This window comes from Coregonus lavaretus (assembly GCF_964263955.1).
Source record: "Coregonus lavaretus genome assembly, contig: HAP1_SCAFFOLD_613, whole genome shotgun sequence".
NCBI classification, from domain to species: domain Eukaryota; kingdom Metazoa; phylum Chordata; class Actinopteri; order Salmoniformes; family Salmonidae; genus Coregonus; species Coregonus lavaretus.
In genome coordinates, this window is record NW_028165273.1 from 172299 (window position 1) to 306456 (window position 134158).

A 134158-nucleotide genomic window follows, 5' to 3' on the forward strand; every position below is an offset into this window, starting at 1 on the left:
GTTGTCTGATAGGCTATGGTACAGGCCTGAGGAGTGGGCTATACGTTTTAGCCTGCTGGCTCGCTGTTCTGTTTCTGCATCATATCACGCTCAATAAACACATCTTAGGCCCAGATAACATAACAGGACTGAGAGAGAGAGAGTGATTAATCAAAGAGGCTTTAAACAACACTCCACTTTGGTAAATCATATGGATCTGGATGTCTCTAACACCAGCCACCACAACCCGCAGCAAGCCCCTCTAAATCTCCATCGCCTATTAACACATCACCCCGCACCTCTCTGATTCAAATGCGAAAGACACATTTCGGTTGAATGCATTGAGTTGTGCAACTGACTAGGTATCCCATTTCCCTTTCCCTCTCCTCTCCCTGGCCGCCAAGCTATAACTGACCCATTATTGATAATAATACAAAGTGTCTGCCTACCCACACACTAGACGGGGACTCTATTTCCCATGCCTCTTAAATGCCCGGGCTAAAAGCAATGAGGGGAAGGCTTGATTTTTTATCGTATTATGAAATATTCGCAGTGGAGAATCGCAGTGGGGCCTGCTGAATTCACGACTCTGTTTCTCACATGACGGATGACAACACCAGGGCACAGAGGACTCCCCCCTGCATGTCAGCAGCTTCACTGTATTGTTATGACCGCTTTACAAGTCATGCAATTACTAGTCATGCAATATGCACTGAGGACGGGCGGCAGGAACGACGGAGACGCAAAGCAAGGCAAACCCTTGACAGATTGAGAAGCCATTTGCTGGATGTGACTGCTGCTCAGTGCTCACACCGTCTGTGTCCCAAATGGCACTCTATTCCCTATATAGTGCACTACTTTTGACCAGGCCAGGGCCCCTCTACAGGAACAGGCAAGAGAGGAAATAGGCTGGGAGTGTGAATTTGATCATTAATAATCCTACAGTAGTGTAGTGTAGTACTCAGATGCTGTAAAAGGTGATTCAAATCATATTTCATAGATGAAGTAATAAAGGTGTTCATTTATGGAATTAACGTAATGTGAAGAACTGACTTTGTGAATAGATTGGAGGTATTCATAGCACTACTAGCTTTAAGATGGCTTTCTCTACTCAAACAAGTATACAGATGCCGTATCTTAATTTGAGCCAGTTTGCTACAGCAGGAAATAATCCTGCAGCAACAGGATGTGTGAATTGTTATATGGATTATAATTAATTCAAATGTTTTGTAGGGGTTGATGAATTTTTTGTTAGGGCAAATCAAGTCTGACATTTTAAAGTGGTAATTACAAACTTTAGAAGCCTTTTAAAACTTTGAATACACTACAAGTTTGGATTCCCTGCTGTGGAGGAAAATTCTCAGCAACAAAAGAGTGATCAAATTAAGATCCTACATCTGTACCTACGGTATGGCCTTTTTGTCCCTCCTAATAACATCATTTTGCAACTGTTTTCAACTTGGTATTTTGCTACTATTGTAAGAGAAGATATATGGTGTTATTCATGGCTCTCACAAATTTTTACGAGATGATGACTTATCCATGAATCATTTCTGTATTACTTGCCACACTTAACGCTTTTTATATAGGACCACAAACTTAAGGTACATAGATGGCCAGGCAGGGTGTGAAATAAATGTGACAGAGAGAGAGAGAGGGAGAGAGAGAGGCCAAAGGAGGAGTGGTGGAGAAGGCCAACACACTTGGCAGAGAGGAGGAGTGGGCATCAGTCCAAAAACGGATAAGAGAACAACCTTCCAGTAACAACAAAAAGAATGAAATGAATGAGAAACGCTCTGGCCAACGGATCCCAACCAAGCACACTTGAAAAGAGAAAATAATTCAATACTGGACTGTTCTAGTGGAGAAAGCAACTCTAACAAAGGACTATTTTCTAAATAAAAAATCACAGGGAATAGAGCTGACAACACAAGAAAGAAACACACCACCAGCACCAATGCCCAGAGTAAAATCAATACAAAGTTAAGGTATTACATCGTAGACACATCCGTGGCTGTTTTTCAGCCCACAAAAAACTTTTCCCAAGGGTGACTACCTACACTTGATTGCAGCAGGATATGATCGAATCTTAGCATTTAATCATAATGCACGCTCTATATTATTATATTTCAATATTGTTCCGATACAGTACTGCTGAATGGTCATCAAACAGACAGAGAGGAAGGTTGTGTAATACTTAAGAAGAAGGAAGATCATTATTTCTTCTCTCATGAAAAGCAGGCCCAAATCCTGGAGCTTCACTAAAAAAGGCCTGGTAATCCCCTCTTAAATCCCACAGGAAGGGATGAATAGGATGTAGCACTCTGCTAGCCAATCAGATGGCAGGTTGGCACCCGCATCATATCCTCCTGTTGCTACAGTGTCTGATCAGTAGAAGAAGAATGTATAAAATAGTCAGTGGACCTGTAGATTAGCTTAACTCATATGGAAATATATGTGACATTACCGTAAGTGGCAAGCATTCCAATGCTGGGAAAATGATGAAGCAAGTGCTTGAAATACTGGCATGTCAATAATGGAAACTACAAAATGATCTAACTACTGTATGTGAGCTGGTGACATTTTGCCCTTCAGCAGTCTATGAATGTGCTGTTATTAACCTCCTGCCCAGTTTCTGTCAGAACTGTTTTGTGGCTCGCTGTAGACATGCCTGTGTGTGTGTGTGTGTGTGTATTCCCAGTCCCGCGGCCCAGATACACTCTACTCAGTTAGCCATTATGGAGTCTTGCTTTGGAAAATGAATGCATGCCACTCAGGTAGTCTATATCCAGCCAGCCCTGGGGGAACAGGGTGCGGGGGGGGGGAGAGATATGTGGGAAGCAGGGAGAGAGTGTGGGGGGAGAGAGAGAGACACTGATTTGACACTGGACATGCTCCATCTCACCAGGACTTAATGGAGCTGGACATCCCAGTTTTTATCCGAGGGGTACACATCCCTCTGTGTGTGTGCATGCGTGCCTGTGTGCGTGAGTGCGAGAGAGAGAGAGAGAGAGAGAGAGAGAGAGAGAGAGAGAGAGAGAGAGAGCACGAGAAAGAGAGAAAGAGAGAGAGAGAAAGTGAGGATGGCTTATAATAGAGAAAGACAAGAAGACTGGGAGGGGGTGGTGGATGGGGGAATTCATTATGCAGTGTGTACAAGTATGCTCTACCACATACTGATTTAAGTAAAATATATGACTGTACTTCGTTACATAATGTCACATGCAACCGCTACACATTTTGCACTTAATAACAAACTAACGCAGCTCCATCATTCCTGCATGAACATGTAGAGAGAGAGCAGAGCACAACACCAATGCATGATGGCACAGAGATAGTATAGCGATCCGTGGGATAACCATGACTTTAAGCGCACAGTGCAGAGTGATTCTACACATCAATGATTTTCACAAGCCATCACCCATAGAGGAGGGGTGCCATTTTCTCTTGCTTTGAGAAGGATCTTGATGGGGAGCCCATAACCATTAAGTTCCATTATAGAGCAAAAAGGCTGTCAGTTTATCTTCTGATCAATGCTGCTAGCTGTCAGATGGAGAGGGAGGGAGGCTGGAGAGAGACTCTATCTGACGGACACACCCAGGCTGCATCCCAAATGGCACCCTATTCCCTACCTAGGGTTCTGGTCAAAAGTCGTGCACTATGTAGGGAATAGGGTGCCATTGGGGACACACACAGCCCTGTTGGAATAGGGCAGCTCTGCTCAGAACAGAATCAATCCAAATGAATACATTTACAGTGAGCAGCCTGTTATCAAACACACCGTCATGTTTATAGATACTGATAACCAGCGGCCAGGCTGCTGCACTGCATCTTGGAGAGAGAACCAGCTTTCAATTCAGTTCAAAATGCTCATCCAAATACTGTATGTTCAATAGTCATAAGGATGCAACGGAAATTCATTCCAAACTGTACTAGTACTGTATGAATATCTAAAGCAGAATAGATCCACTACAGATGTAGGAAAATAATCCTGCAGCAACAGGAAATGTGAATTATAATTGCTTTAGATATTCATACAGTATGGACATTTTTGTAGGGGTTGATACATTTTTCATTAGGGAAAATCAAGTCTGAAATTCAAATCAAGTGGAAATTACTATAAGCTTTTTAAAAACTCAAATACACTACAAGTTTGCATTTCCTGCTTTGCAGGAAAATTCTCAGCAACAAAAGAGTGACCAAGATAAGATCCCACATCTGTACTGTATTCTATATGAACAACAGGGAGTTAAGAGTGAAATGGAAATTCATTCCAAACTGTTCTGGAAAGCAAGAGGGTATCTAGGGTAGGATCAGAGTAGTGGTACTGTTGTTAACTTTCTAGCAGGCAGGCAGTAGCCGGTAGGCTAGCTAGGTTAGCTAACCCCCTGAATAGTGTCCCCCTCAGTAAGGACTTGGCAGGAGCTACTCCTTCCTTCAGTCTCTCCATCTGCTACCATCCAGCATTCCTTCAAAGTCAAGCAGGTTGCAGCAGAAAGACAACAATCCCAGCCAGCCAGCCAGCAGCGTCTAGCACAATTAATCAAAAATGCCACGCCGATAGTGATGCACAGAATATTTCACAGAAGATCTTGAGGCAAAGTCTTACCTTAAAGCGATGAAAAATTGGCTAAATGCTCAGGAGACTAGACTAGATAAGTTCTGGTAGGTAGAACATAGACAGCAAGAAACACAGAAAATGTTACGCAGTAGGAGGCTTCAACTGCTTTGTCCAATACATTTGGACCATGAATGTTAAAATGTCCATCTTCAAATCAAATCAAATCAAATTGCATTGGTCACATACACATATTTAGCAGATGTCATTGCGGGTGTAGCGAAATGTTTGTGCTCCTAGCTCCACCAGTGCAGTAATGTCTACAAATACACAACAATACACACAAATCTAAAAGTCTAATAATTCCGATGAGCAGAATGCAACATGCATGTACAAGGTATCAACAAAAAGGATCGGTAATCATTTATATTAACTGTATGTTCATAATGTATACATTACACATCTATAAGCATGTGATAAACATTTACGTCATTTAGCAGACGCTCTTATCCAGAGCGACTTTCAGTAGAGTGCATACATTTTTCTACTGGTCCTCCGTGGGAATCGAACCCACAACCCTGGTGTTGAAAGCACCATGTTCTACCAACTGAGCCACACATGACATTATCTAATAAGTAGGTTTAGATAAGTATGAAGGGAATGTTAACCTATAAAACAGACTGATTACAGGCAGCAGCTCTATTCTTCCGGCCTTTCTTGTCTGTTGAAGACCAAGGCTGTGTTATGACAAAACACCTCTAACAGAACTGTAAGCATCTTCTGGTTTCGCTCCTCCTTTTTGAGATACCAAATTAATTTTTATTCTGTACTGATTAAACATTTACCTACCACATGCAGCTGTGCAACAAGCAGATATGTAAATCACTCTCTCCAGTTTTTGAGCTTATCTCCATATCAAATATTCTGGGAGATTTCAGACTTGAGAAGCAGAAGAGAGGGACTGTGTGCTGAGGTCTACAGGAAAACCCCTGCATTTTCAGTCAGATGGCAAACGCAAATACCATCATCTTTTTAAGCTCTCATGTATATCAAAGAGCAACATTTATATCTGAGAGCAGTGGACGGCCTTGTACTGCCAAATCAGGCAGCACAAATCATATAGGGCAGAATGCTCGGGGTGTACACTACACTACGTTCACATGTCGGAGACTGAACCGGCGTGTTATTTCTCAGAGTATTTGACATTTGGGGGAATTAAGAGCAAGGCTGAGGAGGCAGCAGAGCAAAGGGAAGGGAAGGGTTTGGCTGTAGCAGAGAGAGAGGGATAGAGAGAGCAACTCATGTGTAGCTGCCATCAATGGCTGCTGAGTGAGACACAGTACAGTCAGCACTGCTACAGTTGAAATGTAACAAACCATAACACACTGCTACTGTACCAACCCACCAAGTAAACCAGGGCTTGGACACTCTGTGGCTGAACTCGTCATCTACCATGAGCATAGAGAAAGAAAATACTACGATTTACTGTGGTGTTGTTTTGTGATCTATAATAATAATCTGTTCCGATTTGTATTATCCTAGATTCATTCATCTTAATTAACTGAACTCAGATTGAATAGTAAATGCGTCCACTCTCTCTTCAATCACTCCTGCCTTGAATGCTTCTGTAGGCAATGTCTGACATTGTCTCGCTAAATAAATACAAATATTACTGTAGCTCTACTTTAAAAAATGTTATACAGTTGAAGTCGGAAGTTTACATACACTTAGGTTGGAGTCATTAAAACTTGTTTTTCAACCACTCCACAAATTTCTTGTTAACAAACTATAGTTTTGGCAAGTCGGTTAGGACATCTACTTTGTGCATGACACAAGTAATTTTTCCAACAATTGTTTACAGACAGATTATTTCACTTATAATTCACTGTATCACAATTCCAGTGGGTCAGAAGTTTACATACGCTAAGTTGACTGTGCCTTTAAACAGCTTGGAAAATTCCAGAAAATGATGTCATGGCTTTAGAAGCTTCTGATAGGCTAATTACATTTACATTTACGTCATTTAGCAGACGCTCTTATCCAGAGCGACTTACAGTTAGTGAGTGCATACATTTTTCATACTGGGCCCCCGTGGGAATCGAAACCACAACCCTGGCGTTGCAAGCGCCATGCTCTACCAAATGAGCTACAGGAGGCATTTGAGTCAATTGGAGGTGTACCTGTGGATGTATTTCAAGGCCTACCTTCAAACTCAGTGCCTCTTTGCTTGACATCTGGATAAGAGCGTCTGCTAAATGACTAAAATGTAAATGTAAATGAAATCAAAAGAAATCAGCCAAGACCTCAGAAAAGTTTTTGGGGACCTCCACAAGTCTGGTTCATCCTTTGAAGCAATTTCCAAACGCCTGAAGGTACCACGTTCATCTGTACAAACAATAGTACGCAAGTATAAACACCATGGGACCACGTAGTCATCATGGAAGGAGACGCGTTCTGTCTCCTAGAGATGAATGTACTTTGGTGCGAAAAGTGCAAATCAATCCCAGAACAACAGCAAAGGACCTTGTGAAGATGCTGGTGGAAACAGGTACAAAAGTATCTATATCCACAGTAAAACGAGTCCTATATCGACATAACCTGAAAGGCCGCTCAGCAAGGAAGAAGCCACTGCTCCAAAACCGCCATAAAAAAGCCCGACTACGGTTTGCAACTGCACATGGGGACAAAGATCGTACTTTTTGGAGAAATGTCCTCTGGTCTGATTAAACAAAAATAGAACTGTTTGGCCATAATGACCATCGTTATGTTTGGAGGAAAAAGGTGAACGCTTGCAAGCCGAAGAACACCATCCCAACCGTGAAGCACGGGGGTGACAGCATCATGCTGTGGGGGTGCTTTGCTGTAGGAGGGACTGGTGCACTTCACAAAATAGATGGCATCATGAGGAAGGAAAATAATGTGGGCATATTGAAGCAACATCTCAAGACATCAGTCAGGAAGTTAAAGCTTGGTCGCAAATGGGTCTTCCAAATGGACAATGACCCCAAGCATACTTCCAAAGTTGTGGCAAAATGGCTTACGGACAACAAAGTCAAGGTATTGGAGTGGCCATCACAAAGCCCTGACATTAATCCTATAGAAAAGTTGTGGGCAGAACTGAAAAAGTGTGTGCGAGCAAGGAGGCCTACAAACCTGACTCAGTTACACCAGCTCTGTCAGGAGGAATGGGCCAAAATTCACCCAACTTATTGTGGGAAGCTTGTGGAAGGCTACCCGAAATGTTTGACCCAAGTTAAACAATTTAAAGGCAATGCTACCAAATACTAATTGAGTGTATGCAAACTTCTGACCCAGTGGGAATGTGATGAAAGAAATAAAAGCTGAAATAAATCATTCTCTCTACTATTATTCTGACATTTCACATTCTTAAAATAAAGTGGTGATTCTAACTGACCTAAGACAGGGAATTTTTACTAGGATTAAATGTCAGGAATTGTGAAAAACTGAGTTTAAATGTATTTGGCTAAGGTGTATGTAAACTTCCGACTTCAACTGTACATACAGATATCATACCAGATACATCCATACGGCCATACAGTAGGCTAATTATGTGTGTAAATTAAAATTAAACATTTGTATAGTTTATGTGTACAGCTAACAGATCCAAGATTTCATTAGAGCATTTCTATAAAATAAAACTCAAATAATTAAACAATGCTCTTTTATGGAAACAGAAAAACACGACTTCAATCACCTTCCCCATTCAAATCTTGTAGCACTTTGCTAATTAATTCTATTGAAACGAGACTAATTAAATTGGCCTAATATGAAGCAGCTGACTGCCATCTCTGCACACAGATACAAAGCTTGTTAATAGTCAGGTTATCTGGCCAGTCCAGTCCACAGCCACAATGACAAGCCTAAGCCTCATTACTACAGTACAGCCTCTCTCTCTTTCTCTCTCTCTCCTCCTCCTCTCTTTCTCTCTCTCTCCTCCTCCTCTCTTTCTCTCCCCTCTCTGCTTCCAGCAGCAGCCTGGGCAATACCAGCTAGGAATTCCCACAATACAAACAAAATACACAATGTAAATAAAAGTACCACTTTTTTCTGAGGTGTGGAGCAGTCCCCCCCCCCCAAAATGGTGAACAATTCGTCTGTATTGTCTGTTAAAAAAATATATTTAAATAACAAAAGTAAAAGACGTTTTGAGTTCCTCTTATAAGCACCTTCCTTTTCAAAGCAGGCCCCAATTAAACGCATTCAGACAAAAGAGCTTTGGAGAGGCAGCGGTCCTCCTCAGTCCTCAGCCATGGCAGGTTCCCATGACAGAATGGGTTTTCCTTGACTCTGGAGTCACGGCTCCATAGCTCTGAGGAAGGCAGCTCTGCGCTGCAGCCGCAGGCCGGCTCTGGGGAGAGGAGAGGCGCAGCCTTGCTTTGTTCTGCTAATCTGCAGCCTGGATCCTCCTATGTGGAGTGGCAGCACTTCAGCTGCAGGCCCGGAGAGAGGAAGAGGGGAATGGAAGAAGAGAAGGGGACTGCTGCCTTTCACTACATGAATGAATGAATGCCCCCTCCATCTCATTATGATGACGCAGACCTGTCATAGGCTGGTTACTTCTAGTACCTCATGCTCTTTTTAACACCTCCATTCATGTTTAGTATGTAAAGAGAAACATCTTTGTATAGCGCTGTATACCCTTGTATAACCAGTATGCTCTGAACATTAATGTTCATAGAATACATTTGTTTTATTATAAGAACATATATTAAAGAGATTACAGGATGAGAAAGACTTCCAGAGTAAGTCAGTCCTGAACAATTCAGAATTATAGCACAATTCTCTTAAAACTCTATATTTCACCAAGCTACATGTGAACAGAAAGTGAGAACTAAGCATATTCCATGTTGTGCACCGCCACTGTCTGCGTCCAAGAGCAGAACCATTCTGGGCACAGAGTAACACCAGGAGAAGACAATCTGTTTGGGAAATGTAATATCCTCATCCAATACAGACAGACAGTGTGCCTCCCTGCCAGGCTAGATTCTGCTGTAATACACTACATCAGGACACAGTCACACAGCTGACTACAACACAGCGTTACAGCTGATTGTACATGATACCACAGAACAGGAATCAACAATGAAAGAAAGCATTGCTGAGCCAATTGCACTATGCTGCTATTTTATCCTCTAGTAAAATGTGGGCTTTGCTGTTCCTATAAATAAGATTAAGTAGCTCAACGCAGTGCTCTGCCAAAAATATATTGTGAATATGGGAGTTAAAGAGAAATATTAGGTTGTATTAGCCAGCTATTTCACGTCTGGCAATTCAATACATTGTTTTTCCACAAAATTAGTTTATCTTGATGGATTTTTGAATGAGAATGTTTTTGCATTACATCTTTCTAACATGTCCGAACAGCGTATTCCTGTCATAATAATATTCCCTGTAACTGTATGTTTCTAGATCCTCATTCCATATGAATTCTCTCCAGAGCAGCAGACTGAAGGGGAAAAAATGGACTAAACATAGCTATTGAATTCCTTCCTTTGCCCTGAATGAATTCATCTCAGGCAGCTAGGCAGCAATTTAAAGCTGAGCTAAAATCTCCTGCAGACCAGAGGTATTTACAACATTGTGTGTGTGTGTGTGTGTGTGTGTGGGTCCAGTCTGTTTCAAAAATTGGCACAAGTATAATGGAGCCTCAATGGAAATAATTGTGCTTTTAAATAAATGACCATGATATAAATAAATCACACCAACATATGGGTATGAATGGCTGCTTGCGGTTGTAGTCCTACCATTGCACATATCATATTCATGCTTTTTTGACTAAGCAATATTGGCAGACCTGTGCTATAACCAAAATATAAAACACAGAGACACTAGTGGTACTACTTACATAGGGAATGGTTCAAAAACGATTTGCTGAGCTCTTAAGAGCAAAGCTTGAGAAACAGAATCTCTTTATTCAACTGACTGGGAGAAAGAGGGCTCTTTTCTTAGGAAATGGTGAGAAGAGCCATTTTGTATTGAAGTAAAAAAAAAAAAATGAAATGTGTACTGCCTGGCTGGGTATGAAAGCGGTTTGAAATCAGCCCCTTTTGTCTCTGAATTATCTGAAAGGAGTCCAGTCAGCTCTGGCCTGCGCCTCGTCACATCTAGTTTACACTGCAGACTTAGCAGAAACAGAGCCTTTCTGATGGAGGTAGTGACCCATTAAGTATATTGTGTACATATGCAAAAGACAAGTTGGTGGAGACAGGCAGGTGTCCAGAACCAGAACAGGCCTACGCTCAGAGAGCAGAAACACTGATGCTGTGCAACACTTGTTCTCTGCACCGTAGGAGACAAGAGGAAAGGGAAAGACAGAGAGAGGGAGAGACAAAGAGGGAGGAGCGGGGGAGAGGTGGAGGCTGGGAGCAATTTCCTCCCAACTGGTATCCTAATGCACTTCTATTGAGGCAGAAAGCGACAGTGGAGGAGATTCCTCTCTTTCTAATCAATGTATTTAGCAAGCTATAGGGATAAATGTCCTGCCCTGATTGGAGAGGCTTAGTATGGCTTGTTGCTTTGTGTGTGTGTGCGAGAGAGAGAGAGAGAGAGAGAGAGAGAGAGAGAGAGAGAGAGAGAGAGAGAGAGAGAGAGAGATGAGAGAGAGAGAGAGAGAGAGAGAGAGAGAGAGAGAGATGAGAGAGAGAGAGAGAGAGAGAGAGAGAGAGAGAGAGAGAGAGAGAGAGAGAGAGAGAGAGAGAGAGAGAGAGAGAGAGAGACAGAGCTACAACCAGGGTTACAGAGAGTACAGAAGTCATCTGACCATTCAGCATCCCTCCACCCTCCTTCCACAACATAAAGGCCCAGTTCATGTTTATTTATTTGCCTGATGTCAATACTTTACACAGTCATTCAGGATGGAACATCCAGAAAGCAGCCTCTCTGGAGAGAAGGAGAAATTCAATCTGGGCTTTTCCTTAGGACCGACCAGGCTGCTAGTGCTGCTACGCTTCTACGACTGCTTCTCTCCCTGAGAGAGAACCAACCACATCAAGTGGTCAAGTGCAGCATCAGGAAAATAAAGATGCAGATGTTGGCTGGAGTTGGGGCTGCATCCCAGATGGACTGTGTTACTGTGTTAAGAGGGTAGAGTGTCATTCTATAAGCACACCGTCGAGGGCTGTGATAAATAGAGAAATATTTATTTGTTCAGCTCAGACAGACAGAATCATCATAGACAAAAATTGATTTATTTCACCTTGTGTTAGAAATAAATATGGTATTGTTTTGTGTTTTCTCTCACTCTCATTTTTATCAATGATTATCTACAGTAAAATCTCACTGTTTATTTTATTTGTTTATATGACGGGAACAACGTACAACAAACACTACCTACAGTAGCAGCAACTAAAAATATGTATAGATACTTGGTGTCAAATATTGATATAATATCATCCAAAAATAAAATCACAGTATGTAACTGTATAGATTTGTTGCCCCATCACTAACCATTATAGTAACAAATAAATCACCGCTTTTCAGAAATATAGGCTACATAGTTTAAGTGTCGTACCCAGAGCCTCTCCCATCAGACCAGATGGAAATACCAAGCTCCACAGAAAATGGAAAATCTCACAAGGAGTCTAAAAAAATGCATTAGCAGCGCCATGCTGTACAGTACCATTCACCCAATCAATCATCTTAACAGCAAATATAAAATAAAAGTCTACCACCTTTATATATGTGTAAAAATAGGTAACCATTGGCATGTCTGAATCTCGTGACAAAATCAATGCAAACGCAACATCCATTACAGTATATCTACTGTATGTGTTTATATCAAACAAAACAATGCATCACTCCTTTCCTTTCCCTCCTTTGTGAAGCCCATCATTTGTAGCAGCCAGTGTCTATCTCTGCTCTAGCCCTCCCCATCCCAGCTGGGCGCTGTAGAATGTTGAACTGTGGGTTTGATTGCTGTAGCCCGAGGCATTAGGTTCAATCCACCATGTCGCACCTCAGTAGCTCCACACAGACGCCAGAAAGCAGACTCCATTCACCTCAGGGATTTGTTAACTTTCACATACATTTAGTTGTGCACTTGGCCATCCAGTTCAAATTGATAAACCTGTCGGCTCACACTACTACTGATTTTCTGGCCAGAAATGTCTGATGCCACAAACACTACATGACCAAAAGTATGTGGACACCTGCTCGTCGAACATCTCATTCCAAAATCATAGGCATTCATACGGAGTTGGTCCCCCCTTTGCTGCTATAACAGCCTCCACACTTCTGGGAAGGCTTTCCACTAGATGTTGGAACATTGCTGTGGGGACTTGCTTCAATTCAGCCACAACAGCATTAGTGAGGTTGGGCACTGATGTTGGGTGATTAGGCATGACTCGCAGTCAGCGTTCCAATTCATCCCAAAGGTGTTCGATGGGGTTGAGGTCAGGGCTCTGTGCAAGCCAGTCAAGTTCTTCCACACCGATCTCGACAAATCATTTCTGTATGGACCTCACTTTGTGTACGGGGGCATTGTCATGCTGAAGCAGGAAAGGGTCTTCCCCAAACTGTTGCCACAAAGTTGGAAGCACATAATCGTCTAGAATGTAATTGTATGCTGTAGCGTTAAGATTTCCCTTCACTGGATCTAAGGGGCCTAGCCCGAACCATGAAAAACAGCCCCAGACCATTATTCCTCCACCACCAAACTTTACAGTTGGCACTATGCATTGGGGCAGGTAGCGTTCTCCTGGCATCCACCAAACCCAGATTAGTCTGTTGGACAGCCAGATGGTGAAGCGTGATTCATCACTCCAGAGAACACGTTTCCACTGCACCACAGTCCAATGGCAGCGAGCTTTACACCACTCCAGCCAACGCTTGGCATTGCGCATGGTGATCTTGTGTGCGGCTGCTCGGCCATGGAAACCCTTTTCATGAAGCCCCCGACGAACAGTTCTTGTGCTAACGTTGCTTCCAGAGGCAGTTTGGAACTCGGTAGTGAGCCGTTGTTGCTCCTAGACGTTTCCACTTCACAATAACAGCAGTTACAGTTGACCGGGCAGCTCTAGCAGGGCAGATATTTGACGAACTGACTTGTTGGAAAGGTGGCATCCTATGACGGTGCCACGTTGAGAGTCACTGAGCTCTTCAGTAAGGCCATTTTACTGCCAATGTTTGTCTATGGAGATTGCATGGCGGTGTGCTCGATTTTATACACCTGTCAGCAACGGGTGTGGCTGAAATAGCCGAATCCACAAATTTGAAGGGGTGTCCACATACTTTTGTATATATAGTGTATCAAGAGACAACTATCCAGTCCCTCTCGCTCTCCTCCCTGTTACAGGTTGGGAATTATAGAAAGTTACATTAACAAAACAAGAGCAAAAAAAAAAAAATGTATTAACCCACTGGAGTGAGCGGTCAGACTGTTGGCCCTCAAGCCACAGAAACCAATATTCATCTTCCAACCAATGACACATTTCTATTACAATTCTGAAATGATAGATTTTTTTCTCTATAAAGTAACGCAACAAGAAAAAAGCTAACAGTCCGGAAAGAAGGCACTGTAGTCTGCAAAACAGTTATTTAAATGTAAATAAATAGGAACTTTATCTATACTTTTTCCTCTTAAAGTGTTGTCGCTTTATCTTTTAAAACTCCTCAGGCTTTTCTTCCTGGCTGCAATATCAAAGTCTATTACATAGTCTTTGCTACAGGTCATAACATATAGGCTAGCACAGGAGTGTTGAGGCTGAACCCAGAGAGAGCTGCCTGCCTTCCCGGGAGAATTAATGTGGCCGCTGCGGCCGGGCCTGGCAGCGCTATCACTATCAGCTTAAGACGATTACCACATGTCATTTGTAATTTGTATGATACCACAATACAGCAACATTTAATTTTCTGCCACACTTTATCAGTGTGTGAACTGGTCTCCCTCTCCAGTCCATTGTCTTTGACCTATATACATAAACCCCCGGCTGATAGATCCAGGAGCACATCCATCGCCCACCGGCCCCATGACAGGCATCAGTCGGCCGAGCCGGGCGGGGCAGCAACGGAACGGACGACTGGCTCTCTGGGCCACAGTGTCACACAAACACATGGACGCACACACACACTGACGCACACACACACGTACTGATGCACACACCAACACATATGTATACATATGTGCACACACACATCTGCACTCGCGCACACACACATCTTATGGCCAGGCAGTCTGTGGAATTTCATGAAATACAAAAAATATATAATAAAATAGTCCAACGTCAGTGGTTTTATATTTGTGTCAGATCAAAACTACAGCAGCAGAGGAGAAATGGGAGGTTGAGGAATGGTTCTGTAATGACATCTAAATTTATCACTATAGCACCACATAAGACAAGCCCACAGGCCATAGCCAGATAACGGCATTTTATACGTTTATGACCATAGTACAGAAATTGAAATTACTAGTAATAAAGATGAAGGACGATTGAGGCCCTTACACACCAAGCCTTTTGTTTTACACCAGACAAGACACACACTTCTCAAATGACTCCTTTAACACCTAACACAAAACTGTCCTACATTTCATTTGAACCATTCTCAAGTGTGCTCCCTACAACTGGAGACAAAAAATGAAAGTGACTATGTGTGCAATGGGCTTTATTCATTCAGACAGGTCATAGTATGAGACAACAGTATGAGCAGGATGAAAAGAGTCCAAACAGAGGGTTTGAAGGGTTGTGTGAGAGTACAGAGGAGAGACAGGAGAGATATGGGAGGACAGTTAATAAAGACTGGGGATGGCAGGAGTCACTGGGCACAGACGGATCCTCTGACACATGATGAATGAATACTCTCTCCCTGCAGCCTCCCTCCAGCCCTGGGCCAAGCAGGAGAGGAGAGGAGAGGAGAGGAGAGGAGAGGAGAGGAGAGGAGAGGAGAGGAGAGGAGAGGAGAGGAGAGGAGAGGAGAGGAGAGGAGAGGAGAGGAGAGGAGAGGAGAGGAGAGGAGAGGAAGAAAGGCTGATGAGAGAAGAGAAGGAGGGAATACTGGGAAAAAACAACCCTGACCACTGCTGATCTGGAAAGTCCCATCCCGCCCTCTCAGCCCAGACACCATATGATGGAGCTCTAGAGAGTAATGTGTTCAAAGATGACACAGAGACAAGGATGTCAGCCTGGCTGACAATATACTATTCTCTTTTAGTCAAACAGAGCCTCGACTCGACGTTGTTTCATGCCAGAGCAGACAGAAACATCATATAAAATCACACCATGATAGGCGGGATATTGATTTGAGTTACCTAGGGGATTTAAATAAGTAATTAAATAGTTAAAAATTGACAAGCGAAACTGATCAAATATGTTTTTTTTCTCTCTCTTAAAGCGAGCAAGGCACTGTAATCTCAGAGCTCCAAATACAGCTACATACAGTATGTCACATATCCCTTTATACTTGTCAATTCATAGCAATGCTTTATCCATCCTGTAGTCTCATTAACAACAATATTCCTTCATTCATAAATTATATGAATTGCCTAAACACCCATACAGTACAAATGTATGTCTGCAGAGGTTTCCTAATTATCTTGTGTTTCTACACACACACTCACCACACACATGCTCTCCTCCCTCCTCCCAGTCAGTCTGTTCCCACCAGTCAACGCTTCAGAGCATGATGCCAACATTTCCTTGTAGAGGACAGGGGCCATGTAAAGGGGTGGCAGTATTACAACACAACTGTGTCATGTTACACACAACCATCTGAAAACCAATATGATACCAGAGACAGAGAAAACATTCCTAAACAATCTCTGGTGCTATATGTGGCGATGTGCCTATGAGCTATCATCACGTGACAAACATTTCCCTTCATTTCTCCCCACAGGCTTGGATGGTGGATAAGCTGACATCTTACATTCTGCCTGTGCCATAGAGAAGCAGTGGACCAAACTGATGTACTCTATGGAACTCCTTCCACTGTCACAATAATATCCAATACACACCACAGTAGCCCATAGTGGAACTAACCATTTCCCTGAGCCATGGGAGGCTGACATATGCTCTGTTCAAATTCACTGTCCACACAGATACTTGCTACCAACTGCAGCGTTATGACCAGCAAGATACTCTCTCTCTCTCTCTCTCTCTCGCTCTCTCTCTCTCTCTCTCTCTCTCTCTCTCTCTCTCTCTCTCTCTCTCTCTCTCTCTCTCTCTCTCTCTCTCTCTCTCTCTCTCTCTCTCTCTCTCTCTCTCTCTCTCTCTCTATTGCACTCACCTTCTTTTTCTGGTTCTCTCAATATTCAAGTCCTCCTCTTTCTCACTCAAAAGCCCCTTGCTGTGGCTGGATCCCAAACCCCCAACTCCCATTCCATTCATCCTTTCATGTGTTTGTTTGTCCTGGTCCATTTTATATTATGCCCCTCGTAATTACCGTTCTGTTTTGAGACAAGATGGATTTTATTTCAATAGGTCTGCTATACAAGAGGATTCAAATGAGGATGTAAACATTGAAATTACGTAAAGTGCATCTCTTTTCTCACTCAACCTATCGGGAGCAGGGCTCTCTCTCTCTCTGGCTCTCTCTCTCTCTCTGTCTCTCTCTCTCTCTCTCTCTAAGAACAACACAAGAGCATTAAGCTAGAGCTGGGGAGACAGGGGAGAGACAGAGACAGGCCATGCACTGAGACAGACACACAAGACTGATGGAATGCACAAGTCACAATAGCAGCAGCAGCCAGCAATACAATGGGACCTGGGGGGAAAGGAGGATAGCGAGAGCAAGGGAGGAGGAATGGAGGGAGGGATGGATGGAAAACATGCGTCCGTCCGGAGAAAGAGAAGCCACACCCCTGGCTTCCTGGTATCCAGAAGAACGGTAGAGGAGAGTAGTCGGTGGTGGAGGAGAAGAGGAGGCTCAGCCATTTCATCCTATATCTCCAGACGGATCAGGCACATTCATCTTGCTCAGACAACTTGCTCCAATCCATAAAACAGCCATTAATATAAAGCTATCACACAGCTTAGAATTTTCATTTTAACTGACAAGGTGCTCCATTCATCATCATAGGTGGTGTGTCATGTCTGTCCAGGCTCCTGGACCCAGGCAGCAGGCAGAAGGCAGAAGGAAGCTGGCAAGGGGAACCTACAGGGGTGGATGTAGTGCAATGGTGGCTGGTGGCACTTTAAATCGGTGGACGGGCTCATAGTGATGGCTGGAACGGGATAAAGGGAACATGGTTTCCATGTGTTTGATACCATTCCATGAATTCCATTCCAGCCATTACTATGAGTCGTCCTCCCCTCACCAGCCTCCTCTGACGTCCTGTATGCAGGCATGACACAGGGAAGCCCAGCCATAGTAAGACTGTCCAGACATGGGCCCTTGAAGGTCCATTACTGCCATAGCCTGGACTCCAAACGAAATGTCTACTATTGCTATGCCCAGAACTCTTAATTAACCCTGGCAGTGATATACTGTGCTATTCAATACATACAGCACATTGGATACTTTCAACACAGCAGTAGTTGTGTTGCAGCTGGAGATGTAGAGTATGGTTAAGGTAGGCCGAAATACTCCCAGAATGAAATAGAATACTATGATAATACAACTGCTGTACCAGTTTACTATAGCAATCTCTATTGCACTCCACACTGCCTTTTCCCACTGGGGCCAAGCTTCCTGCCATCCAGGACCTCTATATCGGGCAGTGTCAGAGAAAGGCCCTAAAAATTGTAAAAGACTCCAGCCACCCAAGTCATAGACTGTTCTCTCTGCTACCGCACGGCAAGCGGTACCGGTGCACCAAGTCTAGGACCAAAAGGCTCCTACATTGTTGGTTAAGGGCTTATAAGTAAGCATTTCACGGTAAGGTCTACACCTGTTGTATTCGGCGCATGTGATTTGATTTGATTTGAGAATGTGTTTCTTCTGAGTTTGTTGAATGTCGAGAGAGAGATAGAGAGAGAGAGATAGAGAGAGAGAGAGAGACAGAGAGAGAGAGAGAGAGAGAGAGACAGAGAGAGACAGAGAGAGAGACAGACAGAGACACAGAGAGAGAGAGAGAGAGAGAGAGAGAGAGAGAGAGAGAGAGAGAGAGAGAGAGAGAGAGAGAGAGAGAGAGAGAGAGAGAGAGAGAGAGAGAGAGAGACAGAGAGAGACAGAGAGAGACAGAGAGAGACTTGTGCAGGAGAGAACAACATCACATGTAGCAAAGGAGCAGGTTAAATCAAAGGCGTACTTAGCCTTAGAGACAAGACTGCAGGAATACAAAATGTTCTAAGTGTTTAGAAAATGGTCTCAACAGATCATTACCAGCAAAGAGAGAGAATGAGGGCCAAAGGGGGAAGAGTTTCCACTTTAATGAGCGTCACAACTTAACAAAAATGTTATCTGTTTCAAATTCCAAATAATTTTTGCCCAGTTTTACAGTAAACAAGCAAGGAGAAATATCTTGTGACAGCATCGCCTTGATATGGTAAACAGGCTTGGCTTTGAAGTGAGGCGCCAGATTATATATTGCTGAAGTGAGATTTTTACGATTATTCTTGTTATATCTAATGATGCAGTTCATCGGAAAATAAACACACTGACATTTTGCTGCGTGAAAAATAATTTACAAGGCTTCAAGAAGACGAGGGTGGGGGGAGTGGAGTGAGAGGAGAGGTGGAGGGGGAAGAAAGCTAAATGTTTTCCTCTCTCTCTATCTCTCTCTCTCTAGCTAGCATAATGAATGGGGCATGGTTAGAGGTTATGATATTGCTTAAATATTTATGATGAATATTGGGATAGTGTGTACCAGTGGACTGGAGTAGTAACACTTCCTGAATCCTGACTGTGTGGAATGTGTCTGGGCCAATGAAGGCTGGTGCATTCTGCTGCCTGCCTGCCTGTGTGCCATGCCAGCCCAGTCCCCCTCTATCCCTCCCTCCTGTCTCACAAAGCAGATGCTCTGCTCATCTGGTGTGCTACACAGTAACTGTCCAAATATTGACACACAACTCCCACCCCCACTGGGTTAACCCCTTCCTCTTTGAGGAGGAGCAATGAGAGAAGCTCAGCTCAACAACTGCTGGGTATATTCCTTGGCTGGTTGGGATAGACATATAGTCCTTCTATTGGGCCTTTGTATATGTATATAGATATGGGTAACAAGTCATGTGGATTTCTTGATGTAACGACATGCAGTTAATAAACTAGTCACTGATTTTAAACACAATCGTTATGTAAATTGAAAATCCATCAAATTATTTCTTTAAAAAATCCCAAATATCAGTTGCTAACTGAAGTGCAGTAACTACATTTGTGCTGTCTTTTGATTCAAGACTGGCATGAAATAAAGTTAAAGACAATCCTTTCTGACTCACTTCTTCCTTTATGACACATCATTCTTCTGCCTGTTTTAAATGGTCGGCCATCCTTCAGTTCCACATAGATTTCTTTAACCTGCACTAACGACCTGTAAATGGAGATGTAATTCTGACCCAAACCCTTTCAAGCTGGAAGTGGGTGATGTTGAATAGGTGCCAGTTATCATTCTGGGGCTGGAGCAATGTTAAAGGCATATAGTGTTTAGTTCAGATGCACTGACAGCTGTACAGATGCTGCCAATACATAGGCCTACAGTAGAGTACAGTACAGTGCACCAAACCACCCTGGCTAAGGAATCACCTCTCGGCCAATAGACTGACACCACCTTATTGCTGTGGAATCTCCTGTCAGCCAATAGATAGACACCTTATTGCTGTGGAACCTCCTCTCGGACAATAGACTGATGCTTTTTTACTGCAGAACATCCTCTCCATGATCAATAGAATGGCCATGATCAGCATGTCCTTCCAGCTCATTACCTTATGAATGTAGTCTGGAGAGAGCGAGGGCATTTTAAATGTGCTGTTCTGAAGACAGCTGAGCGCTAGAGGCCGAAACGGTCAATGGACTGTGATAAAAGGCTAGGCAATCGAAACTCATGACATTGAGAGGAAATCACGACAAATCACTATGTACATCAAAATAGGCTCAGAGTATGAAGGACAAATCATTGTACTACAGTAGGTCAGTATCTGCAACACTATACTGATGATGCTCAACATTATCATGCCTTTTTTTGTGTGATTACAAAATAAACACCAGTACTATGTACATTTACATTACATTTTAGTCATTTAGCAGACGCTCTTATCCAGAGCGACTTACAGTAGTTACTAGTTAATACTATGTAACACGTTGTTACTAGTGTAATTACAGTGTTGTTACATAGGTATAAGAGAAACGTCATGTAAAGTGCTACCTTATAGTCTCAATTTGCTATGATAGTTAATTTAGGAGTTTACAAGTTCTCTAACAAGAACCCATGATGCAATCCATGATGTCACGATTCAATCCCTTACATAGTAGACCACTTAACACACAAATTAAAGTTTCATTACAACATTCAACACTTCCAATACACTCCTACTGAGCTGTGTCAATCCAGCGTACACACACTAATTGCAGCTGGTTTGTAAAGAAGGGAAGGAAGGAGGGGGTAAGCTATGAAATGTTAAAATCTAATTGGCAAAGTCAAAAGATGTTGATAGGGAGCAGAAGATGAATGTGTTATCTGTGTCTCTATGAAGCTGTGAAATGCTTCAGAAAAGATAATGTCGACGACAACACTTCAAAACATCATCTGCATAACAGGATGACAGCGCTGTGTATGACCCTCAGTGCTAAGCATCCCCACAGCACTGTACTGAACTTAAGCAACACAACATTAATTGTGACATTACTGTAGCACAGGTAAGGCCCCCATTTTGTATGCCCGGGGATCAATTTCCCCCCACCCCCAAAAAAGTATAATTTATACTGTATATACAGTGGGGAAAAAAAGTATTTAGTCAGCCATCAATTGTGCAAGTTCTCCCACTTAAAAAGATGAGAGAGGCCTGTAATTTTCATCATAGGTACACGTCAACTATGACAGACAAAATGAGAAAAAGAAATCCAGAAAATCACATTGTAGGATTTTTAATGAATTTATTTGCAAATTATGGTGGAAAATAAGTATTTGGTCAATAACAAAAGTTTTGTCAATACTTTGTTATATACCCTTTGTTGGCAATGACACAGGTCAAACGTTTTCTGTAAGTCTTCACAAGGTTTTCACACAATGTTGCTGGTATTTTGGCCCATTCCTCCATGCAGATCTCCTCTAGAGCAGTGATATTTTGGGGCTGTCGCTGGGCAACACGGACTTTCAACTCCCTCCAAAGATTTTCTATGGGGTTGAGATCTGGAGACTAGCTAGGCCACTCCAGGACCTTGAAATGCTTCTTACGAAGCCACTCCTTCGTTGCCCGGGCGGTGTGTTTGGGATCATTGTCATGCTGAAAGACCCAGCCACGTTTCATCTTCAATGCCCTTGCTGATGGAAGGAGGTTTTCACTCAAAATCTCACGATACATGGCCCCATTCATTCTTTCCTTTACACGGATCAGTCGTCCTGGTCCCTTTGCAGAAAAACAATGTTTCCACCCCCATGCTTCACAGTAGGTATGGTGTTCTTTGGATGCAACTCAGCATTCTTTGTCCTCCAAACACGACGAGTTGAGTTTTTACCAAAAAGTTCTATTTTGGTTTCATCTGACCATATGACATTCTCCCAATCCTCTTCTGGATCATCCAAATGCACTCTAGCAAACTTCAGACGGGCCTGGACATGTACTGGCTTAAGCAGGGGGACACGTCTGGCACTGCAGGATTTGAGTCCCTGGCGGCGTAGTGTGTTACTGATGGTAGGCTTTGTTACTTTGGTCCCAGCTCTCTGCAGGTCATTCACTAGGTCCCCCCATGTGGTTCTGGGATTTTTGCTCACCGTTCTTGAGATCATTTTGACCCCACGGGGTGAGATCTTGCGTGGAGCCCCAGATCGAGGGAGATTATCAGTGGTCTTGTATGTCTTCCATTTCCTAATAATTGCTCCCACAGTTGATTTCTTCAAACCAAGCTGCTTACCTATTGCAGATTCAGTCTTCCCAGCCTGGTGCAGGTCTACAATTTTGTTTCTGGTGTCCTTTGACAGCTCTTTGGTCTTGGCCATAGTGGAGTTTGGAGTGTGACTGTTTGAGGTTGTGGACAGGTGTCTTTTATACTGATAACAAGTTCAAACAGGTGCCATTAATACAGGTAACGAGTGGAGGACAGAGGAGCCTCTTAAAGAAGAAGTTACAGGTCTGTGAGAGCCAGAAATCTTGCTTGTTTCTAGGTGACCAAATACTTATTTTCCACCATAATTTGCAAATAAATTCATAAAAAATCCTACAATGTGATTTTCTGGATTTTTTTTCCTCAATTTGTCTGTCATAGTTGACGTGTACCTATGATGAAAATTACAGGCCTCTCTCATCTTTTTAAGTGGGAGAACTTGCACAATTGGTGGCTGACTAAATACTTTTTTCCCCACTGTACTCAGTTGGGGTCTCAACTTACTGTTGAGAGTTAGAATAGTGGAATATACAAGGTGCAATTTCAAAATTTGGTTGTGGATCAGCAGTTTTTCTCTTGTTATGTCAGTCACTGACAGTCACTCGATTAGCTCATGTCAGCTAACATTTTTAAAATTGGTAAATTAGTCTAGCGGCCAGCTTTCTAAACTTCTAGTAATCATGGTGTCGAATTGCAGGAACAAATGATAGTCCCACTAAGCCCAAACCAGATGGGATGGCGTATCGCTGCAGAATACTGTGGTAGCCATGCTGGTTAAGTGTGCCTTGAATTCTAAATAAATCACAGACAGTGTCACCAGAAAAGCACCCCCACACCATAACACCTCCTCCTCCATGCTTTACGGTGGGAACTGTACATGCAGAGATCATCCGTTCACCCACACCACGTCTCACAAAGACACGGTGGTTGGAACCAAACATCTCAAATTTGGACTCCAGACCAAAGGGCACATTACCACCGGTCTAATGTCATTGGCTCGTGTTTCTTGGCCCAAGCAAGTCTCTTCTTCTTATTGGTGTCCTTTAGTAGTGGTTTCTTTGCAGCAATTCGACCATGAAGGCCTGATTCACGCAGTCTCCTTTGAACAGTTGATGTTGAGATGTGTCTGTTACTTGAAGCATTTATTTGGGCTGCAATTTCTGAGGCTGGTAACTCTAATGAACGTATTCTCTGCAGCAGAGGTAACTCTGGGTCTTCCATTCCTGTGGCAGTCCTCGTGAGAGTTCATGTCTTAAAGTAATGATGGACAGTCGTTTCTCTTTGCTTATTTGAGCTGTTCTTGCCATAATATGGACTTGGTCTTTTACCAAATAGGGCTATCTTCTGTATACCCCACCTAGCTTGTCACAACACAACTGATTGGCTCAAACGCATTAAGGAAAGAAATTCCACAAATTAACTTTTAAGAAGGCACACCTGTTAATTGAAATGCATTCCAGGTGACTAGAGAATGCCAGTGTGCAAATCTGTCAACAAGGCAAAGGGTGGCTATTTGAAGTAACATATTTTGATTTGTTTAACACTTTTTTGGTTACTACTTGATTCCATATGAGTTATTTCATAGTTTTGATGTCTTCACTATTATTCTACAATGTAGAAAATAGTCAAAATAAAGAAAAACCCTTGAATGAGTAGGTGTTCTAAAACTTTTGACCGGTAGTGTATATATTTTTTAAGGCTCCCAAAAGGCTAGGGCCCGATCTGACTGCACGTGTGGGTATGGATGTGGGTATGCAGACCTGCGAGCCACTGCGGCCCCTCATGATGAGTTCAGGTTTTTTGTGGCTCCCACCCCCATCAAAGTTGCCCATCCCTGCTGTTGCAGCTGAATGTAGCTGAATGGCACTTAGACTTAGACAGTCAGCATGGAGTGGTCAAACTCTGCTTCCGATTTCCCTGTTAGTAATTCCGCATTAAAGGGGCAATCAGGGGTTTGTTGTTTTTCTAATCCCGGGTTGACCCATTAAGGAACACTAATTGAAGCTCTCAAATAACAGATCTCTAAATTCCCAAAATCTGTTCATGGTCAGTGCTCCAGGCTCCTTCTCCTGAGAAAATGGTAATGGGTTGTTTTCCCCATTCCACAGTGTATATCTGTAGGTATTATGGCAGAGAACCACTATTTAGAAAGGGATTCCAGGATTGAATATTGCCTGCCAGACTTTCACTCTTCCATAAAAGTCAACACCTCAGCATTTTCAGATCGGGTTAATGCTTATATGGCAATAATGGTATTTTTTTCTATTTGAAAGTCTTTAGGATGTATTTAAATGAGAAATGTAGTTAATGAGTTTGGGCAAACTCTGGAACAGTCTTTTAAGCATTATCATTCTCATTAATTTTCAGAATTACCCACTGTGTTGTGATAGCTGTCATGGGCATCAGACTTCAATTAACTAAATACTACATATAGCCATATATACGTGAGAGTGTGCATGCGTGTGTGTGTGTGTGTGTGTGCGTGCATGTATGTGATTACACTTTATTTTGAAAACTTTGCAATTTACGTTTTCAGCATTTATTCTTTAACGAGTGGAGAGCTAAGCCCAAGATAAATATGTAAATTCACATGACCAGCCAATATAAGCTTTTCAAAAAATTAATGGATTTTTGCTTTAATTCGTCTACTAAACTCAAAGGTAACAATGCTTCTTCTTCCACATAGAGCACGAGCGGTAACCTGAGGGGAGGCATCTATACATTGTGCCGTGTTTCCATTTTATACAGTTTGCAGATTGTGGTTGTTTGATAAAACGTTGTCCAAGCTCTATCACTATGAGATTAAAAAAGACACAATGATCCTATAGCCCAGAGCCCAGTTTTTCAGAAATTATCTGATCGGATTTCGGATAGGATTAAAAGTAGAATTTGATTTTTTTTAACTGAACAATGAGATTCTGGTCCTCCGGATAGGGTATCGGATTTGGTCATCCAATCTGACCTTTAATCAGGATTGTATGCTGTTTTTGCGTTTTTCTAAACTCAAAGGTAGTGATTAGGATAGTTTTGATGCTGAAAATCAGGATTATCTTTATCCCACTGGAAGGCTGGATCCAGGGTGGATTTAGAAAGGTGAAAGGCACTACAACCAAGAAATGTCAATGTAACTAAGGTGAGGAGGTTTCAAATGTTTTCTTACATCTGAAAAACAAAGGTTCATTATGTTAAATTGACCGAAGTATAGTGGTCAGTTGTTATATTGAGAAGGGTCAAATAAACGCATCTACTTACTTATAAGTGATATGCAGTCTCTATTATTTTTTATCAAGGTATCTTTAATCATGTCGTATTCATCTCTGTTTCCCTATGACAGTGTAGAAGTAGTACCATAACCTGTCCAGTAGATGGCAAGGTGTAGGCCTGTTCAAAGCACTGAAAATCCAGATTCTGTGATCTTGATATTGTGGTATCTGGATCAGAATGATCCGATCCAATTATTTTCTGAAAAACTGGCTAAAAAACAGCCAGATCGGTCTGATCCTGGATAGCAAAAACGAGGATTACGCTATCCGGATCATTCTTTAAAAGTTGTGAAAAACTAGACCCGGGTAACAATACCCTAGTACACACCGATTTAAGAATGTAACAAGGACAACGGTCTCTCGCTTTTATAACGGGGATCAAAGATGATAAATATTTAGCTAGTGTTCTTCTCTTCACTGCAGCAGCTTATATTTCTAATCAGAAAACATTTTCTCTTTGTTTTCTATCATTTAATCCTCAAGTGTTGCACGTCAGAGCCATAAGTATTTCATTACTGGTTTTATCTGTCCGGCGCCTTGTGAAGCAGCTAACAATTAACCCTCCCTTCATAGTGATTGATACAGGCTTTGCTTTTAATTTGTTCCACTACACAGATCATGAAATTCTGAATGTACCCATCCTTATTGACCTACACTTTCAAACACAGACAGGAGTTGCATCCCAAATGGCACCCTATCCCCTATACAGTGCGCTACTTTTAACCAGGTCCCATAGGGCTCTATCAAAAGTAGTGCACTATTTAGGGATAAGATGCCATTTGGGACACAGTCAGGGCTACAATACGATAGAAAGGAGTTAAAGTGAGTAGAGGGGAATTGCACAGCCATGAAATCAAGTCTGATAAAACAAAGTGACCTAGCAAAAACCCTCCAACTATTTCAAGTGGACTCTGAGTTAAAAAGTTGTATTTTTAATTGAACATTTTTAGACCCTACTTCTCTCGTCAGGTGTACTTTAGTTTTACTAGCCGTTACTGAAAAAAACAACAGCACTTGTAACGGTCATCCTTTATCATTAAGCTCCATTATAAAACACTGAATTAAACTGAACTAAAGCCATATAGACAATTTTTCAGGTCTTAGGTAAGTCTCCATACTCATCATGTTAGTGTGGTTTACCAAACCATCACTGTTACATATGGTCATGTAAAAGGACCCGTGAGCACCAACGTGTGAACCATATCAAATTGGAGGTCAAATGAAAGCTAAGAGTCTATATTTTGTGGAAATAAAGGCATAGATATTTTGTGGAAATAAAGGCAAAAACCATTTTCCATTTTAGAAATTAGGCATTAAATTAATGGCTTTGATTTCTGGTCAAACAGATGGAAAAGGGATCATAGAAAACATCTACCAGAAAAAGTATTAAAAGTAATTAGAAATACATCAAAACACAATAATGTTGAAGTAAAGACCCCTGCCAACTATACTGCCCTACCAAGCAAAAGAGGAGTAACTGCACATTTGGTCAAAAATGAGTTATTTAAATGTTTTACACATTAAATACATGCTTTATCATGTGGACAAATATCCTGCTTCCATTTTGTTGTGTTATGGAGAAAATGGGGGGTCATATTTGCAGTCACTCACGTCAGTTACTGCCTTTTACCTTGGTTTCACTGGGCTTTTGGCTGCAGTGTCTACGGTTTACTTTGGCATTATTTATTGTTCTTTGCTGGTACAAGTATCAAACTATATGACACTGACATCCACATACAAATAAATATATGAACAGAAGTTTGTGTTAAAAAATATTGCCATGGAAATGTATTCTAGTGGGTGTACCAAGCAAGAAGGCGGTAAGGTCATGTCAGAGGTCAGGGTCAATATGAATAAAAAATTACCTCATAGTAAGACAACAGATAACCACATTTCCAATGATCTGCCTACAATTCATTTGGATGGACAACAACCAAACTTTGAAGTCATTTTTCTCAGTTTTACTCTATGAGCAGTTACTGCTCTTTTGCTTGGTAGGGCAGTATACTGAACAAAAATATAAACACAACATGTAAAGTGTTGGTCCCATGTTTCATGAGCTGAAATAAAAGATCCCAGAAATTTTCCATATGCACAAAAAGCTTCTTTATCTCAGATTTTGTGCACAAATTTGCTAACATCCCTGTTAGTGAGCATTTCTCCTTTGCCAAGATAATCCATCCACCTGACAGGTGTGGCATATCAAGAAGCTGATTAAACAGCATGATCATTACACATGTGTACCTTGTGCTGGGGAAATTAAAAGGCCACTCTAAAATGTGCAGTTTTGTCACACAACACAATGCCACAGATGTCTCAGGTTTTGAGGGAGCGTGCAATTGACATGCTGACTGCAGGAATGTCCACCAGAGCTATTGCCATAGAATTGAATGTTCATTTCTCTACCGTAAGCCGCCTTCGACTTCATTTTAGATAATATGGCAGTACCCAACCGGCCTCACAACCGCAGACCACATGTAACCACGCCAGCCCAGGACCTCCACATCCGGCTTCTTCACATGCGGGATCATCTGAGACCAGCCACCCGGACAGCTGATGAAACTGAGGAGTATTTCTGTCTGTAATAAATCCCTTTTGTGGGGAAAATAATTCTGATTGGCTGGGCCTGGCTCCTCAGTGGGTGGGCCTTGCTCCCAAGTGGGTGGGCCTATGCCCTCCCAGGCCCACCCATGGCTGCGCCATTGCCCAGTCATGTGAAATCAGTAGATTTGGGACTAATTTATTTATTTCAATAGACTGATTTCCTTATATGAACTGTAACTCAGTAAAATCATTGAAATTGTTGCATATTGCGTTTATATTTTTATTCAGAATAATACCAACACTTATATTTAGTTTTGGAGAAATTATTTGCCTTTTGTACGTTTAATAAACATTGCCTTGTGCCTTGTAATTCCGTTACCAAAAACCCACATATCTTTAAGATATTTTCTCATTTATCTCCCTCATGAGGAGGATAATGAAAGCTAGACCTACCAATTAGTTAGTGTTTTATACTGAAATACATTTTACTGAAATACAAATCGGTAACAGCATTATCGAAAAATCATTAACATAATTACTGCAATTTAACTGGCTACAATGGGAAATTATATAGTCACAAACCACAGTTGGGTCACCTGATACTGTCCTCCCTTCCACCGGCATAATGTTATGTTCAGCTCATAAGGGTTTCTTTCTCTTTCTGTCATCTGGTGGTTAAGGCGAGTGTGTAAAAACAGTCTGGACAACCCCTCCCTCTCTCTCTCCCTCTGTGCCTCTCTCCCCCTCTCTTCTCTCTCTCTCCAGTTAGTCTTTTACTGACACCTACCCATGATCCCCCTCTCTTTCCATTTACTGTAACCAGCATCCGCACCCACTGAGCACCGACCGACACCGGATGTCCATGGACGTGGAAAAGTAGTTGAAATTTGGTCAGTCCGCCTGGGCCTTGATTTGGCCCAAACATAGACATCCATGATTGGTGACCAGACCAAATCTGAACCAATCATAGACGTCTATGTTTCACAGGTTTGGACATCACAGTACAGCACAGCACAGTATAGTGAAGCACAGTAGAGTACAGTATAGTACAGTACAGTAAAGTAACGTAATGAAAAGTAGAGTAGAGTACAGTTCAGTACAATAGGCCTGTAGTAGAGTTCAGTACAGTATAGTAGAGCACACTAGAGTAGAGTACAGTCCTGTACTGTACTGTACTTTACTGTACTGAACTGCACTCTACTCTACTGTGATGTGCTGTCCTGTACTTTACTCTACTGTGCTCTACTATGCTGTACTTTGATGTCCAAACATGTGAAACATACACGTCTGTGATTGGTTCAAATTTGGTCTGGTCCGTACCAACCAAATTTGGTCTTGTTTGGGGGCAGAGCTCATTAGAATAATAGCCTTGAGCAAGGCACTTAATTCTAGTCGCTCTGGATAAGAGCATCTGCTAAAATGTAGAAGAACGACATTTATATCCATAATTATCAAATCAAGCTTTATTTATACAGCACATTTCAGACATGGAATGCAACGCAATATGCTTCACAGGAAAAAACAAATAAAAAAACAATGAAAATAAAAACTGAAATATTTACTACACAACAAACATAAGAGGATAAAAAGAAAATAATAACAATACAAACTGAAAGACTAAAAAGCACCCGGAAAAGCTAAAGCTAAACAAATATATATTTTTAAATATGTCCACAGTTTCGGCCCCCCTCAGGTTCTCTGGCAGGCTATTCCAGAGGCTGGGGGCATAATAACTAAAGGCTGCCTCCCCATGCCTCTTGGTCCTAGGCTTTGGGATAGTTAAAAGTGCCAGAGGACCTGAGGGACCTAACTGGGTACATAACTTAAAAGCATGTCTGGCATTTAGTATAATTATTTTATTTTTTATTTAAAAAATGTATGCACTCACTAACTGTAAGTCGCTCTGGATAAGAGCGTCTGCTAAATGACTAAAATGTAAAAATGTAATTTATTGGGGTGCACAATCGTGGATTGATTTAAAAACCAATAGAAGAATCTTAACATTTATTCTAAAACTCACAGGCAACCAGTGCAGAGACCTTAAAACCAGTGCAATGTGTGATCTCCGTCTGGTCTTGGTCAGTACCCGTGCTGCAGCATTCTGTATGTTTTGCAGTTGACCAATGGCTTTCTTGGGTAGACCAGACAGGAGAGCATTACAGTAGTCAAGCCTGCTTGTAATAAAAGCATGGATGAGTCTCTCTGTATCAGCCTGAGAGAGAAACGGTTGCACCTTGGCAATGTTCCTCAGGTGGTAAAAAGTTATTTTGGTCACATTCCTAATGTGTGAATTGAAATTTAGTTCAGAATCTAAAATAACACCTTGGTTTTTTTATTTGGTGTTTTGTCTTTATTGCCCATGAATTAAAATGTGCGGCCAGATTCTCTCTCTGTACTTTGGCTCCAACAATAAGTACCTAAGTCTTGTCTTGATTTAGCTGGAGGAAGTTGTGAGCCATCCAAGTATTTAAATCAGTCTAATAATTTATCCGTGGAGCTAAAATCCTCTGGTGACACAGAAATGTAAAATTGTGTATCGTCTGCTTAGCAGTGAAAATCAATGCTGTGCTTTCTGATAACGCTGCCAAGGGGTAACATATACAGTGGGGAAAAAAAGTATTTAGTCAGCCACCAATTGTGCAAGTTCTCCCACTTAAAAAGATGAGAGAGGCCTGTAATTTTCATCATAGTACACGTCAACTATGACAGACAAATTGAGAATTTTTTTTCCAGAAAATCACATTGTAGGATTTTTAATGAATTTCTTTGCAAATTATGGTGGAAAATAAGTATTTGGTCACCTACAAACAAGCAAGATTTCTGGCTCTAACAGACCTGTAACTTCTTCTTTAAGAGGATCCTCTGTCCTCCACTCGTTACCTGTATGAATGGCACCTGTTTGAACTTGTTATCAGTATAAAAGACACCTGTCCACAACCTTAAACAGTCACACTCCAAACTCCACTATGGCCAAGACCAAAGAGCTGTCAAAGGACACCAGAAACAAAATTGTAGACCTGCACCAGGCTGGGAAGACTGAATCTGCAATAGGTAAGCAGCTTGGTTTGAAGAAATCAACTGTGGGAGCAATTATTAGGAAATGGAAGACATACAAGACCACTGATAATCTCCCTCGATCTGGGGCTCCACGCAAGATCTCACCCCGTGGGGTCAAAATGATCACAAGAACTGTGAGCAAAAATCCCAGAACCACACGGGGGGACCTAGTGAATGACCTGCAGAGAGCTGGGACCAAAGTAACAAAGCCTACCATCAGTAACACACTACGCCGCCAGGGACTCAAATCCTGCAGTGCCAGACGTGTCCCCCTGCTTAAGCCAGTACATGTCCAGGCCCGTCTGAAGTTTGCTAGAGTGCATTTGGATGATCCAGAAGAGGATTGGGAGAATGTCATATGGTCAGATGAAACCAAAATAGAACTTTTTGGTAAAAACTCAACTCGTCGTGTTTGGAGGACAAAGAATGCTGAGTTGCATCCAAAGAACACCATACCTACTGTGAAGCATGGGGGTGGAAACATCATGCTTTGGGGCTGTTTTTCTGCAAAGGGACCAGGACGACTGATCCGTGTAAAGGAAAGAATGAATGGGGCCATGTATCGTGAGATTTTGAGTGAAAACCTCCTTCCATCAGCAAGGGCATTGAAGATGAAACGTGGCTGGGTCTTTCAGCATGACAATGATCGCAAACACACCGCCCGGGCAACGAAGGAGTGGCTTCGTAAGAAGCATTTCAAGGTCCTGGAGTGGCCTAGCCAGTCTCCAGATCTCAACCCCATAGAAAATCTTTGGAGGGAGTTGAAAGTCTGTGTTGCCCAGCGACAGCCCCAAAACATCACTGCTCATGGAGATCTGCATGGAGGAATGGGCCAAAATACCAGCAACAGTGTGTGAAAACCTTGTGAAGACTTACAGAAAACGTTTGACCTGTGTCATTGCCAACAAAGGGTATATAACAAAGTATTGAGAAACTTTTGTTATTGACCAAATACTTATTTTCCACCATAATTTGCTAATAAATTCATTAAAAATCCTACAATGTGATTTTCTGGATTTTTATTTCTCATTTTGTCTGTCATAGTTGACGTGTACCTATGATTAAAATTACAGGCCTCTCTCATCTTTTTAAGTGGGAGAACTTGCACAATTGGTGGCTGTATAAACTAAAAAGTACCGGACCCAAAATCGAACCTTGTGGAACGGCACATGTGGAACGCCATGTGATATAATTATGCAATTCTGTGTAGTACAGATCATGGACCCAATTCTGTTAATGGATGTAAATTCACTTCACTTACTGTACTTCAATAACCAAAAGAGATTTAGCTGACACCCCATTATTTCTGAAGACATCTTTCAATCTTAATTGGGTGCAGATATTTAACAGAGTTTTTGGAAAATGTGGTCACATACATTGTTTGGGGAGATTTTACCTTAATTCTGTTACCAAACTTTGCATCTGCACAGTTCTTCCAGTAAATGGGTTTTTGTTAAATGTTCTGTGTAAATTGTTCAAAGTACCCTTGTACATATAATTGTATGGTTTGTTAAACTTTGAAATCAATGGTTTTTGTTTGGTATACATTTTTAAATGAAAAATCTGAGTCTCAGCCTAATTCCGTTATTGTGGAATTGACCATATGCATATGGCTACCTTCTCAAAGTTCTTCCATGGAACGTCCATGTTTTGCATGAGGGCAGATGTCAAGTAGGTGAATAAGTACATGGGCATCAATAAAAGCAGCGGGTGCATGAGATTACCATGGAAAGAGCTGATCAATCACTGCAACTCAGTGACACAACCGAGGGGTAAAGGATGCAGGCAGGCAGGACACTGACAGCTACTCCCCCAACAACCACAGTGACACCATGATGTAGTGGGTTGTACATAGAGTTGCAAAAATCCAGTAACTCACAAAATTCCCAGGGTTTCCAGAAATGGCCAGCTTATTCCCTCCTGATTCCAGGAATATTCCAACCAGGACTTCTGGAAAAACCTGGGCATTTTGGGAAAATTACTGGAAATGTGCAACCCTAGTGGGACAATAAACACAGAGAAAGTCCCAGACCATTTTAGAAGGCCAGGCCATCACTGATCCAGTGAAACAAACAGATGGAGCTTGTAAAGGGGAAATGTCCTCTGGAATCTACATCCCACTAGCTGTCTCTCCCTGGTGTCCCTTTTTCAATGATTTATGACTACCTTTCCATCAATCGTACCCTGAGATCTTTCTTTACTTTGAGATACTCAGGGGTCATTCCACCTCAAAAAGACCAATAAATAAAATTTTGACACCCACCATCTCAGATTGTTCTGAAATCATTTCTGTTGTTAGAAACAGATGAGATTAGCATTCCTGCAACATTACTTTGTTGACATATAATTTAATCTCTGAGAAATTAACCTAATTGATTGCACCCAAATTGGCCATTTTAATTTATAGGATTCTTATAATACTGAATAAATATAGTACCTACCATCCGATTTGGATAAAACCTTTTTCTAACAGTGAGTTAGACATGAGGAATCTAAATAAATGGCCAAAAGCCACCCACGGATCCCCCACACCCCACGCCAATACCACCCCAACAACGAGTATATAGTATCAGTTCTCTATGTTTGACAAGTAGTATGGAGCTGCGGCTCTGAGTATTGTTTATTCTATGTAATGTATTCTCAGTAAATTTGGTGATGTTTTTTCCCCCCCGTTTAGAGAAATTAGTCATTGAAGTTGGGTTTATGTCCCATCCTACATCCTGATATTACCAGGTTCTGACCACTAGATGGTGCTGTTCCTGCAATTAGGTGATTCTTTTCTGTAAGCAGTCTATGGACCAGAGGGGTATCCTACGAAGCAGGTTTGAGGAGTTAGCGAGGTAACTTGGTCAACTCTGAGTTCAACTCGGGATAACCGGTCACACGAAAGTGGCTCACCTTTTAGCAAGGTAAATTTCAATGGCAACGAATCCATCAGAACTAACCTGCTCCGGGGCAGGCTAACTCACGGCTAACTCTACTTACCCTGAATTAAATGACTGAGCCATGATTTGAGGACCAATGAAATCAGATTCCCTCCCTCTTGCAAAGATTACATCATCATCCCCATCATTTGAGGAGAACTGATAAAATATTGTATTAATCAAATGTTTGTGTATTAAAACATAGTAATGTTAAAATATATCACATTACACATTTAGTAATGACAGAATGCATTTTAAACTTCACGCACAGTAACACTTTTGTCTGACTTAATACAATTATTTTATTGATAGGAGTGGGAAAAAAGGTGCTTGTGGTTGGGCAATGATAAGCACAACAAAGCACATCAAAGTCTGCATTAATGATAAGTAATAAAATAAAGACGTCATTTCTAAATTTCATATCATAGCCTGCTGAATTTGCAAGATAACTTTTAGTTCATTTTGATTTCGGCACCAATGAAAATGTGGAACTGACTCGCCCATGGATTGATGTTTCAGCATTTTCTCAATGAAGAGTTCGACGATGTGCAACATGCATGTACAGTTACAAGCCTGCAAGAGTTTGCGGCAGGTGGACGACCAATATCCACCATCGTAGTACGGACGAAGCCTGTGCTGGAATGTGAAGCTAACTGAAGCTAGTTAGCTTTAGAAAACCCTGAGTAGAGTTTGCTTCGTAGGATACCCCTCTGGTATGACAGCAACCCATGCTTTGTTTTTGTTTACCTGCCCACTGTTTTCCCCCTGTTCAATGCAAGTCAATGGTACCCACATTAGCATTTTCACCCTTCATGTCCAAATCATCGTAAAGTATCTAAAAATGTATTGTGTAACTCAATTATGTTACTTATAGATGATTTGGATGTGAAGCGCGACAATGCTAATATAGGTACCACTAACTTGCATTGAACAGGGGGAAAACATTTCTGAACAGGAAAAACTTAAAACATCCCCAAAATCATTGACAATACATTACATAGGATTAAGAAACAATTCTCAAAGCTGCAGCTCCATACTACTTGTCAAACATAGAGAACTGATACTATATACTCGTTGTTGGGGTGGGATTGGCATGGGGAGTGGGGGCTTTTGACCACTTCTTTGGATTTACTCATTGTTAGAAAAAAGTTGTTAGGTACTATATGTTTTGAAAATTATATGAATCCTATAAATTATAATTATATTTCAACAAAATAATGCTTCCAGAATGCTTATCTTATCTGTTTCTAACTACAGAAACCATTTCAGAACAATCTGAGATGGTTGGTGTCATGGCTTGCTGAAATGACATGGAACAACAATCAGTGGTTATTGTCCACCGACAACAACCATGAACAGTGGCATCGTGCACTAAAACAAGCTGACGGGGCACTGAAGGCCAAATTCTAAATATTTGCATTAATTCTGTCTGTGTAGGCCTAATTATTTTCAATGTATATCTTAAAAGGTGATCAAATTATATTTAAGGTTTATTTTGTATTGTAAACATTTGGAGCAAAAAGCTGAATTGCAGCATACATAGGCCTACGTAAATAAGTAAATAAATAGAAAAATATGAGATGTTGTATACAATATTACAGTTAAGCAGCATTAAGCAGTCTCACAAAGTAAGGCATAGGGCGGTTGTAGTATCTGTCAATCCGAGTAGGGGGAAGTTTCAGTTTGTGACTGGATCGAGTAGATCTGCCACTGACATAGCCTCTCGTCTGAGGCAGCCATTTGTTATAATCCTGGGAATTGGAAAGCTTCTGGGCAAAAGGATCTGCAGAGGTGGGTGCAGCGGGACTCCAAGGACTGCAAAAATGTAGGTGGCTACATAAGTAATTATCTTATCAAACATTCTTCATTCAAGTATTGGTCATATTTAATTCGTTTTCATATCAGTTCTTTGTGGCTTTGGAGTTGAGAGCATGTGCATGTGCAGTGTTCTGTGTGGAACTGTGTACGTGTTGGAACCCTGGATTCAAATGACATTCCTTTAAACAAGACTGCACTCCAATCAGCGGGGGACTCCCACTTCAAAATGTCACCAAGTAAAGCCCAGCACGGGGCCTTCTCTCTATAACAACATCCTTAAGGAATGCTTTACTAGGAATATCTACAGCCACGGCTCCATTGTGAGAGAGGTTGGCCAGGGGTTACTGCTACTTCACAAGCACGTAGCTAGTATGACATTCAGTTAAGAGAGTGACAGACAGAACCCAGACAGACAGACGAACGGATGGACAGACAGGTTGGGTAGGCTACCCAGCTACCCAGCGTTTCCACATAGTAGGAATCCATTTATTCCAGGTCTGTAAGATGTAACAAGTTACTGCTACTTCAGAAGCTAGTATGACATTCAGTTAAGAGAATGACAGACAGGTGTTGTAAGGTTGTAGGCTGCCCGGCATTTTCATGTTGGAATCCATTTATTCCAGGTCTAAGTCTGTAACATGTTGTTGGAATTGCACCAACAGACCGAGCTAGGGCAGTTAATCTGGTTGGGTTTTTACCTCCTGCTCTCGCACTAAACTGAATAATCAATCGCAATTTCACAGAGAGTCCCTTGATCATATAGGAGGGCCCTGCAGGTGCCTGTGGTCAGAGCTGAGGAGCCGGGGACAATCAGGGGAGAAAATTATTGGGGCTTAATGTCCGTAAGTTACTCCACCAGGTCAACGTTATGGCATGGAGACTTATTATTCAAAGCGTCAGTTACAAATCTGGCCCAGTTGGAGAGAAGGAAAGAGGAAGAGGAAGAGGAAGACAGAGCAAAAGAAGCAGAAGCCGCAGTAGCAGACTGCCGACCGAGGAAAATTAGAAATAGATTTGCCCAGTTGTAGACTACTGGTTCGTTCCACCAATTCAGTGCCTTTTCAGATGTCTAACTTGGTGAAAAGAACTTTGATTTCACCTAAAAGAGAACATGTTCAACTTAATAAAAAACACTAGAAGAGCAAAATGAAAAATTATAACCCCAAATAAGTGCTAGCACTTAATGATTTGTTTTTCCTTTTGCTTTTTCTAGTACTAATCACCTGCAAGAGAACCTGTGGTTGTATTGGAATACCTGAAACGCTCCTGCTACTTCTTTAAAAAAGTTTTCCCATCTCAAGAGGTCAAATAAAAAAATGACTGTAGTAAATGCCTATTAAGTGCCAAATACAGTAACACAGTTGACCGTAACAGGGTTGACGATTTCACCTTAAATTAGACATGAATCCCCTTGTGACAGGGGAAATTAGGCCTCCTGTAGCTCAGTTGGTAGAGCATGGTGCTTGCAACGTCAGGGTTGTGGGTTCAATTCCCACGGGGGCCAGTATGAAAAATGCATGCACTCACTAACTGTAAATTGCTCTGGATAAGAGCGACTGCTAAATGACTAAAATGTAAATGTAAAAATTGAAGCTTGTTGTACGCAACAGGGAGAGGCAATGAATTAAATGCAAGATTTTTTTATTTTTATTTTGCCTGTCTATCTATGGGTAACAGGGTTGACATGTTATGCTCGACCCACCACAAAACTTGACAAAAAGAGTAGAACCAGCTCACCTGCTTTTACGCTATGACTTGACTATTAGATGTTCAATGCTTCTTTTGAAAAAAATAAAAAATAATAATACTTTCACCATATTAAAAAGAGAGTTCAGTTCACATAACAGGGTTGACCTTAAAATGAATCACTAATCACATGAAATAAATAATCATCTTTAGAAATGACTTTGTCAAAGCAACAAAATAACTTAGCTTTACAATTATAGTGAAAACTTGGAGACATTTTGGGGTTAAGTTGGTTAAAATCACACAGGGTGCACAGAGGGTGCACAGAGGGACATGTCAAAATGCTATATTTTAGCACTTCAGCAAATCTTTATTCATATTTTAAAAAATCTGATTTATTGAATTCTACATGTGGTCTATATTAAAGGGCACATCATTGAATATTGAATATATAATAGGTGCACAATTTCTACTTCAAATATCAAAGGGATGCAAAAGGCACTACTACAGCCCGGTGAGATGCAGGTTAGGAGTGTAGGTCCACAGTGGTAGACTGTGAGAGGGCGCGAGTAGAGGCCAGGTCTTGCTGGTAGCGTTAGAAGAGAGCAGGGCACCTTAACTAAAGCAGCAGATGGGAATCAGCATGCTCAACATCTGTCTGGAAGAATAGACACTAAACGCAGGTCTCTTCTCTGCTTTGGACGGACATTAAAAGATAGCCGTGTGCTGTGCCTGTGCTCTCTTCGCAATTCCCTTGTCACCTGTGACTATTTAAAGTCGTGACTTTGGTGTGCAAACAAAGCATTAAGTATTGTAAGCCAAGCCGCTGCTCAGTGATTGTGATGAATACAGAGAATGGTTATTTCCCAAAGGGAACCAGCAGGGAGAACAGTCATGCTTTTACAAATAGATAAAGGACATGAGAGAGAGAGAGAGAGAGAGAGAGAGAGAGAGAGAGAGAGAGAGAGAGAGAGAGAGAGAGAGAGAGAGAGAGAGAGAGAGAGAGAGAGAGAGAGAGAGAGAGAGAGAGAGAGAGAGAGAGAGAGAGAGAGAGAGAGAGAGAGAGAGAGAGAGAGAGAGAGAGAGAGAGAGAGAGAGAGAGAGAGAGAGAGAGAGCGAAAGAGACCTTGTATTTAAACAATCGTACTTGGTAATTGAACTGTGCTCAAGGACAGGCACCTAAAAAAGCTGCCCCGTCAGCAGACCTGTAGTGATTGCATCCCCTCCAGTATAGGGAGGTGAGGTGGGAGAGAGTGGATATTGCACAGCCATTCTCTTAAAATACACAACACAATTTCTGTGTGTCTGCCTGTGCCTTGTCATGGAATTTTCAGGGAGCAATAACAGGGAATGAGCAAGTGAACAGAGCTATACTAGTGGACTACTTACTGTATGTGTATAAGAATAGCTATGTTGGATTAATAAGGGTGTTATAGTATTAGGCATGGATAAGCAGAGAGAATAGTGCTTAATAGTCCATGGGCCAGCGGAAAATGTGTCCACTTTATTTTGGCTACCATGGCTATGCCCACATAGGATGACAATGCCCCCATCCACAGGGCACGAGTGGTCACTGAATAGTTTGATGAGCATGAAAACAATGTAAACCATATGCCATGGCCGTCTCAGTCACCAGATCTTGCCTAGTGCTTGCCTACGGAGCTGTGAGGGGAACGGCACCTCTTTACCTTCAGGCTCTGATCAGACCCTACACCCAAACGAGGGCACTACGTTCATCCACCTCTGGCCTGCTAGCCCCCCTACCTCTACGGAAGCACAGTTCCCGCTCAGCCCAGTCAATGCTATTCGCTGCTCTGGCACCCCAATGGTGGAACAAGCTCCCCCACGACGCCAGGACAGCGGAGTCACTGACCACCTTCCGGAGACACTTGAAACCCTACCTCTTTAAGGAATACCTGGAATAGTCTAACAGTAATCCTTCTACACCCCCCCTCCCCCAGTGGTGGTTGTCCCACTGGCTATCCTAAGTTGAATGCACCAATTTGTAAGTCGCTCAGGATAAGAGCGTCTGCTAAATGACTTAAATGTTAAATGTTAAATCTCAACCCCATTGAACACTTATGGGACATTCTGGAGTGGCGCCTGAGACAGCGTTTTCAATCACCATCAACCGAATTATGGAATTTATTGTAGAAGAATGGTGTTGGTTCCCTCCAATCGAGTTCCAGACACTTGTAGAATCTATGCCAAGGTGCATTGAAGCTGTTCTGACTCATGGTGGCTTAACACCTTATTAAGACACTTTCTGTTGTTGTTTCCTTTATTTTAGCAGTTACCTGATTGTTTTAGGGAAATTGGTCATACTGGGAAATAAATCAAGTCCAAGAGATCGAATCTGGTAACGTATTGGTTTTATAGTTTTAACCTATAATAGTCTGTTGTAGACAAATACTCAGCATACTAAGATGAAAGGTGTGCTCTGTCATTTGTTGAGTTGTCCCAGCAAGTTATCACAAAGATTTAATTAAAGACAAATGATCTCTTAAAACGAACATAGGTGATTATAAGCTCTTCTGTACCTGACCATCATGATCTTAAAAGTATGCACTCTAACCTTCAACCTTCCAAGTTATTTAATACTGTACACTGGGGGAAAAAAGTATTTAGTCAGCCACCAATTGTGCAAGTTCTCCCACTTAAAAAGATGAGAGAGGCCTGTAATTTTCATCATAGGTACATGTCAACTATGACAGACAAATTGAGAAAAAAGAATCCAGAAAATCTGATTGTAGGATTTTTAATGAATTTAGTTGCAAATTATGGTGGAAAATAAGTATTTGGTCACCTACAAACAAGCAAGATTTATGGCTCTCACAGACCTGTAACTTCTTCTTTAAGAGGCTCCTCTGTCCTCCACTCGTTACCTGTATTAATGGCACCTGTTTGAACTTGTTATCAGTATAAAAGACACCTGTCCACAACCTCAAACAGTCACACTCCAAACTCCACTATGGCCAAGACCAAAGAGCTGTCAAAGGACACCAGAAACAAAATTGTATACCTGCACTAGGCTGGGAAGACTGAATCTGCAATAGGTAAGCAGCTTGGTTTGAAGAAATCAGCAATTATTAGGAAATGGAAGACATACAAGACCACTGATAATCTCCCTCGATCTGGGGCTCCACGCAAGATCTCACCCCGTGGGGTCAAAATGATCACAAGAACGGTGAGCAAAAATCCCAGAACCACACGGGGGGACCTAGTGAATGACCTGCAGAGAGCTGGGACCAAAGTAACAAAGCCTACCATCAGTAACACACTACGCCGCCAGGGACTCAAATCCTGCAGTGCCAGACGTGTCCCCCTGCTTAAGCCAGTACATGTCCAGGCCCGTCTGAAGTTTGCTAGAGTGCATTTGGATGATCCAGAAGAGGATTGGGAGAATGTCATATGGTCAGATGAAACCAAAATAGAACTTTTTTGTAAAAACTCAACTCGTCGTGTTTGGAGGACAAAGAATGCTGAGTTGCATCCAAAGAACACCATACCTACTGTGAAGCATGGGGGTGGAAACATCATGCTTTGGGGCTGTTTTTCTGCAAAGGGACCAGGACGACTGATCCGTGTAAAGGAAAGAATGAATGGGGCCATGTATCGTGAGATTTTGAGTGAAAACCTCCTTCCATCAGCAAGGGCATTGAAGATGAAACGTGGCTGGGTCTTTCAGCATGACAATGATCCCAAACACACCGCCCGGGCAACGAAGGAGTGGCTTCGTAAGAAGCATTTCAAGGTCCTGGAGTGGCCTAACCAGTCTCCAGATCTCAACCCCATAGAAAATCTTTGGAGGGAGTTGAAAGTCCGTGTTGCCCAGCGACAGCCCCAAAACATCACTGCTCTAGAGGAGATCTGCATGGAGGAATGGGCCAAAATACCAGCAACAGTGTGTGAAAACCTTGTGAAGACTTACAGAAAACGTTTGACCTGTGTCATTGCCAACAAAGGGTATATAACAAAGTATTGAGAAACTTTTGTTATTGACCAAATACTTATTTTCCACCATAATTTGCTAATAAATTCATTAAAAATCCTACAATGTGATTTTCTGGATTTTTTCTCCTAATTTTGTCTGTCATAGTTGACGTGTACCTATGATGAAAATTACAGGCCTCTCTCATATTTTTAAGTGGGAGAACTTGCACAATTGGTGGCTGACTAAATACATTTTTTTCCCCACTGTATGTTACCTAATTTTGTAGCCATAAGTTCAGTGGCTGGTTGACAAATGTAATTAACATTATGCAAACAGTATTTTAGCAACTGGACTATGGCTGATGCCCTTGACAACCCTCAACAGCCACTAACCAATACATATTTCAGTAGGCCCTATACTACAATATACAAATAGTGTAACTATGCACCATCTATAAAGGCTGTAAACCTAAGGCTTTAATACTTCACCAGCTTTGTAAGTTGACACCCTCATCATTAGGCAGTTTGTTACAATGTTATGTTGGAATGTAGTGTACATGACAGGATTCAATACATAGATTTTAAATTTAACAATATACTACAAACCAGTGAAAGATATAGATTTTATATTGTTTGAAAATAAAATATCAAAATTAGGGAAGCAAATACCGACCAAAAACAGTAATATAAATAGTGTTTTAGGCAACAACCCAAAAAACTATTTTGCTAATGTTTTACAAAGATTATATATTTTGCAAACCTGGCTAAATTAGTTGTGTTATCTGCATAACTATAATCATTTTTAAATGATCATTAGGCATATTCCACATATTATTGAAAGAATTGTGGCAATATCAGAACAATCCAATTAAAACCAATAGAGCTGGTTGGCAGCCATATTGGAAAATGTGTACCATATGGTTAAATCAGCAATACCTAAGCATCATTGTTTAGACTTTTACTAGCTTTATGTAAAGTTTGGGGCACTCATTACGAAGGAATTTTGCGAAAATGTGTTACCTGTACCTCTGCTGGATGTAATGCATTCCTATGGAATTTATATAGGGTGCAATGTACTAGGCAGGTTTCACATCACATTTCTTGATGTTAACACAATTTATAGAATCATATTGCATATTATTTTAACATGTTACTGCAGTGGGCTAAATCAGGGTCACACAGTGTTTCTTGGTAGTCTTAAACAAATCTACTTTGAAACAAAAGTATACACCTCAACAACATGGTTATTGGCTTAAAAAACAGAAGATACCTGTACCATGTCAGCTATTGAGTTGAAATGTATTACATTTTGAGTTTGCATCCCAATATTACACTTTATATACATCACAGAAGACAAAAACCATTTCACATAGAAATGCCAGATTTTCGGCTTAAAAAAATATATATATATGAATTATGGAATTATGACAATTAGTAACATTCCACCCATGAGGCCACTAGTCATTTGAATGCAGGAAAGGGTTCTAATCAATAGACATCAGTGAATGCTTCTGAAAGATTTTCTAAACGTTTTAATGTAATATTTTAGAAATGGCAAAACAACTCTGCAATTCTGACTGCTTTATTAGGATGCTGGGACTGATTATAGACTAAATCTATGATGACTGTATTTAGCTAAAAAAATTACTTCCCCAATGGTTATCCTTGTTCTGTGTGAAATTTGGTGTAGTTATCATCTAGGGTACCATGTGATAACAGAGCACATCCCAATAATGTCCATTCTGGCTCGATATATCCCAAAATGCTTCCATGTATGACCTTTGACCCCCCAAGGTGGGCCCATATAGATGTAATTATCATTCCAATTGTTTCATACCTTAATATGTGTTGTATTATGCAGTTAATAACATATCAAATTGCCTTAGTTTGAGAAGATTGTTGCCTGATAATACAAAATAAAATGTCATACCCTCAATCCTGTTGGCCAAACTAACCGCATTGGGATCATAACATATAATGCAGTGATAACCACATTTAGCTACCTCTGATATGTGGGTATCATACCAAAATATAACCCATAGACATAAACCTTAATGAAAATCATCATTAGACTTTGCCACCCAAAGTGGACAAATATGGCCCATGGGCACCATAACAGGTGCTTTTCTCTGAGCCCTCCACTACCACTTAAAATACACATGCAGAAATCTAAAGATGATACAAATACCAGCCAGCCAGTCAGCCAACCAGCCACGCCTGAAAACTACACAGCAAAAAAAAAACATACGATCAAGTAGTGTATGCTGAGCAGCATCATGAAGCGAATAATAAAACACAAGCAACATCTCTCTCTGTAGACAAGCCTTATTGTGCTTTAACGCAGCAGCTCCAACCCGATGGCTGCACCGTTATACCTTTTTACCCAGGATGCATCTTCTTTACGCATCTCTCGCTCTCTACTCTGACCTTCACAGTAACCATGCAGTAACACACACACACAGGGTAGGGGGAAGAGGGAGAACAACGGTAATCAACAGATCACTTGCGTCACATCACAGTTCCGGGGACCATATGTGTGCAGCCAGAAAGAGAGACACACACCAGAAAGCAGAAATCAATCCTAATTGTGATAAATAAACAGAGTTATACACCTCTGTTCTCTTACTATGCAATATCCAATCGATAGGATTGGATAGTGTGTTCTCTGTACCATGGTTTTACAGCAACACACCATATCTAGTGCACCATCACCATCATTGTGAAAACGCCCAATCAGGAGGGCTGTGGCAGTGAAGGGAAAGGGTTATATTTTTAATAAGGTCCATAACAAACTGTGTTTCCTGATAATAACGCATTAGTGTTTATTTCTGGCATGACTGTTTCCTTGAACAATTTGCTTTGGTACAATGCACTCCCTCCCACAAAAAAGGCAATTTCATCTAACATCTTTCTACTATTTCAGTTGACGGGAAAATGGCTTAAAAGATGAGTAGAAACATGTTTTACAATAAGCCTATATGTACATTGCTGCCTGGTTCAAGTTGTGTATGACAAGTGAAAATTACGGCCTACCTCTATCATTGTAAACAATAATTATGTACTGAAAGAATTTCATTTCTTTGTGTGTTCTTACAAATATTTACATATTTTGACATTGAAAGGCAGAGGGGAAAAGAATGCAATGCTTTAATATTTGAGACCACTAGCAAAAAATGCCTGGCTCACTCTGTTATTCCATCAAAACTAAAGTAAAATGTAGCATCATTTTCAACTAAACATAGCCTAATGCTTTGTCTATAGCAGCTACACCATCACATCGCTCCTCTCTCCATTCTCCAGACTATAGCAATCAGAGTTATACTCATTCTTAATTATGTTCCATAAAAGAATAGGAAATAGGACAATTTAGCACTTTTGTTTGCCCAAAGGGAGGGAAATGGTTTGTTTGTGGTTTGTTACTCTGTTGCGTGTGAACTCAAGCCAACTCTCTCTCTCTCTCTCTCTCTCTCTCTCTCTCTCGCTCTCCTCTCTCTCTCTCTCGCTCCTCTCTCTCTCTCTCTCTCTTCAAATTTCACCACTTAATCCAACCAGCAGAGTTGTTTGCCCTAGTCAGTCAGTCAGGATGGCATTAGTCAGATTACACCACCTTGAGGACAGCAACAACTATAAACAGCCTCCCTCCCACTCTGGCAAACATCAGGATGCTATTAAGAGGGGCATTAAATTAAATATATTCACCTAGTCCTTCAATCAGAATTCTCAGACCCAAGTGTTATTTAGTTCAACTCTCAAGTGGAGCGGAATAACAGATCAGAGTCTGATTTACTTCTGCAGACTGGCAATAGGAGACAGGTGATAAAGAAAGCACTCATGCACAGGCTATGAAGTTTCCCCCCTCAAAATTAATTCCATCTTCAAGATTCCTATCTCTCAGATATAGCCCAGAATGGCACACAAATATGCTCCTGCCAGAGAGATTACTAGAGACTGACTTAGCATAAACATTCCCTGCTGCTGCTGGCTGGGTGCTGCTGCAATTGTAAATGTACGGAATGAAATTGTGAATTAGTGAAATAGCAGGGTGCACTCAGACCAGATAGTTAGTAAATGTTTAATTAGGGTTATTAACAACATGTGTATAGAATAATAGTAATTCAAAATAGCAAGTAGTGGTCCATGTCAAGTTTTCACTATATTTGCTTTTCCTCACATACACAACAAATAACCTGATTAAGCTTATAGTTCTTGAATGACAGCTGACCTTCTTTTCCTTTTAGAGAAGAACTTACAGCAATGTGTCGTTAAAATGTAGCACAATCATGTGTTAGATACAATGTTACATCCCAGTAAACATTGATATATTGTAACTACTTTGTTAAATTCAATAAAAGCACTAGTAGTGTATTCAATAACACACAGCTATACAGTGCCTTCAGGAAGTATTCACACTCCTTTACTTTTTCCACATTTTGTTGTGTTACAACCTGAATTTGAAATGGATAAAATTGAGATTTTGTGTCACTGGCCTACACGCAATACCCCATAATGTCAAAGTGAAATAATGATTTTAGAAATGTTTACAAATGAATTACAAATGAAAAGCTGAAATGTCTTGAGTCAATAACTATTCAACCCCTTTGCTATGGCAAGCCTAAATTCAGGAGTAAAAATGAGCTTAACAAGTCACATAATAAGTTGCATGGATTCACTCTGTGTGCAATAATAGTGTTTAACATGATTTTTGAATGACTACCTCATCTCTGTACCCCACACATACAATTATCTGTAAGGTCCCTCAGTCGAGCAGTGAATTTCAAATACAGATTCAACCACAATGACCAGGGAGGTTTTCTAACGTCTCGCAAAGAAGGGCACCTATTGGGAGATGGGTAGAAAAAAGAAAAAAGTAGACACTGAATATCCCTTTGAGCATGGTGAAGTTATAAATTACACTTTGGATGGTGTATCAATATACCCAATCACAACAAAGATACAGGCGTCCTTCCTAACGCAGTTGCCAGAGAGGAAGGAAACCGCTCAGGGATTTCACCATGAGGCCAATGGTGACTTTAAAATAGTTACAGAATGGCTGTGATAGGAGAAAACTGAGGATGGATCAACAACATTGTAGTTGCTCCACAATACTATTTGTATTTTTTATCTTTATTTAACTAGGCAAGTCAGTTAAGAACAAATTCTTCTTTACAATGACGGCCTACACCGGCCAAACTCAGACGACGCTGGGCCAATTGTGCAACGCCCTATGGGACTCCCAATCACAGCCGGTTGTGATACAGCCTGGAATCAAACCAGGGGGTCTGTAGTGACGCCTAAAGAACTGAGATGCAGTGCCTTAGACCGCTGCGCCACTCGGGAGTCCAACTAACCTAAATGACAGTGAAAAGAAGGAAGCCTGTAAATTATAACTATATTCCACAACATGCATCCTGTTTGCAATAAGGCACTAAAGTGAAACTGCAAAACAGTTAGCAAAGAAATTAACTTTAAATCCTGAATACAAAGTGTTATGTTTGGGGCAAATCCAACACAACACATCACTGAGTACCACTCATCATATTTCCAAGCATGGTGGTGGCTGGATCATGTTATGGGTATGCTTGTAATCAGCAAGGACTATGGAGTTTTTTAGGATGAAAAGAAACAGAATATAGCTAAGCACAGGCAACATCCTAGAGGAAAACCTGGTTCAATCTGCTTTCCAACAGACACTGGGAGACAAATTCACCTTTCAGCAGGACAATAACCTAAAACACAAGGCCAAATATACACTGGAGTTGCTTACCAAGACGACATTGAATGTTCCTGAGTGGCCTAGTTACAGTTTTGACTTAAATCGGCTTGAAAAACTATGGCAAGACTTGAAAATGGCGGTCTAACAATGATCGACAACCAACTTGACAGAACTTGAATAATTCTTTTAATAATGTGCAAATATTCTAAAACCCAGGTTTACAAAGCTCTTAAGAGACTTACCCAGAAAAATTCACAGCTGTAATCGCTGCCAAAGGTGATTCTAACATGTATTGACTCAGGGGTGTGAATACTTACATAAATGAGATATTTCTGAATTTCATTTTCAATAAATGTATAAATGCATGTTTTTACTTTGTCATTGTGGGGTATTGTGTGTAGATGGGTGAGAAAAAAATCGATTTAATCCATTTTGAATTCAGGCTGAAACACAACTAAATGTGGAATAAGTCTAGGGGTATGAATACTTCTGAAGGCTCTGTAAAACAGTCTGCTATGAAGTTGTCAGTGTCTGTAATAAACTCAGATCCTAAAGCTTATTTCTAACTTGTTTGATATAGTGTGGGGGAAAAAACATAAGGATGTAGCTATAGCATAATTAATGTTTATATTATTTGTGAAAATACAGCTAATTGTTGCCTTCAATAACCACTTTAAACTCCAGGTATCAACATACCACAATGAATTTCAATCTATTCACCTGCTTGTTTTTCAAAACATGCAAATGAACTATAATACAATTTGACTGTTGCAGCCACAGTGTTGTCCTTTACTACAAGTCTACTACAACCATTACCAGTGGGTGATTTCTGATCCGACAACACAGAGAAATCCATGTGCTACATTTAAAGTTCCTCAACAGCTGGTTTCTGGTGTATGCTAATTTCTCTCTCACAAGCTTCAGACTGACTGACGTTCCGCTGCAAAACAGCAAGCAGAGAATCACCACTATTGCACACAGAACAGCACAGCCTGGCCTAGCAAGCAGCTCTTCCATCTACACAGAAACAAACAGCGGCATTGTCATCGATGAATGCACATGTTCACGACGGTAAACAACCTTGCTTAGCACATAAGCAATGCGAAAGTGCCTGCATTGCTGGGCATCACTAGCTGTTCTGTAGTAGCCTATAACATACGCCTTCTCAGTCTATACCTGTTACCCGAACGCCAAGGTCCCCAATTATCAGATGCTCTCCTGCTGAAAAGGGCAACATCGAAACTTCTGACATCTCCACTCAAAATTGCAAAGCATCTAGTCATAAGCGTTAACGTTTTCATATAGAAAAAGAACAATCCAAGCGTTACCGTTCTCTTCTTGTAGGGTCTTGCTGAATGCTAGGTTTGGTGGGCGCCATCTTCCTGCAATTATTTGATTTCTTACTTTTTTTTCTTCAGATTTATTTTGACATAAAGCCGTGCCGTCTGACAGCAATGCGTCATGTAGACTAGGTGTATTTAAACAAAGCCATAGCGCTGATGTGGACCAGCCGTGCCCCTGTCTCCGTGTATTGGCGTTCATGAGCGTGAAAAAAGGAGCAAAAAAAACCGAGATCGAGCTCCAAAGGCATGCCAAGAAAAGTGAGTGGAAACCAGGGGATGCTTCTCAAATCCAGCTGGTCTCCTGATATATGGAGCTCGGGTTGTAACAGTGGAATTGCTACACTATAAACGGGAACATCGTAGTCTATCTTTACATTTTTCCGCAAGAGCCTCTTGTCTTCGGTGCTTCGTAAAGGATTTTTCTGAGTCTGTTTGTCTGTGCATTTTCCAGCTTTTCCTGGCTCGCTCTATGTGAAAAAGGACACATCTTCTCTCCAGCCGGCGCAACAACGCCACTCAGTTGTAGTTGGAAACAGTTTTTTATTTTTCCGTTATACAGGTTGCAATACGCAAATTCCCTTGGATTAGCTTTTTGTTCTGCAATTAGAAGCATCTATTATTTTATGCATTATGACGTTTTCTCACTAAATGAACAGCTTTTGATCATCTAAATAGTTTTGCAGATATTGGATGTGACTATATATCACTAACAACATTCATAATTGAAATAAAAATATATCCACCTACATACGGTTGTATCTCTGTTTTAAGTAGGCCTATTATTTCATTTATCTGGGTGTGATTAACTTTTGTAGTCTGATCTAAAAACCAAGCTATTTTAGTGCAATATAACATAGCCTATGAATCACCCATGCATTAGCCTAATTGTTTTAAACATTTGCATTTAAAAGCATTATCATTCGAGTGTCACATCAGATAGTCAAGAATGATGGAGTTGTAAAATATGTTTACCAGATGCCAAATACAAACTTCAGGAAGGTAATATTCTGATATAGGGTAAAAGGCCTAGAATATCCCAAAGCTTCCTGATGCAGCATTGCAAATCTTTTGCAGACAAAGTGTGGATTTTAATTGTGAGTTAACTTTTTCTGGTTTTGTTATGTACTTTTATAGGCATTTTTGTTGTTGTTGATCTCTGCTCTTTCAGATTTCATCTGTAATATAGCTAACCATACCAAAATGGTTGTTTTGAAAATATAGCCTATAACAGTTGTTTTGTTATGTAGGCAAAAAATGTGATCAAAGAAATTAAATTGCTTTAGAAAAAGTGACATGGATTATTAGTCTCAACCAATTTCTTTCAAAGTTTATATTTAAACAGGTGGCATGTCACTGGTTGCCATTCACATTTTCTCTTTCAGACAGCTAATGTGGCCTGTAGCTATACGCTAATCTATAGGCCTATATGTTTGACCTGAAACAAAATAAGCTGCCCAACATGTTTTATAAAATATAATGAGTCACTCTGAAATACTTGAGATTTTAACTGTGGGTTGCAAAAGCTTTTAATCATGAATACTGTAGTTTCTAATTCAGGCCTGTAATGTCAATGTGGTAACTTTTGCCAGCCATTAAGTCTCTGTATTTACACTTTGTTGTGGTTTTGGTATGTTCTGAGCAACTAACAGACCTATATAACATATACCTACCTTCATTATATTTGATAGGCCATACACAATCAAGTAGCAAGTAAATCATTCAGTGTAGGCTATAGATTACCCTAATTATTGATTGTAAAAAAGTATATTGAATGACCGCTCAGAATATGGGCATTTTCATGATCATTTGCTTAAAGGTCTCATGGATAGCCTGATTTAAGTTATCTTTCAGAATAAGTTGATTGTCTAGCCAAGTGTTGTTTTATGCGGCACATTCCACATGCAACTTCATGTAAAGTGACTTACTACATTCCGTAGGTTGTAGCCATTTGAACTAATTCCATGTATTGTTGTTATCAATATGGCCTATATTGCATAGGCTAAATGGCATAATGTGAAACTTGATAATGCCATATGTTATAAACGTGGTAGGCCTGCCCATGTCCAAAAAACACCCAAAGTGTTCAGTGACTTATAACATATCCATAAGACTATTATTGTGCCCGTGTCGGAATTAAAGAATTGGTGAAATAAAACAATACAAAACACATTTCCCCAGTGGTCAGGTCAACATACCTTTGTTGATAGGAGGTGATCCCCTGGACGTTCTGTGGGTTCCCGTTAGTGGTACCGGGGATTCTCCCCATGGCAGGACCTGATGGCATTCCCCCGGCTCCTCCACCTGCCGCCGTCACCTGAACGCTGAAATCCGGGAAGATCCTGATCATCCCCGCTCTGGTAGATTGAACACGCACTGAGTCTATGAAGATTTTTCAAAGAATATCAGCAGTCTTCCCTCCAGCCGAACAAGTCACACCACAATCCCATTAGTGATGGTTACCAGCTCATCGGCCATTCTATGTCTGGATTTCTCTCTGTATCAGCGGCGAGACAACTGCAGCTTTCAGGAGGTTAGCAATGACATTGATGCCGGTAGTGTGCGGGGCAGGAAACGCGTCCTCTACGCAGGGGTGTGTAAGTAGGAGACGGTGGAGAGATAAGTGAATATTGTTATTTATCTTTATCTAGCTAGAATGACAAAATGTTGATACTGTTGTGCCAAATAGGCTCTTGCGTAATTCTTGCGTAAAATGCTGAAAATTCTAGCATTATATTTCTGATCTATTCAGAAATTAGATGTATCCATTCAGTTTAGCATTTCCTATATGTAAAAGTGAAACATTGATTAGAGTTAGTGATATCTGGTGATCTAGAAGTTGAAATATAAGAAGTGACAGCCGGTCAGGAAGTTTTAGGCTACATACAAAGTTAACAGGAGAACAAACTGACAGGCGCTTCTTCGGGAACCGAAGCTCACCAATAAAAAGTTCACCAATAAGGTTATTTTGAATTTACTGAAGTTTTATCTATTTTAGATAATCAAATATCATACGGTTTGTTTAGACATTAGAAAAAGAAAGGGCTTAAAGCCACAATCTCGGACCGGTTTGCATTCTCGGTGCGCTTAGCATCCTTTTCCAAAATTCCAATCCAAGTGTTATTATTACGAACAAAACAATGCAAGTTAACGTTTTTAAATGGATTACGTTTTAGACTTACATCATAGACACAACAAAAGTTAGCAGTAGTTCGCTGACCAAATCGTTAAACCTAGATTAGAATGAGAGGATTGCAAAAAGTTATTTTATGCCCTACCACTATTGTTGGCACACTCGTCACTTTCAAAACAGCACCGATGCTATTTGTAAGGATGCCGAGATGTGATGATATGCCAGTGCGCAAAAAAATCGCTCAAGAAAACTTCAAAATAACGCTGACGCGTTCAGTTTTTGTCCAACAATTGAAGTGTTATCTTTCTTTGAAGGACTGAACTCCCCTCTCCTCTTGACTGGCGCTCTATCTATGTGCTGTTGTTTGTGTGAGGTGTCTCCGGAACAGGTTTTCTCAACTTGCTATGCCCTAATGTGCATCGGAGAATTTGTAAATAAGCGTGTTGCTGTCTGTGTGAATTTCCCGATAGACTGTGTTGTGTGATCAGGTAGTGTGCAGCAATGCCATTCCTAGCGCGTGTGAGCTGATGAACTTGGCCTCAGCAGCTGCTGATGGCTCGCGCAAGCGATGCCTGAGCGCGCGCCGCCCCATTCCAGCCAATCAAAGACCATGACAGGAACGCGCAAAGGATGCTGCAGCAGAAGTAACCCATTGCAGCCCGGGATTCCATTGAAACAATAACCATTCATTACGCGGGTAAAGCACAAATTAACATACCATCAAGCCCTCTCACACCAAGACAGTGCAAGCAGTTATGTGTTTGACATATACAGTACAGCCAGTACAAACTAGACACAATTACAAAAATAACAGGTAGAATAGATGAAGAGGAGTACTTCATAATTTTATATAAAGTTGCCTATAAAAACATATTCACTTTATTTTTAAGAATTTACATTTAGGCCTAAATGTTTGCTTGAACTAAATGCTTGAAGAGGACACCAACTCAAGTTTTCATAACACATGATACATTCTATAGCATAATGTTCTCCCCTCAGAAGGGCAGAAGCTTATGCATAGTAAATAAACATATGTATACCGTGTTAATCAGAGACAGGCCACCACCTTTTGTATTCCCTAGGATCAATTCCCCCAAAAATTGTATCCACGGTTTAGGATCTCAGTCAGGGTCTCAACTTACTGTTGAGAGTTAGAATAGTAGAATACACATGGTACAATTTTTTAGTTGTACATCAGCAGTTTTTCTCTTGTAATGTCAGTCACTGACAGTCACTCAATTAGCCCATGTCAGCAAAAACATTTTAGATTGGTAAATTAGTCTAGGAGCCAGCTATTTAAACTTGTAGTAATCATGGTCGAATTACCGACCGGGGCCCCTACTGATTTTGTTAGTCATTCCCTCACTCAAATATCATATTAAAAACTGCAAACATTTCTCTCCACCCTATTGAAAAATGTGTAGAATTGCAGGAAATTAGTTATACAATTGTACAATCTTCTCTCCGGCCCATGTCAAAATGTGTAGAATTGCAACAAACTTGCTTTAACATTGCAATATTTTCACTACGCCCCATGGTATGATTTCTCTCCGTTGTCAAGAGGGGGGCCGCTAAAATGCGGAGGCCCCCCAACTAAATGTCGTTTAGGGCCCCCAAAAGGCTAGAGCCGACTCTGACTACATGTGTGGGTATGAATGTGGGTATACAGACCCGTGAGCCACTGCGGTCCCTCATGATGAGTTCAGATTTTCTGTGGCCCCCACCCCATCAAAGTTGCCCATCCCTGATGTTAATGAAGGTTTTGCAAAAACAATTCTAATCTTTAAAGTAGGAGCATTCTGTCCTTTTTTACACTACATCTTTGGTCTATAAAACTACACCTTTAGATAATGGAAGTTGATGAGAAGAACCACATTGCAGACTCTTATGAAATTAAATAATCCTCTAAACATAGACCAATCCAGATGATTAAACACCAATAAAAACAATCAAAGCTCTTCACCTGAGACTTAAAATTGGATCGTTTCTCTAACCATGTCTAATAAAACTGCTCTAAGAATGAGGTCCAGAAAACGTCTAGCCTCCTTTTGCTGTATTTTCCCTGTAATGAAATCAAATGAATTGCACTGGAGGCTTTAAACCGACATTGCAGGCTCCTGATACAATTAGATGAACAGTCTCTGCTGCTGTTTACCTGCTCAGTTATTTGGAGGGCTCTGTATTGCATTTATTTTTCTACAGTTCTTTGCTAAAGTACATGAGACAGATTGGGGGCAGCTGCAACTGCTCCTCTTCTCCCGCATGACATTTCAGGTATAGTGGTTCTCTCTCGCTCTCTCCTCTCTCTTTCCTTCCACCCCTCTCGTTCTCGCTCTTAGAAAATAATGATAATCAATGGTATGTGGTATACAACTAGGGCCAGGCACTTTATTCTGCATGGGCACTTACAGTGAATAGAGCAGTGTAGCTAAGGAGGTTGTGCTCTTTAACGGAGCTTAATTGAATAGTAATCATTTGGGGACATGCCTGCACCTGATTTCAGAGGACGTAACATGCTTCTCAATCAGAATGGTTCTTATTCTCCCTAGAAACATTAAAATCAAGTATAATCTTTCAACTTTAGGAAGGGGGGGGGGGCACAACAGACTTTGGTAGGTATAGGCTATTAAGGGCAAGGAAGCAATCTCTTTACCGAGGACCAGTGACCAAGTAATTGACATTTTTCCCAGTGCCATATTGACCAATTAGCTTAATAATGTGAGGATGGATAAATACTGTCAAAAGCCCTGCTGTTAGCTAGCTGAACCTGTCTCCATCACATATTGCCAACCCCAAACAGAACACAACGCAGAGTCTGCAGAGGTCAGAGCAAAAGTCCATCACTAACACCTATTTGACTGATTCTATTTTGCTAGTTTTTGTTCTCCTCTCTTTTCATAAAACTCCTCCCTCTTTGACTGACTCATGATAACAATCCCATAAGATCCATGTTGTATGAAGCTAAGGAAGGACACATTTTGGAGGACATGCTATCATACCATGCAATTCTACAAGTAGCTGTGTCATTTACCTTATCGGAACTTTGCATGTCTCCTCCAGAATGAGAGAGTGAGCTGTCTCTATGTGATAACACTGTTTTAGAATGTCTGGTTGAGAATGAGTGTTAGCCTTCTATATGATAACACTGTGATTCCAGAGGTCATCATTCCTTCTTGTATCAGAAGTGGATAATTGAAGCCGCTTCTCAGAATCCTAATTTCATCTTTCTTTTGTGAGTACCAAAGATCCAAGTCTTATAGGTGATTCATACATTTATCTCTTTTGTCTGGGAGGAGACTTGTTTTGTAATGTCTTAGGGAGGATAAAGCACTGTTTGAGTTTTGGTCTGAGATATGTGTTAATGGAAATCCAACTTCAAAATGGATTTAAAGGACAATACAGATTTAGGATCTTAATTTGACCTATATTGTCACAGCTAAATAATCCTTCAGTAACATGATTTGAATGTTTAGTCCATAATGTTGCTTGATCGGTGGTTAGGCTATTAGCTGGCCAAAAGTAGGCTACCTGAAAAGTGTAATACTGTTAATATAACCGTGTGTTAGTGTGCGTTTTCAGTGAATTTATGTAAATCATGAAGCTCATCTGCATTTCCTGCGGTGTAGGAAAATTCTCAGCAACAAAAGTGATCAAATTAAGATCATACACCTGTAGTTGCATATATACAGTTTGGTTTTAATATCACAGATAGTCAAGTTCTCACAAGTTTTCACTATGCACTATACCACCGTTTTTTAAACTCATGTAGGGCCGGTTTCCCCGACACAGATCAAGCCTAGTCCAGGACTAAAAAGCATTCTCAGTGGAGAGAAAGCCCATTGAAAGAGCTTTTTACTCCAGGACCAGGGTTCATCTCTGTTTAAGCAACCATCCCATGTTTACTGTAAAGATAATACATGTCAGTAAGGGTAATTTTTTGTGGTGACAGAGAACCTTTGATCGGATTCTTACTTTAATCACTTAATTTCCATTGTCCAATCTGATGGATAGGTTAGCTTGTGAATTTTAAAAGCCAGGGAGGCATAGGGCAAGGAAAACACTCACATTTTACTCAACCCCCCTAATGTGATCTGAAATATTGCTTCCCTGTGTTTTGAAGATGACTCTTGGCTCAAGAGAAATGATGAATTAACTGTTGTGAGGAATTACAGATGGGACATTCAGGAAAAAATACTTTCAATATGCTAATGATTGATCGGAATGTCCAAGTGGAGATGACATCCTTGCTTTTATTTATCCTCGATTATAAGCTCCCGCACTGCCCTTTCAGACTCCTATGCGATTCCATATCAAATTGTTTCTTAATGCGGTTTGATGACATGTCTGAAATCCAATCACCTAAACCTCTCAAATTACATGAACACACTCAGCACAATCCCTGGTCCACTGATGGGGCCAGCACCCCTGTCATCGCCCGGGCCCTCAGACACACACACACACACACACACACATACACACACACACACACACACACACACACACACACACACACACACACACACACACACACACACACACACACACACACACACACACACACACACACACACACACACTGTTGATGTCAGCCACTGCTTACCACAATGATCAACTCACACCTGGTTGTCTTTTGTTTTGACCACTTTAACATTCTTTCACATCTCTTTTCCAATTATTAAACTTTTGAAGTATATGACTTTCACATGGCATATTTTGTTATTTTGTGTGTGTCCAATGTATAAGCTTGTCATCACTCACATTGATTGTCATAGTGAACAACGTGGGAGTCTCTAATGGCCTGGCTATACATAAGCCTATAATGTAGCACATAAGCTTCAGTGAATCTGTTTTCAATTCGTACCACCATCTTCTTTTCCTCTTCCAGATTAAAGTACATTGGCATTTTGAGGATGAGGAAATGATTCTATCCATCTCTGGAAATGAACGGAAGACAGTGAAAGCTCTCAAAAGCACACAAGGCCATCAACGATGACGGATAATTGCTACTAAAATACTTTAATGTTTTACTTCAGACTGCAATGTAAAACCTTTGCCTTGACTCATTACTATCCTTTGTTCATTAGATAAAAAATGTGATGCACAGTACAACCACACCCCGAAATATTCCCATAAGTTTGTGACATTTAAATCACAGGACTCTTTCATCCCTCCCTTTCCTAACTTTCTACACATCATTTTTTCCCCCCGTCTTGTCTTTTTGACATGGCGTAATCATGTGTGATCTTTTCAACAAAGAGTGGCCAGTCATCTTATTCATTTTGCCAGCCATGTTTAAGCAAAGACACCAAATCAACATTTTGACTGGTGGTAATTGCAAAGCCACCATGGTTCGATACACATGACCTTTATTCCCTTTAAAGTTATTTCAATTTCTTACAAAAATATCTTGTTAATTGCAAAAAGGCACATTTCTTTTCTTTTTTTCTATCACGTTATATTTCTTTCAGGACAAGGTAGGAATGCATTTCCATCTAATTTATAAATCCTTTCAGTCAAGTCTAAACCCTTCAGCAACAATAAGAATAAATAACTATTTGGGAATGTTCCTATTAATAAGATAGAAGTGTAAGGAAAGCAACAGTAATCAAATACCTCATAATGTAATATAACATCCAGTGTTTCTATTCTGTGTTCCGTACTGCTAGATGAAGAGCCGGTAACATGGCAACTGATGGCTGAGGAAACTGTTGTTTTACGTAATATTCACATACATAGTGTACATATGACATGAGTAATGCAAGATATGTAAACACCCTATTCCCTATAATGCACTAATTTTGACCAAGCCCCCATAGGGTGCCATTTGGGACGCTAGCATACACTTGATGTCGTTTTTTGTAGTCGACATTCAATGACATCCCTAAACATCTGTTTTCATATAACCTCAATCAGTCTTGTCAATCACCTGTTTTTCGTAGTACTAACTCCTCGAATCCCCAATCATGGCTTAGACGCAGACACATCTTCCTTATTTCTCATTTAATGTTCCACTTATGCATTTATAGTGTGAAGAGGAGAAATGATCAACGATGAAAGATGCTTGTACATGTTTGAGGTGAATCACATACAGAACAGGCATGTAATCGAATGGTTTCCAATAAATTACGTTTATTTCTCAACATGTTTGTATATTTATTAACCATGCAGTCTAGCACTTTAAGGCTGATAATATTCCACATCACAGAACGCGTACAGTTTGACACTAAACACACAGCATGTATACCATCATTATACGTCAAGGTCGGAGATCATATACATAGAAACAGATGCCTGCTTCAACCTTGCCGGTTGTCCTTTCTTCTTCTCTACATCTTTTGAACACCTAACTGGGTAAGCAGTGTTTTAACAAAAGGTATAAGAAACAACAATAGCAAGGCACACATTTTTTGACGTTTAAAACCTTCCCTCGTACCCTCCCTCTATATCTTAGGAATTAAAAAAAGGAAATGGTAGATAGATACTGAATTGAAGTCAACAGTCGTCATCAATCTTTTACTACACAACACTGTTCAGCTGTTTCCAACCTGGGCTGTGTTGCATAGATAGATCTACTTGCTTTTGCCTTTCATTAGGATATCGGTCCAACTTCCATTTCCTCCATCAGTTGAGTGCCAACACAATCACTCTCTTTCTCTCTCTCTTTCTTAACACACGTTGCCATGGAGCTGGAAGTCTCAGAACTCTGTGGAACTCTCAGCAGTGCTGTTCTCATAGGATTATCATGTGTCCTCTTCAAATTTCACCTTACTTTGTTCTGATGCAGCAAACAAGGAAAACTTGTGCCCTGGGCTTATAACATCTGCGGCTGGTTGTACAGTACCGGTGAGATAGTGAGAAATGCCATGCAAACTGGCGGAATAACTGTGTGTGTGTGTTTGTGTGTTTGGTGAAAAATGGACGTGGGGTTTGCATGGTGGTCAGCAGAGCAGTGAGGTAGCTCAGTTCCAGTCTGGGACAGGATTGGAGGAGCAAAGGACGGTGGGGGTCAAAGGTCAGGGGTCAGCGTTACAGCAGCCAGGAGGAAGAGGAGGAAGCTGGAGTAGCAGGTTGGACAGAACCATGCACCAGGGGAACAGGGGGACCAGGGGAGAGAGCCCAGCCCAGGCCACAGGCCACCAGGATGGACACTGCACACAGACACTGCACCCCTCTCTCACAGCTAGGCTTTGGAGTTGGCTGTGGAAACACTCCCAGATAGTCTCTGTAAATAAAAGAACACAACGATCCATTTCAATGTCAGTGAATTAGTAGGTTATCATAACACACTACCTGTTCTATAGCTATTTTAACTTTAAAAATTCCACCTAATTTAGTAGTGACCAGCTCACACAAACAATGCCAGTGATGTTACAATGCAACATCACATACTCTCAAAAACACAATTTGAAGGGCGAGTATTTTAAACATTTGTCCTCAATGCACATACAGTATTTCATCAAACCACGCTGTGACACAATACCTCTGTAGTATAGATAACACTAGTTATATTAGTCTCTAAACCATAGACCATGGTACAGACAGTCTGATTCATCTAGCAGTGCTTCATAGTCTGTATTCATCATTGGCCTAATTGCACTTGTTCCCCTTTTATAGTGGTGTGGCCTGCAGCGGGGCTGAACAGGTGGGCCAGACGAGGCGGTGCCAGGGTGCCACGGGGGTCAGATACAGCTGTGTAACTGACTACTGTGTGTAGCTAGCTAGCTGTGACTTCTGAGGCTGGCACTGGCATGGGGACAGGGGACATGACTCACCTGCGGCGGCGGCATGTGTGTTTGTACAGACTACCGGGGCTCGGCTGGGGCTCACGTGTCCTGCCCTGAGGGCTGGCATGGGACAGCATGGGGACAGTGGGGGAGAGGGGGGACAGGGGGACTCACAGAGGGGAGACAGCAGAGTCTCAGGGGTGCCCATTTGGGGATGACATCACTACATAACTAAATGCAACTCTCCCTTCAGTAACAGTTTGTTCATACTACTAGGGGATACAGAGCCATGAATATATATAGTTCTGAGGTGATTTGCCTTTGTGGTGAGTGACTTCTAGTTGAGTAAGGCTAAATGTGGCGAATAAATGTATACTGTATTAAAATAATCGTGGGTAAGGCTAAATGCGTTCTGTGTGTACATGTGAACTTGCTCAGAGACTCCCAGCAGGGATTGGAATTAAACTGTGAAGTCATTGATGTATTCTTCATCTTTGTGAAATACGCATTTCATAAGGGAGGATGACTGACTACCCAAGCAAAGGCTCTCATTCTTCCAGCACTTTCTGATGAGGCCATGAAAGAGAGTGAGGAAAGGGCATAATGTAACAGCTACCTGCAGTCGATATATATATCCCTTATTAGATAATAGCTTATTTTCAAAACTATTTGCTGGTAAAGGTGCCACCATGTAGAGAGTAGAGTTCCTGTTATTTTAATCATAACATTGTCTGACTACTAGACTGAGGCACTTGAGTCATGAATGCCAAAAATAAGCTTTTATGTCCTATCATAGAACATTTTGTGCAGAGATGGGTGAAAAGAAATAGCGTACTAGTTCACCTTTTGAATTAATGGCAAATCTTCTTCTAAATGTGCTTACTTGCAGAATGGAATGAGGTGGAAAATGTGTTGTTTGCAATGCAATGCTATGATGACAGGGAGAAACCCCTTTAGACATTTTCCCAGGTAGAGTACACAGCCCAAGTTAGTGTGTGTGTGTGTGTGTCTATGTGGGCAAGCATGCATGCGTGGGCGTGTGAGTGTGTGTGTGTGTGTGGCGGTGCTCATCATACGTACCCTGACCTGGGGCCTGGCGGTTCCAGTCTTTGAGGTAGATGAGCCGTCAGAGACGGGGCCACTACCCTGGGGACCCCGGCCCCCGACCTCCCCATAACCTTTGCCTGACCTTGGAGACTGAGGAGAGGAGAGAGAGAGGGGGGGAGTGATAGAAAGAGAGAGATGTGGAGAGAGAGGGGGATGAGAGAGAGAGGGAGAGGGTTGGAGAGCAAATAAATCAAAACCACATTAGAATTAAATTGTTGGTGGTGTTCTATTTTCTGTAGTATTTTCTAATCCACTCATCCTTTAGTTACAGTGCATAGCTACAAGAGATGAGGAAATAACATAGGGTTAGGGTAAATGACTTCAAACAACAAGTACCGAATGGAAAACAATTCCCCTCTTTCCTTTAACTAATTTTTATTGAGAATTGCCTTAATAACTTTGAAAATAATCTGTTTGTAAAGATCTGTGTATCAATTACATTTCCTGCTCGTAGAAGAATCATTAAGTCTACACCAGCCCAAACTACCCCACCTTTTAGCTTCCTTTGTTGGATGTTTTTATAATTACGTCAGTTTACAAGGTAATCACTTAATTATTCACCAATTGACACAGACAGATAACGGTGTGACAGAAGGTCAGGCATCAGGTTTCTGAAGAGAGCAGCCAGAGCCGTGGCAACTTAGCATATGAAATAGAGAAACCGCTTAAAAGAACACAAACACATGCTAATTCAGTCATGAAATTAAGTAATGATTCTTCGCCGGGAATTCTTGCTTATGAATCATAATATAATCTGACTGATTATGATTATTCTGTTCCGTAGACCTTAACATTCTTAACCGGAGGATGCTAAGCAAATCCCTCTTCCATCGACACTTCAGGGAAGAAGAGGAGGAGGAGGGAGGGGGGATGAACGAAGGTGTGAATAAAAATACCTCTTCGATATTTAGTCCCAGATATGAATACATACAGACTGAAATGCACACCAGTCCCATTACCTGGAGATATAAGGGTGGGTACTGTATAATGTCTAAACTCACCTGCTGCTGTTTATGAGTTGACTTGAGTTCCTGAAGAGAGCTGTGGCCTTTCCTGACACTCTTCTGTTTCATCCACTGTGAAGCAGGCCCTTTTTCATCTCTATCACACTTTCTTATCGGGGGACAGTTAATTTTAGGATTAATACAGTGGCTGCCTTCCTCTTTTAAAGGATTTGTACTGGAGCAAGAGACTCTTATCTTAGTCATTACAGGGGAAATATTGGATTCAAGCATTTTAGCATCTGCAAAACATTCAACAGTGTCTATCAGGGTTTCACATGGTAACGGATTAAGATAAGAAGCCTCATTATGGCACTGTAGCTGGCTCTCAGCTATACTTCCAGGAGAAATACCATGTGCTTTTTGGTATTCATTGCAGGTGGGCAGAGGTGCTTGGCTCTGACTCTGACTCTGGGCAGAGGGAGAGGAGGAGTAGCAGTCCATTAGTTTGGGACTGTGCCTCCTGGGCCTCTTGGTGACAGCCATGCTGTAGCAGAGAGGAGGTCCCAGGTACACTTCCTCAGTGCAGGCCTCGAACAGCATCTCCTCGTCCCGGATGTCTGGGGTAGTCGACAGTAAGGGCGTGGTGCTTTTGCTGTCTAAGCAGACGCTGACCTCTCCACAGTCGGAGTCGTGGGAGGAGAGGGATAAGTAGGAGTAGAAGTCTCCCTTGCGGAGGTGAATGGGCCGGTGGGAGTGCTCCAGGACTTTGTCCCTTATCTGGGCTCCAGTCTGGCCGGGTCTCTCTTGGTCTTCCGCCTGGTTTTCCTTGTTCTTCAGAACCACAGAAGCCATGTCAATGATCTCCATCACAAAGTTGTGCACGTTCTCCTGGCTCTTCTGGTCCTTCCGTGGGGGCGGCTGGGGGTGGGGGTGGCTGCAGCAGGGGCGGTCTGAGTTGGGGTCTGGGCCGGGGTTGGAGCCGGCCTCTCGTCTGCTCTGTTGGGTGTGGACATCACTGAGGAAGGAGGAGAAGAGGTTCTCCTGGCTGTTGTTCCCAGAGTGTGGTGGTCTCTGCAGGGTGTGGTGTTGGTGGGACCCCCGGCAGTCCTCCAAGGGAGAGAGAGAGGGGGAGGGGTGGCTGGAGCTCTGGCAGGGGATCTCCCCTTGGAGCTGGCCCTCCAGAGATGACTCTTTGGCCTGGAGCTGGGACAGCGTCTTACATGAGGACGGCGTGGTGGACGTGATCATTCCCCCTCTCTGGTCCTCCCCTCCGTTCATCGATGACTCGTTCACGTAGAAGTCTTTGAAGGACTCCCCTTTCATGGTGAAAAGGCTCCCCTCCTCTCTCAACAGCTCATCGTCCTCATCCTTCCCTTTGATATGAGAGTTGTCCACGTTCCCGTTCTCCATGTCATCTACAAACTGGCTGATGTAGCTCCTTGTGGCATTCTTCCTGTTGGTGTCCCCCACGTCCCGCCCTTGGAGACACTCCTTTTTCACAATGCTGTTGGTGTGGGACTCAAGGAGCCTCAGCGCCGAGGGGCTCAGGAAGGAGCGGCGCTCATTGCCTACAGACGGCCTGCTAGTGTTATCTCTGGAAAGGGTGCCACACTGCAGCTCATCCCCTAGAGGGTCATCCCCTTGGTTCTTGTCTCTGCCGGAGCCGGACTGGGACTGCTGCTGGGAGCGGGTGGGCTTCTGGATCCAGTTGTGGAACTCGTTCTTCATGTACTCCAGGCCCAGGGCGAAGGTGCCCTCCATGTACTCCTCCTCGGAGGTGACTGAAGAGTCCTCCTCCTCGTCCTCTTTGATACCCAGCTCCTCCTCAGTCAGGGTCAGCGTGGAGCTGGACAGAAGGTCACTGTCGTCCTCGTCGTCCGTGCAGGCCGAGGTGCATGACACGTTGACCACCATGCTGATGCTGGCGTCAGCCTCGTCGTGACCCCCGTGACCTCCATGATGACCTCCCGGCTGGGCCCGGTGGTGGTGCTTCCTGAAGGAGGCATTGGAGTCCAGAAGACAGCAGCGGTTCCTCAGCACCGCCAGGTCCTCAGAGCCCACTGACGAGTCCTCCGTGCTGCTCAGCTCCGTCAGAGACGCCGCTGAGCTCTCGTTAACTGAGGAGGGGGGACCACCCCGGCCCCCGGAGAGGCGCCCAGCGTGCCCGGGCCCCCCAGATCCGTATCCAGCCCCCGGGAGGCGCAGGGAGCTGCTGCTCAGCAGGGTGATGTCAGAGATGCTGCGTGTCATCTTCAGGCCGTGTAGCGGGGTCTGGATGTTCTCCAGGCGTTTGAGGAGCTCCAGAGTCCTGCGACTCAGTTCCCCTGTGGGCTCTATGGCTCCGATGCCTAGGCCCAGCTCCCTCAGGCTGCCCTGGCTGCCTCCCTCTACATCTCCCTCGGCCTCCTCCCAGCTCTTACACGGGGCCAGCCAGCTCTCCAGAGACATGGAGCGCTGCAGAGTGTCTTTGACGAATGGAAATAGCTCCCCCGCTGCGTATAGGGACTCCAGGGAGGACCCCTGAGACAGATGGGGAATCTCTCCATCTCTACGGCCCTTCCCCCCTGTCACTCTCCTCTCATCGTGGGTCTCATCCTCCTCGGAGTCAGGGCAGAGGCCACGTCCGTTGATCAGGATCTCCACATTAGGTTCTCTCCTGTGTCTCCTCCTGTTCTCCCCTCCTCCACATCCTTCCTCTCCTCCTCTCCTATTCTTCCCCGCTTTGGATCTGCTTTGGTCTTTGTCTCTCTCTCTCAGTGCCGTGACAGCCACACAGTCCCCATACAGAGCTACCTTGTTGGCCCGCTCCAGGATCCTGTCGATGTCCTCATCACACACCCTGTCCCTCTCTTTGTCCTTTTCCCCAGGCGAGTCGCCTCCTGTGGGCGGTGTGAGGGAGGTGCTGCCCCCTCTCCTGGGGTCTTCCTGACAGGCCGTGGTCTCCGTGTCGCCCTCGCTGACTATCCCGCTCTCGCTCTCTGATCTGCGGGCGGACTCGCCGTGGCCCCCATGCTTCCCCTCGCCGAGCAGACCCCCTAGGAGGTCTGGCAAGGACTCCACAGATGAGAAGGAGGAGTCTTTGCTCAGGCTCTTCAGAAGAGGCTGCTTCCTCCCAGCTTTGGCTGGTGAAGAGGTCTTGTGTACGGAGAGGATGTGAGGCTGTCTGTAGAGCTCCACATTATGCAGGTTGTACACCTGATAGACACTAGGACGCTGAGAAGACAGAGGCATCACTCCGGAAGATTCGCTCAAGGACATTCCTCGCTGAGTAACATGCAGGCTCGCCTCGGACATGTCATAGTCTAAACTGGCCCCGGGGGATCCTGGACCTGATTCACATTCAGCATTTTGTTTGTCATCAAATTCCAATGGCTCCATGTGCTCCACGATGGTCATGTCCATTTCATCCCACTCCCAGGAGTCCTCTGCTGGGCTGTGGAGGTCCATGAGACCAGCCTCTACAAGGTTCCCCGGGACCTTCAGAGAGACAGAGAGATAAAAGGGAGAAGCTCAAATTGAATGGTTCAAAATGATTGAAATGACATAATGTTCTCTTCTGAAATCAATAAAAAAAAGAGCAGTCCTGTTTTTTATACTGGATTAATAACTGAAATCAAATGATCTATTCTGAAAAAAATGATGTATACAGTCCTTTACATTTTAGACAGGACTTTAAATCACATAATCATAGTATTTAAAAAGCAATGCATTCATAGCACAACTTTTTAAAAAAGTGCCATTGTCTTGAAATGTGCTTAGACACAGACATTTTGCTAAGGAGGACACAATTATACAAATTGCTTGGCATCTCGTTAATATAAGAGAGAGGGCATATTTATATTAGCCATTTTTATCTCATTAATCGAATAAAGTGGTAAATCTAACGCTTGCTATGTGGCACACCCTGTGTAATTAATTTTTATTAGATTTCTGTTTATTCTCTTCTTGCTGATAAGGGAAATCCTAATGACTCTAAGCTGGGGTTGCTAATGCAGGATAAAACCTTCAGCTGTGAGAACAATCAATCAGTCTAATCAAATCAAAATATTATTATCTCTATCTAGCTGCCTCAGCTAACCTAGACAACACAACTAAATGTTGCACCAAGCAACTATCTAACTAACTAATCAGTGGTAAGTTTCCACTACGACCATTGTTCGTCCACCGTCAGCTGTTTACCAAAACAGTGGCGGAGTGTCCGCTTTGTTGTTTTTTGTACTGCAGATTGCCCCTTTAAGATGATCTTAGCGCTCAGAAGATATCTGAACCAAAGCCTTCACCTATAGCATTAACACATATAGGATTGAACTAAATGGTCACAAGGAGCACACAAGGAGCACACAAGGAGCACAGACTAGGCAGTCTTATTAGGCACTTTATGAGCAACTAATAAAACAAGAACACAGAAATCCCCTTCCTGACAGTAGAATAATTGCCATGGAATGGTAACAGAGGAGCACTCTCAAAATACCCAAACGCTAGAAAAAGTGAGCCCTGCTAGCCTGCAATGTCTCAGGGTGTGGGACCGGTGTCTACAGAAGAGACTAGCACAGCAGCCACAGCCGTTTTATCATTGAGCACAGTGTTTCATTTATAAACAAACCCAGCGAATATGTTTTATGTTTCTCCCCTATTCTGGACACATCGTCCAGGTGAAATTGCACTTCAGCCTACAAGGTCAGATTTCTAGTGGCCTTTGCTATTTGTCTTCCCTTCCTGTTGCACTGGAGTGGTTATAACAGAGTGGACAACCAACCAACCCAAAAACCCTGCCTGCATTGGGCTTTTGTACCACAGCTGAGGATTGAGCTTCCATCACAGCAGGGATGGAGTCAATTCAGTTTCAATTCAGTCAATTCCAGGTAGTGATTCATAACGTTACATTTCGGTTTCTATGGGGATTTTCTATGGGGATAGTTTTCTAAGGATATTTTTGAATTCATACACTTTAATTCATGTACTTCAATTCACCTCCCGAATTGACTGAATTAACCCCTACCCTGGTCCGCAGTAGCACGTTGCTGTCCTCCAGGAATGCAAACGAGAGGACAGAGACAGAGACTATGGACTATGAAGATATGAACATAGAAGAGGTGGTGGTTGTGGCGGCCATTTTACTGAGTTACAGATTTAATGGCGATTCCATCTGTTCTCCACATTAAAGAAACAGACTGAAGGAAACATAGGTACTTTGCAGAGCAACTACTCATTTACTACTCAAACCACTTTTTAACAAGCCTCTATTTGCAATATTTGGAGCTGAGCCTTGTGCCATTACACATTTATGAACAAAATGGGGGTTGTGTATAGAATAGTCTCACACTGCCAGATATTTACATTTACATTTTTAGTCATTTAGCAGACGCTCTAATCCAACTTTGAAAGAGGGGTCTCAATGTGTGTGTGTCTCCGTCACCAGATCTCAACCCAATTGAACACTTGTGGAAGATTCTGGAGCGGCGCCTGAGACAGTGTTTTCCACCACCATCAACAAAACACCAAATGATGGAATTTCTAGTGGAAGAATGGTGCCGCATCCCTCCAACAGAGTTCCAGACACTTGTAGAATCTTTACCAAGGCGCAGTGAAGCTGTTCTGGTGGCTTGTGGTGGCCCAACACCCTATTAAGAGTCTTTATGTTGGTGTATATATAATGTTGTCAATGGCTACAGAGTTGCATTGTGAACGTACAGCAGGCCTTGAGATCAAGCTACTTCCATCCTCTATGGTGAACTTAACACATTAACATCAGTCAATGATTCTTTGGCAACACCACCTGCTGATGGAGTGGGTTCAGTGCTGGGTTCAGTCAGATGGGAAGGGATCCTCTCCAACCAGCCGCCATCCCCCTCCTTTCATATATCCAAGGCTGCGTACCAAATAGCACCCCATTCCTATGGGCCCTGGTCAAAAGTAGCTCACTATAGGAAAAGGGTGCCATTTGGTACGTAGCCCATATATCCAAATGTACCACAGCCACTTTCCCTGCCGTATACATCACTATTATTACTCCATTATAGTTACAGTGCAGTACTTTATTACCAGGCACTGCATTACCTTCTATTTATCTGGCCTAAATAACTTATTCCTGGACAGCTCACTTTGAGAGGAATAATACAACTCATAAATAGCTAATTCTAGAGTTGGGGAGTTCCTTCAGAGGGCATAAACTGAACCTTTATGACTGAAACGGAATGTATTGCTAGCTACTAGTATATAAACGTCCATTTTAGTCGACGCTCTTATTCAGAGCGACTTACAGGAGCAATTAGGGTTAAGTGCCTTGCTCAAGGGCACATCTACATATTTGTCACCTAGTCAGCTCGGGGATTCGAACCAGCAAACTTTCGGTTACTAGGCTACCTGCCACCCTGTGTACAAAGTATATTCACGTGACCAGCTGTATATAAGTGGTAAATTCTGCAATTAAGTGTAGCTCAATTGGTAGAGCACGGCGCTTGTAATGCCAGGGTAGTGGGTTCGATCCCCGGGACCACCCATACATAAAAATGTATGCACGAATGACTGTAAGTCGCTTTGGATAAAAGTGTCTGCTAAATGGCATATCATATTACTATATTTAAGTGAGAAAAGCAGCAGACACCCAAGGTCCCTTGAGGACTGGAATCACCCATCCCTGGTCTAGGTATCTTTACAGTCAGACTTGTATGAACCGATTTGTGCCATCCAGGCTGGGCTGAGGTCTCATCTGGTCTGAGAGGTACAGTATATATTGCATATACTGTATATTGCTAATACCATTATTGAGTTCCACTCGCTTCACCCATTGTGTCAGGTCAGTATCTTAACAGTATTAGAACCGTATGGTACCATGCAGGGCATGTCTGAGGTCTCACCTGATCTGTCCCCAGGGCCCTACGGAGGCGTGTCTGCCACTGCAGCACCTGCATGACGATGGCCTCCCAGCGGCGCTCCAGGTTGACAGTGAGCAGCTGAAGCTGCAGGGCCTGTTGGTCTGAGTCTAAACCACTCTGCTGCTCCTGCAGCCGCTGGCACAACCTCAGTACAGAGGACACACCCTTACGCCTTCCACGCACCTCCAGACACAGAGACTAGAGAGGGGAGGGCCAGAGAGAGGGGGGAGGGGGAGAGGGAGAGAGAGAGAGGAGGAGGAGAGGGAGCGAGAGAGAGAGAGAAAAAGAGAGAAAGAGAGAGAGAGAGAAAGTCAACATAAAAATGTAAAAAGTTCTGAGTACTCCTTTAGAGTCCATTGTTCACAACTTCCCATAGTGTACAGTAGGTTTTAAGAGTAGTTACAGTAGCCTTTGTAACCATATTAATTGGCACCATGGTGGGGAGTGGGGGACTCAGGAGAAGAAGTCATGAATACCAGCATGTGTGTACGAGTCTTTATAGTTCAAAGAGTTAGACGAAGCTGTCAAACCATTAACAGCCAAAAACCTGCTAATGAACTTAATTGAACATGGCTATCGTATATTTTTCCTCTCTCTGTAAAGCCTACAAATGTGTGATTTTAAAATTAGCATTTTATTATTCTCTTTAAAGCCTCTTTTCCCTACTGCTCCTACTACTGCTGCTGCTGTTTTGCTTAGATGTAGCTTAATGCAACCCAGAACCCGTCGGCGTCCCAAATGGTACCCTATTCCCTATATAGTGCACTACTTTTGCCCAGGGCCCTATGGGACCTGGTCAAAGAGGTGTACTAAATAGGGAATAGGGTACCATTTGAGACACAACCCCAAGACTCTCCTTTTCCCTCCACAGACACACTTCAGGGGTCGACCAGGGACTACCCTCACTACGCCCCTGACTACCCCCCTACGCCACTGATGAGGTCCCCACAACAATATGCCCTGTCAGGATTGTATGTAAATCAGGCTCCTACTCCCTTTTATGCCTGCCATAAACAGGAGAAATATTCAACATTAAAAGGGCAAAGCCCCCACTGTAGGCTGCTTTAACTTTAATATGCTAGCTGCTGCAGCGTGTGGTGGTATGAGGTCACGTGTAATGCAACTGCAACAACCACAACACATACTAACACCTTCTTAAACAGTGAAACACCAGTGTGTGTGTGTGTGTGTGTGTGTGTGTGTGTGTGTGTGTGTGTGTGTGTGTGTGTGTGTGTGTGTGTGTGTGTGTGTGTGTGGCCCAGGCCAAGACCCCCCTTTTTAAATATGCAGCGATGGCATAGTGACTAGAGAACCAATGCTCCTTCCTGTCTGTGTGCAATAGGACAAAAACATTGGGAGAACAATTTATGTAAATCCTGCTTGCTCTGCAAAGCATTCCCTTACATTTTCTTTACATTACCCAATAAATATTAAACACTATTACATTTAAATTGGATTTTTCTCAGCAGTTTCCACCCCGTTTTAGCATATATTTACAGGCCTCCCTGTTCTTTTTAAACAGGTAATGTGATTGCAAAATGCAATGGCTGTGTTCTGAGAGGAAGGGGGATGGTTGTTGTCAGTGATAAAGTTACCCTGTACAAAGTACAACAGCCATCGGTTTAGAGAGTCAGTGGCCCTCAACAACTGACAGATGACTGAAAAATACACACATTAACTGCGTCCCAAATGGCACCCTAATCCCTATACAGTGCTTTACTTTTGACCAGGGCGCATGCTGCCATTTGAGATACAACCATATTGTGGATACACATTCAGACACACTACAGGCTCATTGCATTGGGTACAAGTAGATCCTAAAGTTGCTTATTTCTCTCTCAGACTGGTTCTTATGTACCTAAAGGTAAGTCAAGAAAAGTAAATACATCTCATATCAGTATCAGCTACAGTACTACTCCACACTGTTAGATTAGAAAGCTAAAACTATGGCCAATAGCATCATGCTAAATGGGCACTGGAATATCAAGCTTTTTACATTTTCAAACTCCCTCTTCAAAACTCCTCCGGCCTCATTCTTTCTGCATTGCTGGGTTTCATGAACTGATTTCTTCTCCCTATTGAGTCCTAGCCTTATTGACATAGAGGCTAGGGGTATAGTCTGCCAATATTTGCTAAAAAGCTTTTCCAAATACATGGAGCAGTGGAGTGGTCTGTCTGCTTTCTCCCTGTATGCAGAGAGAGAACCATACAATGAGTCCGTTTCAGGCCGAGCGTTGGGAAGGGCTACCAGTCAGTGCTGGCCTCTCTCCAAGAAGCTCTATTGTCCTTATCCAGATATCAGAAAGCCCAACCAAAAAAACACAACAAAAAACAAAACAGCCATCTCTCAAATGAACTGAACTGTCAAGCCCACAGCCACAGATAGACGGACAGATGGTATAGCTACACTTATCAGATGGTTTTTAATAAAGGAATCTTATGATCAACTGTCTGGTAATATGCGGCCCCAGTCGAGCTGGAAACACAATATAGAGGCTGTTAGAAATGACTATTAGAGATGACTATTCAGAGCTCATCACATCCTCCTCAGGAGTCAGGACTCTATCACTGGGCATGATCCATCTTGTGTACTGTATTAAGCTGTAGCAGGTTGCAGACCCAGCCCTATCAGAGCAGGTACAGTAATCACAGCACAGGCAAATGGAGACCTCCCAAGTATGCATCTCTCTCTCTACTGTCTCTCCATGCATCCTCTTTACATAAAAGCAGGTCTACAGTAGAGGTGCAGGATCTTAATTTGATTACTCAACATGGGATGGTTGCTTAAACAGAGATTAAGCCTAGTCCTGGACTAAAAAGTTATTTCAATGGAGAATCTCCACTGAGAGTGCTATTTAGTCCTGGACTAGGCTTAATCTGTGTCTGGGAAACCGGCCCTACATGAGTTTTAAAAAACGGTGATATAGTGCATAGTGAAAACTTGTGAGAACTTGACTATCTGTGATATTAAAACCATACTGTATATGCAACTACAGGTGTATGATCTTAATTTGATCACTTTGTTGTTGATAATTTTCCTACACCGCAGGAAATACAGATGAGCTTCATGATTTACATACATTCACAGAAAACCTGCACTAACACATGGTTATATTAACAGTATTACACTTTTCATGTAGGATCATTTTGGCCAGCTAATAGCCTAACCACAGATCAAGCAATGCCATGGACTAAACGTTCAAATCCTGTTGCTGCAGGATTATTTTGCAGCGAAAATACTGGTCAAATTAAGATCCTACAACTGTAACTTCAAGGGCGAGATTTTGGTTACATTTCCCTTAATAAAATCCACTAGAATTTTCAGAGAGAAGTATTACTCCATGATATGACATTATAACACTTTTAAAGAGACCTCAAAATAGCAACATTTTACAGACAGCGGTTCAATAAGACTAGCGGAGACATTGTGTTCTCTTGTTGTTTTGATCAGAGTGTATGTCGCAGAATGTTGTTTGTTGTTCTGTAAAATAACATATCGACAGATCTCCTGCTATCCTTTATATCCTCAGTCTGTCCATTTTTAATACATGCGGACAAGATGGAGACGCCAAGAACAGACGAGACGCCCTCCAGTAGAAAGGAACAGAAACAGGGATTTAACTCTGACAGTGACCCAGTGGATATTCAATCAATTACCATTAATTAGAAATCTCTGATTAATTCTATTTGTTGATTAAGTCAATTAAAACCACAAGCACTTGTTATCTCAAATGAGTGTAATGAATTCTTGTTCCACATACATATTCCCATAGTTTAGACTCGCTGCCTCCAGCTCCATCCCCCCTCTCTCTCTCTCTCTCTCTCTCTCTCTCTCTCTCTCTCTCTCTCTCTCTCTCTCTCTCTCTCTCTCTCTCTCTCTCTCTCTCACACACACACACACAACACTAGGAAGACACCTGAGTGTCTGGCAGATAATTAGCTTGGGTAATTGACAAATAGTTAGGGGCTTGTATAACGAGATACATCTAAGCTAACAGGAACCTGTGTACCCTCAGGCCTGGAGGGAAATAAAAGTCATTCCGCTACCCAAGAATAGCAAAGCACCCTTTACTGGTTCAAACAGCCAACCAATCAGCCTGCTACCAACCCGTAGTAAACTTTTGGAAAAAATAGTGTTAGACCAGATACAATGCTATTTCACCGTAAACAAATTACAACTGACTTTTAACACGCTTATAGGGAAGGGTACTCAACATGTACGGCAAATGACTGATAATAAGAATTGTGGGACAGTATCGATCATAGTCTGCTGCTGAAAAAAACATGTGTTATGGCTTTACGTCCTCTGCTATATCATGTATCGAAAGTTACCTGTCTAACAGAACACAGAGGGTGTTCTTTAATGGAAGCCTCTCCAACATAATCCAGGTAGAGTTGGGCATTCCCTAGGGCAGCTGTCTAAACCTCAACTCAATCTTGTAATGAATCATGTGGAAATTGAGCAAATTGAGGAGACTAAACTGCTTGGTGTAACCCTGGATTGTAAACTGTCATGGTCAAAGCATATTGATGCAACAGTAGCTAAAATGGGGAGAGGTCTGTCTGTAATAAAGCGCTGCTCTGCTTTCTTCACATTGCTATCAACAAAACAAGTCCTACAGGCCCTAGTTTTATTGCACCTGGATTACTGCCCAATCATATGGTCAAGTGCCACAAAGAGGGACATAGGCAAATTACAGTTGGCCCAGAACAAAGCAGCATGCCTGGCCCTTAAATGTACTTGGAGAGCTAACATCAATAACATGCATGTCAATCTCACCTGGCTCTAAGTAGAGGAGAGATTGACTGCATCACTACTTGTCTTTGTTAGAGGTATTGACATGCTGAAAGCACTGCGCTGTCTGTTCAAATGACTAGCACACAGCTCAGAAACCCATGCACACCCCACAAGACATGCCACCAGGGGTCTCTTCACAGTCCCCATGTCCAGAACAGACTGGAAAACGCACAGTACTACACAGAGCCATGACTACATGGAACTCTATTCCACATCAAGTAACTCAAGGAAGCAGTAAAATCAAGATAAAAAACAGATAAATCTACACCTTATGGTACAATGCAGACTGTGAAGAGACACATGCTAACACAAACACGCATACGCACACACGCACTCTACACACACGTACTGTACATTGTAATGTAATATTGTTACATTGTGGTATTATACATGTTATATTGTAGATATGTAGTGGTAGAGTAGTGGTGTAATAATGTGTTGTATTATGTACTGTTTTATTGAAACCATTTTTTGATGTAACTGCCTTAATCTTGTTTGGACCCCAGGAAGAGTAGCTGCTGCCTAATAAGAGTAGCTGCTGCCTTAATAAATACAAAAATTACTGTCATTTTAAAATCCCCTGTTGATTCCTATCTAAATGTTCTGATGTAAATTGTTGGCTAAAAGCTACAATAATAGATCATTGGAATGTTCATTGTATCCTATAAGTGTGGAGGTTTCTTGTTATAACAAGCACTATTTTATATTGACATGGAATCTCAATTCAGTAAGCATAACAGCATAGCCACTATATCATCAAAATACCCTTGTTGTTAGTGTGGTTGAAGATGGTGTAGGAAGGCGAGACCTCATGCTCAAGTTGAATTGAAGATGCTTCAATGCAAGCAAACCAAACAGGACTGACCAGCGAGCCAAAACACAGTAGTTTAGCGCACAGCATCCCAACATCAAGCCTTTCCTTCCACTGTCAACATACATACAGCAGCATTAATGAGAAACCAGTAGAAGATGTCTTCATAATGTAGACATACTATAACCCCAGTTTAATTGAATTAAAAAGGCTTTTAAGATATGGTATCCCAGACTTCCCAGAGGGGGATTACATCTAAAATTAGGCTCTATTGTGTTCGGACTGCTCTGGGGGGCCAGACAGTTCAATTTAGTCACAGCTTCCATTTAATAATACCTTTCTCCCACCACTTTCTGTCTCTCAAACATATTGCTTCTTTTTGAAGGTTAAACATAGCCTATTAGTTAGAAAACATTCCCACAGATTACATGCCAAGCTTTGGCATTAAGGAATTAGTATTTTGTCCACAAACCAAACCTCCTCCCCCATAATCTGTTGTAATACGAAATGTTTAAAAAAAGGATTAGATTGATAATATGTCACTGAGGAAGACGTAGTGTTCTATTTCACAATGATCTCCTCCTGCTCACATTGAATTTCTCCCTCCTACCATCTCAAGCAAAGAGAGCTAATTCATTTTAATCTCTCCCCGTAAGAAGCCCCAATTTTCATTGAGGTCAAACTTTGGCTCGTGAAGCAAGAATCAAACATTCCCATTTATTAATTCTCAACAGAACCCCATTTCTATTTTTAGTATTTTTCTACTCGAGAAATGGATTACCGACTTGTTCAAAGTGGAGTTTTTTTCTCTGTTGGACTGACTGCAGTGACCTCCCCCTATCTCCTCCACACTCTGAGAGCAGTGAGATGCCACCATAGATTTAGAGATATCAGCTCTAACGTCAGTTTCTACCTCGTTTTTTGATCTAGAAGCCAACGTGGGGCCGGGATCTCACCTGGGGGGTCAGGCCCAATCTCTTCTCATCTCCCTGCCTGGTCTGGGTCCATCTACACACCTCAACCCCCTCTCTCTGACTGACCTCCTCCCTACAGCACAGCCCCCAGTCTGAGCCGCTAGGTTAGGCTAGGCTACTGTAGCCGGCGTCCAGCTAATAAAATATGACAGCCCAGATATAATATCAATACTTTCTCCATGATTAGGAATAAAGAACTCCTGTTCTTTGCCAAGTGCTAACCACATTAGAGGGGCTGTCTGAGTACGTAGTTTCACATGTGAGAGAAGAGCCAAACGCAGCGTTAGATCCTCATCAGGCGTTAATGGGGAGCAGACAGGTGACGGCGCAGGACCGACACACTCATTACTGGACACACACACCGGCCAGACCCACCCAACATTTTTAGTTTTGATCATACCTCTGATGTCTGACGAGTTTGAATAGCTCCTATTACATTGACAGTCTCTCACTAATACCCTTATGGATAGCATTATTATCATGTTGAGGTTATTTGTTTGCTTTCTCACATTAGTTGGGATGAATGGGTGTTATTCATAAGGTATTAGCTATCTTTTTATGGAGGAGGGTATAAAGTGGGATCCACTGGTAGTTGGATGTGTTTAAGTGTTTTAGTTGGGTGCGTTGGTTTTTAAGTGTGGCGGTAATCCTGTTATGAAGATTAGATGGGAGATGGTTAATGCTCCTATTACATTGACAGTCTCTCACTAATACCCTTATGGATAGCATTATTATCATGTTGAGGTTATTTGTTTGCTTTCTCACATTAGTTGGGATGAATGGGTGTTATTCATAAGGTATTAGCTATCTTTTTATGGAGGAGGGTATAAAGTGGGATCCACTGCTAGTTGGATGTGTTTAAGTGTTTTAGTTGGGTGCATTGGTTTTTAAGTGTGGCGGTAATCCTGTTATGAAGATTAGATGGGAGATGGTTAATGCTTTGCACCCAGAAGAAACTCTACTAGAGGATATTTAGGTAAAGATCCTGAATGGAGTAATACTGTATTTTGGACAGCACTGCATCAGACATGGGGACCAGCTCATGTGTTATTCGGGTTGACATTCGCCATATTCCAACCGAGTATTGCTCTTAAATCATTAGAATGATATTCAGGTTCAAATTGTACCATAATATTGTTTTCGGTCTTCTGTGTTTTGAAAAACAAATAAGTATAATCACACAAAAAAATTATGATTTTGAAATACAGTTTCATCTGAAGTTTACATACACCTTAGCCAAATACATTTAAACTCAGTTTTTCACAATTCCTGACATTTAATCCTAGTAAAAATTCCCTGTCTTAGGTCAGTTAGGATCACCACTTCATTTTAAGAATGTGAAATGTCAGAATAATAGTAGAGAGAATGATTTATTTAAGCTTTTATTTATTTAATCACATTCCCACTGGGTCAGAAGTTTACATACACTCAATTAGTATTTGGTAGCATTACCTTTAAATTGTTTAACTTGGGTCAAATGTTTCGGGTAGCCTTCCACAAGCTTCCCACAATAAGTTGGGTGAATTTTGGCCCATTCCTCCTGACAGAGCTAGTGTAACTGAGTCTGGTTTGTAGGCCTCCTTGCTCGCACACGCTTTTTCAGTTCTGCCCACAAATTTTCTATAGGATTGAGGTCAGGGCTTTGTGATGGCCAATACCTTGACTTTGTTGTCCTTAAGCCATTTTGTCACAACTTTGGAAGTATGCTTGGGGTCATTGTCCATTTGGAAGACCCATTTGCAACCAAGCTTTAACTTCCTGACTGATGTCTTGAGATGTATATATCCACATAATTTTCCTTCCTCATGATGCCATCTATTTTGTGAAGTGCACCAGTCCCTCCTGCAGCAAAGCACACCCACCATGCTTCACGGTTGGGATGGTGTGCTTCGGTTTGCAAGAACCCCCTTTTTCCTCCAAACATAACGATGGTCATTATGGCCAAACAGTTCTATTTTTGTTTCATCAGACCAGAGGACATTTCTCCAAAAAGTACGATATTTTTCCCCATGTGCAGTTGCAAACCATAGTCTGGCTTTTTTATGGCAGTTTTGGAGCAGTGGCTTCTTCCTTGCTGAGCGGAATTTCAGGTTATGTTGACATAGGACTAATTTTACTGTGGATATAGATACTTTTGTACCTGTTTCCTCCAGCATCTTCACAAGGTCCTTTGCTGTTGTTCTGGGATTGATTTGCACTTTTCGCACCAAAGTACGTTCATCTCTAGGAGACAGAACGCGTCTCCTTCCTGAGCGGTATGACGGCTGCGTGGTCCCATGGTGTTTATACTTGCATACTATTGTTTGTACAGATGAACGTGGTACCTTCAAGCGTTTGGAAATTGCTCCTAAGGATGAACCAGACTTGTGGAGGTCTACAACTTTTTTTCTGAGGTCTTGGCTGATTTCTTTTGATTTTCCCATGATGTCAAGCAAAGAGGCACTGAGTTTGAAGGTAGGCCTTGAAATACATCCACAGGTACACCTCCAATTGACTCAAATAATGTCAATTAGCCTATCAGAAACTTCTAAAGCCGTGACATCATTTTCTGGAATTTTCCAAGCTGTTTAAAGGCACAGTCAACTTAGTGTATGTAAACTTCTGACCCACTGGAATTGTGATACAGTGAATTATAAGTGAAATAATCTGTCTGTAAACAATTGTTGGAAAAATTACTTGTGTTATGCACAAAGTAGATGTCCTAACCGACTTGCCAAAACTATAGTTTGTTAACAAGAAATTTGTGGAGTGGTTGAAAAAAAGAATTTTAATGACTCCAACCTAAGTGTATGTAAACTTCCGACTTCAACTGTATATACTGTACACTGTTCAGTGTCCTGGTATTGTTCCCAGCACACACCACAGATCCTTACCATGGGTCTAGAATAGTCTAGTCTAGAAAACTACAGAACTGAACTGTATGTACCTGACTGACTGAGCCTCTAGTCTAGAGAACTACAGAACTGAATGTACCTGACTGACTGAGCCTCTAGTCTAGAGAACTACAGAACTGAATGTACCTGACTGACTGAGCCTCTAGTCTAGAGAACTACAGAACTGAACTGTATGTACCTGACTGACTGAGCCTCTAGTCTAGAGAACTACAGAACTGAACTGTATGTACCTGACTGACTGAGCCTCTAGTCTAGAGAACTACAGAACTGAACTGTATGTACCTGACTGACTGAGCCTCTAGTCTAGAGAACTACAGAACTGAACTGTATGTACCTGACTGACTGAGCCTCTAGTCTAGAGAACTACAGAACTGAACTGTATGTACCTGACTGACTGAGCCTCTAGTCTAGAGAACTACAGAACTGAACTGTATGTATCTGACTGACTGAGCCTCTAGTCTAGAGAACTACAGAACTGAACTGTATGTACCTGACTGACTGAGCCTCTAGTCTAGAGAACTACAGAACTGAATGTACCTGACTGACTGAGCCTCTAGTCTAGAGAACTACAGAACTGAATGTACCTGACTGACTGAGCCTCTAGTCTAGAGAACTACAGAACTGAATGTACCTGACTGACTGAGCCTCTAGTCTAGAGAACTACAGAACTGAACTGTATGTACCTGACTGACTGAGCCTCTAGTCTAGAGAACTACAGAACTGAACTGTATGTACCTGACTGACTGAGCTCTGCCTCCTGCTGAGATGTGTTCAGCCCAACTGTAATGGGGCCAAGTCTGGATATTGAATCAATTTACAGCAGAATAGCCCAAAACAGATAGATGATCATTAAATGGTCCTCTTTCACTTTTTATTTTATATTTGTATCTCTTTTTCTATTTATTGCCATGGCTTCTCTGTCCATACACATTGCAGTTATCAATATTTCTAATCTTTTTTCCCCAGGCGTTTTCTCAAGAAATCAATGCTTCCCCTCTGTGCAGTGACATCTTATCAAAAGAAAAGTCTTCTTTTATAAAGTGTTATTTCTCTCAGCGTTGACTCTGTATATATTTAAGGTTTCTTCCCTCTATCGCTAGTAGTCACTCAGCGTGATGAAAGCAATCTCAACTCCACTACCTGTGTTGTGACACGGCTTGATTAATATCCTGTGTTGTTCCTCAAGCTTTTTAAGTCAAATAATAGTTTCCTATAGATTTGCTTCCGTCAAAATAGCTTTATTTTCTTTTCTCAAGCATTCATTTAATTACAAATATATATACAGTATTAGTGTACTTGAATTGAAAACCAGACACTCAAAGCTGCCTGTTTCAGAGTATTTGACACTAAGTACAAACTCCCAAAATAAAGGAAACACTTGAGTAAATTAGAGATAAGTATACTGAAAACAGGTGCTTACACACAGGTGTGGTTCCTGAGTTAAAGACATGCTCTGGTTCTTTAGCGACTAAGAAAGTATTTTTTTTTAAACCTCCCGCTTTGGGCTGGACGTGTCAATGTGTAGTTCATACATGCAAAATCTATGAGCAGAATTACTGTTTTACCTCAATTAGCCACAAAATCCCTAGTTTGAAAGCGACTGTTTTCTGGAAGCTGTGCGGCGCCATTTTACCTAGATTTACCCCCAGACACCTGGGTCAGACGCCTAGCAATTCGAGTTTCAGCTAATGAGCTTCAGCCCCACATTATTTAAGTGACAGCTAGCAAGACGCACACACAGTTGAGCAAGAGAGAGGGCAATGATGTGGTGTACATATCTGCACATTTGTGACGTAGTACGTAATTTTCAGGGACCACTTTTGGCTCGTGGATGCTACATTCAGAACTACTGGCTAAAAAGTATACAATATACCAGAGAACATCTTTAATTAAACAATTAACACCCATTATACTTAAGGTCATATATAAAAATGCTCAGTTGCCCATTATTTTGGCTACCATGGCTAGAAGAAGAGATCTCATTGACTTTGAAAGAGGGGTCTCAAAGAAGCATAGGGGGTTTAAAGGGTGTGTGTGTGTGTGATGGAATTTCTTGTGGAAGAATGGTATCGCATCCCTCCAATCGTTATATAGTTATTCCAAGATGGCGTAGCAGTGCGGTCGTGTACTTTTGTGTGTCCTCTGTAGCTCAGCTGGTAGAGCACGGCGCTTGTAACGCCAAGGTAGTGGGTTCGATCCCCGGGACCACCCATACACAATAAAAATAAAATGTATGCACGCATGACTGTAAGTCGCTTTGGATAAAAGCGTCTGCTAAATGGCATATTATTATTATTATAAATAGCCTGTTTTTCTCATTTTTTTGTATTTTGTTGTATATATTCCCCTATCACACTTTTCATTCTTCTACTAAATATACTTTCCTACAACCCGCCTCACTCAATGTGGAACGGATTCTATTATTTACTTACCTTTTTATCTAGAATCTCCAGTTGAAACTAGCTAGCCAGCTAACTAGCTACTTGCTATTAGCCACCGTTAGCGGTTTTCACCCAGAACATCGGATTTTCTGCCGGAATAACTGAATCACTGGACCTTAACACTGGATCGCAACCAGCTAGCCGCAACCGAATGGATGTTGCTGTTGACTAATCACCACTGCCCCCGAATCAAGCACCAGTTAGCCTTGAGCTAGCCTCGAGCCAGGCCCATATCCCGGCTATCTACCTCTCTGTCTACCGGATGGGAGTAGCCAGCTAACTAGCTACTTGCTATTAGCCACCGTTAGCGTTTTTTTTCCACCATTGTCCGTGGCCTGCACTACCTACCAGCCAGCTCTAGCCTGGACTATTATCGGCCAGTCTGCACTGTCTGCACAGCGCTTTATCGACCCAAAACATATCGGATTTTCTGCCGGAATCACTGAATCACTGGACCTTTAACACCGGATCATCGCAACTAGCTAGCTGCAACCGAATGGATGTTGTGGTTAGCTAATCAGCCTTGAGCTAGCCTCGAGTCAGGCACATCTCCTGGCTATCTACCTCTCTGTCAACCGGACGGGACCTCCTAGTGTCGACACGGAGCCCCGCCGATCCATCACGACTGGTCTGCCGTCTGTGGTTTCAACAGGCTTCCCGTTGCGAAGACCACGAAGATCCATCTGCTAGCCCCGGCCCGTTAGCATACGCAATTCAACAGCCGTGCTTCCTGATCGCCTGTGCTGTAGCACCAATTCGAACTGCTCTCGGACTCACATTGCTGTTCACTGGACCTTATGATCACTCAGCTGCACAGCTGATGCCTGCTGGACTGTTCCTTTACACGGTACCCTGTCCTGTTTTATCTGTTTAGCCTCAGCCCAAACTTTCATCGCCATTACCAGTTGTTGTCTTAGCTCTCTCAAATAACACCTGTGATTGCTTTATGCCTCTCTCCCATGTCAATATGCCTTGCCTATTGCCGTTCCAGTTAGTTCTTATTATACAATTTCACTATAGAGCCCCAAGTCCCTCTCAAACTGCCTCAAATAGCTCCTTTGTTCCACCCCCCATACACACGGAGACCAGCTCAATCGGTGCCTCCAGTGATGCTATCTCTTTCATTGTTACCCAACGCTTAGGTTTACATCCACTGTACTCATATCATTCCATATCCTTGTCTGTACATAATGCCCTGAATCTATTCTACAACGCCCGGAAATCTGCCCCCTTTATTCTCTGTACCCAACACACTAGAAGACCAGTTCTTAAAGCCTAAAGTCCTCCTCTGTTCCTCTGTTCCTCTGGTGATTTAGAGGTTAACCCAGGCCCTGCAGCCCCCAGTATCACTCCTTCTCCCCAGGCACTATCATTTATTGACTTATGTAACCGTAAAAGCCTTGGCTTTTTGCATGTTAACATCAGAAGCCTCCTTCCTAAGTTTGAGTTATTCACTGCATTAGCACACTCCGCCAACCCTGATGTTCTAGCAGTGTCTGAATCCTGGCTTAGGAAGGCCACCAAAAATTCAGACATTTCTATCCCCAACTACAACATTTTCCGTCTAGATAGAACTGCCAAAGGGGGTGGAGTTGCAATCTACTGTAGAGATAGCCTGCAGAGCTCTATCATACTATCCAGGTCTGTGCCCAAACAGTTTGATCTCCTACTTCTAAAAATCCACCTTTCCAGAAATAAGTCTCTCACTGTTGCCGCTTGCTACAGACCCCCCTCAGCCCCCAGCTGTGCCCTGGACACCATATGTGAATTGATTGCCCCCCTTCTATCCTCAGAGTTCGTACTGCTTGGTGACCTAAACTGGGATATGCTTCACACCCCGGCCATCCTACAATCCAAACTAGATGCCCTCAATCTCACACAAATTATCAAGGAACCTACCAGGTACAACCCTAAATCCGTAAACATGGGCACCCTCATAGATATCATCCTGACTAACTTACCCTCTAAATACACCTCCGCTGTCTTCAACCAGGATCTCAGCGATCACTGCCTTATTGCCTGCGTCCGTAACGGGTCTGCGGTCAAACGACCACCCCTCATCACTGTCAAACGCTCCCTAAAACACTTTAGCAAGCAGGCCTTCCTAATTGACCTGGCCCAGGTATCCTGGATGGATATCGATCTCATTCCGTCAGTAGAGGATGCCTGATTGTTCTTTAAAAGTGCTTTCCTCTCAATCTTAAATAAGCATGTCCCATTCAAAAAATTCAGAACTAAGAACAGATATAGCTCCTGGTTCTCCTCAGACTTGACTGCCCTTGACCAGCACAAAAACATCCTGTGGCGTACTGCATTAGCATCGAATAGCCCGCGCGATATGCAACTTTTCAGGGAAGTTAGGAACCAATATACACAAGCAGGTAGGAAAGCAAAGGCTAGCTTTTTCAAACAGAAATGTACATCCTGTAGCACTAACTCCAAAAACTTTTGGGACACCGTAAAGTCCATGGAGAATAAGAGCACCTCCTCATAACTGCCCACTGCACTGAGGCTAGGAAACACTATCACCACCAATAAATCTACAATAATCGAGAATTTCAACAAGCATTTTGCTACGGCTGGCCATGCTTTCCACCTGGCTACCACTACCCCGGCCACCAGCTCTGCACCCTCCGCTGCAACTTGCCCATGCCCCCCCCCCCTCCCCTTCTCATTCACATAAATTCAGACAGCTGATGTTCTGAAAGAGCTGCAAAATCTGGACCCCTACAAATCATCTGGGCTAGACAATCTGGATCCTTTCTTTCTAAAATTAGCAGCCGAAATTGTCGCAACCCCTATTACTAGCCTGTTCAACCTCTCTTTCGTAACGTCTGAGATCCCCAGAGATTGGAAAGCTGCCGCGGTCATCCCCCTCTTCAAAGGGGGTGACACTCTAGATCTAAACTGTTACAGACCTATATCCATCCTGCCCTGCCTTTCGAAAGTTTTTGAAAGCCAAGTTAACAAACAGATCACCGACCATTTCGAATCCCACCGTACCTTCTCCGCTATGCAATCTGGTTTCCAAGCTGGCCATGGGTGCACCTCAGCCATGCTCAAGGTCCTAAACGATATTATAACCGCGATCGATAATAGACAGTACTGTGCAGCCGTCTTCATCGACCTGGCCAAGGCTTTCGACTCTGTCAACCACCGCATTCTTATTGGCAGACTAAATAGCCTTGGTTTCTCAAATGACTGCCTCGCCTGGTTCACCAACTACTTCTCAGATAGAGTTCAATGTGTCAAATCGGAGGGCCTGTTGTCTGGACCTATGGCAGTCTCTATGGGGGTGCCACAGGGTTCAATTCTTGGGCCGACTCTTTTCTCTGTGTATATCAATGATGTCGCTCTTGCTGCTGGTGACTCTCAGATCCACCTCTACGCAGACGACACCATTTTGTATACATCTGGCCCTTCATTGGACACTGTGTTAACAAACCTCCAAACGAGCTTCAATGCCATACAACACTCCTTCCGTAGCCTCCAACTGCTCTTAAACACTAGTTAAACTAAATGCATGCCCTTCAATCGAACGCTGCTGGCACCCGCCCACCCGACTAGAATCACTACTCTCGGCGGGTCTGACCTAGAGTATGTGGACACTACAAATACCTAGGTGTCTGGTTAGACTGTAAACTATCCTTCCAGACTCACATTAAGCATCTCCAATCCAAAGTTAAATCTAGAATCTGCTTCTTATTTCGCAACAAAGCCTCCTTCACTCATGCTGCCAAACATGCCCTCGTTAAACTGATTATCCTACCGATCCTTGACTTCGGCGATGTCATTTACAAAATAGCCTCCAACACTCTACTCAGCAAATTGTATGTAGTCTATCACAGTGCCATCCGTTTTTTCACCAAAGCCCCATATACTACCCACCACTGTGAACTGTACGCTCTTGTTAGTTGGTCCTCACTACATATTCGTCGCCAAACCCACTGGCTCCAGGTCATCTATAAATCACTACTAGGCAAATAATTTTTCTCATTTGCACCCCAGTATCTCTATTTGCACATCATCTCTTGCACATCTATCATTCCAGTGTTAATACTAAATTGTAATTATTTTGCACTATGGCCTATTTATTGCCTTACCTCCATAACTTGCTACATTTGCACACACTGTATATATATTTTCTGTTGTATTTTTGACTTTATGTTTTGTTTACCCCATATGTAACTCTGTGTTGTTGTTTTTTATCGCACTGCTTTGCTTTGTCTTGGCCAGGTCGCAGTTGTAAATGAGAACTTGTTCTCAACTGGCTTACCTGGTTAAAAAAAATAGAGTTCCAGACACTTGTAGAATCTATGCCAAGGCGCATTGAAGCTGTTCTGGTGGCTCGTGGTGGCCCAACGCCCTTGTGTTTCCTTGATATGTGCTGATATATGATATATGATCATTCCCACCTTCATTCTTCATACCTACAGTAGCAGTCCTCAGAGTCCCTAGGACTCTAGTACAGGGATATTCAACCTGGGGTTCGTGGACCTCTAGTGCAGGTGGTCTGCGGAAAGAAATTATACCATATACACAGTGCATTCGGAAAGTATTCAGACCCCTTGACTTTTTCCACATTTTGTTACATTACAGCCTTATTTTAAAATTGATTAAATAACTTTTTTCCCTCATCAATCTACACACAATATCCCATAATGGGAAAGCGAAAACAATTATTTAGAAATGTTTGCAAAACAGATATACCTTATTTACATAAGTAATCAAAAACAAACTCTCTCTCTCTCTGAACAAAACGCTTAGCAAGTCACAAAGGAACAATACCTCGCACCGACTGAACTTCTGAGCACACCTTATATCCTACTCTAATTACTGACAGGTGTGCTCAGAACTCAGGTGAAACAGATCGAGTCTGATGACTCCCCCTCTCTGTAGATCGGGGAAGTGTCAGACTCTATCTAGATCCAGCCAAACCCCGATCCCTTATAGATTGGAGTCCACCTGTGGTAAATTCCATTGATTGGACATGATTTGAAAAAAAGGACACACCTGTCTATATAATGTCCCACAGTTGACAGTGCATGTCAGAGCAAAAACCTAGCCATGAGGTCGAAGGAATTGTCCGTAGAGCTCTGAGACAGGATTGTGTCGAGGCACAGATCTGGGGAAGGGTACCAAAAACTTTCTGCAGCATTGAAGGTCCCCAAGAATACAGTGGCCTCCATCATTCTTAAATGGAAGAAGTTTGGAACCACCAATACTCTTCCTAGAGCTGGCTGCCCGGCCAAATTGAGCAATCGTGGGAGAGGGCCTTGGTCAGGAAGGTGACCAAGAACCCAATGGTCACTCTGACAGAGCTCCAGAGTTCCTCTGTGGAGATGGGAGAACCTTCCAGAAGGACAACCATCTCTGCAGCACTCCACCAATCAGGCCTTTATGGTAGAGTGGCCAGACGGAAGCCACTCCTCAGTAAAAAGGCACATGACAGCCCGCTTGGAGTTTACCAAAAGGCACCTAAAAGACTCAGACCATGAGAAACAATATTCTCTGGTCTGATGAAACCAAGATTGAACTCTTTGGCCTGAATGCCAAGCGCCACGTCTAGAGGAAATGGTGAAGCATGGTGGTGGCAGCATCATGCTGTGGGGATGTTTTTCAGCGGCAGGGACTGGGAGACTTGTCAGGATAGAGGGAAAGATGAACGGACCAAAGTACAGAGAGATTACACTCACTGGAGTATCTGACATAGTCTTTGAAAAAGCACCCGCAAGTACCCGTCGCGGCAAGCGCCACTGGCTGCTGGTAAGCTTTCTCGACTTAGACATTAGGTTTTGCCAATGTAACAAGTGTTGAATTTCATGTAATATAATTACGCAAAATCGGAATTGTTCCCATGCCTGATATTAGTGTACATTCCTTTTGTTGTTTTAAGTGCCCTTTTTAATGTCGCACACTACCTTCTCCTTCTGTATTCTCCCTCATAAACATCCCATGCCCTCCCTTACCTCTTCCCTGTCTAATGTATCAATGTGGAAGAGGTAGGTTACTGTAAAATTGTCCCATGAAAATCATTATCAATCCTATACGTTAAAATACTTCTAATGAGTTTATATGGTCACTGACAGTGTATTCTAATGGTCTCCCACCATTCTATTGTGATATGTATGCACATCAGTCATCTATGAACTTTTTATCTGTTGATTTGTGAATGCTTTACATGCTAGCTAGTTACTGTACTTTTCTCTGTACATGTCGTCATTGGGCTGGCATGGCTATTCATGTCCCCTTTCGTTGTTAATTTGAACTTCTCAGAGGAGTTGGCGTATAAGGGCAGCACAGCATTTTCAGGTATGCAATGCATTTTTGTTGGTTAAGATATTTGGCCGATATTTAGCTGACTGTTAGCTCTTCTCAAGGACACATCACGTCACTGTACATAACGCCTGGCTGTCATTGAGAAAGTTGGCTAGCCTGGGCCCATTTTTCAAACTGTACATTGCATTTACCTTGTATTGTACTTTTATATGAAACAAGAGTATTGTTATATTGGCCCTGTCTACTGTACCCATGTGGAAGAGAGGAGTTGGCGTATAAGGACAGCACAGCATTTGTTTATGGACGTTTTTCCTGTCATTATCAGAGAAGAAAAGATCAACACCAATCCTGATCCTTTGGTCATTTGTAAGCCGATCATTTGTAAGGCAATCTCCACCGGTCACATCAACACATGGTTAACCTTTGTTTAACCAGCTCAACAGCTGTATTAGTCAACAGGTGTTTGGATATACAGTACCTTTCTAGCTAATAGATAGCTATATTCGATCTTACACTTCCTCTTCCCAGTATAATGTGGGGAAGGCAAAATAATGAAACACTATCTACCAAATTCATTTTAAAATGCTGATTACTTCTCCTTGCCATTATCATTCACCTGATGACAAGACAGGACGAGGATTTTTTTTTTGAGCTGACACATGATGGGGGTCCCTGGGCAAGAAAAGGTTGAAGACCCCTGCCCTAGTAGTCAGTGTCTTTCTAAAGTAGCTGTCCCTACAGCCCAGACCAGGTGACAGTTAGACCCAGATCACTAGTAGTGTTATGACAGTGTTATGCCCAGGGGGCCTTCATCTACTCTGGATGTGTGTGTGTGTGTGTGTGTGTGTGTGTGTGTGTGTGTGTGTGTGTGTGTGTGTGTGTGTGTGTGTGTGCGTGTGTGCGTGTGCGTGTGTGCGTGTGTGCGTGCAGTGCTCAGTCTCTACCTTGAAGTGCTGCAGCTGGGTGGAGGCCTGCAGGTCCTGCTCTGTGTCCTGCCTCAGACAGGAGTTGAAGATGAACAGCTCTGTGTCTCTCAGCCACACCTTCAGATCCTTGATCCTGCCCTCCAGCTGGCCCAGCAGGCTGCCGGTGTGAGGGGACAGGGCAGAGCGAGGGTCCTGGGGCAGACTGGTGCTCCCCACAGACTCCCCCAGGATCTTCTGAGGAGACCAAGAGGAGAGGAGGAAGGAGGGTTAGAGACTGTGACAGTACCAGTTATCATTGTTAGCGACCATGTACAATCATTTCAGAGTGGTACAGAGTACTGTTGCATTAATATACTGACAGCAGGTGGGAAAGATATTGCAACATTATTGTGATCTGATAGCTCTCTCTGTTTGACACTTCCTTCACTCTTGGCAATGCTACATTCTAGCAAAAAGCTCATCAAGTTGTCAATTTCAACAAGCGAATAAATGTGCAGATGTTGTTACTATCAACAAGTCTCAAACAGCGCTGATCATACCACTATTATTGCTCCATTCTAAAGATGAAGGTGGCTAATTCTGGACGTATTTTCAGTACTGCCGTATATTCAGCGTTGCCGCTCAGAGAATCACACAGAAAGGAGTAGATAACAATCAGAACCACAAATACCCTCCAACGATTTCCCAAATAGGACTCTGCTGAGCAATTTCCCCCTCCTTCTATAGCAGAGCAAACAGCACCACGCTGTGTATAGCCCCAGCCTGACAGACACTGCCTGTGACCCAAATGTCACCCTATTCCCTACATAGTGCACTACTTTCGACCAGTGCCCTGGTCATAAGTAGGGCACTATGAAGGGTATAGGGTGACATTTGGGATGCAGTCACTGACATGTGAGTGTGACTGAATGAGTTCCCACCTGCCTGGGAAATGAGAGCTACGCTATAGCTACTTTTGGAGCCAGAGTGTGTGAGTTACATACACACACACACACACACACACACACACACACACACACACACACACACACAGGGCTTGAACTCTGTACGCAGAGGAGCCCAATTGTAGAGTGGCAAAACACTCCATTATCCAATTAATACACACACTGGTTGGTTTAATTGTCAGTCCTTTGTGTTGGTGCTGTGTGCTGGTGGATGTTTTGCAAGCTGTAATGGAAACAGATGTGATTATGAGTGAGTGAGTCAGCAATGAAGTGGCCATTTTGGGGCTAGATCGCTGGCTGGCTGCACCAATTAAACACTGTAGTGTGTTGATCCTCCATTACAGCTCCTTCTATATTAGCTAACACACCTGTGTGGCTGTCAGAGAACGTGTTAATGGCAGTCCAGAGTCTATGACTAGACGGGTTTGACTTGCATGTTTTAGAGTCACTGTGAGAAACAAAAGAGCACTTAATACTACAGTGTTGTGATGTGAAATGATGGAGTAGGAAATTAAAAATAGGAGAGGACACCTAGCTTTAAGATATTGTCAGTGAGGTGATATGAGTCACACATAAACCGTAAACAATTCCACTGTATGGGATTTTCAATATTGATTCCAATAACGTTCTACTTTGATTATCTGTACCTCAAAACACCATAAGTGTCCTCTGGACTTACTGATGTGGCTGCCTCCCAGCAAAGAGCATCGTATACGTTCCCTCCCTTAACAAGAATCCCTCCCTAACATTCTCTCTCTCTCTCTCATTCTCTGTTTCATTTTCTCTTCCATTTCTCTCTCTCTCTCTCCTCTCCTCGTTTGAATATCGATAATTTGAAAGCACTCAATGGACTCCAGATATAGCCATTGTTTTTGCCCTGTGATGAACAGAGCGCTGAAGAGAGAGAGGTGAACCCAAATGCCCTTGGAGGGTCAGGGACACAAAAAAAGGAATTTATTGCCACTTTATTTTGTTCTGGAACAGTTTGCAATCATAAATTCTTCATAAGCAGAATACTTCAGAGAATGGTCTGTCTTCATAAATATATACGACAGAGGACATCAATTTCATTTAATTCACAATTTGTGTCAGCACAGCAGATGCCAATGCCTGACTTGATAGGGTTGTTTAATATGCAATTGAGATGGCGTAATGTGCAGTGCAGGGAGCAGAAATTTGCAGATTAAACTCCCCGCACCACTGCCATTCCATTGTAGCGGCTCTCTGCCCGATGCCACTCACCACAGACCAAAGAAATATTCCTTCGCTAAACAGAACTTTGTTTATGCATGAGCATCCTGTTCGAACGTCACACATTTATTTGGGAAACTCAATAGAACTTTAATCATCGCTGATTGCTGTGGTGGAAAATAAAACTTGTTTGTTGCTTAATTTCCAAACAGCATCTCTTTAGCTTTGGAAAATAATATATATATTTATCTAGCTGAAACCAACCCACTCTCACACACACACACACACACACACACACACATACACACACACACAGACACAGACACACAGACACACAGATGTGTGCAAACACAGACACACACTAATTTCTTCTATGCGAGAGTACGCATTGTTTTAGGTCTATGTATTCATGTGTTATAGCGGAAAATATGTCTTGGAACTCAGACATTACAGAAATGACACCAGGTATGTTTGTTTGAGTTGTTGGCATCTTGATAATTACATGTTGTTTGATCAGTGCATGTCTGCATCCTAATGGCACCCTATTCCCTATATAGTCCCTATGGGCCCCTGGTCAAAAGTAGTGCACTATATAGGGAATAGGGTGCCATTTGGGACGCAAACCATGTCAACCCCAGGGAGAGCGAAAGGGTGGATATGAGGAGAAGCTGCTTGGGGTACTACTAGAACAGGAACATGCCCTGCTAATTGAGAGACCAGCAATTATATTTCTCATGTTCAGAGATTAGATGAACAGTGATTAACCTAAAATTAGCCTCTAAGAGCAATGCACAGTTGAACCCCAGTCGGTCCGATAAGGATCAACAAGCCAGCCATACCGTACCATTAACAGGATCATCAAGACTAGAGCAGGCAGGCGTCTCCGATCCGATACCATCTCCTGCTTCCCTGGCTGATATCCAAGATATGGATATAGCTGAGCTGCGCCCTCTAAGCAGGGGGGTGGGGGTGGATGGTGGGGGGTAGACAAGGCAGGGTACCTAGCTACTGTACTGTATTTGGTGTAGTGTTCATGTGTTGCATAGATAAGAGGGTTTGGGGGTGGGAGAAGGAGTAGGAGCCCCAGGCCTGTTCATCATTTCAGAGGCGTAGCAGCAAGGCTTTATCCTGATTCACTCACTTCAATTGAGCTGCTAGCCAGCTCCATCTCCACAGGGTTCCCTGCGAACCGAGAGAGGGCCTGTGCCCAAATGGCACCCTATTCCCTACATAGTGCACTACTTTTGACCAGAACCCTGCACTATATAGGAAATAGGATGCCATTTGAGACACAGACAGGCTCTCAGGTGGGATATTGACCCGCATTAGTGCACTGGAGTCTGAACGGGACTGACTGGGGGACAGGCAGGGCGGGGGGCCTGGTGCGCGTTCCTTTTGATTTACCTAAAAACAGCAGATCAACTGTTTTATTTATGCAGGTAACAATGAGTTACCCACAAGAAGGTCATATCATCATGTTGACCCATTCTGTCTATTTTTCTGGATCTCCAGTATTAACAGTACAGAAGGTGGAATAGTGTTACGGCATGTGTGTGTGTTCACCTGCAGCTGGTCCCACTTGTGTGTCATGGCATTGACGCGCTCGTCGAAGTCCGGGGGCAGCTGTGCTCCGCTCCTCCGCAGGCACTCGGCCCAGCCCAGGATGTGTGTCTTCTTAGGGTGCCACATACTCATCTCTACACTGTTCCCCTGGGGACAGACACGTGAGAGAGAGACATGGGTAAGATGATGAGGGACACTGTCTGCACACTACAGGACATACAGTGAGGGAAAAAAGTATTTGATCCCCTGCTGATTTTGTACGTTTGCCCACTGACAAAGAAATGATCAGTCTATCATTTTAATGGTATGTTTATTTGAACAGTGAGAGACAGAATAACAACAAAAAAATCCAGAAAAACGCATGTCAAAAATGTTATAAATGTATTTGCATTTTAATGAGGGAAATAAGTATTTGACCCCACTGCAAAACATGACTTAGTACTTGGTGGAAAAACCCTTGTTGGCAATCAGAGGTCAGACGTTTCTTGTAGTTGGCCACGAGGTTTGCACACATCTCAGGAGGGATTTTGTCCCACTCCTCTTTGCAGATCTTCTCCAAGTCATGAAGGTTTCGAGGCTGACGTTTGGCAACTCGAACCTTCAGCTCCCTCCACAGATTTTCTATGGGATTAAGGTCTGGAGACTGGCTAGGCCACTCCAGGACCTTAATGTGCTTCTTCTTGAGCCACTCCTTTGTTGCCTTGGCCGTGTGTTTTGGGTCCTTGTCATGCTGGAATACCCATCCACGACCCATTTTCAATGCCCTGGCTGAGGGAAGAAGGTTCTCACCCAATATTTGATGCTACATGGCCCCGTCCATCTTCCCTTTGATGCGGTGAAGTTGTCCTGTCCCCTTAGCAGAAAAACACCCCCAAAGCATAATGTTTCCACCTCCATGTTTGACGGTGGGGATGGTGTTCTTGGGGTCATAGGCAGCATTCCTCCTCCTCCAAACACGGCGAGTTGAGTTGATGCCAAAGAGCTCCATTTTGGTCTCATCTTACCACAACACATCACCCAGTTCTCCTCTGAATCATTCAGATGTTCATTGGCAAACTTCAGACGGGCATGTATATGTGCTTTCTTGAGCAGGGGGACCTTGCGGGTGCTGCTGGATTTCAGTCCTTCACGGCGCGGTGTGTTACCAATTGTTTTCTTGGTGACTATGGTCCCAGCTGCCTTGAGATCATTGACAAGATCCTCCCGTGTAGTTCTGGGCTGATTCCTCACCGTTCTCATGATCATTGCAACTCCACGAGCTGAGATCTTGCATGGAGCCCCAGGCCGAGGGAGATTGACAGTTCTTTTGTGTTTCTTCCATTTGCGAATAATCGCACCAACTGTTGTCACCTTCTCACCAAGCTGCTTGGCGATGGTCTTGTAGCCCATTCCAGCCTTGTGTAGGTCTACAATCTTGTCCCTGACATCCTTGGAAAGCTCTTTGGTCTTGGCCATGGTGGAGAGTTTGGAATCTGATTGATTGATTGCTTCTGTGGACAGGTGTCTTTTATACAGGTAACAAGCTGAGATTAGGAGCACTCCCTTTAAGAGTGTGCTCCTAATCTCAGCTCGTTACCTGTATAAAAGACACCTGGGAGCCAGAAATCTTTCTGATTGAGAGGGGGTCAAATACTTATTTCCCTCATTAAAATGCAAATCAATTTATAACATTTTTGACATGCGTGTTTCTGGATTTTTGTTGTTGTTATTCTGTCTCTCACTGTTCAAATAAATCTACCATTAAAATTATAGACTGATCATGTCTTTGTCAGTGGGCAAACGTACAAAATCAGCAGGGGATCAAATACTTTTTTCCCTCACTGTACTGTAGAGGTGAGATCCACAGCACTGACTACATGTATGTAATCTAATGCACTGCTAAGCAGAGAGATACACACACAGAGACGTGAGAGTGCATTTTAACCGCCTTAATTTCCATCAATCACACAGAAACCAGTACCTGCAAAGAGCTAGTTAATTGCAGGAAAAGATGTCCGTTGTGAAAGGGATATTTGCTATTTGAGACACAATTTGCACACATTGGAGTACATAGTGTACTGTAGAGTTGCTCACAATCCACAGCACTGACTATGTCATCCATTAAACTGGTGAACACAGCAGTGCAGCCCCCCTGCTGCACACAAAGGCAAACAGACATTTAAAATAAAAAAGCTCTGATATTTTGTGCCATAAACTGAGCATGTCTGTTTCTCTCTCTCTCTGTCTGTCTGAGTTTATTTCTCCACCAACAAGCTATCTTACTCAAAGAAGGAAATCAGGGATAAATTCTTTCAACAGCATTACAATAGCACGGAACTCATATTTAGTGTACATAAACTATAATATTCTAAGATGGAATATGTTTTCGGAACTGACATTTTCAGTTAAATGGCTGAAGAAAAGCTTACTTTAACAGTATGAAATTGACACTCTTCAATCTCACATATTTTTGGTTAATTTCTCTCTCTTCCCTCCCGTTTCATTTTCTGCATCAATAGCTACTTGATTCTAGTTTTCGGTTGTCATTTATCATTACAGCCCAGCCACATTTAAATATTTTAAATGTACTCCTGTTTTTTCCTTTTTTGAACTGTCATCAGTCCAGGAACCATTTTTCATTGTCGATTTTTTGATGGAGATGGTATCACAATTCCTCTGAAGCCATTCATCCCTTTCAGATTTTTAATAGCGCCGCCTGTAAAAGTAAATGTGTTACCATCTAACTATCAGGAAGTGATACAATTTATTTGTTGACAGCAAATATTGACTTTACGAGTCTTCTTTTGTTTAAAAATGGCACATCATTGATCGAAAGTCAAAACATTACAGGAGAATAAAGTAGATAAGTGATTAAAATGCATGAGATCCAAACTTTGAGATTAATGCTGAGAAGGATCTTTGATAAAATACACTGAACGCACTGGTGAGTTATAGCCTCCAGTCTCTGTCTAAGCTAGAATAGCCAAGGATCTGCATACCTTAACTTTGTGAAATAGCTTTGGAAGGATCATAGGATGAAGTTATAAAACATGTAATATAGTACACCAATAGTACACCTGTGCAATTGCTGTCATTATGTGAAAATATACTCAATTTTATGTTGAACACAACAATCAAGCACAGTTTTATGACTTGACGCTAGATGAAGACGAGCTTTAAGAAAAAAAGTGTCTAACTTAGTTGGAGTGACGGGTCTATGAGGGGTTGAGAGAAAGCGAGAGAGGGGGCGTGGTGGAATGGAGTGGGGGGTAGGGGGGTGGAATGGAAAAGAACTGTGTGCTCTCCAAAAAAGAGAGTCACATGAAAATAGATGAGGAAAATCAACAAGCAATCATAACTTTAATTCATTCCACATATTAATGAGTACGAAAGACTGGAAATGTCAGCAGAAATGCAGTCATACATGAAAACATTTAATGCATTTTTGTAGATTCATCTTATCCATTAAATTAAAGTTTGCTCAGAGTCTGTAACGTGTTGAGACAACAGAAGTAAGACTCCATGAAGTGAGTCGAATGCCTCCGTATTTAAATGAATTTATACACAGTTATATAGTTAACACATTACTGCCAGCCACCACAAACCAGCCTCTATGAAAACTCACAGTTAACATCCAACAAAGTACAATGGACTCTGCAGCTAGCTGCCAAAATAATACCAATATACTGTTTATTGGAACAACAATAACACACTAATAACAGGTGTATTGTGCGTATACATCATCGTACAATCTAAATATATATTTTTTTTTTTTTAAGGTGAAACATTACCACATATTAAATCATAAAGATGACATTAATAAAACAGAGTATTCACACATTCCAGTGCTTGTAAATACTAAGCTTGTTAAACTCAATGCTTATAAAGCCTAGCAATGCAATGGGCCACCTCTACCTCATAAAATAGTGCGCTGTGGTGGTACAGATTGACTTAAGAGCATCCTCAGTGGGGAATGTGCTCTCTTTAACCAACAAAACCTTAAGAAAACAAAGCCGACAAATATGATAATTACTTCATCAATTTGGGGTGGGGGGCGCTCGTTGATGTGGTGCCAAGCCAACATCCTCACTACCTACAATTTGCTGTTGACAGTGTCAAAGGAGAGGAAGACAGGGGCTGGGGAGAGGAGGGAGAGATAAAACCCTCCATTGACGAGAGAGAGAGAGAGAGAGAGAGAGAGAGAGAGAGAGAGAGAGAGAGAGAGAGAGAGAGAGAGAGAGAGAGAGAGAGAGAGAGAGAGAGAGAGAGAGAGAGAGAGAGAGAGACGAGAGAGAGAGAGAGAGAGAGAGAGAGAGAGAGAGAGAGAGTCTGCAGCCTCTACAGCTGATGAGAGAGGGGCCCTGTCTCCCTGATAGATAGACAAGCTCCAGCCATGAAAGAACAGGAAGAAATATTCAGTGTGTTCTTAAAGAGGAAAAGGAAAACATAAACTCTTGATTCAGATATAATTCTAGACTGTTTATGCTAAATGGAAGCACTAAAGTTGTTGAGTGGAGTTGTTTTGTGTGTGTGTGTATGTGTGTGTATGTGTGTGTGTGTGTGTGTGTGTGTGTGTACTGAAAATCACCCCGGTTGAGAAAATTCTGCTCAAACGGGTCTGGAACAAAAGGCCTTGAAACACTGTTAATTGTCACCATGGTGACCAGAAGAATAAGCCATTTTACAACTGGTATAGAAGGCTCACATTGAGCTCACAGTGAGTCAAGGATTTCTCTTTTCCCCCCTGCTTAGTGTTTAAGAACAAGGTGCCCAGTCACTCTGGGGTCAGCTACAGACCCAGGAGAATTTCCACCGGCCGTTCCAGATTTCATTTAGCATGGAATCTTTCTGTTTTTAATGAGACACACAGGAGAAGAAAAAACCTTTACATCGTAAATTTTTTTTTTTTTTAAAGGAGCAAACAAATTGGACAAACAATACGATCATTCAGGGAACCATGAATTTGGAGAAAAGATTGAGTCAAGAGTAGGATGCTATAGGCCCATACAGTGTGAACTCTGACCTGTGGCACAAGGAACCAAGGGAATTCTGGCCATGTCATAAATGCGGACAGTGGCTATAACAATAGACATTTCTGCCCCTCTCCTCTTTCCCTCCCTCCTTCCTTCCATCCAAAGAGGATGCATTACACAGATTTCCAAAGTGCTAATGAGAAATACACGAGGATCAATAGACAAAGAGGTGCCCAGTCAGCCCAGAGATTGGAAAAAAAAGAAAAAGGAAAATGTTTCATTTTAGAAAAAATACTTGCTGCTGGACATGTAAGGAGTTACAATAGCTTCTCTTTTCAGATTATATGATCAGGGTCAAAATAATATTTTTATTCTGCTCTCAGTTGGATGTGTATTGTTGAATAATCGTTGGCCCTGTCCCTATGACACGGAGGTGCTCTCTCTCTCTCTCTCTCTCTCTCTCTCTCTCTCTCTCTCTCTCTCTCTCTCTCTCTCTCTCTCTCTCTCTCTCTCTCTCTCTCTCTCTCTCTCTCTCTCTCTCTCTCTCTCTCTCTCTCTCTCTCTCTCTCTCTCTTCTCTCTCTCTCTCTCTGAGGCTAAAGCGCAGTGGTGACCCCATAGGCAGCCCATGTCTAATGCCATTCAGTGACGAACAAAGCCAGTCTTTATCCCAGCCCTGGGTCCTAAGCTCAGCTGCATGCAGTGTGGAGAAATCTGAGAGAGAGCGAAAGGGTGGGTGGGGGGGGGTTCCTCAAAACCCAAGCCCATGCCGCTCCACTCCTCTCTTCTCTCCTCTTTACCAGATTTTTCTTTACCAGACAAACACAGGAAACAATGAAATCAGCCAAGACCACAATGTTTTAGTGAGGGAGAAAAACCCCAAACCATGGATGGCTATGGAGCTTTGGCTCTGCCTGGCTGGGCCTCAGTGACAAGGCCAAGAAGGAGTGTTTGGCTGGGTGGTAGGCATCGCTAAGCAGCCCAGTTTGTTTCATCACAAGTGCATATCCTACAGGAAACTATAAACCAGCCAGCAGAACACACTGGGAGGGTTGTTAAACTGCCACCTGTCTAGTTTAATAGATAATAATTCACGGTAAAACACTGCATAAGAGCAGTAGATTGCTCAGTATACTGTAATAACTTTGCTCCACAATTTGCCATGTAAATGAATATCACACTGGCCTGATCAGTATAAATGTGTTACCTTTGATGGAGATGGGAGAAAAATTACAATCTGCAGTGTCATTTGAAATTGGCAGAACTGGCCAAGTAAATTACATTTGAGGATTTTGAATGGGTTTCTTTCTTCTAGCTTATTCCATTTGCATTAGCTGAGAAATCATATTACATAGCCCATGCATTGTTAATTGGTCCTTTATTGCATTATCCATGATATAAATTAAATGACAAATATTGAAATGAATTGCAAATCCACTAATAGAAGATCATAAAACAATCTTTTTTAAGCATTACTCATTAATAATTGAATTGTAATTATATCACCAGCGGTCTGCGCTGCAATGGAGCAGACATTTTATATATCCATGTGGAAGGTTTTCCCTTCACAGCCTCTCTCCTATGCTATTCTCTCCTCTACTTTGCTTTCCTCTCTGTCCAGTGGGGCCGTCTTATTGTGACTGATGTGGGGGAATCATGGAGATTAATTTAGACCCTATGGATGGATGGATGGAAGCAAAGGAGAGAGGGAGGGAAGAAAGAGAGATGTTTTTTTCTCTGGTCCTCTTTCTAGACGCCTTGCGTCCTCCCTGAAAAAAACCAGCCTCCTACGCAGGCTGAGGAGCTCTCTCTCTGATACAGAGCAGCCCCTAGAAAAGTGACTCCTTTGTCAACAGAATACAAGAGAAAGTTTACTTTGAGGAGGAGGACCATGGAGAAAGGGGGGGCTGTGGCGAGTGAGAGAGAAGAAAAATCCCTCCCTCCCTTTTTTCTCTCTCTCTGTCTCAGTTCTAACCAAGCATTTCTTAGCAGACAATTAAGTGTTCCTATTTAAAGATCATTAAAAAGTCTTCCTTGGAGCGGCTAGGAGCCTGGCTGACTGAAAATAGTTAAATTCCTGCTTCTAGCCCTGTCCATCCATAGGGGAGGAGAATGAGAAAGAGAGAGAGCGAGAGAGAGAGAGAGTTGGGGGGGCTGAATTGAACCGAATGAAAAGAAGCAGTTGGAAAATAACTGCAATCATTTAATGCAGATGACCCCTCCTCTCTATCCTCTCCTCGCTCACTCTTTCTCCTTCCTGTCTCGCTCCTTCCTGTCTCGCTCCCTCCTGTCTCGCTCCCTCCTGTCTCGCTCCCTCCTGTCTCGCTCCATCCTGTCTCACTCCCTCCTGTCTCGCTCCCTCCTGTCTCTCTCCTTCCTGTCTCTCTCCTTCCTGTCTCGCTCCCTCCTCTCTCGCTGTTTCTCTAGCAGCCGGAATTTGCATGGGCTCTGTGCGCAGAGGAACAATGTAACCTAAATGGTAGACAATCTTTATTCTAATGAAGTGGGTGTCAAGGTCAATGTAAAACTGTGATGATAAATGGCGCACCACTAGGCACCGGGAGTCACGCAGGCATTATGCTGCTTTCACATTAATTGTAGAGTGAAATCCAGAGTGAATTCCCCTATACAAAAAGGCCTGCCGTTGGCAGGGAGGGAGCAGGGTGGAGGCAGGGGGTTTGGAGAGGAGGGGGCTGGGACGGAGGGACTCTATGGACGGGAAAACGATGCTGTAATGTCTGGGAAGGGAAGAGGACATCCGTGGACATGCTGGAATTGTGCCTACAGGTATTTGACAGGCCGAGCACTGAGGGTCACAGTGCTATATAATGAGATACTGAATGTGTCTTATAAAAGTCAGGTGGCTGAATAGAAATAAATTGTCAAAGATGCAAACAAATCACTTTGAATTGTGACAGCATGCAGTAATGAAAAGATAAGCCTTTTATGTGGCCATTTTGGTCATGTCTGCTCACTTCTCATATAGTCATATATCTACTGATTATATAGAATACATGCGCCTATACTTCTAGGAGGCAATGTGCTTCAGCTAAAGGGGAAATAGGTCTAACACCATCCATCCATGCATGGAAACCCCTGATACAACAGGAACCTTGAGCTAACACAGAACAGTTAGTCAGAATCACTGATGCCTGCTTTCCCTTTATGATGACTGACAGAACAAAACCTTCTAAACGCACCACCAACATCCCCCCAGGACCAGATAAAATCCTGATTAATATAACAGTGTTGAAAAAGACCCCCAAAAATTATTTACAACGCGGTTACTTGACCCTGGTAGTGTTATATTCAATATTTCTCCTCAGTCTGAGTGAGTGTCTTTGAAGGCCTGCTAGAGCTGCTTCTACACATTTCCTCAAACAGCAGGTGAGACAGAGGGCATCCCTGAGGAGTTCTACAACACTGCAGCGCTGGCTCAGAGCTGGGGAAACTACTTCACAGAGCAGAGAACGCACCTCCAAACTGAAACTCTCACAACCCCAATACACCTAGAGTATTACAAGTTCCAAGCCCTGACACTTTTATGTGGGAGCTTAAAGTGATTTAACATTTCCATGTGCTTTTAAAAATGTTAAAACCAATCACAGTTTTTTTGTGGTATTTTTCCAAAATCCGCCCAAAAAAAGAAAAGAAAGAAAAACAATGAAGATTTTGAAATTTTTATGAGGATGGAGCAACATGATGCAACAATTACATTGGAAATTAGGATCGGCTCATAGCTTTGTGTAATTTCTGTGATCTGAGGCATGTAATGTAATCTGTCATTAATTAAGGAATGTTTTCTTCGTTCTCTGGATTGGTATAACTTTTTCTGTGTGTGTCTGACTGTCAAGTTGGCTGGAGCTTACTTTAAGTGGAAGACAGAGGCTGCATCCCAAATGGCTCCCTGTTCCATATTTAGAGCACTACATTTGACCAAATCCCTATGGGCCATGGTACTACATAGAGAATAAAGTGCCATTTGAGATGCATTCAGATAGTGTTTCTGGGGAGCTGGCTGGCAGATTAATCCTTGGGTGTAATCATTAGTCGAGGCAGTTGCAAAACTGAATATTTTTCAACTAAAACAAGTTTCTATTGGACAAATTCAGGTAGGTCCCTCCACGTTATGTTAGCTTCCGTTCAATAAATATTTTGCAACAGAATCGGCGTAATGAATACACCTCTGTAGTGGTGCTCTGTATACAGGATGCGTCTGCCTGGGACTACATCCTGGTCCCTATGTAATGTACTACGTTTGACCAGGGTCCATATGGCTCTGGTCAAAAGTAGCGCACTATATAGGGAATAGGGTGCCATTTCAGACACAGGCCGGCAGGTTTATGCTCTTATTTGTAATGAGCCAGCCATCATCTTCCTCTAGTATCTTCAGGGTGGGGAAGGAAGGCTGGCCGTCCCCACCCTGATTAGAATGTCACTGCTGACTTGGTGGCTAACAAGGAATACAGCAGCAGCAGACAGCACCTTGGGAAACTTGTTGATATTCAAAGATGGAAAAAGTCACGCTGTAGCTGTCTGTTTCTACAGTATGCTTCATGGTTTGTTTGTACATGTTGTTTGTAACTGAATTGGGGCGGGACTCCATCTCTGAAGAGAGAGAGAAAGAGAGAGAGACAGAGTATAGAAAGTGCAGTGGAGTATATAGGGTGGGTGTTTGACTGTCGGTTGCTGGCTAGCTGCGCACTCTGAGGCCTTGCCTGGCCGTTCTGTCCAGCGTTTTGGAGCGTGGCCAACAAAATGAAAAGAAAAAAAGACAACCGTGTTGTTTGCCTTGCCATTCAGAGCAGCTAACAGTTCTCTTCAGGAGTAATGAAAGAGGGCCAAGATTACATCACTACATCAAAATGCCATTAAAATCATCCTTCAGCCTAAAAGCAATCCGAAATCAAGCAAACCATCTCTAATATGTCCCCCTAATAAGTCGGCACTATACTGCCGCAGTGCATTCTCCCTTTCCCTCTGACCATTGCAAACTTCAGTGCCATGGAAGTTTTTGCTAACAATTAGAGTAGCAAGCCCAACCCCCCACCAATGCTTTCATGCTGTATGAGTAAACTTTGCAAAGTTCCCACAGTGCTTCTTCTGGATGAAATGCTAATGCTGCTCCATTGCCTAGCTACAGGGAAATGCTATTTTTTCAATGGGCTAACAGAGAGAGGAGGGAGAGAGAGTGAAGAGAGAGACGAGAGGGGTAGAGAGAGGGATAGGAGAGGGAGGGGGGGGTTGAGAGAGAACAAGACGGAGAGAGAGGAGAGAGAAGAGGGGACTAAAGAGACACAGAGAGAGAGAGAGGGGGGGGGGAAGAAAAGACAGGGGATAGAGCATAGAGAGGGGTAGAGTGAGAGATAGGACATAAGCTGCTACTAGTTTTCAGAGGCATGGCCCAGAAAAGAAACAGCAGGCTTAGGAATTCTCCCTGGGTATTGGGGTCTAGCCACCACCATACCAGTCAGTGACCAAACCACCAGCCCCCCATCCATCCAACCCTCCATCCTTCCATACCCATCCACTATCCAGTAAACCCTCCACTCTCCCACTCAGAGAGTTTGTCATGCCTGCCAGCCACCAAAGCTCTCAGCATATTGACTCAACCTGTTTGCCCTTCTATGAGTAAAATACCAAATAGACTTTAAAACATCACTAATACTGAACATGGATGGTTGGTTTCTGTATGAATTGCAACCAAATTGAGTTAGATTTTCTGGGCTACACGTGTGTCACGAACGTTGAGAGACGGGTCAGACCAAGGTGCAGCGTGAAAAGCGTACATGTTTATTTAACTCAATAAACATAAACAAAACAAGAACCAACGTAACGTGACATCCTCAGGCTATACACATACAAGCCTAACACGGAACAAGATCCCACAACTAAGGTAGGCAAACAGGCTACTTAAGTATGAACCCCAATCAGAGACAACGAGCGACAGCTGCCTCTGATTGGGAACCACACCCGGCCAAACATAGAACTACAATACATAGAGTTTCACACCCTGACCAAACTACCTAGAGAATAACAGTCTCTCCAGGTCAGGGCGTGACAACGTGAGAGTGCTATTTCCCCAGGATTGGATATGTAATACCAACCGTTAGCGCATGTTGAATTATAGGCAAATATATACTGTACTCTAAAATGATAGCAATGTATGGTAACACTTTATTTGGATAGTCCATCTGTAGATGCTCTACAGAATATCTACAGACTATCAGTAACATTTCAACAAACAAACAATCTACTAACTCTAACCTTAGCTCTAACCCTAACCTTAACCCTTATCATAACCCTAAACTTAACCCTTACCCTTAACCTTATTTTAAACCTAACCCTAACTGTAACCTTTGCAAGAAGTTGCTTATCAACAGACAGTTTGTTGATAGTATGACCATCTGTAGAGCATGTACAGATGGACAATCCAGACTATCCAAATAAAGTGTGACCCAATACAGTGTGTTGTCTGGACCTCATTTACCATTCCCCATCTCATTCAACATTAATACATCTAAATGATCATTTCTGAAGGGGATGTTTTTTCTGTTCTCTGAGAGCACTAACCTTTGCATTAGCAGCACTGTGTTCTCTCTCTCATAGCACTGTCTCTCTCCTGGGTGTGATTATCACTAGGGCTGTGTTCAACCGCAGTGTTATTGATGAAAAAGCAACGAGCCGGTCGGGGCAATGCTTTATTAATTAATCTCCTAATTCCCAGGCCTGAATTTAGCCCAACTAGACAGACTTGTAAATTATATGCTTTGCTCTTGTCAACAAAGATATTTGTATTTCTGAATTATGCATATGGTATAATGGGACTCCATCAGAAGTGCTGACAACAAAATATTTGTAAACCACAAAATTCACAATCTCAAGGGCTTCAATTCCCTATTTCCTGCCTAGATTTTATGAACTGCCAACAAAGCCTATATTTGATATGGAGAAGGTTATCTGTCAAATCATTTTAGGCCTGCTACTGATGTCTTGGAATAAACAAACAAACAAACACACAAGAAAGCCTTCAAAAACCCAATTAGCCTACCTAATATTTGGCGAAAGACTGCATTATACACAGGTATTTCAGCAGGTGTTTTACAAAAATAATCCATTTGGATTTACATATATAATAGGCTACATATAGGATTATAGGATCTATGCTCATTCTATGTGACTGAGGATATGTTCAGGGTGGGTCACAAACCACTGGTTCGGGGTCTCTTACCCAAACTTTTCCCTCTCCCACTGTCTAACCTTGCCATGTAAAGTGACTGGCTGGATGATGGGAGAAAGTGTGCCATCTGGTGGCCGGCTCAAAGTACCGTCTGAAACGGAAGTCCTCTCTCTCACCTCAACAATCTGACTGGATCCATCTATGAGTCTCTATTCTAACATCAAAAGACAGGGGGTGGATTCAGTTTCCAGTCCCGTTTAGTGACCACACTTGCTCATTAAAAACCAAACCTGCTCTTATTCAGAGGGGCATACAGTGAGAGAAAAAAGTATTTGATCCCCTGCTGATTTTGTACGTTTGCCCACTGACAAAGACATGATCAGTCTATAATTTTAATGGTAGGTTTATTTGAACAGTGAGAGACAGAATAACAACAAAAAAATCCAGAAAAACGCATGTCAAAAATGTTAGAAATTGATTTGCATTTTAATGAGGGAAATAAGTATTTGACCCCTCTGCAAAACATGACTTAGTACTTGGTGGCAAAACCCTTGTTGGCAATCACAGAGGTCAGACGTTTCTTGTAGTTGGCCACCAGGTTTGCACACATCTCAGGAGGGATTTTGTCCCACTCCGCTTTGCAGATCTTCTCCAAATCATGAAGGTTTCGAGGCTGACGTTTGGCAACTCGAACCTTCAGCTCCCTCCACAGATTTTCTATGGGATTAAGGTCTGGAGACTGGCTAGGCCACTCCAGGACCTTAATGTGCTTCTTCTTGAGCCACTCCTTTGTTGCCTTGGCCATGTGTTTTGGGTCCTTGTCATGCTGGAATACCCATCCACGACCCATTTTCAATGCACTGGCTGAGGGAAGTTCTCACCCAAGATTTGACGGTACATGGCCACGTCCATCGTCCCTTTGATGCGGTGAAGTTGTCCTGTCCCCTTAGCAGAAAAACACCCCCAAAGCATAATGTTTCCATCTCCATGTTTGACGGTGGGGATGGTGTTCTTGGGGTCATAGGCAGCATTCCTCCTCCTCCAAACACAGCGAGTTGAGTTGATGCCAAAGACCTCGATTTTGGTCTCATCTGACCACAACACTTTCACCCAGTTCTCCTCTGAATCATTTAGATGTTCATTGGCAAAATTCAGACGGGCCTGTATATGTTATTTCTTGAGCAGGGAGACCTTGCGGGCGCTGCAGGATTTCAGTCCTTCACGCGTAGTGTGTTACCAATTGTTTTCTTGGTGACTATGGTCCCAGCTGGAGTGTAATGGATGGAATGGAGTGAATGGAATGGTATCAAACACATGAAAACCATGTTACGATACCATTCCATTTACTCCATTCCAGCCATTATTATGAGCCATTCTCCCATCAGCAGCCTCCACTGATACAGTATATATAGAAAGTACATTGTCTTCTACTGTGCATAGAACATGACTGGTTAAGCGAACAGTATTAATCATTATTTCCTTGACTCTTCTATGCGATGGAAACCCATTTAACTTGTATTTTTTATTCAGTACATGGGAATTTAACCACAAAAGGTATTTGTCTGTGCACTACATCATCAGCCTTTTATCCCCTACAAGTCCATTTGATGGAAACACATCTCTGGTGGGAAAATGTTTTAATTGCGGATTTTAGAATATTAACATGAAAATCTGTCGCCAATTGGATGGAAACCTAGCTTGTGACTGAGTGCTGGAAAAAAAATTGGCCTCAGCGACAATTATTTTAACAATGCAATGGATGTTTTGTGCACAAAGGTGATGACTAAAGTGTCTTATTAGGAATTTTCAAATCTGCCTTCTCTATGTGGCCTTCTATGGAAATTGCATTTCTGGCCCGGGCGTTAGTTAAACTGCAGTACCGAAGCAAGACTGTAGGAGCAGTCGAAACCGTGCTTCTAGACCGGAACCCTGGCCCCTTGGCAGTGACCCCACTCTCCGAGGTGGAATATCCAAGAAACACATTTCCAATTCACACATGCGTATTAATACAAACTTGTACATGTGTGAAATAGGACAAATATAAACACCCACCAAATTATTATTTTATTATCTAACCCGAACATGAAAAATGTCCACGCGAGAAGCTCGCCCCTAAACAAACAGCCAGCTTAAGAAAGATCCCATTCTCTCATCCTCTCTCTTTCTGTTACAAGCCCTTCAAGTTCCTCTATAATGTTCCTGATGTGTTCCGTCCTCCCTCCTTCTCCCTCCTCCACCTCTTCCAGTGTCATCAAGACCAGCATGGCAGGAGAAAGAGCAGAATCCTCCTACCCCACTTCAACCACCCTCCCCTCCTCTCTCCCCATGTCCAAACACAAACGCAGGCAGACGCACACCAACTACCATCTACTCTTTCAAGTGTTGTTATGGCAACATGGAACTTAACTCCTGTGAATCAAACAGTGTTGCAGATCGATAATGAGAGTCCCAGTGCTCTCGTCTCTCCACATATTAAATTACATGTCAGGGCTTTACCTGCACCACTCCAGGGCCGGCTGGGCCCCGGCCGTCTGCAGCACCTACTAGTTCACGTCTCTCTTTGAGCTCTCTCTCTTTAATACTCCCCAATGCTCCCAAGCTTAATTGTTGGCCTGAAACTACTGTGTGAACAGCTCTCATCTCCACAAATGATACAGAGAAGTCTAGGTCCTATAGGAGACCTCACAGAAGGCAAGAGCTCAGCTCACAACAAGGCTATTACTGTTACGGTACAAACCTACCCACAGGTCCCAGACAGATTGCGTTCAGCATCCATCCGTCCGTTTGATTCGCCATGCATTAGAAGCCTCGTGTATTAAGTAGATCATTGGGTGTTTTTGTTGAAAATGAGCTGTAGAAATCAGTAGCGTCACGCGAGGAGAGCTCCATAGGATCCGGCCTACCTATGTAGCGTCGGGCTGATTGGTTTTGGAGGCAATGTTAATGAGCAGGTGTCTGAAATGGAAAGGGCCATGCGTTGCTACGCGCCGCGCTGCCTCCCTGCGCTTCAGCCCTGTGTGCTGCGTCGACCACCAAGCACCATGGGCTATTTGAAATTAGAATCTAGCGGTGGGGGAGTCCTAGATAACCACAGTAATTAGCTGGACTCCAATGGAACCAGCCACAGGGCACGCTGGCCAGGCAAAGAGAGAGAGAGAGAGAGAGAGAGAGAGAGAGAGAGCGAGAGAGAGAGAGAGAGAGAGAGAGAGAGAGAGAGAGAGAGAGAGAGAGAGAGAGAGAGAGAGAGAGAGAGAGAGAGAGAGAGAGAGAGAGAGGCAGGCAGGAGGATGGATGGATGGATGGAGGGGCAGGGTGGCTGAAAGTAGCTAGCTAAGGCTTTCATGTTTTTATACAGTCAAGCCTGCTCTGCTCGTTAAGTCAAATGAAAAATAAAAAGAGGGAGAGAAAAAAATAACTATCAATTGAACACCTCTGCTTGAGTTTCAGTCCAGGGTGAAAGAGAAAAAGATTAAGAAAGAGAGGGAGAAAGAGAAAGCAAGAAGGAGCGATTGAGAGCCCTCAAGAGAGAGAGAGAGAGAGAGAGAGAGATGTGTGAGCTGGTCTGGGTGGTATGAGGAGTGTGGTGATGGCACAGCTGGAGCTCGCTGCTGACTGGCTGGCTGGCCTCTTGTTTGGGGACTAGCTCAGTCTCTAATGTGTGTTTAGGAGGAAAACACTTATTTTATGTCCAATCCATTACGGAGCATCTCTTAACTCTGGCCATTGAGAGAATTAGAGATCAAAATTGGCTTTTTCATTTGACCTTGACTGTAGGCAGCAGCAGGAGATAGAGTAGAGTAGGGGAATGGTAGTGTTGCAGAGGCCTCACTAGAGATATAAAGGAAATAAATACCCATATTCACACTGGTGAATGCTGTTATATTGCGTGCAACGTTTGGACCAGAAGGTCTTTGTCAGGCTAGATCCTCACTACAGATAGACAAGATCAGCCACATGATCAAACATACCTGTGTATAGCTAGGTAAATAGGTCAATTCATAGGGTTACTCCATATTGGTTAAGCAAAGTGGTGTCAAAACTGGCAGAGCCTAATAACCAGTTTGTAATGCAAAGGTCAAGGTCAAGGTGTTAAAGGGAATTTTAACCGCTGCTCTTTCACTGTATATGTCCATTAATATACTATTAACATATAATATGTGTCATAAAAATAGAGAATTTCCTCACTACACTACAATACGACGTTTCTGTATCTCACTGGTAGAAACGGGCCATCTACATTTCTTGGTTGTAATCAAACCACAATATCCAGTTACTCACTGGACCAGCCACTCGTTCATAGAACATCAGCTTCCAGATAATGTAGCTTTGGACACAACATCAGGAGTCTGTGTATTGGATGGACTCCCTGAGTTGTTCATCATTCTGGTGGTTGGCGACAGAGAATAACCATGCCACAATATAGGCGGCTTCACTAAAAGAAACGTGAAACCGGCTATATTGAACCATAATCCTGCGGAGTTAGACAGCGGGCTGCCATTAGATCACGCGCTTCACGTGACTTCCTACCACGAAATCTACCATTGTTTACACAGCAGGAATATGGATTGCATTCTGATGTTTATTTGAATAACGAGAGACACATTTCACTTTATGTCTGATAAGTAGAGTTCCTAGAGATTATACATACAGTACCAGTCAAAAGTTTGGACACACCTACTCATTCAAGGGTTTTTCTTTATTTGTACTATTTTCTACATTGTAGAATAATAGTGAAGACATCAAAACTATGAAATAACACATATGGAATCATGTAGTAACCAAAAAAGTGTTAAACAAATCAAAATTATTTTATATTTGAGATTCTTCAAAGTAGCCACCCTTTGCCTTGATGACAGCTTTGCACACTTTTGGCATTCTCTCAACCAGCTTCATGAGGTAGTCACCTGGAATGCATTTCAATTAACAGGCGTGCCTTCTTAAAAGTTAATTTGTGGAATTTCTTTCCTTCTTAATGCATTTGAGCCAATCAGTTGTGTTGTGACAAGGTAGGGGTGGTGTACAGAAGGTAGCCCTATTTGGTAAAAGACCAAGTCCATATTTTGGCGTCCAAGTCCATCCAGTGAGGTTCGCAACGTGGGTGTGATATTTGACAGAGCTCTCGTTTGAAGCCCACATCAAGAGTATGACCTAAGTCAAAATGTTCCATCTACAGAACATTGCCAGATTAAGACCTATGCTATCACAACCTGCAGCTGAGTGACTCATCCACGCCTTTATTTCATCCCGTCTGGACTATTGTAACGCCCTGTTTGTTGGCGCATCTGCAAAGTGCTTAAACAGGCTACAATATGTCCAGAACTGTGCTGCACATGTCCTCACCCACACCTCCCCCCGTGAGCACATCACTCCAGTGCTGTTCAACCTCCACTGGCTCCCCATATGCTCACGCATCAACTACAAAATCCTGGTTCACACCTACCAAGCTATCCACAACTCTGGACCCAAGTACCTGTCTGACCTCCTTCTACCCTCCTGCCCCACACGCACCCTTTGCTCCAGGTCCGTTTCCCTTCAGCAGCCCCGCAGCAGACTAAAAACTATGGGTGACAGGACTGTGGCACCGTAGCTTGGAACACACTTCCAGACACTATTTGTGACCTGTTTCAGGAAACTAGGAGTATGTCGCAAGTCACTACTTCACAGGAGAGGCATTTGAACATAAACATTTATGTTTTATCAAAATGTGTTTGTTTTTTGGCAGAAATGCCTTCTGGAACATGTGAACTTTAATAACAAACTTGTGTTTTAATAACAAACTTGTATTCTATTCGTAAATACGAATAAAATTGTTAAATTACGAGCCTAGTTGGTTTAGCCACGGAAAAAGACAGGAACCTTCCTGCTAGCCATGATTGGCTGAGATAATGGATGGGCTGTACATTTACATGCCGGGAGATGAGTTTGGATTGGTCTGCCATGTAGCATGCTTCTGTCTATAATGTGAGCTGCTCAGTATGTGTTGATAGTCCTTTCTACCGCGCCGTTTTTGAAATATATAATGTTAGCCATCGAGAACTACAAAAGTTTTGCTACTTTTCTCAAAAACATTGATTGCCTGAATTTAGCAGGACACGGTCAGTGTGAACTGGAGTGACTTGACACAATGCTGGCCAAACAAGATGTAGCTACAACCAAAACTGAGTTAAATGGTTCCAGTCTGCCGTGAAGCGTTCATCCATGTATACGGGTAAGAGTCTAGCTACATTTTCAGATATTATACGTTTCTAATTTTGTTAGAAAGTCGTTTTCATTGCAAGTTAAAGTGTACCGTTCGCTAGCTAGCGAATGTTAGCTTGCTGGCTCGCTAGCTAACGTTACATGTATGATCTGTGTAGTAATATTATTCAAATCAGAAACCATTTGCATTGCTAGTTATAGCCTAATGTTAGCTAGCTAACATTGAACCTAGTTGGTTAGCTCTTTAGCTACCTGCAGATTCATACTACAGCTATGACAATGTTTGTAATGATAGTATTATGGGTTGGGATTATGCCGGTTCATTGTTTAGCTAGCTAGCTAAACAAAATACTCCACTTCGCCAGATAATTACATGACCCATCAAGTTATCCAGGTGTGTCTGGGGGTGATTACAGCCATCTATTTTATTTCATGAACATGTGTACATGTCTAGACAATAGTGACCCATCCACTTAGCTAGATGTGACTGGGGGGTGGTTATAGCATTTCCTTCACATGACCCCATCAATTTACACGAGGGTGTCGGGTAAGCGTCATCTAATATTTATAAAATATTTTTATCTGGACACTTTCTGTTTTTGTTATTGCTACTCTGCAATAACCATTTCACTGTACCATTTACACCTTCTGTATCCTGTGCATGTGACAAATAAACTTAGATTTTATTTGATATAGTGTGTGTTTACCAGAGACGGTAATGTGAAGAACAATATGACCTGCACCAAAGTCAGATTAGGATATAGACCAAGGACTAGATAAAGTGTATTTTAACCTGGAGTTTTTCCTTATTGTAGGCTACTACTTTGACCACTTTTAGTATTGAAATCTTTGGTTGTTTACTAAACTACTCACTTTGTTTAGCACATGGCCTCACATGTGAATCTTTAAAGAGATAGGTGGGGCTAAGGCTTAAGAGGGTGTGAACGATGCTGAATGGGTGTAGACAAAGAAGTGCTCTCCAGTAGGTTTACCAAAACATTCAAGGGCCATTTTCTCAAAAGTGGGGTTACAAGTTTATCAACTTTCAAAGCAGAATTACTTTCCCATTGTTCCTCAACTGCAGTGTATGATATACCATTTTCTAGCTCTGAGTCTCTACTTTTATCCAATGTAAAAAACATATGACCGAATCGAGGCGGTCGGTCACATTTGGGCTGCAGAGTCTCTGTCCTACTTTAAGGCACAGCTCAAGACCGTGCTGTTCAGAAAAGCTTTCAAGGACCCTTTCTAATTCTGTTCTCATGTCCTCCGGGTCTGGCGACACCTGTATATAGCTTTGATTGTCTGTGTTCTATGTTCTGTGCTTTGGAATAAAAAATATATATATTTTTTTTTTTTCTTGTTATATATATTTTTTTCACCTTGGGTCTGAGAAAAGCACTTTACAAATCAAATGAATTATTATTATTACCTTTGCTAAATCTTTCCATGACTCCATGATGAGCACATAAACATGGTCCGTGTCTTGTAGTCATGGTTAGTGTGTTTATAAGTAGGCTACAACTTCTACTGTAGTTTTCTGTGTATTCTGGAAGCTTAGTTGATTGTTTATGCAAAGCTTGAAGTCTAAATTGGAGAAAAGCAGAGTTATTAGTAAGGAGGGGATGGTATGGGTGACTGACTCGTGTCTGTTGGGGGTGGGTGTTGTGTGTGAAGGTTAGTATGCATGATCTATTGACAAGAGGGGGATGGGTGGGTATAGTCCCTTGTTTAAGTGTGATTTGATGGGGACAAAGTAGTAAAATGTTGGCTAATCACTGACTACTGTGTGTACTACAGACTAATCATGCTGCTACTGATGATGACCTTGACACCAGTTTTAGTAGTACAGATCCTTTAGACCCATCGGATGAAAGCTTTCAGCCAGGAACAAGCTCAAGCTCAACATCATCTGACTCGGAAGAAGAAAAGACAGCATGGGGCTGGCAAAAGCCAAAGTGTTTAGTCTATGAGTCTAAAGTCATGGAGCTCATGAAGTTCTGCCAGACCATCTGCCATTGCCAAACACAAGACGAGGTTCACCAGCTGAAGAACATTCAGGACCCTACCTGGAACATTCAGCCAAAAAAACATCCATATTCAGTTAGACTGATGTTGTAGTATAATATAGAATGCCTAGTATGCTCAAACTGCATTGTGTTATAATTATTGCTAGCTATTGTACATACAGTGCATTCGGAAAGTATTCAGACCCCATGACTTTTTCCACATTTTGTTACGTTACAGCCTTATTCTAAAATTGATTCAATTGTTTTTTCCCCCTCATCAATCTATACCTCATCATCAAGCACCTTTGGCAGTGATTACAGCCTTGGGTATGACGCTACAAGCTTGGCACACTGGTATTTGGGGAGTTTCTCCCATTCTTCTCTGCAGATCCTCTCAAGGTCTGTCAGGTTGGATGGGGAGTGTCGCTGCACAGCTATTTTCAGGTTCAAGTCCGGGTTCTGGCTGGGCCACTCAAGGACATTCAGAGACTTGTCCCGAAGCCACTCCTGCGTTGTCTTGGCTGTGTGCTTAGGGTTGTTGTCCTGTTGGAAGGTGAACCGTCGCTCCAGTCTGAGGTCCTGAGCGCTCTGGAGCAGGTTTTCATCAAGGATCTCTCTGTACTTTGCTCCGTTCATCTTTCCCTTGATCCTGACTAGACTCCAAGTCCCTGCCGCTGAAAAACATCCCCACAGCATGATGCTGCCACCACCATGCTTCACCATAGGGATGGTGCCAGGTCTCCTCCAGATGTGACGCTTGGCATTCAGGCCAAAGAGTTCAATCTTGGTTTCATCATGGTCTGAGAGTCCTTTAGGTGCCTTTTGGCAAACTCCAAGTGGGCTGTCATGTACCTTTTACTGAGGAGTGGCTTCCGTCTGGCCACTCTATCATAAAGGCCTGATTGGTGGAGTGCTGCAGAGATGGTTGTCCTTCTGGAAGGTTCTCCCATCTCCACAGAGGAACTCTGGAGCTCTGTACGATTGACCATCAGGTTCTTGGTCACCTCCCTGACCAAGGCCCTTCTCCCCCAATTGCGGCCAGCTCTAGGAAGAGTATTGATGGTTCCAAACTTCTTCCATTTAAGAATGATGGAGGCCACTGTGTTCTTGGGGACCTTCAATGCTGCAGAAATGTTTTGATACCCTTCCCCAGATCTGTGCCTTGACACAATCCTGTCTCGGAGCTTTACGGACAATTCCTTCGACCTCATGGTATGGTTTTTGCTCTGACATGCACTGTCAACTGTGGGACATTATTTAGACAGGTGTGTGCCTTTCCAAATCATGTCCAATCAATTGAATTTACCACAGGTGGACTCCAATCAAGTTGTAGAAACATCTCAAGGATGATCAACGAAAACAGTATACTTTTTCACAAGTGTACTGACAAGTGATTCCAGCTGTATCAAAAACCAATAAAGTGTTGACTTCAACTTCTGGATCAATTCATTGTGATATTCATGAAATCAACTTGGAAGTAACTTGCTAGCTCGCTTGCAAACTGTCCCTCCAGGACGAGTTGTATTAATTGTAGAGTCTCCGCCCCCAAAAAATATTTTGTTTACTTTTGGAAGTGACACTGGTTGCCCTGGAGATGGGTTGTTTTTTAATTGCGGTCAATCTATTCATACTGAGAGAGGTGGCGAGGACGAAGACACTTCACAACTTCATTAGAAGATACAGACAGCCAGACATGGTACTCCGTCGGCAGGGTTTTGATTCAGGCCACATTTTAAAAAGAGACACTATCACTGAAAATAAAATTGTTTTCAGATGATATCAAAAAGGCGAGAATGTAAGCAAGCAAAGATAAGAAGGGCTTGTTATTATTTCTGGTCATTTCTAGCGGCAGCTTTGAGGGAAACTGTTCTGCTCCCTGCTCACCCATGGTGAAGTGACTCACGATGACCTTCTAAAATGACACGGGAGGAGAGTCAAACATTACTTGAATTAAACTACAGACAGCTACTGCATTACTTCTCATGGAATACAGAGTCAACAAATTAACTCTCCACTCTCATTATGCCTTCACTATGAATGATTGAAAATTACTAAAGCAGCCAGGCATGTGTGTGTATCTGTGTGCATGTGTGTGTTCAACAGTGCATGTGTGGGTGGTTCACAGACTGAGTGTGCAGCAGCTATCCAGCAGTATCCCGTCCACAGTGTGTGTGTCTGTGTGAATAGTGTTTGTGTCTGACAGTGAGTGACTGGAGAGAGAGAGCCCCATGGAGCTGAATCTCCACATTAAACACCACCTGCTCCTTCTAGACACATAAAACACAGCACTGCATCACACACACACACACAGACACATACACCTTGCCTCTGTAGCTCCACCATGCCTAACCACCCATACACGTGTAGCCAGGCATAATGCAGATTAACACCAACACACACACGCTCCACCTGCTCGACACTCACTGATCTGATCAGTCCTCTATCAAACAGGAATCTAGATATCAACATTCTGATTGTCATTCTCCCTCAGATAAATACTGTGTTCTAGCTATGTTTTCCATTTGTTCTGTGTTCTATATGGAGGATTAGAGATAATGGCTGTAATATTCATACTGAGCAGAGCAGAGCCGGCAACTGTCACATGTCAGGTAAAGAGAGATAAAAAGTCTAATGAGGGAGTGGAGAGGAGATCTGAACTGTAAACACACACAGACAGGCTACAATGGATAATCTCACTACCGCATACTTCAGTATTGTCCCCACAAAAGGTTTGAATGAGAAGTCACATATAATAAATTTAAAAGGAGATTTTATAGAACTAATACAAATCCAACTAATAGTAAAATAGGGGAAGATTTTAATAAGATGTTTTGAAGATCAATGAGAGAGAGGAGATACATTGTCTACAATGTATCCATTTTTTACAGAGAACTTGGCCCATAAAACAAACTCCCTGATTCAAAGTTATTTAATATTCATGAATGCATCACCTTCATGAATATCCATGATCAGATGAATATTTTAGTTAATCTCCTATGGACGAATTAGGTTGCTCTTTCAGCTAATCAATAATTTGGAGGTGATTGTCATTGACGGATAACGTCAACAACGTCCAGACAAAAGGGCCAGAAAATAAAGTTACACTCCACAACTGTAGCTTGATCATCAGTAAAGATTATCACACGGTCTGCAGAGTACATGGCAGCAATCAATGCCCCTGTGAACAAACATTTTCTGATGGATCTAGCCACAAAATAGAGATCAAATGTTTTAAAATACGATGCACAAAGACCAGGGTTACACTCCTGTCTAATATTCAGCAGTGGCTCATTCTAAATGTAGCTATGCCCTATTCTGCTGAGGACAACAAGACAAGCAGCAGTCAAAACCACATAGATATACCTGTGGGGTAAGCTAGTTAGCTTTAATGATTGAGAGGTATTTGGGGAGAAGTGGTTCTTTGATCAGCGCAGGGCACCAAGCCAACACGAGCTCAGCGCTTGATGTCTAGTCTACCACTAAGGGATATTTACATTGGGGTCCAAAATGATTGGATCTCTTGAGAAAGATGAGCAAAAAAGACTGTATCAAATAAATAATACAAATACTGAGCTACTGTATATTGTATGCTCCAAAAAATGTAAAACGTTTATTATTTTATACTAATACAATTGCTCAGAGAAAGAGATTTTGTTTAACAAGTAATAAAAAAAATAAAAAAAAGATGGGGTCAATACTCCCCTTGCGAGGAGTAAGCCTTTTGGAGAGCACATTGGGAGGGATCTTAGACCATTCCTCCATTCAAAATCTTTCCATATTCTTGATATCCTTCGTTTGCGCTTATGGACTGCCTTCTTCAACAGGTTTTCAATGGGTTTCCAGTCCGGAGGATTGTAGTGGCCATTGCAAAATGTTGATTTTGTGGTCAACTATCCATTTCATGTGGATTTTGATGTGCAAAGTGACAGAAAAGAGAATACATTTTTCTTAATGTTTTGCGTGGTAAAAATGACACAGCTCAAATTCTCTAAATTGAAAAATAAAGAAGACAATGATGGGTAGGACATTTAGTGGGAGGAACTATTGTCACTATCTGAGATATTCCAGTTAAATTTCATACAGCACAGTATAATATATATAATTGTGGGCTAGGCACCATTTTCTGAAAGTATAAAGGCTCTTTCATATAATGACAGTATAAAAGAAAAGGAAATTGTGTGATATTTCCTACGTCATCACTTAAGATATGACTAATGGTGAGGTCAATATGCAAGATGAGAGAAGATTAGTTTTGACCTTGACTGTGACCTTCTGCAGTTTAGAAATGAAAATGTGTGCAGAGGGAGGAGGAGAAAGCTGTTGGGGAGCCCTTTCTTGTCATTATGTTGTTTCCAGTTCTGAAGGTGGTTATTAATTTTATTTCTTTATGATTCACAATCTGCTCTTTTGAAATATGCCATATGCTCAAAGCAGTTCAAGGATGACGAGTGTCAGAATCAGTACAGTAATAAAAATTGCCTAAATTAGTTTGATTTACAGCCTGTGCCTCCCAGCAGTCAGCCCTCTCTCACTCACCCATGATAAAACCCCCTAGCCTTGGCAAACAACAGCCTGCCAGCCAGCCAGCCTGCCAGCCAGCCAGCCAGCCAGCAACACAGGACCAACACACACACTTACCTTTTTCAATCAATCCAGTGTTAGCCAGATAAAAAACAGATTGCAGGTGTAGGGAGAAATGTATAACAAACGGGCAGTGTAGTACATATTTATTAGCATTGGAGGAAATTAAGTCAATTTCTGGACCCAAATCAGTTTGTTTTAATCAGGAACAAACATATTGACTTAACACAATATGGCCAGTTTTATCTATCACTAATACAAATTCACTGAGACAAGGTGCTTATAAAGGCTGTGAAAAAATAGGAATCTCTATCTATATCTTGCTATTTTCTATTGCTCTCTCCTATCTCTCTGACTCCCTCGCTCTCTCATCTCTGTCTCCCTCTCTTTCTCCCTCTCTCGCTTCCTCTTTCCCTCTGTGTCCTTCCTTACATGCCTCTGAGGGAAGGAGCATCTGAAGGACAGAAGACAAGTGTGTCTAAGACCTCATATCAGAACACATGGTGCCCTGTGCGTTCCCATACATCCATTTGGCTGCAGTCTGGTCAGTAGCCCTTTCCTGCAGTCAAATGACCTAGTCGCCTCATGGGCAGGAATGTTATTAATATTTTTCCTAATTTCATAACATTATTTTAAAAACCTGCCAAAAATCCGGTGTTTCTATGTCAAACGGTTTTGTCATATTTCAGTTTTCTGTGATGTCTATAAAGTGTAATATTGGCAGGCAAACTCAAAATGTAATACATTTCAACTCTATAGCTGACATGGTACAGGTGTCTTCTGTTTTTAAGGCCATAACCATGTGGGTGAGGTGTATACTTTTGTTTCAAAGTAGATTTGTTTAAGACTACCAAGAAACACTGTGTGACCCTGATTTAGCCCACTGCAGGAAAAGGTTAATGCCTCCCTCTCTTTGGTTTCCGTTCATCGCCAGAGATCTTTTGACTTTTATGAAATTACACCTAATGGAATGTGATAATGGGAACTTTCTGGCAATCAGGATGCCAGGATGTTAGCTACGGTGTGGTGGGTCAGAGGTAGGGAGGTGCATGGAAAGGATTACTAAAGACCCCCTCACACACACACTCCCTCTTCCAGTGCCCGGCCAGTAGGCCAGGCCCTCCTATGGGGCGTAAAGTACCACCATCCATCCATTATCGTAGAGCACCACCATACAGACATAACATCCATCCAGTAACATCCATACAGTAACAGGGTACATCCATTCAGTAACATCCAGTAACAGGCATCCAGTAACTGTCATCCAGTAACAGTCATCCAGTAACAGTCATCCAGTAATAACCACTCACCTTGTAGAGATGCTGCTGCTGCTCCTCTGACATCATCAGCTTGTAGCTGTCCGTCACCACCGAGTCCATGTCCATCAGCCAATCCCAGAGCTCCTGGAAGTCTGACTCAAACTCCTGCAGACTGGAGGACAGGAAGGAGGGAGGAGAGGGAGAAGGAGAGGGGAGAGAAGAGGAGGGGGAAGAAGACAAGGAGGAAGAGCTGGGATTAGAGACGACGCCCCTGTGAAATATCTCACAGAACACACCGACTGACACACCCCTCCTCAGTACCCCTGCCAAATGCCCACCCCCCAATGCCCACCTCCTCATCAGCTTAACCATTAGGTTGAAAAGAGGGATTGAATGGCAGCCGTACTTTACAGAGGGAGTATTTGACAAGTGTGGTAATTACTATGGCCCGTTAGTGGAATGCTGGGTTCAAAAGTGTGCAGAAGGTGTGAACAGGGTTAGACGCATACTGGATCTCTGACCCAGCTGGTGAGTGACACCCATCTCTACAGCACAGAAACATCTTAATTAAACATGACTTCAACTCTCCTTCCTCCCTTCATCCAACCCTCCACCCTCCCTACCTCCGTCATACCCCAATCCCTCCTTCCCCTTCGCCAGCCCCTGACATGAAATAACATCAAATATTTATGAAAGGAACAAGGGCAATTGCTCAAACATACACATTACTGTCAGGGCTTTGGTTAGGTTTTTTAGGCTCGGCGGGTGGCTACATGTTTATAAACATTAGTGGTTCAAATTGTTTTGGAATTCGCCGGGGCTACTCTGGACACTTTGACAGTTGTGTCAGGCTGCCGATGGCGTTCCCGTCCCTTCTCTCGACTTACATTCACAAAGCAATCAACTGAGTTGTCCCTGAAGAAAGAAACAACTATGAATGAGATGACATAAATAACCATCAAACTGGAGGGAAATATCAACCCCCTCTTTATTTCAATTTATAACAGCAACAAAGTTAACACAGGAGCGGGATTGAGTTTGGGCTTAGTACTACATATGTAATTTCAACAAGCATAGCGGAGCTGTATGTATTAGCATTTTCAAGCAGACATTGATGAAACAAAATGACGTTAGGGAAAATATGAATATTTTATTCCTTGTTATACAGAAGTCACTGATCATAACAAAACAGGGGAGACAGAAAATAAGAAAGTGTGTGACAAGTAAAGCTCGAGGAAGTCACCCTAAGGCATTAAAATCTGCAACTCATTATACGGAGGCTGCTATATGCCTTTTGTAAGTTAAACTGATAAATACGTTACAATATTCCTTCCGCAATATTGTTTTATTCTCGCTAATACAAAACTAAATGCTTGTAGAACAAGATCTCTGCGGGCCTCTAACCAAACAAACAAATAAGGGAATAAAATCAAGCCTCACACAGCAGGATCCATTTAGCAGAGCTACATTATAGCCTTTTGAACTGTCAGAATCTTTCTCTATCAGTTGCCTTGGTTGTGTACAAAGCATACTGTACTGTCTGTATGTCTCCTCAACTAAACTAAACCCTATAACCTTCCCTTTTAGCATTACTCTTCCCAGATCATTCCCTGCCTCCCTCCCTCCCATCCCCTCCCTCCCTCCCTCCCTCCCTCCCTCCCTCCCTCCCTCCCTCCCTCCGATGAAAGTAGACATGCGTTAAATGTTACCCTGTTAACCGTAGAGATGCTAGGTCTGAGCTCTGTAGATGGGTGGGTGGGCGCTGCACACTACAGCCCCAGCCTAGCTGACAGGAACGCTAGCGTCTGAAATGGATGCATTTCCCTCCTCTATTCTTTTCAAATCCATTTAACATCAATCTCCCCCACTCAGAGGAGTGCTGGCTGGCTGATATGAGAGCAGCGCTACTGTTCCTAATTCATCACCACCGCCCATCACTGGAGCCGCCATGTCACTCTGAGCAATGGGAAGGAAAGGTTGGACTCCTTATTGACACTCCTCACATCTCATTTAAAGTGACACTTTTATAGAAAGGCCCCTTTAATTGATGGTGTTAATCCCGCCTGCTACTAACGAGGGAACTTAACATCTAACATCCCTGCCTGTTTGATGCCTTTAAACCTGAATTGGCACCCTATTCCCTATATAGCGCTCTGGCCAAAAGTAGTGCACTATATAGGGAATAGCCTCGGTCTCAGTGAATGGCAGCCATTCCGTAATTATCAGCTTCAAGGTTGAGAGGTATGCTAGTGAGCCGACAGGCCTGAAAACACAGCAGTGGTGGCAAGCTAGCCAGCAAGAAGAGAGGAGAGGCAGCCCAGGCTATAGATTTCGACAGCTCCTTCCCGAAGACATGTTTCCATTTAAAGGTAAGGGCCAAAAAGTCAAAACAATGAATCCTTGAGCAGGCAGCCATCATTAAAATTCAAAGGATCATTATGGTTTTCCACCAAATAAATCATTAGAATGAGAGGCTTAAAAGGATTAAAACAAGGCTTGATTCAAAGCCAAGGGAGGGGAGTCAGCTAGGTCTGGACTCCTGAGTTACAGAGGCTGACTCACTCTGTCTGCTGCAGGACTGACTAGGGAGGAGACACTGAAATGTAGCCTACCTAACAGTTGTGGTTGGTGGGTTGAAATATCGGAGGATAGGCTTATTGTAATGGCTGTAATGGGATAAATAGAGCGGTATCTTTTACAGATACCATGTGTTTGATACATTTCCATTCATTCCATTCCAGCCTTCACAATGAGCCCATCCTATATTTCTGCCCACCAGCCTCCTCCACTACCTACCATTGAGGGTACTGTGTTGAATTATCTGTGGTCGAATAAACCATTTAACATTCACTTACGAACATGGGCTTGATCCAATGACACAGTTGCAGTCAAATATATTGGCACCCTTGCAATAGAGCAGAATGTTCTGTTTTCTCTTTTCAAAAGTGGTTGAATGGCTATTTTTACTCTGTAGACGCCTGCAATTTACCACAGGTGAGATAAATAACACACTAAATGAGAATCCCGTGCCTCCAACCAACTTAATTTGAATTTGGAATTATTTTGCCAATTTTTGGACTTTGAAGTAAAAAAATCTCAATTTCAGTTTAGATTATAATTTTCTGGTCCTGTGAAGTTGTAAATCAAACAAATACACATGTGAACACAATGTTTTTTATTTTTTATTTCAACTTATTTGATAAGATAAAGTAAATTGTGCAAAGGGTACCAATATATTTGACCGCAACTGTATATAGAAACATTGTTCTAAAATGTTGTACTGTACAGTTACCATTCAACAATAGCACTGTGCTTGGGAGTCCACTCACTCTTCCACTGCTTATCATTAGCACAACGAACATGACTCTCCCATTCCTAGTCTTTTAAGTGCGTCTTTCCCAGTGAGTGGAACAGAAGCTTGTGTACAGTAGCTAGCGCCTGTCTGCTGATGATAACCACTGGGGGAGAGAGACCATCAAAGTAAGGCGTGAAACAGCCAAGAGAGCCATGACAAAGAGTGGTGCTGTACACGCCAGATTACAATGTTAAGAACGTGACCCCCAAATTATAAAAGTGTGTGTGACATCTCATTCCACTGTGAATAAACAGAATGCTTAAATTGACAGACCAACTTCTCTTGTAGAAAGAGAAAGCCTTCTTCTTCTTTGCAAGAGACCACATTGTCCCGAGCTTTAGTAGTTATAGTGGTAGCTAAAATAAACCCTCAGTGACTAACAGTTATCATTGAGTTGCTTCCATTTCTGTATATTTTTCTCAGTTCAGTAAATCATTTGATGTCAAAATAAAAGACCCTATTTCAAAATAAAAGACCCCATTTCAAGATAAAATACCAATTTTCAAGATAAAATACCAGAATGGGCTGGCTCATACAGTAGGCTACCTAAATTGAAGAGGTCTGATTGTGGGTCTGTATAACATAACCAAGTGGGTCCCCATAAGTATGGTGTCCCTAAGGGTCAATGGTGGCGTCCTACCTGTTGTTCTTGGACATCTGTGTGTACTCCCTCCCAGTCCTCCTGTTGGTGCCAGTGCAGTACTGCTGGCTCTTCAGCTTCAGGCTCAGTTGGTCCAGGGCATCCCTCTGGGCCTCACGGTGGCTCTGCAGCAACTCCACCTGATAACATTTACATTTACATTTAAGTCATTTAGCAGATGCTCTTATCCAGAGCGACTTACAGTTAGTGAGTGCATAAATTTTTTCATACTGGCCCCCCGTGGGAATCAAACCCACAACCCTGGCGTTGCAAACACCATGCTCTACCAACTGAGCTACACGGGGCCACATCAACACAACACATCAAAGACACATTAGGGTCATGTTCATTGGGCAATAAAAATAGGAACATAGACTCAAACAGGGATGGACCACCGTGACTATGCCAATAAGAAACGCTCATTTTTGTTTTCTGTTTCAGAATGTTTGGAAATATTTTTCTACAGTGTGACTTACTGAACAAGACCCAGCACTGGGAAACTAAGGACATTCTGGTAAACAAAGTTCATTCTGTACATTGTCAGATATTATGTTGATATGAGTGTATAATTCTCAACACAACATGAGTTATTAGCTTTATACAAACACCTGTTACTGATATAGCAAGTGTGATTGGTGGTTACTTGAATAAGATGTCCTATGCATTAAAGATGATGGACATACTCAAGAGCCCAACAGATTGGCCACTAGACAAACGCACAGCCCTGTTGTACTGTAGGAATATCAAATCCCACCATACGGCAACATTACCAAAGTGCTTCTGTTAAGATCAGTGATTCTGAGCGTCAGACAATCAGAAAGCTGTGCAGGCCTTGCAGTGGATCTGTAATTGCATACAAAATATATGGAGATGAAGCCAATGCTGTGCCAATGAACAACTCCCCGCCCCCACCCAGCTTGGTTTTTCCTCATTCCTCCTTAACACTGTATAAACTGTCTTTGTTTGCGTGCTGTCAAAACCGTTTTGTCTATTTTGCAGATGCCTCTACAAAGGTCAAGCAATTCCATGAATGCAAACTGCTCCTCAATCAAAAGCACACTCGATAATAAACAAGTAAATCAACAGATAGATGCATTTGGTTTCTCGTTCCCATTTATTTGTGTGTGTGTGTTATGAAACCCGCTCTGTTCATTTGGGAAAAATGAAATGAACCTAACTAGGAGCTCCAAGAAAATTAGTGAGCGCAACTGTGGCGGCAAGATCTCCTTCTCCTTCCCCCTCGAAGGAATTTGCTTTCATTTGCCTTCATTTCTGATTCACTCAGCCCGCTCACGGACAACGTGTCAGGATCCTAATTACCCAATCCCATTGGAGCTGCTTACACACACAATAATGACTAATGCAGACTACATACAAAAGCAATTTAGCACCAGCCACCTTGAATTGGAGGACAGGACAGATAGTGCATGCGGCCGGGGCCCAGAAGAGAGTATCATCCGTGGAATGTATGAGGATTCTCCATGATTTGGTTGGCTTCCCAGTTTGAAGGCTCTTGAAGGATTTTTGTTTTGTCCTTCTCAAACTAGCCACAATTACACTGAGTATAGAAAACATTAAGAACAAGCTATTTCCATGACATAGACTGACCAGGTGAATCCAGGTGAAACCTATGATCCCTTATTGATGTCACTTGTTAAATCCACTTAAATCAGTGTAGATGAAGGGGAGGAGACAGGTTAAGGAAGGATTTTTAAGCCTTGAGATACTTGAGACATGGATTGTGTATGTGTGCCATTCAGAGGGTGAATGGGCAAGACAAAATATTTACAGTGCATTTGTAAAGTATTCAGACCCTTTCCCCTTTTTCACATTTTGTTACATTACAGCCTTATTCTAAAATGGATTAAATAAATGTTTTTCCACATTAATCTACACACAATACCCCGTAATGACAAAGCTATGAGACTCGAAATTGAGCTCAGGTGTATCCTTTTTCCATTGATCATCCTTGAGATGTTTCTACAACTTGATTGGAGTCCACCTGTGGTAAATTCAATTGATTGGACCTGATTTGGAAAGGCACACACTTGTCTATATAAGGTCCCACAGTTGACAGTGCATGTCAGAGCAAAAACCATGAGGTCGAAGGAATTGTCCGTAGAGCTCTGAGACAGGGTTCTGTCGAGGCACAGATCTGGGGAAGGGTACCAAAACAATTCTGCCACCATCCCTACGGTGAAGCATGGTGGTGGCAGCATCATGCTGTGGGGATGTTTTTCAGCGGCAGGGACTGGGAGACTAGTCAGGATCGAGGGAAAGATGAACGGAGCAAAGTACAGAGAGATCCTTGATGAAAACCTGCTCCAGAGTGCTCAGGACCTCAGACTGTGGCAAAGGTTCACCTTCCAACAGGACAACGACCCTAAGCACACAGCTAAAACAACGCAGGAGTGGCTTCGGGACAAGTCTCTGAATGTCCTTGAGTGGCCCAGCCAGAGCCCGGACTTGAAACCGATCGAACATCTCTGGAGAGACCTGAAAATAGCTATGCAGCGACGCTCCTCATCCAACCTGACAGAGCTTGAGAAGATCTGCAGAAAAGAATGGGAGAAACTCCCCAAATACAGGTGTGCCAAGATTGTAGCGTCATACCCAAGAACACTCGTGGCTGTAATCGCTGCCAAAGGCGCTTCAACAAAGTACTGAGTAAAGGGTCTGAATACTTATTTAAATGTGTTTTTGCTTTGTCATTATGGGTTATTGTGTGTAGATTGATGATGGAAAAAAACAATTTAATCAATTTTAGAATAAGGCTGTAACGTAACAAAATGTGGAAAAATTCAAGGGGTCTGAATACTTTCTGAATGCTCTGTAAGTGCATTTGAACGGGGTATGGTAGTAGGTTCCAGGCGCACCGGTTTGTGTCAAGAACTGCGACGCTGCTTGGTTTTTCACGCTCAACAGTTTCCTGTGTGTATCAAGAATGGTCCACCACCCAAAGGACATCCAGCCAACTTGACACAACGGTGGGAAGCATTGGAGTCAGTATGGGTCAGCATTCCTGTGGAACGCTTTCGAGTCCATGTCCCGACAAATTGAGTCTGTTCTGAGGGCAAAGGGGGGGGGGGCAACTCAATATTAGGAAGGTGTCAAAAGAAGTGCTGTAATTTCTAAACGGTTCACCCGATATGGATGAAAATACCCTCAAATTAAAGCTGACAGTCTGCACTGTATAATTTCAAATCCAAAGTGCTGGAGTACAGAGCCAAAACAAACCAAATATGTCACTGTCCCAATACTTTTGGAGCTCACTCAAACAAATTGGAAAAGTATATTATTTTATACTAATAATTGCTCAGAGAAAGAGATTTTGCTTAACAAGTAATCTTTTTTTTTCAAAAAGATAAGGGTCAAAATGATTGGCACCCCGGTTTTCAACACCTTTCAATACCTCACCTTCCGAGGATAATGGCACTGAGACTTTATCCTTGCAAGGACTTGAACCCCATTGAAAACCTGTGGTTTGAATTGAAGAGGCAGTCCATAAGCGCAGATGAAGGATATGAAGGATCTGGAAAGATTCTGTATGGAGGAATGGTCTGAGATTCCTCCCAATGTGTTCTCCAATCACATAAAACATTTTGGAAGAAGGCTCAGTGCCGTTATCCTCGCAAGGTGAGGTATTGAAAGGTATCGTTTTGAGAATTTGTTTTATTACTTCTTGAACAAAATCTATTTCTCTGAGAAATTTTATTTGTATATAATTATATATATATATTTTTTAGCATACAATTTATCTCAGTAGCTCTATTATTTATTTTATACAGTCTTTTTTGCTCTTTATCAAGGGTGCCAATAATTTTGGACCTGACAGTATGCCATAGTGATTATCTGTACCATAAGCCTATTCCATAATGATTACCTCTACCAGATCTGCCTGAACATTATTTCCTTAGTAACCCAGGAATCAATGCTCCACAAAACACAGAACACATTAATCATATGAGCAACAATTCCTTTCAGTCTTAAAATGGAGAGGGATGCTCTGTGTTGATATTTCTAACAGTTATGCTAAAAAAAGACAACTCACCATTTAGATAGAGAAAGCAAACATCAACACCACACATCAACAGTTATTTCCATCAACCTTCTAATATGACTTATTTTCTGGAAAATAACATCTCTGAGCAGTGATTTTCCAGGAAAAATCTCTATAGAGAATAACCCTGTGAACTGCGGACGGCATGTTTGGTTTTGATTTTCTTGCAATCCCTTCCAGCCTGTTTAAACTTCTGCTTATTCAGATATGCAGACAGGGGGATTCGGAGTGCTGCATCCTGTATTCTTATTTCAAACAGAATCATTCAAACCTGCGCTGCTCGCACACTCGCTCACTCAAAACACTCCTCTCCTGCCTTTAAACTGCTAATGTGCAAAGGAATCAATATAAATTTGGATCATTTGATGAATACTTACGTCTGTCTCGGGAGACAGAGGGCAGACTCAGATATGAGGATCTGCTGAATCAAGTCATTTTAGGTGTTTTTTGTTTACACGCCAGGGCCAATTTACTATACTGGGCCTCAGAACTACTTTCTAGAGCTAGATATCTCCAGGGGCAACCCCTGCTGCTTCGACTGTCAATCAACCATCCATCCAAGCAGTCAGAGTTCTATCATCATCATCACCTGTTTCCTCTGCCTTCAGATACTGATACCTTCACCTACTGTTTCAATTATCAGCTCTGCTATAGGCTCTCATTGATCAGACCAGGCAGGAGATGATAATGATGATGTCATCAATAATGGATATGTGGTGATGTATACAACCGTAGCTCCCACCACTCACATACTCCCTTTGAAAATATCAATATGGCTGTAATGCAGTATGATTAGGGTGAACCAGTGATACATATTGTCTACAGGGGGATTAAGACTTGTCTGTGTATTTTCACATAGCTTATAGCTCAAAGATGGATAGATAGATACATCCTTGCTTGTGGTTATGAAATTTTTCCTGAACTTTAATATCGAATCGAGTTGACCTTCCCATACAATTGGCATGAATAAAACTAACGAAGAAAGATGCAACACAACAGAATATCTGATGGATTCAACATTTACCCCATTGAATATTTAAAGCCCAAGACCAGGTGTGACAGTCACAGTAACAATGACTTTGTTAATTTGATTTTTTATTGTGCTCCTATGTAGCTCAGTTGGTAGAGCATGGCGCTTACAATTCCAGAAAGTGGGTTCGATTCCTGGGACCACCCGTACGTAAAATGTATGCACGCGTGACTAAGTTGCTTTGGATAAAAGCATCTGCTAAATTGCATACATTATTATATTATTGAGATAGAAGACATTGAAGTACATAGGCGAAATTCATACACTTAATGTACTCCTTATGGAAAAGATATCCTGAGTGGATACACATAGGATGAATAAATTATACTAATACCTGCAAAAAAAAGATAGAAAGGTAAAATAGAGTCAAAATGAGATATCCCTCAAAGATCAATAAAATAAATATAAATGCCATCTGCAAATACACAGAGCAAGAGAAGCTATGAGTTAAACGTTCTGTGATATTGAAGGCAGAGATAAACTTGAGGGAAGAATCACAGACTGACAAGAATGCCCATGGGCTGTTTGGAGGACCAGATGTTTCGAATAAAAACAAAACAGCAAATTCATTTGAATCAAAATAATCAAAACAGAATCGTGCAACAACGGCTTTTCCCTTTGTCTTTCTTCTGAGACCAAAAAAAAAAAAACTACAAGAGATTGAAAGAAAAAATGAATTTTGTGGCTGCAATGCAAACAGGATACTGGTCTCATTTGAACCAGCTGGGGAACAATACAAAATTAACGAGGAGAGATACAGTATGTGCCTCTGGTGAACACTAGTCGGTATGCGAACGGTAGAGCCGGGGTCTGAGGACGCCTTTTAAACTGTATATTTAGGCAATATGACATAACGCTGGGTTGGTTTATTTCTTTATCTTCCTCTCTGAATGCAAGAGGCATCGCGGCGAGATTGAAAACTGTGGGAAGTCACCGCCAACCACCCCGCCCCCCCGCAACTTGTGTTCAAACACCCACAACATACATTGGTTTGTTTGAAATGTCTCCCGTCAGGGCCGTCCTGATGTGTTGTGCTGTGCTGAGACTGTATCAGAAAGGAGCGGACGGATGGATGGAAGGATGGAAGAAGCATGCTCTGAAAATAAATTCAGATGGGAGCTGTGGGGTTGGAACTCAGGAGTTGTATATGGCTGAGGATTCCATTAAAGTATCTCATAAATGTACACATACAACAGTGATGCTTCACCTTCAAAACAACCAACAACCCTTATGGGAATAGGCCACCATTTTCAAATCCTGATCATCAATAGTGGAGTGATGTGGAATTCCATGCACTGTATCCACCGTGTTTTCTGCCAAAGAAAATGACAAGAAAAACATTTTCTTTATCATTCTCTTTTGTACAAATTTCCATTTGAAACATGCTGTAGAGGATTATTTTCAAGAGTGTGGCTCTCTGAGGAGCCATTGGAAAACATGAAACTCATTTGAAAACTATTACATTCAAATCACTAGCCATAATGTCTGGATTTAATATGTAGTATGGTCTCCTGGCATGAATCATGAGACTGCCAAAAATAACTGTTATTATAATAGTGTGGTCTGACATGGGCACCTTTCATTAATTCATTCTCACGTACATTATATGTGATTCTCACTGCTATATAGTAGCAGTATACTGTACTATGATTGCTATGATTGATTCTCCATGTTTCTTTGGGATGAGGGTCCCCTTCTTGTTTAGTACAATGATTTAACAGAAAGACTTTGCATTGACTTGTGTCATCATATCATCATGATGAGCACACTTGAACAACATGAGAGGGGTGAAATATCTGCATAAATAAAGCAAAGGCACAGAGTTGGCCTGGCTGACTTCTTCAGCATCTCCACCAAAATGACTTTGACCTTGACGGTAAAGTCCCAGTGATGAACACCCATGGGTTACACTACCTACATATGCTCCTGCACCTTTAAGAAATATCTTAGGGGAGTTTGAAAGGTTTAGCTCCTGCAACATTTATCAGGGCGTGAAATTAGCAATTGCTAGGAGCTAAATTGCTGCTTCTTATTTAATGTTGTTGCTGAAAGGTGACATTTAATCGCTGATCCCCGGCTTCCAAGACGTCTAAACAGCAACAGAGAGAGACAGACAGACACATCAGTGTGAAGAGGAGAGGAGAGGACCAGCACAACTCACCCACACAATGTCCCCCACTATAGATTAGTGAGGTGGGGGTTCTATTGATTTTGTGATCATCATTTTCCTATCTAATACACAGTCGGACTACTCACCGTCTATCTAATATGGTTCATGTCTGGACCACAAGACTATGTAGTATCTCAACAAGCATGTGAGCGAATACATATACAGAAGTCATCACACAGTCAAGAAAAGTGGGTTTATTTTAGGCATATCTTAAATGCAGTATTAACATGAGACAATGAAAACAGTGTATGTCTGTAAGAAATACCATTAACGATTGAGTGACAACCAGTAACAACACGTGTATTTAGTGTATTAGACAGCACTCAAATATGTGTTTGTCCCTAGCGCTCATATACATAAATATTTTTTCCTATCTTTGAAAACGACAGAAATCAGAAATCCTTCACAGGCTCAGTACACTTCCCTAGTAGCCCCTCTGAGATCAATTCCACGCCGCTTTTCAACATAGAGAGGAGAGTCGGCACAGCGGCATCCGGCAAACAGCTCAGATGAAGATATTTCTAAAACGGAGCCAAGCGCTTCAGGCAGGTGTTACACTGAGAATGCATTAATATAGGTAATTAACATTAGCCACCATTTTAATTAACATGCAAACTAATTAGGAAATAATTAAGTAACATAACAAATCTGATCTTAATTCTAAATCGGAGAAAAGCTGGTATCAGAGCTAGCTGTTCGACAACATGCCTTCCTTTGAGTTCGGGGTGCAAAAATGAATGTTTTTGGGGTGTTGTTGGATGAAAGGAGTGCAAGTTTTCAAAGCGAATTGTAGAGGAAGATAAATAAGTCAACAGAGATGTCAGAGTTGGCGTAATGTTCACGTTTGCCTCTCCCTGAGACACAGTGGTGAGCAGATTTCAGTATAACATCAGTGCCAACGCATGGAGAGAGATAGAACAAGCATGGTGCGACCAATTGGTAGTAGCCTGGGCAGGTTCTGTAACAAAACCCTACCTGAATCACAGCTGTCTATCTGCCTGCATTTCTGTCTGTCTGCCTGCCTGTCTGGCGGTGCCTGACTCATATCTTAGCAGCAAGTCAGGCATTACAATGTACCGTCATACTACAGCGACGTCTAGAAAACACCTACATTTCATAGCACCTGACTAGATTCCAATCAAGAGCTGTATAATACTACACATAAAATCTATCTGATCAATCTAAAGATGATCCTACTTCATTAGTTATTTGATGAAACAGTGCTAATATTTCGTGGCTCCTTCCACAAACAGCACACCTCTTAGCCATTGACAACATAGAGGAGAAAGCAAAAGGCGGAAACACTCCGTGGAGCAACTGCTTTTAAATGCTCTTCTTGGCAATCACAGGAAAGAAATGGATTCCTGCAATAAGACAAAGAAAGCAATTGTAAAGATTGATGCATAAAGCTGGAACGTAATGCACAGGGCCAAGTTTACTATTTCGGTAACAGTAGCACAAAACTCCAGAACGATTCACAATGACAAATGCCCAGGACCATTATATGCACATTCCAGGTAAGTGCTTGGGGCCAAGTTAGATTCAATTTCTCTGCTCCATTGTATCTCTATTCATTATTTGTTGTATTTGTTCCAGATGGGAGACGTTGGTGCTGGGTTGTAGCTGCGGTGCTATAGTAGTGGTTGTAGTGAGGTAGTATTGTTCATTCCTTTAGCTCAGGACATCCTTGTTGCCTTATATGAAATCTCTACCAGATTCCAGTCGATGTGCAATATTACATACAGTCCAAACCTATGATGATTAATAAAAATCTCTACCAGGGAACCCTATTCCCCATGGGCTAAAACCACCTTCTCAGAGACAGCTCTAGAATTAATGGTATATTTATTTATGTTGGATTTCCTATTCAGCTAGTAGGTTAGCTTTGGTTAAATATCGCACGTCTAACCCTGTTGAAAGCTTTTCATTATAAGGATAATCAAGTTCAACAATCTCTCTCTCTCTCTTTCTCTCTCTCTCTCTCTCTCCATTCTAAGAAGTCAAAGGTAAAATATACCAGCTAGAAACTAATATTTATTGTACCACCACTGGTATTCCCAGACTGTAATCTCATAATAACAGAGTTTAAACCATTGGATCTGATAACCTTGATTTTCATAAGACGCCTTATCAACAGCATATGTGCATGTGTGTGTGCACTGTGCATGTGCATGCATGAGTTCCTGCATACTTGTGTGTGTGTGTGTGTGTGTGTGTGTGTGTGTACCTGTATCTGAACTCTGAGGGGGGAGATGAGCTATAGCTAGATCCTTGTTTAATCCTCCTCCTCAGCAGAGCACCGGGCCAGCCAAGCCAGAGCCAACAGGACGTTCAGGGGTTAACCTGCCAGGAGAATCTCAACCTGCCAATTGACAGCCGGTAAACGGCCCTGACACTGTGCTGCTGTGTTCATTCCAACCAGTAAGCCACCTTCAAAGTTGCTGTCAGGTAAATGACCTTGTATTTCATTAACTGATAATTAAATGGATTTATTCCACTAACGGTTTTAATTAAAATGGTAGAAATATTGATTACCTCTATCATCTCTACTCTCCCCAGATGAAAAAAAGGTTTTAGAACTGTTTATTTAGAGAGGGGGTAAAGAATTAAATTAGATTGAATCTCTAAGAGACTCTAAATAAGGCTTCTTACTTTTCTGCTGCCACATGCAGAACAGAAACCTGTTTAATTTTTGGGATGTTTGATTAATTATTTTGCGATCCATTTCTGCTTACCTTGATATTTAATTAAAATATCATTTTAAAACATAATTAAGTCGGCCAGTTTAATCCGTGGGGCAGGAGAGTAGCGGAGTTCTATCAAAATTGAAAGCTGCCAATGCAATGGTTGAATGTTCAGTGTTGCTGCTATCTTTATGTTGTTCGAAAGGTACAGTTACCATAGTCAGGATGGGGAAATGGAATGACCTCCATCCAGCTGGTGTTGGGCAGTGGCTCGGAACCGTGCTATTCTTCTAATGCATATTGTCTGTTGTGCCAAAGCAGAGTGTCATCAGACCTGTGTGATGCTGCAGATACCGTAGCAGCGTGGGGCCAGACGCAGGCCTACTGATGGACAAACTAATTATGCATGAAATCAAATATGATTTAGAAGTGAATTCATATGAGAAACCCCGATAGATAGTGCATATGGACCGTCTCAGCAGGCTCTGCTCTGCTCTGGCCAGAATTGTGGATAAGAATGGTTGACAAGAATATAAAGACAGAGTGTGTGTGTGTGTGTGTGTGTGTGTGTGTGTGTGTGTGTGTGTGTGTGTGTGTGTGTGTGTGTGTGTGTATCCGTGCACAGAGTAGTTGGGGGGTAGTTTAGAAATAGACAAATGAAGTTTGGGTGGGAAGTATTTGTTATTTAATGTGATGTGGGGTAATTATCTTTAAAGATGGTCGAAGTAGATCATTGAAAATGGACTGACAATAGAAAAATCTAATTAGCCAACCAATTGAATCCCCTCACAGATCCATCATCCTGCAGTCTCTCCAAAACAAGAGAATTAGATCAGTCATATTCATTTATTTACATCATGGGTGGTAGGAAAGAAAACTTAACACTGGAGGAAATTAGAGGTAATTACGGGACATTTTGTATAATTCAGAGCCATTAAGTGTAATTTGACAGCGACTGTGTCAGAAACAAAGACTGGAGAGCTACTACTGCCTGTTTTGGAGAGAATCACACATTCCTCTCTTTGCTGTTGTTTGGGAAAGCAACGCATCACATAAATAGGGCTTTAAGATTCAGAACAACGCCTGGGCAGAATAAACACATGTAGCACGCTCTTACCACCAGAGAGATAACATTTAAACTGAGAGAGAAATGAGGGAGGACCAACCAAACACCATAGAACCAACACACAAAGCCAACATTGACACAAATAGAACAACACAACAGAAGTGGTCATTTTTTTCAATAGAGACAATCATACATAATGCATGTCCCAAATATATGTTGGGCTTTTTAATCAACGCAAATACTCACTATAAGTAATAGATCTCAATCACCATATTGACCAATGAGCATATGTAATGAATTGGACTGTCCTTAGTTCACTCACTCTAGTCCAGGTGTACTACTAGCAAGATTGGCCCCTTTCTAAAACTAAGGAATCTATCATTGCACCTGCCTGGAGTGCCAGCTGGGCGGGGTTTGCACTTTTGGTACTATTCCATTGGTTCCATTGTGTCAGGCAAGCTCAATCAAGTGCAGCTAAAGTATCTGAAAAAAACCACTACAATTTGAACCCAGGTCTGGATTTAAGAAGCACAGTCAACGGAGATGAAGTAGCAATGGTCCAAACCTCTTAGAACAGAGCACTAAGCAGTCCTCCTGATTCTCCACAGCCACTAGACGTAGGAATCAAACACTCCTCCTCTCCTAACATAGAGCCTATTTATTCTGCTTCTCCTTCCAGTCATCTCTTCTATTTTTTTTACTAACAGTTGTGTTCAAGGACACCGTTCTACTTATTTCCAATATCAAAGCTGGAACATAAATCAAAAATAATCCGGGAGACAAGCCATTCTGTTTGTAGAATAATTCTTAACATTTCAGCTGTGTTGACAATGCCAATAATGCTTTTCCACCAACCGAGGAGGAGACGGAGGAAACAGAGGGAACTCGGCCGAATCGTTTAAATAACATTTGAACCAGGAGGTATTTGGAAACTTTCCACAGGAGTAAACTAGAAAACGGCTAAATGTTTTGCTAGCTCTCATACAGAGTTTGTAGAAAGTGATTTTCCATTGTAATACCATAGTAACATATACAATATGATATCATAGTAATATGGTATCATTTTACTTCAGGATGCTTGTCACAGGTGGATTTTGTAATGGGGATTTACACACACACACACACACACACAGTGTGTTGCCTGCTTGTTCCCTGCTGGTGTCTACATTAAAACGATTCAAGCACAAACAAAGAGGCGTCTAATCACCATGGCCAGGTTTGTGACAATAATAACATTTTACTACTCAGAGCATCTGTCAAAGCTCGCTATAAAACCAAAGGAGAAATCATTATGGATCATCAAAGAGCTAAAACGCAGTGGTAGACTATTCCTTTCCCTGTCTATCTACTGTATTGTAAAGTACATATAGAATACATGAATTCCAAATCCAGAAGATAGGACACATTGGGTGTCTTTTCTCTTTCCTCTGAGGAATAGAACGTTACTTCATGACTGAGTCCTTTTCCCTTTTTCCTTTGCCCCATCTGTGTGCCTTGCTTTTCATGCATGGCAGCTATCTTACCTTCAGCGCTTTGGCCAGATTTCAGGGAGGACAGAACCAGAGGACAGACATTAGAATTTTATATCACTTCAAGGAGGAGGTAGGGAGAAGTAGGGAGGGAGAGGGAGA

The 134158-nt window shown here is 42.2% G+C and overlaps 1 protein-coding gene across 1 annotated transcript; it reads right to left on the reverse strand.

Annotated features, from left to right (window-relative positions):
• Positions 1–58055: 58055 nt before the first annotated feature.
• On the reverse strand, positions 58056–121657 carry LOC311116030 (A-kinase anchor protein 6-like; the record flags this gene model as incomplete). Its single annotated transcript, XM_084191160.1, has 8 exons — positions 58056–59095; positions 60678–60794; positions 61706–65125; positions 68506–68721; positions 87665–87880; positions 91345–91491; positions 117574–117694; positions 121518–121657. Coding segments are annotated over 8 exons (4419 nt in total), but the record flags the coding sequence as incomplete, so codon positions are not given.
• Between the last annotated feature and the right edge of the window lie 12501 nt (positions 121658–134158).